Source organism: Mustela lutreola, chromosome 2, assembly GCF_030435805.1.
Source record: "Mustela lutreola isolate mMusLut2 chromosome 2, mMusLut2.pri, whole genome shotgun sequence".
NCBI lineage: Eukaryota > Metazoa > Chordata > Mammalia > Carnivora > Mustelidae > Mustela > Mustela lutreola.
Window position 1 is genome coordinate 90,852,471 of NC_081291.1, and position 143,789 is coordinate 90,996,259.

The window sequence follows — 143,789 nt, forward strand, 5'->3', positions numbered from 1 at the left end:
CAGGAAGGGTTTCGTTTGAGAAGAAACTAACAATTAGTCAGGATACATACTTAGGACATTCATTAACATTAAGCAAACATGCCAGATACTCAATTCCCTAAAGCAGTTTTCCTCATAATCTTCCACTTCCAAACCCACCTTCGATGGTCTGAAGAAGCAAGGCTTCCAGGTATAGGAAGGTGAATGAAGACATTAAATATAAGAAATTTCCAAAGTAAAATTACTAGGAACTTGTTTAAATTTTAAGTTTATTGAGCATAAGATACAAAGGTTGCTATCAAATAAAGAGAGCTTACATTTTACACACAAAACGGCATTTTTATATGATTAAATTTAAGTCTATGTCTCCTTTTTCCCTAAAAGGAAAGAAACTCTTTATTGACCAAGATACATCATGAGATAATCAGTTATTAATAAAAGAAAATCAATAGAGTAAAAAATAATTTAATCAATGAAGTCTTTGTAAAAAATTTATCATCTGTCAGCTGGTTTCTTTCTTTTACACTCCATCTGGTCACTTAGTTCAGCCTTAAAAAAAAAAAAAAAGCGAAGCCGAGTAGGGGTAAATCCGTCGTGCCACAAATCCTGTCTCTGTTGCTGTCCTGAGGAGACTTCGCACCTTTCTCTTTTCTACCTTTGCCCGCTCCCTACCACCACTTCTCAAAGCAAATGTGTTCTGGGGGAACACGGCTGTTTTCCAGTTGCTTGGAGAAAAAGTCTGTCATTGGAGGTGGGCCACAAATATAGAACAAAGTCTCTTTCGAAACATGATCACTTATCTCCTTTTCCGTTATTCTTCCTTCTACCAGAAAAACAGAAAAACACCAAATAAGCCCAGCATGCCGGTACTGGAACAAGGAAGGACTAACCACAACTCAGCAGCGGGGTTTACTTCCAGTAACCCAAGTCCCAATAGTCCAGTGCAGACGCACTCACAAACCAGCACCTGATAGCAGCCCCGGGCGTCAGACCCAGGGACAGGGTGCACCTCCAGGTTCCCCAAGCGTACAGCGAGCCAAGCAGGGCGCTGACCACCATGCACTCTTCAGACAGGGCCAGTGAGCTTCCTGGTCTCTGGTAGAGATTCAGGACTGGGTTCAGCAAAGTAAATAAACTGTCCAAGCAAGGGGAAACCATGGCTAATTTAAATGACCATTAATGGCAATGGCATCAATTCAGTCAAGGCCGGAACATAAATTCTTTGTATGCATACTATAGCGATGACGCAAAGTTCCCTTTAAAACATGTGGAAAATAAATTTTTAACATGGGCAGTAAGAACCCTGTATATAGTAAGTAAATCCCACCAAATCTCTCCTTTTTCCATGATGAATCACCTCCCAGTTCCCCAGGTAGGGACATTCCCAGCCGGCAGCTCCCGACAGGAAAGCGTCTTCCCTCCACCAGCTGCCCGGGGCCACCACACAACTGTGTGGAGAGAGTCCAGATCCCTCTAAGGGACTCACCCGTGATGTATGGCTTGAGTTCTGCACTGATTTGTGTTGTCTGTTTTGTAACATGCAAACGGCACACAATCTTCTCAGGAAATTCATTTACTAAATCGAGGATATTTTTCTGGAATGTCAAATGTATCTGGTCACACTACAATTTTAAAAAATCAAAACAGATGTGCATAGCCACTGCCGCTGAACCTCGACTCCCATTCTGCACACGTCTGCCACTCTCTCCACTTAGAGAGGTATTGTTTGCAGCCTAGCGGGCCGGAGCCTTCTGAGTACAGAAGGCTATTTGGCTTTAATTGAAATCTGAATATGCTAACAAGCATATTACTAACTCTCCGGGAGTTTTTTCTTTTCCCTTTTCCTCAAGCATTGGCAATTAAGCAGCAGTTTCACTGACCACAGTTGTCTGTTAATGGTTTCTGTTCTTTTGTTCATCCCTGCAGCTGCAAAGCAATCCAGAGTGAAAGGCTTCTCCTGTCCCATGTACTTCCTTTCAACAGACAGAACCGACGGAGGTTTCATTCACCCGGTGGGGGCCAAACTTGGTGCCTCTCACCTCTACCTGTACCCGTGAGCCCCTCTGTAGGTCTCCTGACTCCGCAGCCGCTTGGGCTGTGGTGACCTTTCTGTCCATCTGCCCCCCGAGTCAGGCCCACCAAACCTGTCCTTATCCTGTCCTTTCACTGGAAGCCTCAACACTAGCTGTTTCGCTGTCCTGCCTAACAAGTGCTGCTTAACTCCCCACCTGAGCATGGTTAAGCCTTGCCATGCCTAATGTTGCAACGAACTCTTTTGGAGAAGACAGAAGTAATGGGAGGAAAGTTCCGTGGACGACTCACAGGCCGCCATGCGTTCGCTTAGGGCAGGCTAGGACACGTCTGCCTCTCCCTTACCTTAAACAGGAGCTCACTGGTGTTTTGGGCACTGTAGAAGAGCTTTATCGTCCCCATCTCATAGCCGCCTCCTTTGTCTGCCCATTCTCTATGCAGGTCGGCCGCGTGCCGCAGGATGGAGAGCAGAGGGTTAATTCCGACTCCCCCTGCAATCAACACGAGGTTTCTGGGGGCATCTGCAGGCTGTGGGTCAAAGAAGAACTCTCCGCCCACTCTCACGGCCACTTCCGAGTCAAGTGTACACTACGGCAGGAAGGAAAAGATCCATAAGTGCCTTGGGGCATAGGCCTTACACCTAATGCTCGTCTTTAAGAAAACGGACTACATCCGCCTCCTGCCTTTTTATCAGTGTGGAGCATGATTTTTACAGTCGCTCTCAGTTGTCGGGGGGGGGGGGGGGGGCTGTGACCTGGTTCCACTTGTCCATTTCGTAGGCTGTTCGCTCCTCTGCCTTTGTGATCCATACTGCACAGCCGTTCCAGAACTGAGAAGAGGGGACTCCCTTCAGTCATGCTGCCACTTGTTCACTTCTTAGGTGATGAACCGGGCTGTGAGAGAGACACTGGACCCAGGGGACAGCTCTTAAGCAGGAGTTTCCTGAGTGGCGCTCCTTTTCTGGTCACAGCCATGGAGTGGGGACAGGCAGGTGGGGCAGGTGTCATTACACTGCGGCTGCCCTGGGCTGGTCAGAGAAGACTCTGGGTCCCAGGGAAGCTCCCTCCGGGCCACCAGCAGGGCACAGCCAGAGCTGCTGCGCAGGCTTAAGGCTGGGACTGCAGTGCTGATTGGGATGGTTTGCTTCTCTCTGGAGCAGCAAGAATGGGCAGCTAAGGCTTCCCTCACCAGGCAGCAACTACCATACCTGCCCACCCTTGAGCGCACCTGTTGGGTGAGGTCACTTAGGAAATACCATCAGAGCTGAACACACCAGTTCTCCATGGGGGTGACAGCAGCCCTGGAAGGAGGGGTTTGGGAAATACATGGTGATACTCTTTTATTGTCAGAATGGTTTGGAAAACCTGACTGGCATTTAGAGGGTAGGACCAGAGATGTTAGATGTCTTGTGAAATCAGCAGTGCCCTGGAGCTGGCTCCCACTCAGCTGATGGTGAAATTCTGAAGGATTTCATGAACCGGTATTTTTTTTTTTTTAAAGATTTTTTTATTTGAGAGAGAGAGAGGCAGCACAAGCAGGGGTAGCAGCTGGCAGAGGGAGGTGGAGAAGCAGGCTCCCATATGAACAGGGAGCCTGATGCAGAGCTTGATCCCAGGACCCTGGGATCATGACCTGAGCTGAAGGCAGATGCTTCACTGACTGAGCCATCCAGGCGCCCAGTGCACCAGTTTCTACTAGTAGTTTGAGATCAGCCATTGAGGGAGTATCTGCAATACAGAGATCAGCAAATCCTGCAAATCACGACTTTTCATACTCAGCCAGTTTAGCGGCACATCCTTGTCGCCAATGCACAGGACTGCTCTGCAGAAACTGCTGAATGGCCCACGGGACATACATGGAGGTGAAAACTGGTTTGTAATGAACTGAGACTAGATCTTACTCATTTACAAAAAAACCAAAGCATTGTGTATGGATCTCGTGGAGTGTGAATTTTCCAGAATGTACCCATTGTGTAGACTATACTCTACTGAATCCAGAACATCACCAGTATGTTCGTCACTGTTCTGGCCAACCACATGCCAGCTGGAAACCTGCATGTGTGGTTGTTCGTCACCACACAACTGCCTGTCCCACACACACCTGCAGACAGGGCACTCACGACGCTGATTCTATGCCGAGGAAAAGCCATCTGACCACTTCATTCTCTCTTCTAGTTAAGATCTGCCCAACCACTGATCTAGTGAAATAACATGGTCTGTGACTAGGAATCCCTTCTTTTTATTTCTCCCTGGCATTATACCTAAGAAAATTATGCCACCAAAAAAAAAAAAAAAAAAAAAAAAAATCTTTCATGTGTTGATTACATTAACTTTGAATTTCATTTCAGGATAGTTCTAGAAAGAGGGCATTGGATCTGACAGGGCTGAGACCTCTAGTTTGGAGAAACTATACTGACATAGGAGTCAAAAGACTGAATTTTAATCACAGTCTATGAAATCCATCAAATTCCTTCATTTCTCTGAGCCTCTGCTGCCACATCTCTTAAATGGGTACCAATCCCTGTACTGCTCACCTAACAGGGCTGTGGTAGCTATCACGTGACACCGGGTGGGAAGGTACTCCCTGCTGGCATCGAGCTCTATTATAAGAGAGGGTTTTAGTCATTGAAGCTGCCAGTGAAGAAAAAGTGCTGGGGGTGCCTGGTCTCTTCTTCCCTGTCACTAAAAAACAATCTAGGACTAAAGAAATTTGTATGCAGAGCAAAGGTTTTGCTCCATTACATGTTCCTGATGTAAATCAACAAAATGAATTCCCTCCTAAGAAGCAATAAGTTGTAATGTGCTTTTTAAAGACCAAACCCTTAGCACTCACTCCTTGGCGCCCTGCATGGCAGGTAGGCAGTTAAGTACTTTTTGACGTGACTTTACTTTGGGGCTTTACAACTTAAAAGAAGAAGTCAAATCTCAAAGAAGAGTTAATCTCAGAGAAATAGAAGAAAAAATGAAAATTATTTTAATTCACAAAAGAGGTCCTTTCTGGTAGAAAACTATTAAAGGAAGGGAAATCCTTCCTCTGAGGGAAAAGAAAAACATCTAAACTTAATTTTAAATATGTGGGCCATTTTTAAATGAAGGAGGATAGGTGGGTTTTATTTTTGACAAAAGAAATGAGCAGCAAGGGAGCATTCTGTGATGAATAAGTACAATCTAGAAATTACTACACCAGCCACCAAAGTGCTTTAAAATGCCCCTTCTTTGCAAGTTTCAAAAACAGAAGCTATGGTATGAGAAGTTCTGCCTAATGACGCCAACAGATTGAATCTCTCTGTCCCCTCCCTCCCAGTCTCACTTGCCTGTGCACCTCTCTTTATCCCTAAGAATCGAAGAGTAAAAGAGACGAAGAAATGAGAGAGAAATCGTTTTCCCCAATGGTCATCTTTAGCAGGCTTAGTAATGACAACAAAGTCTTTAGGATACTGTTTTTGAAACCAGAATATTTTTAAAACCTGAAAGTTGGCCAAAAATTTTTTTTTAAATAATAAAAAAAAAAAAAATAGAAGAAAAGAAAATGGGCCTGTCATCTCCTTAGTGACAAAATAATCTTAAATAGTCTGTCTTCTCATTTGCTAGCATCTGGAAAGAATGAAAAGCCATCTTTGTCTTTTATTGATCAATAAAAGCTGCCAGAGTAGCACGAACACAATACCTCGAGTACCGTACACTGTAATACAGAAGTGAGCAAAAAGACATTACCTTCCATTATGCAGCCATGTTTCGGGTATAGATTTTCTACTTGTAAAATAAACAACTTTTCCACAGCAACTGGAGCTCAGCACACTACAGGCATCTAGAACCCTTTACCCTGCCAGGAGCCCGAGCCAAAGCAGATAAAATAAAGGAAGACATTTATGGCACTTTATCCCATGTCCCAACAGAGCAGCCTGTTGCTACCCAGACATTCACGTGCCTCCATTGTCCACTCTAATGGCTTAATAAGACAAATCCTCAGGAGGAAAACAGCCACCTGAGAATGGCTCCAAGAAAAATCTGACTTCATAAGGGCTGTTTGCAACTCCCACCAGGCAGAGTGGAGCAGGCACTACAATTAAAATGTGCATTCAAGCAATGCCACTTGGGAGATTTTTTTACAGCCTCCAAGAGTAAGTTCCTTCATTGAAATGCCAATGAGGCATGAAACCAAGCAGGGGGCTGTGGAGCAGCACCAGGTCAGGTCACATGGGAGGCAGATAACCAGAGGGAGCTCCATGGCCCTAGGAGCAGAGATGGCCAAGCTCACCGCAACCCTGGGCAAGGGACGCACGGAAATCTTGCCGGTCCCACCCACATGGCATTTTTTAGAGGCTCAGGATACAGCCTACAGACAGTAATGGGTGGAAATCCAAAAAGAATCTAAAAAGGAATGAGGCAGATGAGGACACATGGAAGGAATGACTCAGAAGGTCGGAGGGTAAAAATGTGACAGGATACACTTAGAATGGAAATGCTAAGGCAAGCAGCTGCCTTATTCTGAACAGATACAACTTGACATGTAAACCATAATTAGATTAGACATTTTTTGTGCCCCTATAGATTTAAAAACCTTTTATTTTATTTTTTTTTTAAATTATCTTGCAGTAAAACTTGCTTGGGGAAGCAGGGACGGAGTATAGTTCTGTGGATTTTAAGACACACATAGATATGCCTACCTCCCACCAAAACCAACATACAGAATAGTCTCATCACTCCCCAAACCTCCCTCTGCTTTCCCTCTATGCTCACACCTTTCCCTACTCCTAACCCCTGTTAACCACTCATTTGTTTTCCATCATTGTATTTCTGTCTTCCAGAGTGTGACAAAAATGGGATTATGGAGTATGTAACCTTTGAGACGGGCTTTTTTCCACTCAATATGTGGCCTCTGACACTCGCCCAAGTGCAGTGCATCAGTGGTTCATCCATTTTTACTGCTGAGTAACAACACATTGTATGAATGGATTACAACTTGTTTATCCGTTTACCTCTTGAGGAACATTTGGGATCTTTTCAGTTTTTGATAATTATGAATAGAACGACTGTAAATGTTCACACACAGGTTTTTATATGAATAGAGCTTTCAGTTTCTCCCGAATAAAGATCCAGGAGCAGTATTACTAGAACTTAATAATAAATGTACATTTAATTTCATACAAAACTACCAAAATGTTTTCCAGATTGGCAGCAGTATCTAGCATTCCTGCTAGCAATATAAGCTATATAACAGAGTTCCAGTCACTCCACATCCTTACAAGCACTTGATATTGTCAGGATTTTTAACTTTAGTCATTCTAATAGGTGTATAGTGATATCCCACTATATCCAGTTTTAAACTGCATTTCCCTAATGGTGGTCAACATCTTGCCATTGCCTACTAGCTGTCCTTATATCCTTTTTAGTGAAGTGTCTATTCAGTCTTTTGCCCATTTTTAAATTGTGCTTTTTTTCCATTCTGCTGACTTTTGAGAGTTCTTTATGTATTCTGGATATTACATATCCTTTGTTGGACATCTAATGTGCAAATAACTTTCTCCGAGTCTGCAGCTTGTTTCTTAACATTCTGTTAACAGTGACTTTTGTAGAAAAACGTTTTTAATTTTTATTAAGTCCTGTAAATCAATCTCCTCTTTTACAGATCTGGCTTTGGGTGTCATGTCCTAACACATCTGCCCTCAAGTTCAGAATATTTCCCATGTTTTCTTCAAAAATTGTTATAGTTTTGTGTCCTACTTAGATCTACAACCTATTTTGCATGAATTTTCAACATATAGTAGGACACTTAGGACAAAGTTGGTTTTTTTTTTGCATATGGATAAACAACTGTTCCAGCACGATCTATATGCTGAAAAGGCTATCCTTTTGGCACTGAATTTCTTCAGTGCTGTCATCAAAAATCAAATGACCATATGTGTGTTGGTCTACTTCTGACCTCATTATTCTGTTCCATCAATTTTATGTGTCCATCTCTTTACCAAGACCACACTATTTTGATTACTGTAGCTTTAATTTTAAATTTGAGCAATGTGATTCTTGCCACTTTATCCTTTTCCAAAACTGTTTTAGCTATTCTAGTCCTTTGCCCTTCCATATAAATTTTAAAATCAGTTTATCTATAGCTACACTCTCTGTCCTGGTACATTCCTTTCTGGCAAAGGAGGTAAGAAGATGGGCTGGGATGGGACGGAGGTTGTTGGTAACTACAGAAGGCACACTCTAGAAATAAAAGGAATGGTCGAAAACTAGGAAGACAACTGATTTGTGCTGAGCTCATTCCTTGTTATCAGAGTTTTCAGAGATAACGAACAGTCAGCTTATGTGGGATTGTGTCAGGTCCCATGGTGAAACATGAGTGATAAGCCACAAATGTGGATTTCCTGCCAGGATCCCATGTGAACAGCTCTCCACAGAGGTAAAAGCACCATGGATTTAGCCGCACTCAGCTGTGGGCACAAGTGGGATGTAATCAGAAACCACTACCTTTCCAAATGACAGAACAAAGTTCAATTCCTTTTACTTAAGATACTTAGGGGACAAAATAACCTGATTTATAGATTTACCATTTACAAGACATACAGACAGAGGGCCAATGTAAAGAAACTTAAAGTAAAATGTTTCAATAGAAAAGTAGTATTCAAATTCAGTATTCAACTGAACACTGGTAACCTGGAAGATATTTTAAGATCCCAAAGTATTTTTGCATCTTCCTTAAGGCATCAGAAAGTTTCTGCTTCTTTGACCATTATGGAGTCTGAGTTCTGGGTGTGGGGGAGCTCATTGTGAGCATGTACCCCTCCCACTCAAGCCTAGGTTTCTTAGGTGCATTAAGTGAGTTGAGCACAAACTTTGTGGGTAGGCAGAGATGCCCAGATCTCCAAGTTTAAACAAGTTTGCTCACCTGATTGTGAATCCAGAGAGCAGGAGGGTGGTTCGTATATTTCACTGCCAATTCTATCATTCTTTCTTCTTCTAGCAGTCTGGGGCTGGAGCATATTGAGAACCCACCAACCACTGAGACTCCTGGGATAAAGAAATCAACCCTATAAAGAAAGGCAAATAAAGTGAAAGTGGGCAACAAGATAACCAAAACTGACAAACTTTAAGCTAGTTAAGAGAAAAGATAAAATTAGTAAAATCAAGAGTAGAAGAGGGGACATCATCACCAACCTTACAAAAATAGAAAAGGTTATTACAGGAATTCCATGAACAACTATATGACAAAAATTTGGGTAACTTAGAGGAAATGGATACATTCCTAAAAAGACAGAAATTACCAAACTGGATTCAAGAAGACACAAAAAATCTAGACCCCTAACAAGTAAATTTAGTTAATTTCAAGACTTATAGAAAGAAAAGGATAGGCATCACTGGTGAATTCTACCAAACATTGAAGAATGCTAATCTTTTACAAACTCTTCTCAAAAAACCAGAAAAGAACATTTACCAACTCATTCTATAAGACAGTATTACCCCGCTACCAAAACCAGACAAAGATATAAGAAGAAAAGAAACTACAGTTCAATAACCCTTGTGAATATAATGCAACAATTCCAGGAATACTAGGTTGGTTTAACATCTGAAAATCAATCAGTGAAATACACCACTTAGTAGAATAATGGGCAAAACCTAGGTACCAACTCAATAGATGCAAAAAAAAAAAAAAAAAAAAAAGCATTTGACAATATTTAAGACCCTAACATATAAAAATACTCAAGAAACTATGAATAAGTAAAAACTTCCTTAATCTAATAAAGGACATCTATAATATATCCAACATTTAACGGAGAAAAGCTACAGGTTTCTCCCCTTAAGATAGAAACAAGACAAGGATGTCAGTGCCTACCACTTCTTTTTAACACTGTACTAGAGGTTCTAGCCAAGGCGATTAAGCAAGAAAATGAAATAAAAGGTACGAGATTAGAGAGGAAAAAATTGCAGATGACATGATGTTGTATACAGAAAATCCTCAGGAGGGCGCCTGGGTGGCTCAGTTGGTTAAGCAACTGCCTTTGGCTCAGGTAATGATCCTGGAGTCCAGGGATCGAGTCCCGCATCAGGCTCCCTGCTTGGCATGGACCCTGCTTCTCCCTCTGACCTCTTCCTTCTCATGTTCTGTCTCTCATTCTCTCTCTCTCAAATAAATAATACAATAAATAAATAAATAAAATCTTTAAAAAAATCCTCAGAAATCTATATCTACTATAAGGATATTAGAACTAACAGACAAGTTCAAATAGTGTTGCAAAATACACGAGTAATAAAAATCAATTGTATTTCTATACACTAGCAATTAACAATCTAAATATGAAATTAAGAAAAATAATTTTATTTACAATAGCATAAAAAAGAACAAGACAACTGGGAATAAATTTAACAAAGTAAATATATAAGACTTGCAAACTGAAAAATTACAAAACCTTATGGAGAAAAATCAAAGAAGATCCAAATAAATAAAACATCTAATGTTCATGGACTGAAAGAAAAATATTAAAATGGCAATACTCTCCAAACTGACCTACAAAGCCAATGCAATATCTATCAAAACTCTAGCTGGTTTCTTTGCAGAAAATGACAAGTTGATCATAAAATTAATATGGAAATTCAAGGAATCCAGAATTTAACTATAATCTTTTTAGATTTATATCTTGTCTTAAATGAGCAGGAAATAGAGGTGGCTGAGTGGCTCAGTCAATTAAGCACAGTACTACTAATGTCTACAACACAAACATCCAATCTAGATGTTTCTGTGTCACCAAAGAGCAAAAGTATCACTTATCCCCATTTTATTTTCATGTAAGCCAGGAGGCCTACATGAAAATCACACTGTGTTCTCTACTGATTTGATTTATGACCTTAAAAGATGTTCTCTTCTGATCTTTGTCCTTAAACATCTGGACATTCTCTGAGTCTTAAAAAACCAGTCTGGACTGCAAGTGCTACAGAAAAGGTCCCCAGCATACTTTTGTCTATAGTCACTTGATTCTTTTCCACCAATATTTTTATTTCCTTTTTTTTTTTTTAAAGATTTTATTTATTTATTGGACACAGAGAGAGCAAGCGAGCACAAGCAGGGGGAGCAGGAATGGGAGAAGCAGGCTCCTGGACCCTGGGATCATAACTTGAGCTGAAGGCAGGTGCTTAACTGACTGAGCCACTCAGCCACTTCTATTTCCTTTTCATTTCAGACAAGATATAAATCTAAAAAGACTATAGTTAATATTTATTAACACAGATGCTGTATGCTCTCCGAGAAGAAATATAATAGTATTTCCACAGCTTCCATGTTTAAAAAAAAATAAATTAATTGAGGAGCTACTCTTGCGGCTTCATCTCCTGAACTCTAGCGCCCTCTGCTGCTTGATGTTGATCAAGACCATTGTCTCAGGTGAGTGAAAGGGGATCCTTCTCTAGTAACTTTGGAAAGCAACCTTTAAAAAAAATAAAAGGACTCCTTCATTAAATGCTACAGAATTCAAATGACATAAAAACTTCACCTGATGGATTTAAGAAAATATGCATGATACATATTTAATGAAGCATCTGTGTAAGAAAAATTTTAAGTTTTAAGCACACACACACACGTACACTTAAAAATGCCCCTTGCAAGATCAACATTCTTGAAGCCGAGAGCTGAGGCACCTACTCCACTCTCAGGTGAGTATATGTTAGAAGAACTGGGAGGAAGAGTCTGTTTCTGTAGTGAAGCCGCATATCCATATCCAGCTGTGACCCCAGGCAGGCCCGTCCTGCCCACAGATGCTGCCCAGTGCCTGGCACACAGCAGACACAGAAGTCGTGGCTGAATGTCGATGCTTTACCATGAGATCCTAAAACTCTTTAGTCCTCAGTGTGAGGCTTGGAGGCCCTGCCTCATCACCTGGCCGCACACCACAGAGAGCTCCTGCTCATGATCTACAGGCACCGCTGTCAGTGCCAGAGGTAGAGAAGCCAGCATGTCTGGATTCCTGCCCTCAATAAACTCACCCTAACAGGAGGAAAACTAACAAATGTAATTACATGGGCTCTGACAAAAATCTGCTTGGAGGACAGAAAAAGCCCATCACTTAAGACCTGTCTGGAAGAACTGGTATTTAGTGTAGATTTCTTCGTAGCTCCTACATACGTGATTCTGATTTTATCAGGAAAATACTAATAAAACCACTATTTTATTTTTTAAACATCTGCTTGGAGGGGAGGAAAGCAGAGGAAGAAGCAGTCAATTCTAACAGGCGAGGAAGGATTAACAAAAACTTCAGAGGAGTCTTAAAAGACGTACAACACTCACCAGACAAGCATGGAGGAGGACCCAGTCTGAGCAAGGACACCAAGGACTGCGGCACTGTCTCTATACTGAGAGACCCGGGGCTCTCACACGTGAGAGGCAGGGCTGCCGAATGCGGCCATGTAAGTTAGATGCTGTCTACAATGCAGCGGCTGGGCTTGAGGGAAGGGGTAGAGTCCTTTTTCTCCAATCTTACTCCTCTCGTCTACTTCTTCTTGGAGTCCTTCTCTCAGTCACTTTCCAACATGAAAACTATGTTCTCTCATATTAAGTCAAAGACCTTGCTCTTTCCAAAAATGCTTTGGCCTTGCTTCCTTCCCCTCAGTGCCATGAAAGCCCAAGTGTGGAATGCGTACTGACTAAGCAGGAAGGGTGCCATCTTAGTGGAGATGCGCACTCATCCACTACTATCTGGCCTGCTGCTCTTCCAAACAGCAGGGGAACCGGCCAAGGAACTAAGAACTGGAATCTGTCCCCTGGGCCTCACCAGCACAGATGACTTAACTGACTGAGTGAAACACCAGCTATAACAAAAAGCAAAAGCAAACTAATGAAGTTAAACATTAGGCATTGTGTTAAACACCTGACATATCCCAAAACAAAGGAATATTACTATTCCCTCTTTAAAGACATGGAAACTGAACTCAGAGAAAGAAACTACCCACAACACAGAACTAGAAAAGCCAGCATGTGAGTCATGTGGTCTCCAGAGAACTAGGCATAAGACACTGTAGTAGAGACTCTCTCAGGGGATGGACCCCGCCCACAGCAGTGAGCTCCGCAAGGAACACTGAATCTGCCAACCTTAGGCACACAGACACTAAGTGAGTAGCTCCTACATTCGTGAGGACTGCTGGTGGCACTCTAGCCCCAAGAGAGAATCCCGATCTTTCTATTATTAGGAAGGAGAACTGATTAGGTCAAGAGTGGGACTCATGAAGGAGCTAAATGCTAGGCAGTGGATCTACTGGTGATAAAAACCTAAAAGTGGATTTAGTCCTGCTCCTAGGAGCAATGGTTTTGAGGGAGTACCCTCTTTCGACCTTTCTCTTTAGATTGGATTTGAGTTCTTGGAACTGGTTTCCCAGTATAGGAACTAGACCCCTCTGTATAGCACCGGAAGAGCCCCAGAGGCTGATGTCAGGTCTATACTGAAGGTGTCTACCTGGAACTCTGTGCCCAAAGTTCCAGAACATTCATTCACTTATTTAGAGGCCAGTCTAGAGCCTCCCCGTCAGTCTGGCAGGTGTCAGAGGCGGCCAGTGGTCAGGAATTCAGAGACGTGCAATCATGGCCCAATCTCTGACCCCGAAGATAAGCCTCAGAACAACCCTCTTACCCCTAGTAGCACTCCATTCCAATAATCCTAACTGTACCAGCTGCCTGGAAGCTACAGACATACTGTCTCTCTCTCCCTGACCCTTCCTTTCTTCCCCAGAATGCCACACGGAGCTTACTACCAAGCTGATGACCTCAGAGAGCACAGAGCGAAAGCCATCCCAGCAACAGCACCGAAGATGCAGACATCACCAACCCAAGCAAATGGCCATCCTGTAACCAAGCAGTCAAATATCCGAAGGAACTTAGAATCCCCAGAGCCACACATTAAGTCAGTGGTAAGGGAGCAATCTTTTAAAAGGGGACATTCAGATGCCAGGAATGAATACTGATGGACACCTGGCAGGGAAAGGTCGATTGGTACTTAATAGCCAGAGATGACCTTCAAGACATCTGCCCTCTGGAGCAGGGTTCGTCAGGCACATTCTAAAGCCTGTCCCAACATCAGTGAGATTACCAAATCCATTCATCGATATGGGATACAGAATACCAACCCTGAAAAATTTTACCTTGAAGATCACAAGGGAACCCTATTTGTTTCTGTATCACTAAAAATACCACTACATATTTTTCTGATCTGGTAACTGCAGTTCGCAAGAGCTAATACACTTGCAGGCACACCAAGGTAGCAGCATTATAAACCAGCACCCGGGCCTTCTCTAATCCAGAGTCTTGGTGCAATCCAGAGCCAAAGGCCCAGAGACAATGCTTCGCACGGGACCCAAACGCTTTCACAGAAGGCAAGTATGGAAAGACAGATCACTACAATTAAAGTTTCCACTTTTCAATGGAATAACTGCTTAACTATTTTTGAAGGGTAAAAATGTTGCCCGCCCCCCTAAAACAGCCCAAATGCATTTAATATGTATCACTGAACATGTGCAAAGATTGCAGTAAATTGCCTCACAAACGCAAATTAGTGCAATCAGCATCTTGTTTTCTAGTTCTAAATTCAAAGGCAAACTATTAACACAAGACTGCTCTCTCGCTATTATCACACATCCTCCTCCTAACAAAACCGCATTTCCAGATGGACTGCCAAAATTAGTCAAGTGACTCCTAAGAAACACTAACTACCAAGATTGACACGCCAGAAATTCACTTAGAAATGAATGCTTTATTTAAATAAAGGAAACATACACCCAAACACACCTTTCCTAAGGAAATACAAGCTGCTTTATTTACAACTCCACTTGAATTGCAACTCAGTGAGGCCACTCGCAGGAACAGTGGGACAGCTGGGCCTGTCAGTATTCTGACCAGTCCCAGACCACCCCATTCAGCAGGGAGTCAATCCGGGCAAAATCAGGAGCATGGTGCAGGTTGGGCCCGACTGGGGAATCCTGATAATAGATTCAGCAAAAAATTTATATGCAACTCAGACAAGTAAGGCAGGAATTCAGTCGACAGGGTGGTCAGCTCTGTGACCTAACTGGGCATTCTTCTTTCCAGACTGCTGTAATTACTCTCTATCTGATACAACAATTAATTTTTAAAAATGTATCCATCCCCAACAACAAATAATCAAGCAGATTAGATTATTCCAGTGCATTCTATCATAGCAACCATTTCTAAAGAGCATAATCATCAATTATCAGGTCCATGGCTCAGAACTAAGCTTTGTTTCAATCTACAAAACTGAAGGCAGCAATTTTCATCTATGACTGAGAAGGTCAAGGGCTCAAAACCAAGGTGAGCTCTGGGGCAAGGAAGGGAATCAGATTCTTCATGTGGAAAGAAGGCTCCTCCTGAATGGGGATGGTCTAGAATTCCTATTCCTCAGGAGAAACAGCTAGCCACAGTAGTCCTTTCCGGAAGAAAATATAAGCCCTTCTAGGGGCACCTGGGTGGCTCAGTTGGCTGGGCATCCAACTCTTGGTTTCGGCTCTGGTCATGATCTCAGGGTCATGGGATCAAGCCCCGCATCCAGATTCCACACTCACGACAGTCTACTTGAGATTCTCTTTCTCTCTCTTTCTCTCCAACCCTCTCTCCCTCTTCCTGCTCTCTTTCTCTAAATAAATAAATAAATAAGCCCTTGTCATTGACAGCACCTTCTTGAACACACAACACTACAGAAACAGAAAAGCCACTTACCACTGGCCAGCTTTAAAAGAAAAGTCTTTATCTGCAACAAGCAGGCGGAGCCTCTTCACAGATGGCGACTCATTCGCAGCCCCACACACCTTAGCAGCTGACACGACCTAGAGTCAAGAGATGATCTGTAGCTGAGGTTAGTGTGTCTACACACCAGGAACAAATAGTGGCTTTCTGGCAACTAAGGTTTGTTGAAATCTACAAAGACGTGATTTTTGAAAACTATAAAAAAAGGAAAAGCACACTTTGCTTTAAAATGCTGCCCACCACCTGGTGAACAAATTTAATTATTTTTGAGAGACTTGCTATCCTACTAATTGAATTTTATTCTGCAGATAAAATTCATCTCTTAAAGGGGCTGTTTAATAAGTGTTGGTTTGTTGAGCACCTAGTACGTCCCATGTACCGGGCTGGGTCATCTGGAAAGAGCCTGGGGGAACGGGAGCCCTGTGAACCACCTGCCTAGCGGGAGTATGTATGACATACATAAAGTGAAACCCACCGTAGTTTATGAGCTTGTGTGTGTTCTGAGCCTGTGAGAAGTCCAGGACTAGTAAATTTCAGAAATTACAAGCAAGCACTTTTTTTTAGCAATTTCAGTCTGTTGAATCTAATTATGGACAACAAATTGGGTTTGTACTCCCTATGTTTTCATTTTTTAAATTTTTTCTAAATCAGTGTTAATTATCTTTGACAAAATACAACCAGTGCACAACCTCTGAACTGTATCAAAACAGTCCTTCACTACACTATTAGAAGCACTATTCAAAACACTATTCTGGTTTCTAGAAAATCCTAAAGTGTGAGCTAGGCTCTCCTCAGTGTCATCCACACCTCAGCATCTCCCAAATTCAAAATGCCTCTACTTCCTCCTTCCTTTTTTGTTTCTTCTACCTTTGAGTTTTTCTTCCTCCTGAAATCTGGGGTATTTTCATGACAGGGGAGAAAAGATAATATGACTCTTTCCTTGACCTCTGACTGCCATTCAACTCCACTTCTGGAAGCAAACAAAAGCAGTAGCAGGTGACCAAAACACAGTGATTCTCCTCAGATGGTGTCAGCTTCACTGTTTCATCCAAGCGTTCCTTGGAAAGTTGTCAAGATCAAAGGACCTCACACCCTAAAGCTGGCTCCTTCTGTCCCTTTCTCTAACAGGCCTCGGTCGAATCCAACTACCAGTGGGAAACAACTTATAAAAACCCACTGCAAAGTTCTCCAGATGGTTGGTCTCCCTCATCAACTCAAAACATCTCTGGAAATGTCTTGCTCCCATAAAATCCCTTGCCTCTTTTCCTCTGGATTTTTGCCAGTCTTCCTTCTCCTCTTCCTGAGAGCAAGTGGGGTGTCCACACCGAGCTTCTTCCTGCACTTCTGGTCCTAGTCTTACCCTCCCTCTCCGAACCAGGGTTGCACCTACTCCCACCGGCCCCTTCCTTCAGGGTAATGACTCCTCCCCTTAGACCTCTTGTTTATCAGACACGGTACTTACTGCCATTTGCCTGCCCTAAACAGTTCAACGACAGAATAAAAAGCAGCAGCATAGTGTGGCTGGTGACAGCTCGGGCTCTGTCACCACACTGTCGCACACTGCCTGGTATGTAATCGTGCCCCCAGCACACACTTAGCAGCTGTGGGCCTCTGGGCACATTACCTAGTCCCCCCTCGGCTATAAATAAGATCAATACCTGTATCTCAGAGCTGCAGGGGGAAGTAAAGAAGTAATACGTGCAAACCACTTATAATGCTGCTGCTCATAGTAAGTACCCATTCAATGTTGGTTATAATGTATCTTAATACATTCATTATAATTAGCTTATTAGTGTTTATTATATTATATTATATTATATTATACATTACCCTATATTCATATATTGATATCTATACAAAACTACCCCAGGGTTGCCACGTAGGCCCTCATGCACTGAGTACTGCACACCCCCGGGGGCCTATTATCATGAACAACACTAAGCACCTATAAAGTAAAGTGGTCTTGTACCACATCCTAGCTATTTGCCAGAATAGACTTCAAAGCCATACTGTCTTTAAGCTATTTTAGAAATCTTGTCTTTAATCTCTGGCTCTACTGATACTTCCTCATTCAACAGTATCTTCTCCATCCATGACACTCTTGGTCAACACAGCTAACTGGGCTCCCACTCTACAGCAACAACTTCTAAAGTGCACGGACACCTGCCTGAACAACCAAATTCAAATGTCCAGGCTCCGTTCTGCCCCTCCCTGAGCTCTCTGCGCTCCATACTTTTGACTTCCATCCCTCCTGACACATTCTCCTTGCCTGGGAGAGCTGATACGGAACTCTCCAGGTCTCCTCCTGCCTCTCCCACCTGGTCCTCGGTCCTCGCACTTTCTCAATGGCCTCTCCCTCTAAACTGCCTCGCTCCTCCGCCCTCTCCCACCTCTAGGCCAGAGCTCTCAGGTATTCTCAAAGCTACTAACCCTCACCCCAACTCATCGTTACTTTTCTGGCAATCAGGCCCACATCTGTGCTCCCCTGTGAGTAACAGCCAATGACTGAGGAGCGTTTATCTCAGGTGTATTCTAGGTGCGGACTTAAGGGTCTCATGGACACCAAGTCGTTTAGTTCATAGGAATAATTAAATTGTATCCCAACGGATGCTGCTACCCTCCATTCTGAATGAGCAAGGTTTGGTAACTTGCTCAAGATCACTCAGGAATGGCTGAGTCAGGATTTGAACCTAGGTATGCTTGGCCCCTTATTCACGTGACAGTCCCATCCCAATGGCAAGCTCACTTATGTGTCCAACGAAATCCACCATATTCATCCCTTCCACAAACATTCCCTGAGCATGTGCTGCCTGGCACTGGAGACGCAGAGATAGGGTCCCACAGAATCAGCTGCTTCCCCTCACCAGGATTTCCATTCAGTTCTTATCCTGAACTCAAGAGTCAAATCCATTTTCAACTGGTACATGTATACACGTAAATACACACACACACACACACACACACACAGAATCCTTGACTCTCTTCCAAGCATCCTGTCCCTACCATGAACAAGTTCCACACATTCAGCTCCTGTCTTTTCCTCCCCATGCTCACCCACTGGCATCCTAAGCCAAGAATTTCTTCTCACTTGAACCGCTGCCTTAGCCTTACTGTCTCTCTCAAAGCAGCCAACAGCTAAATACTGCTAGTATTCTGACCTCACTGAGTGACCCTCTAGCTCAAAAACCTTCAGTGGCTAACACTCAACTGAAAAACAAAAAAACAAAAAACAACAACAACAAAAACGCTAAATGGCCTTTGTAGCTTGACCTCTCTTGTATCCCTAGGCTAGTGGTTTACCAGCCAAGCTGGAAAATCTGCTGTTCTCAAAGGCACCTGACATTTGCTGGCCTCCCAAAACCCCGCCTAGGTCATTTGGCACGCACCACACTCTCAGCCCTGTCCCTCAACCTCCTACTCCTCTGATCAAAGACTAACCCCTGCCTAACATTTTCCTGCTTCTCTCCATCCCCTCAATTCTACCAATAAAATGTTTCTATCTTCTTATCATACTTAGCACATCTTAGTGTAACCACCAATCCTCAAGAACGAGTCTCTTCCACCACACGAGACTACAAGCCTCCCAAGGTCAGGTACAGGGTTCAATCTGCGTCTGTATGAATTCCCCAGATCAAGCACAGGGCTCAACGCATGCTGAAGATTGAGTAAATACTTGCAGAATGAATGAAAACTCTAACTAAGAGTCACTTAAAGTTAGTTTCCTGAACAAAAATTTGACGTTCAGGAACCTTTTGTTGTTTAAAAAGAAAAGGAGGGATAGGGGTAACCACTACAGAAAATCTAGATTCATGCTTAACACTGGGAGAGAGGTAAGGGAAGGCGGAACTTCTTCAGTAGAACAGGAATCTTCCTCCGTCTGCCAGATACTATTTCAAATACCTTATTACAAAAACAAGTAATAAGATGCACCAGAGGACTCTCCATTATGTTATTGCTCTTATTTTTCTTAGATATACCAAAAAGAAGTTTATTGTATAAACATTCATTATTTTCTTTCAACATAATAATCTGTAAAAACATAGCCAAGAGCTAGATTATTTCATTTATAACATTTTAACTGGCATCTGTTGGATTCACTGATAAAACTAGACAACTTTAAGAACATCCTCAAGAGTCACCTGGGGGCAGGGAAACCAACATTAATAATTACTGAGGGGGAGCCAGGCAGGGGGACACAGAATTTCAGCTGGAAGGTCAGCATGCTTCAGTCAATGAAAATGAAATCAACAATCGCTTGCTAATGTTCAAATATAAAATTCAATGAAGAAAGGAAAGAAGTTACATTTTCTATTAAAAAGTCGTATTTTCACTTAGATAGCCTCTATGAACAAAAATGTTCCCAGACGTTTTATGCTTATTGCTATTAATACAAACGGTAATACACCTGTTGTGATCAGTCCTACTAACCTGGGCAAAACTGCTCTAACCGGTCACACAAAATATGTTGCATGACTCATTATTTTTTAACACATGCCTTCCTATTAATACTTTATTTTATTCAATTAATGCAAATCTACATACTACATAAAGAATTCTAATAATGTAGATTAAAAACATTAGAAACATCTTTTTGAAGGGGACATCTTTATTTTATTCTGGAGCTAGTTTCATATAATTAAGATCTGTAATCATGGCCCTTGTTATATGCCATTCTTTCTTTACTTTTACGAATAAGCAAAACATGATGGAGAGACTACATGTTTTACCATTTGTACTTGTTCTCATGCTTAACGGATCAAAAGATTTCACAACTGAAAACCTCAACTAGCCATGTCCTAAGTTGAAACACATGGCAGGAAATGAAGTTTTCCATAAAATAACATTTAGACTTTTCTACCGTTCAATAAAATAACAATAGGTTTGCCAACTTTTACTAGCACACATTTTTAATGGTTTGACGGAGTCAGCATCTAAAAGGAAATTCCATCATACTGATTTTAAAAACTGGTTTTATGTAGGGTACTTTGTTGTTACTGTTGCTGCAAAACTCTCTGTGCAGGAAATAGGTCTTTCTTTGGGAAACCTAGCTGGCTTCCTCTGTTCACTCCCATCCATTTGTTTTGCTGTTTAAAAATGTAGACAAAGCCAGGATTAGAGATAACCTTAAACAAAAATATCATTAGGACACAGAGAATTTCAGAGTCGAAGGAAATTTTAGTCATTCTCCAAAATAGTACATCATTTTACACATAGGGAGATCAAGGCCCAGAGATATTCTTTAAACTGTGGCAGAAAACCAATGCGATGAGTAGGAATCTGACTAAAAGAAACTGGTTTTACTGAAATGATTTACTGACAAGGGGAAAGATCTCAAATTCCTGCCAACTGGACACCTTTGTAAGTAGCTTGGTCTGTCCACACCTTGTCCTGGCATGACAAATGGAATCTCCTTGCTCCTACCAAAGGCTAACTTGTCCCCCTGGGCTGAGTTTCCTCTCTGCTTTCTCCAGCAGTACCCTCTCTCACACATCACTCCTCTTCTCCCCTCTCCACAAGACACAGAGTGTCGCAAGCACGCAATCTTCCACTCACCTAACGTCAGCCGCAAACATCTACGCACAACTTACCATGCAGCAGGCACTTTGTGTACTCATTCATGCATTCTTTGCAACAACTCTAGAAAACAGGCATTATTATTGTCATTCCCATTTTTTTAAAGATTTACTTATTTACTTTAGAGAGAAAGAGAGCACAAGCAGGAGGGGGCAGAGGGAGAAGGAGAGAGACAAATCTTAAGCAGATTCCACGTGGATATCGGTGCCCACTGCAGGGCTTGATCCCAGGACCCCAATATCATGATCTGAGCCAAAACCAAGAGCTGGAGGCTTAACCGACTGCGCCACCCAGGTGCCCCTCATTTTATATGTTTTATATTACAAAACGGAGGTCCCAAGGCTAATAAGTGTCAAAGAAAAGATTCGAATTCAGGAATCAGGCCACTGTGCTTTGCTGCTTCTAAAGACAAACAAAACAAAACAAGCCTCTCCCTTAATCCAGTTGTCTGGCCTTTTCTCTGCTCACATTCACTTACTAAAACATTTTCAAAAGGGCATATAGCCCTGGCTTCACTTCCTTCTCTCCCATTCTCTCTCCAACAAAGTCCATTTAGGCTTTCACTCTAGCAATGTACTAGCGGTCATTCTGGTCATCCATCTTCTATTTTGCTATATCCAATGATGCCTGTTCACGTCGAGTTCAACAGTTGGCCACTCCTCCCTTGAAACCCCTTTTCCTGGCTTCCCCAACACCCTGCTGATTTCCCTCCTTTTCTGCTGCACCTCCAAACGTTGACACATTCCAGGGCTGAGCTGCAGGTCCCTTCCCCTACTCTCTACAAGGCTAAAACCTTTTATTTCCAGTAGTGAACTTCAAAACTCATATATCCAACTGTTGATCTGAATTTCCATTTCAAATGACACATCCAACATAAAACTCTTTTATCTCCCCAAGCTTCTTCCTTTTTATTATTATGGGAAACAAACATATACAAAACCAATAGAAACAGTATAATGAATCTCCACCCAGATCCAACAGCTGAGAGAAGCTGATGAAACTTACGGCTAATCTTGTTTCATCTCTAACTCTACCCACATCCTACCCTCCCACCCTGGATTATTCCAAAATTGAGCACTTTGTTTCCCCTCATCCAACTTGTTCTTCTCCATATTAGCAAATATATGCATCATTATCTACTCAGATTATTCAAATCCCAAAGCTAGAAATCTCTTGTTTCTGCTCGTACTACATCCACTACAGCCCTTTCACTCCCAATCTGTGAATCCTATCAGTCCTTCCTCTGTCTTAGTTCCCCACCTCCACCCCTACAACCCCACTCGAAACCACGGTGACTTCTCCTGGGACTGTGTCCTTAGCCTAGTCCTCCTCCACACCTCTAGCTGGTGTCAAAGCCCATCAAAAGCTATGTTCTATCAAGCAAGAGGTGACCCACTGAAAATATAAATCATATGGCATTTCACGGCTTAAAACCTTTCTTCATTCCCCACAGAATCAAATTCCAACTCCTTATACAAGCCCATAATAGTTTATACAACCTGGGCACTGCCTAACTCTCATCCTACCACCTTCCTCTGAATATGCCAAGCTCATTCCTGCCACCAAGCTTTGGCTCTTGTCTGTTCCTCTGCCAGAAATGCTGTGCCCGTGGCTGGCTCTTTTCCTCTTGTCTTGGCTCTGGTGTTACACACCAATTTAGAATAGCACCCCTGCCACCAGCCAGTCCTGCCTCGCAGGACCCCACCTGTGCTACTGCCTTCAAGGATCGATGACCTCTGACACTCTCTGGCTGACCTGCCCTAGAATGAAGCTCCACATAGAGCAGCGGCTTTACCTGCTTCAGGAACTGCTGTAGCTGCTGCACCTGGAACAGGGCTGTGCACACAGCAGGTATTCAGAGCAGGACTGCCAGATCTCAAATAAAATCTATTTCATCAGATTAGATCCCCTCGGGGGGAAAATAGAAAAGAGCCTTGCTTTTCAAATGGCTTAATTTGTTGAGCTAAAGTGTCCGTGAAAAGCACTGACACTACACATTTTATTTACTTTTTATTTTTATTTATTCATTTGAGAGAGGGAGAGTGCAAGAGCACAAACAGGGATGAGGATCCGAGGGAGAAGCCGACTCCCTGCAGAACCAGGAGCTTGATGGAGGGCTCGGTCCCAGGACCCCGGGATCATTACCCGAGGGGAAGGCAGATGCTTAACCAACCAAGCCACCCAGGCACCCCTACACATTTTAGACAGTAATAAGTTCTGGGTACTGCTAGAAGTGGCAGTATAGGCAAGTCCTCATTTTTCACGCTCCCACCTGTGCAGAACCACACAGTATACTCGCACTGTCACCGCGTCCCTTGAGATGGAGGCCATTACCATTCCTACTACAAAGTCACTCATCCAAGGCAGTACAGGTGATCAGCCCCAGGAAGGTGGGGGGTGATTAACACTCATTTCTTCTACTCAGTGAACATGGAACGAGTGAACATGGAACATGGTCTCTGTGCCACCGGCACTGTGCTGGACCCTCTGGATCAACACTGGCATGCTGGGCCTTCCACCAAGAGGCCCCCCTCTCCGTTGGCTTCCACCCGGAGCATGGTAGGAGCCACAGGCTGGCTGCCAAGCCATCATACTACATGGCCCTGGGAGTCTCACCACAAGACAGGGCCCAGGCCCTCCGCAAGCCGCACAGCTACCTCTCAGAGATGGAGGCCTGAGCTTTCTCCCCACCATGCTCTGCTGTCGGAGCTGACAGCGTGCTAAGGCTAATGCTGTCTATGGCTCATCCTAGACTGGATAATCTCTCCAAGGCTATCTATCACACACTGATAAGCACAGCAAATTAGGCATCAACTGTTAGAAACATTCCAGATTAAGGAAGATACCTGCCCAGAGGCCCCCAAGTTGGAGAAGGCCATCCCAGCACACAATCTTCCCAGAATGTGTAGGTGATGACTGGCAGAGAATTTTAAGGGTTCAACTCAAAACACAGTCCAGATCTCCAGCTAAGCAGCTCACCCCACTCAAAACCAAGCCTCCACAAAACCACAGATCAAGCAGACTATTAGCACTTGACAGTCAGCACGGGCCCTATAGGATCCCCAGAGCTCTCTGCCCCAAGAGCCCAGCCATTTGACTTTATTAACTAACTACTGTGCCAGCCCCAACTCTCTCCTTTCTTACATCAACACTTAAGTCAAGTTTTGGTTTAGAACACAGATGAGGGTATGTGAAATTTATCTTCCACGGTGTTGCTCAATTAAACTTGGTCTAAATCAACTGTCACATTGTTCTGTTGTAGTAGAAAGAGAAACCAATTTGATATCAAAGATTTGAATTCAAGGGCTGAGGCCCCCACTTGCTAAACAAGTCCTTCAAATGTAAGCCACCATGTAATTTGCATCAAAAACAGGGCCCTTGAGAGAGTGAAATAGGATGGCAGGCTGGGCAAACCGGGAAGCAGAGTCATCCCACCTAAATCTCTGAAATCTTCACTTCCTCAGCTGTGAAATCGGGTGAGGACCCCTTCACCTCCCTTGCAGGGTGCCTGTGAGAATGAAGTAGGAACTTGTAACAATCCAGTGCTTTGTCAACAAAAAGGTAATGACACACAGAAGACTTTTGTGGATAAGGCTTATTAGGCTTCTAAAAGAAGCGAACTAGTACGACTGAAAAAGGATCAGAGGTTTCTCCGCAGTGAACCAGGTGCATAAAATCAGCCTCTTCTGATCAGACTCCCACTAGAACATGAGGTCAAGGACTTTATGTATCACACTCAGTGCTGCAACCCTAAAACCTAGCGTAGTGTCTGGCATATCTCCAAACAAAAGCATTCGAATTTGTCATTTTAAAAATGCTCTCCTTACCAAACTCTGCTGTCAAACTGAAGGACAGAGTCCGTCTTGCTCAGTGCGGGCCTTCTAGAGGCCAAGCATGGAGTGACCCCTCCAGTGAAATCTTTGTCTCACTTCAACAATCCTTACAGCATTACATAATCTTACTTTTATCTCCTTGACATTTCTAAGGTTACCCAGACTGCTTATTCTTTGAGCCTTAAGAAGAAAAACTGAACTTGAACACCAACAGTCAAATGTCATCCAATTCAGACCTCAGCTTCCTGCATCAGCATGACCTCAGGCTGGTTACATTTAGAGCCCCAGATAAGAAAAAAACATTAACATCATAATATGGTCATTCAATAAATTCTTCAGAGGGAACTCAAGCCCTAACAAGGAAAAAACCTTTCTGTGCGGGTGAGTGCTCTATTCTTTAGCCACTCCTGGAGGGGCAGCAGGGTCCTGAGTCCTAGGAGTCAGAAAGAGGGCTGGAGCTTCCCTCAGGGAGAACCACTAGCTTATCTCCTCAGCTCTGCTTCCTCTTTCATAAAATGCAGATGCCGTACTGTTCTGAGGCTACCTCACAGACTTGAACTCAAGAGCAAGTGACATGCCAGGAGTCATTTCTGTAAAGTGCACTTGCAATACAAGTTAAAGGCCAGAGTGGAATGAGTTGGTGATCTATCCAGTTCCATTAGGGCCCAAGCTTGAGATGCTGTTCATTTCGGCCAAGTCCAAGGTCAGGCTCCTGCTCTATGGCTAGGAGCCATCCTCTGGAGGAACTGGGACGAGACCCCACAGACCTTATATACCCACTGAAGCTGTAGCCCAGACACCATCTGGCTTTATCCACCTCCTCCCAGCTCCCATTCTGTTTGGAAGATGAGAAGAAATAAAAATGAAGAAAAAAAGAATTGCAAATGGAAAATTCTTCTGCCAAGGTCATACCATGGGTGCATTTTCTGACTTCTGGACATTACAATTCTTAACTTTGCAATCACACTATTAGAGCTTACATTAACATCCTGTGTAGTTTTCTTAAAACTTCACTCAGGGACCCCCAGGTGGCTCAGTTGGTAAAGCATAAGCCTTTTGGCTGAAGTCCTGATCCCAGGGTCCTGGCATCAGGCTCTCAGCTTGGGGAGGAGTCCACTTCTCTTTTTGCCCCTCCCTCTGCCTATACACACTCTCTCAAATAAATAAAATCTTTAAAACAAAAAACTCCTCTCAAAAAACACCCCGATAGTCTCAATACTTTTGTCCTATAAAATTCTGAAATACTACTCTAATTCAGGAATTGGCAAGCTAAGATCCACAGGCCAAATCTGGGTATTTTGATAAATAATGTTTTACTGGAACACAGTCGCTCAGATTTATTTATGTGTAATGTTTGACCACTTCACACTACAAAAGCAGAGTTTCGTAGTTATAACTAAGACAACATGGCCCATGAAGCCTAAAATACTTACTATCTGGCCCTTTATAAAAAGTATTCAAAACTCTGTATACCAAAGTATACCAAACAACAGAAAAGAATGTAGTTCAAGCTTGTCAAATAAACTGTTTTTTCTTCAAAACTGGCAAGATTTCATTTTTTTTAATTTAAAAAATTTTTTAATTTATTTGTCAGAGAGTAAGAGACAGCGAGAGAAAGAGAGAGAGAGAGAGAGTGCACAACCAGGGGTAGTGGCAGGCAGAGGGAGAAGCAGGATCCCAGCTGAGCAAGAAGCCCAATGCAGAGCTTGATCCCAGGACCCTGAGCCAAATGTAGATGCTTAACTCACTGAGCTATTCAGGTGTACCAAGATTTCACTTTTTAAAAAAAAAATCCTAACAAGTCACATATTTACAGAATGAGCATTTTTGTATGTTGAACAAACCAAAAAGAAAAAAAGAATTTTCAGATTTATCATCACTGGGGAAACTGTACTTTCCTCTACATCCATAAATGCATTATGCTGAACTAATCTCAAAAAAAAAAAATATTGGCCTAAAACTGAACCTACAAACACACTACCCCCGATCTCAAAGCAATTTTCTTTAGAATTAACTTGAAAAATAGGGCCTAAACAATAGTCTTTTACATTAAAGTGTTATCTTACTATTAATACTAAAAATCAAATTCCTACAACAATGCAATGTCTGACCATGTTTATAGAAGTGTTTAATAACTTTCTTACTGTTTGAATACACAACAACACTAAGCTAAATATATCTAAATATGTGAAGAATTACTCGAAAAGCAAAATCCAATATCCAATTTATGTTTGTAAAATAAAATGGGATTACTCACTGAGTTAAAGGGTGAGGATCCTTTATTTCCCAGCCCTCGACACCCCTTCAGGTGGTAGATTAGCTTTCTAGGGTCTGAATATGGTGGAAAAAAATCTGCACATGGGAAGGATAACAAGAACTCATCCACCTTCCTTTCTCAGATGTTAGTGCTTTCTCCTCTGATGAAATAAGAAGTTGTTCTAAAGTAGGGATAAGAACAAGGATTTTAAGACATGATGCCAAAAGAAGCAAACAAATAAACAAACAAAAAAAGGAAAAGGTAAGCTACTCATAAAATGTAGGCTGTCAAAGTTCTATCCTTACAATATAACCCTACACACTACACATGTCCTGAGCGTAGGTCCCTCAGTTGCTGTTATACTCCCTTCATCAAAAATTAATCCATTTATTCTCAGTTTTAAAGGAAAATGTGAGTATTTCGCTGCCAACTTTTCGAATCAGTTGTCATATGTCTTATCAGAAAAGTTCTGAACAAAAACATAACAAACTTTCCCAGACTGTCCTTCAAAGGGATGCAGCTCATCTATGGCCTCCTCCAAGAGCTGGTAATAACTGTGTGCACTGTCCAGCCTAGAAAAACTTGCCACATCCCAAAGATACAAACCTCCCGACGAACGACACTGGCAGTTCTCTCCAAGTGATCAGTTTTCCTTTTGGATTTCATTATGCTTTAATAGAAAGTAAAATTAGATTATTAAGTATTATCTTCATAAAAGTAATCAGTTGTCCCTGTAATATCATGATTATCCAAAATACACTAGAACATTACAGATCCTAGAAAGTGGTCAGTGAAAATTTGCACATCTAACTCAAGTTTAACAGTCTATGGGTGGCAAGCATTATTTAAGCAAGATGCTCTGCTATGCCTTCAGGAGTCTGATAAGCCTCCCATGACCACCAGCAGGTCAGGTCTTTGAATCACCTCAAATGAGCCAGAAACTCAAAGGGCCAGAAACCCACCTTGTCAGAGTAAGGTGGCGCAAAGCGGTGGATGTCAGTTTCAGTGAAGCAGCCGGACTGCAGATGGTTCCAGAAGAGCTTCGCAACAACCCAGGGACCAAGACAGCAGCACAGGCCATGACACCTCCTGGGCAAACATAAAACTGAAGTTATAATATTTTAAGAAAAGGTAGGGAAATACCAGACTATTTTAGGGGCCAGTGAAGAAGGTTTGGATTTTTGCTTGTAGTGTTATGAACTGATTTAACAAAACAAAGCAGTTAAAGGCCTAACTCCACTCTGACAAAATTTCTGCCACTATTTAGAGCTTATTCACCTGATCTCCACAGTACATATATATGTAATTAGTGGTACCATCAAATACTCATGCTATTAGTTTCCAAAATCACTAACCAAGCTCATGTGACTAATCTTGTGCTATGACAGAAGGAAGAGGAGAGTAGATTTTATAACTGCCCAATAATTGTACTCCACCCAAACAGCACCACATAAGTCTTTAATATTTCTTGCTAGACGAAGTGAATCTTCCGACGTTCAAGGCCATGAGGATAAACTAACTACATCGATATGCAGGCACACAGATGAGCATCAAATACCACTCCGAATGAAAAGAGTAAAAGCCGGACTCAAAAAAAGCATACCTTGCACGAGTCCAGTCATAAAAACCACAAAAACAGACTAAATTAATCTATCAAGTTCAAAATCAAGTTAGCATGTACCTTTGGGGAGGTAATAGGGGCAATGCTGTTTCTTAATCTGAATTCTGATGGTGTGGGTATTTTCATTTTGTAAAAATGCATCAAACCACATAAAATTTTTAGGGAATTAAAGATACTCTGTCCAGTACCATAGTGACAGCAATAATAAATGTCTTTATCCATTTGTCTAAATCCATGGAACACGCCACACTGAGAGTGAAGTGAACTACAGATTCCGGGTGATTACGATGTGTCAGGGCAGCTCAACAGCGGTCACGGATGGACCACTCTGGTGGGGGACGCTGACAATGGGGAAAGCTACCCAGGTGTGAAGGTAGGGAAAACACGGAAAATCTCTGTACTTAGCCCTCAGTTTTGCTGTAAACTTAGAAATGATTTTTTTAAAAAAATTAAGTCTTAAAAAAATTAATTTCAAGCTGTCCAAGGATTTATGTACTTCTGTTTCAATAAAATGTTAAAAAAAAAAACAACAAAAACAAAAAGATTACCCAACATTTAAATTGTAAAACATATAGGCTTATCAAAAAAAGAACTGATAGTGAATCGGATGATATTTTTGGTTCCTACCATTGTTGTCCTCTGCCAATTTTTGAGTATTTGTCTCAGATGGTCACATTTAACATATTATACTGCCATATATAGCTGTCCTTTCCTATATTAGAGAATAAATGAAAATGTATATACACAACTTTTTCTGAACTTTTTGAAAGATACTATATAAATTAATTGTAATAAATTTAATGTTAGAAAAATTCAAGCCAGTGTGCTTACGTTCCTACTCCATATTTGTTAAGTTAGTTCTTCATGGGAAAAGTATTTATTAAGAATCCATTATGTGGACTGTGGGGATACAGACATAAATGAAACAAAGACCTTCTGAGGGAGATTACGTTTTAGAACCAGAAAACAAATACAAGTAAATAATCAAGTGATATAGAAGTCAGTTATAACCAAGTCATATCAAAAAGCACTGCTTTCTGACTAAAAGTTCTATTTCCTGTCACAGTGTGTCACAGCATCATTGTGGGTAAACATGCTACTCACTTTTCTAAGAAATGAAAAAGCATGAGCCCTTTCACCTCATGTATGACTACTAAATATAGTTTCTCTCCTTTGAATGTACTAAACTAAAAATGGGACATTCATTGTTGAAAGAAGGCAGGCGAAACTTACTTTAGAAGTCCATAAGATTTTAGGAGTCATTAAGTATGTGGCTGGCTGACTGCCTGACATGCAACACTTTGGTCCTGGTACTATAGTGAGACCTTTGGATAGACAATAGTTGGGACTAGGGTGGTGTTTCCATATACTCAAATTCTCACAAAGTTCCTGCAATAGCAGAGATGACATGTAAGAACCATGTTCTGGGAAACCGTGAAGAGGCACTCTGGGCTGCAAAAGGCAGGCTCATTACAATCAGCCAGCGTCACCTCACAGCAAGCCTACTCTTCACTACCTCCTTCCCATCAATTCTTCCTCGTGTTTCCACTTGTCTCTTCTAATTGTTTCCTTTTAATGCTTCCCTTTGTCAGCTTCCTTGGCCTGTCTTTGACTCTTTCTCCTTATGATAACCTGCCCCACCCCACCCCATGAAAGCCCAGATCAGGGGCCCCTGGGTGGCTTAGTCAGTTAAGTGTCTGCCTTCTGCTCAGGTCATGATCCTGGGATTGAGCCCCATGTCAGGCTCCCTGCTCTCTCTTTCAAATAAATAGATAAAATCTTATTAAACAAATAAATAAAAAAGACCAGACCAATGGCTGGAATGATATAGTTACATGCCACTTAAGGCTAAGTTCCCTGATAAAATTGAACTGATACAGAGTTAACATTATAACACTGTTTTGCTCAGTGTTTTAGGAAACCATTGCTAAAAAAAATTGTATTCAAATAAGACACACTTTTTAGTGATTATGCTGTTTAAAGGGTCTACTGCTCAACTGAACTTGAAAATAAAGATGTCTTGGGGCAGGCATCTGGGTGGCTCAATTGGTTAAGCATCTGCCTTTGGCTCAGGTTATGATCCCAGGTTCCTGGGATAGAGCCCTATATTGGGCTCCCTGCTCAGCAGGAAGTCTGCTTCTCCCTCTCCCTCTGCTTCTCCCGCTGCTCATGCTCATGCTCTCCCTCTCTCAAATAAATAAACAAAATCTTAAAAATAAAAAGAAATGTTAATTTTTAAATTAACATATAATGTTTTATTTGTCCCAGGGCTACAGGTCTGTGAATCATCAAGATTACACATTTCACAGCATTCACCAAAGCACATACCCTTCCCAATGTCCGTCACCCAGCCACCCTGTCCCTCCCAACGACCCTCAGTTTGTTCAAGAGATTAAGAGTCTCTTATGGTTTGCCTCCCTCCAGATCCCATCTTGTTTTATTTTTTCCCTCCCTACCCCCACGACCTCTCACCCTGCCTCTCAAATTTTTCATATCAGCGACATCATAGGATAATTGTCTTTCTCTGATTTTCTTAATGAAATGTTAATTTTTAAAAGCTGTTCTCTTTAAAACTCTAAAATCTGGGTTTTTGAATGCCAGTAAGCATGACCAAGAGTGCCACCTACTGGTTAAAAAAAAAAAGGTATTTTTATCAAATTGTGTTCAGAGGGCCCTCCAAAGCATTAAGGTATTAAAAACAAAACAAAAGGCAAAAATCTACCCATTTTTGGAAATACATCCAATGGTTTCATATATTCAATATAAGTATTTGATTAGCTATAGAAAGTTAACATACATTAAGGATTTTCTAAAGTGATACAAGAATATTCCATCAATGTTTCTATCCTCACAGGCCTTACCTCAACCAAAAAATTCATACTTAACTCTATTACTGAAACAGGAAATTATCTTAGGATAAATAAATAAACAAACCGTATCCACTTAAGCCATAAAAAAAAATTACTGCAGGCAACAGACTCAGATTTAAAATGAACTATACTGGTTTCTGTTCAATAAGTACACTCATTTTATTTAAGAATTGCTGGGGTGCCAGGCACTATTTTGGGTGTGGAGACACACTAAAGAACCAGACACAAAGCCCTTGTCATCATGAAGCTTTAAGTACAGTGTGTCCAGCCAATGATGGTAAACAGATAATTAATGAGACAAATATAGATTACAATGAGCATGATAAAGGAAATGAGTGGAGGAATATCAGGAAAGCGCACTCTCAAGAGACATCTGAGCTGAGACCTGAAGGATGAGGAAAAGGCAACCATTCTGACAGTAAGGACAGAGCCAGCAGGCAAAGAGGCTCAATCACAGAAATAAGCCTACTATGTTAGAGGAATCACAGCCAGTATGACTGGCGAGCGGGGAGCTAGGTGACAGTGACAAGAGGTTAAGTCCAGAAGACAGACGTGCCAGATCACATCAGACCAGGGACAGAATATTTACTCTAAGGGCAAAGGGAAGCAACTGAAGGGTCCGAGTAAGCCTAGAAAGGTTTACATTAAAGGATCCAATTTACACTTGACAGAACAACCTAATTTACATTTACATCAAAAGAGCACTCAAGCTACTCTGTGAAGAATGGATCACAGAGGGAGAGAGTCTCCAGTTAGCAGGTTCCCGTCCAAAAGGAAAGCAAGATAAAGCTATGACATGGCAGAAGTAGATGAACAGGGAGCGTATTTTGGAATCAGAGCCCTGCACTTGGTAACAGATTGGGTAAGGTGTGAGAATAGTTAAAAAAAGAAAGGTAGATAGAGAGAAACCCAAGAACGCCTCATAGAGCATTTATACACTGAAATAAAGTAAATTCACAGAACTATCATGGCACCTGTTGATTTAGAACCCTAAGTGTCACTGAGGAAGCAAAGGGGCTCCCAGCATCTAGCTTTTGGTAAGGGAACCCTAGCAGTACCAAAGTTACGGAGTGCTTGACCTGAAATGGGTGAAACAAAGCTCAGATCTGATTCCTTCCTACTTTTTCATCTTGAGCGAGTCACCTCTTAAAATTTTTAAATTGGAATGCCAATACCACTTCACTGCATTGCTGAAAGGAACAAATGCCCTGGCAAGTGCCTGGCAAGCAAGAGTGTTACTAAGAATCAGGTCAATCCCATTAACCCCTGCCCTCCGCTCCCTGCCGAACTCCACCTAGAGACAGTGGGATACCACCAATAACAACTCCCCTCAGCCTGATACACAGCCGCATTCACAAAACACAGTTTCTATTCAGAATTATGAACTAGTTCTAAGTTCGATCACATGCTGAGAATTTTGGTCATTTTCCACAGCAGCAGTGTCAACGTTTTATGATTGAAAAAGAATTTTTTTTTCCTCATTAAGCTTTTAATGGGTCTCAAAATTCTGTGACAGATTTTTGGTTGTTTCCATTAAAAAGTACTGATTTTAAAAACTAGTAACTTAAAACTGCCACATGCACAAAAAAACACAAATGGTCTGCAAAACACTCTTCTTTCCTTCTGGAGATTTTAGGATGCATTGCTATAATTACCCATTTACTACTAAATGTAAATAGGCAATAGATACAAATAGTTCCGAGGCCATTCTTCCACCACTGAGTAAGACTGGGCTGGCAGGAATGGGGGATCATATTCATTTAGCCTTCTCAGCTTTCTGGGCAGACTTGGTGACCCTGTCAGTAGCAGCTATCTTCTTGTCCACTGCTTTGATGACACCCACAGCAACAGTCTGTCTCGTGTCATGAACAGCAGAACAGCCCAGAGGATGAGTCAGAGAAGCTTTCAACACACAAAGGCTTGCCAGGAACCATATCAACGACGGCAGCATCACCAGATTTCAAGAACTTGGGATCACCTTCCGGCTTTTCTCCGGAACGACAATCTATCTTCTCCTTCAGCTCAGCAAGCTTACAATCAATGTGAGCTATGTGACAATCTAGCACAGATTTGGTCTGAATAGTTCAGAATAATCACCTGAACCATGAAGCCAGCTGCTTCCATCGATGGGTCATTTTTGCTGTCACCAGCCCCACTGCCATGCCGAACATCTTTGACAGATATGTTCTTGACACAGAAGCCCATGCTGTCTCCAGGAAGAGCTACACTCAAAGCCTCATTGTACATTTCAACAGACTTGACTTCTTTGTGAATTATAAGTTTGTGATTGCAAATGATCCTATAGCAACTAGTAAATCTGCTTTGGTCCTACCCTCATGGTCCAAAAATGGCTCATCACAAAACATTTCCACTCCCTTCTAGGAATCAAAGTAGTTTAGTAGTCATTGTGATGTTTTATTTAAAATTTTAGGTGGAGTAAACAAACAAACAAACAAACAAAAAACTGCATTACATGTTTGGTTATAGGTTTTACTTTCTTCAGGACAACGTGAACTCAAACTGGGCAGCATCATACAGGGGATCCCCTCTGGCAGACAACGCCTATGGCCAAAAGACAGCAGGATGAAAGCAGTATGGAAAGCCAAGCAGACTCCCAAATCTAGGTTTTAAGGGCACCAGCACTGCTCTAGCCAGACAATCTCAGCAGTCTGCAGAGCTTCAGGGCTGGTATGTTTCATCTAGTTCTGCTTCAATGCCATCGTATCACAGATGACATCAAAGTAATTAAGAGCCTAAGTTCTAGCATCTGACAGATCTGAGTTCTCACCACAATTTACTGCCACTTACCAGCTTTGCTTCCTTACGTAAGTTCTTCAGCCCCTGGTTTCCCAACGTTGATGATGGGATTAATGATACCTACACCTCACTAGCTGTTTAATGACATCAAGCATACAAAACATTTGATGCAGTGCCTCACACATAGAGTCTGTTATTACTGAGAAGTGGTCCATTAGTTTTTCTTTTCCCATTTTAGGTAATACATACTCCAAAAAAGTTGGAAAGTTACAAGGAAATCATAAAAAAAATTTTACCCAACAATGCCTATAACTTCCAAGGCTATTAACCTCAAATTTTAAAATTTCCCAGCATATTGTTTATGCTAAGTCCAAACTGCTTTCAAAGAGGTCTATCAATTTACACTTCCAAGCACCAAATATTAATGCATTCATTTCTGTACATTTGAAAATGGCTCATCTTTAATTTGTATGTACTTATGCTGAGAGGCACTGAAGAACTAAAGATGATTCCCAACCTCAAAATGATCACTGGGACTACAGAACAGATCCTGGAAAACTCTCCCTTGTCCTCCTGACTCCAAGGGACTACGTGGGAAGTATCTGTGCCTATAGAGATACAGGGAGCAGTCACGGAGCTGGGTGGGCTTTGCTGGGATTTCTCTTCTGCCCAGTCACACCAGAATCACCCCAGTTAAGCCTCAACAAGTTTCACAAGTGTTTCCTAACTACCGGGTAGATCTTCAATTATCCAAAATGTGAGGCCTTTGAAATAACCTTCCACAAACTTCTTAAATGTAACTTCTTGATTTTCTCCCACAGACTCCTCTGCCTTCAGGTTTTCAAGCCTCAAACCAGGTGCAGCTTCAACTCAGTATGCACAAAACTGGTAGCTTCATGCAAACCTGAGTATGTGTACATAAATAAGAAGAGGAATGTGTATACATGTAGGTATTACATGAAACATACCATGTAAAGGAAACATGGTATATATAAATCAGTAAATCTCATAATTTCCATGCAAAAGTAGAATGTTAGATCTGTATGTGATCTTGCACATCATCTCTAATCCAAACCTTTTTTTAGTCAATAGACAAAATAAGGCCCAAAAGAATGTAAATATCTAGCTCCCAGAACCAGCTCCCAACAGTCAGAGTCTGATCCCAGACCTATGTCTCAAAGTATCTTTTTCACTGCACTGCATTCCTTCTCTACCGAAATTTGAATAACTGTGTGGTGGTGGAGCAATCTCCCCACGGAATGTGGTTGTATTAAAACAGGCACTACCATTGCTTTCAAGACAAACCACCTTTTATTTGCATTCCCGTTCAATGTATAGAGGCCTCATGGTAGTATCTGCTGGTGACATTCCTTTTACAAAGAAAAAACCGTGGTTCAAATAAACTAATTTGTCTCCAGGCTTCGGGGACAGACAGGACCTTCATTTCCTAAATGGGTGATTTTTCTCAAGATACCCAACTCTCTGTATCTCAGTTTGGAGGTTAATAATATGGAATAACATCTAAACTCCCGGGGTTGAAGTTAAGAACCGTACCCAGCGCAATAACCTGGTACACAGCAAACTCCCCATAATAAAAGGGAATGTTATTACTACTTTACAAATCACTGTCATAATCATGATATGCTTGGCAAACACAGGACTAGAACGCAATCTGCCTTCACTCTCTTGGTCCTCTCGACAACACAGGTTAGGGTATTTGAAGATAACCCGGGGTGAGGAAGAGCTGGGGGTGTACCTGAGTAGGCGAATGCAGCCACAAACTACAAGGAAGGCGTCGCCCTGAGCTCAAGGTCACTCGGTGAATCAAAAATCCCAAGAGAACTTTTCGTCCGTCACCGGGGACGCAGGAAGGGAGCCCGAGAGGGAGAGGTGCTCCGGCCGCCGCCTGAGACCCAGCAAGAGTGACTCCCCAAGGACGTCAAGGGCCAGGTCGATGCCACCGATTCCGCGGACCCAGCTTAAGGCCTCTCTAAGCTCCGCGGCCTTGAGGACCGCGGCCGCAAAAAGGGACCTCTGCACCGCTAGCGCGGCGGGAACCAAGCTAGCCGACCTGCCGAACTCTGCTACCCTCTTCGGGAACTTCCGGTGACGTGACGTCACAGCAGCGCGAGCTATCCTCACATTTTATTGGTCGGTAACGCCGACCGCCGCCGCGGAGCGCAGAGTACCACGCCGCGAGCCGCCACATCCAGTGTCTCCGCCTCCTAGCTCCGCCATCTCCATGGCGACCGCCACCCGGTCACCCATTTGGCCTCCGAGGCCGGAGTTACGTCATTGTCTATGCGCCGGAAGCGATCGCTCCTGAGTCGGCGCCGGCTGACAACACCCGGCTGTGGCCAACGCCGGCAAAGTTAGACCTTCCCTGGCCAGTGTGGGCTGGCGGGGGTTACGGACCTCTGCTGGCCCCTGGGACAATGTCCGTGTTTCACGACGAAGTAGAGATCGAGGACTTCCAATATGACGAAGACTCGGAGGCATATTTCTACCCCTGCCCGTGTGGGGATAACTTCTGCATTACCAAGGTAACTCCAGAGTCCCGCCCGGCGGTTCGTCCGAGCAGGCGCGTTTGCGCTTCCTCGTTCCTTCCGCCGTTCCGTCACCTTGCGGCTCACACGCCCTCTTTATCCTGTCTGAGTCCCCGTAAAGTTGATGCTTTGATCTGTCAATGGGCACATCGTCCTGGCCTTTAGTCTGGCCGAGGGGTGGAGAGTGGGGGTGGGAAAGGTTAGATGGCGGGAGCATGAGTCTTGCCCTCTTTCCCCATTTAGAGTCCCACTTGCTGGGATAGTTATTTGGAGGCAGGGTTACGTTGTTGTCATCTCAGGGGTTTGAGGCGACGAACCTTGGCTAACCTTCCTGGGTCAGGTCTGGTCTTTTTTTTGAGAGAGGGAGTAGAGGCGGGGTGGGGGTGGGGTTACGGCATAGGAGCAGAGGTAGGAGAGAGGGAATCTTAAGCGGGCTCCAGGCCCAGCACGGAGCTGGGGTGGGGCTCGACCTCAGGACCCTGAGATCGTGACCTGAGCTGAAATTAAAGAGTTGGTTGCTTAATCGACTGAGCCACCAAGGAGAACCTCTTCCTGGGTATTTTTAAATAGCGCTTGGCCAGAAGAATGGAGTTAGTATTTCTCTGGGCAGGTCTTTTTGTCCCTCACCGGCCTTTTAGGGAGGTGAGCCACAAAGGAGCTTGCCCCTAGGGCTGGAAGGAGTTTGGAAGGAGGAAATCACAAAGGGAAGACAATACCAAAAGGCTTTTTATTTTGTTATAGGAAGATTTGGAGAATGGGGAAGACGTGGCAACCTGTCCTAGCTGCTCTCTTATTGTAAAAGTGATTTATGACAAGGTAAGTAGTTGAATTTTAAAAGGTGTCAGGGAAGGTTGCGAGGCAAGGACCTAGAGCGATCTGTAAGTGCTGGAGAATATTTCTTGACAGTGTGTTAGGTAAATGTTATGTTTTTTTTAAAAAACAAATTTTATCCCCCCCCAAAAAAACCACAAAATTTTTAAACTATTACTAAACAGCTGTATTGTAAATCACAACTTGAAAAACTCAAATTAATTAACTCATTTTAGCTTTTGAGAAGGCAAAAAAACAAAACTGCACTGTAGTTAATGAAAATTGTTGATTACTCATTAAATAGAAAAATAATATTTAATTGGCAGTCTATTCCTCCTTTATTTAATAAGTAATTTAAATCGTCAAGCTCCTAGACTTATTTTGGAGGGAACAGTTGTATAGTATTTCTTACTTGGCTTCTACGTATAGAACTCCGCATTATCTTGTTTGAGGTATGTCATAGCTGCAATTTTACAATTTCATTTTGGCCTTTAATTTACTTAAATATCTTTTTCACTCAAAGATATTGACAGTAGAAAACAAATGTTCAATAAGAATAAGCCCATCCCTACCCCAGCTTTTGGCCAGTATTTTGAATGGAGTCTTAAGTAAGAAGCTTTAACAGGATTTTTTCATTTTTCCTTTTTTTTTTTTTTTTTTTTTAATATGATTGACATATAATGGAGGTTAACATTCTTAAGGCTGAACCCTAATCTGAGTATAGGGGATGTAGCACCAGGCACTTAGTCTCATGTGACAGACTATTCTTATATCAAAATGCGTTCTAGAACAAAAACAACGGGTAAGGGAGATTAGGAGTGCTGGTAGGAGAAGAAGTTGCAGTTTTAAATAGGGTGATCAGGGCAGGCCTTATTGAGAAAGGCCTTATCTAACGTAGATTGAAAGAGGTGATTGAAAAGTGAGCCCTGGGGGATAAAAAGCAGTCCAGCAAAGGGAACTTTGGACAGACCCTAAGGCAGGAACAAGTGTCTGATTTTATTGAGGAACATAAAGTGTGACCAGAGCAGAATAGATGAAGGTGAGAGAGTAGCCCAGGAGGAAAGTAGCAGAGTTGGGCGGATCACAAAGGTATTTGTGGGCCACTTTAAAGACTTTGACTTTTGCTGTGAATGACTTGGGGAACCATTGGAGGATTCTCAAGCAAGGGAGTGCTACAATCCAACTTAAGTTATAATAGAGTGACTTTGGCTGCTGTGTTCAGAGTAGACTATGTGGAAGCAAGGACAGGAGTTAGGATATAGCAAGGGTAACAGTTAGGAGGCCCTTAGATGAACCGGAGTTGGAGATGGATGGCTTGGACCAAGCTGTGGCACTGGAGGTGGTGAAAGGTGGTTGGATTCTGAATACACTTTAAAGGATAAGGATTATTTTTACTGATTGAATATAGGATATAAGAGGAATCAAAAATGATTTCAACATTTGTGGCCTTCATAACTGGAAGGATGCATTTACCATCAACTGACGGGGAGGTGTCTGTAGGCTCAGGGGCTAGGGTTAGACATACTAAGTTTAGGAGGTCTTTTTTTGATCCAGTTGGAGAGCAAGTGAGAAAGCAACTGGAAATGCAGGTCTGCTGTTCAGAGAGAGATCAGCTAGTGCTGTAAGTTTGGGAATTATCAGTATATAAATAGCATTTATAGCCATGAGATTGGAAGAAATCACCAGGGCTGTGAATATAGGTAGAGATGGACAAAAGAAAGGACTGAGCTCTGCCACTCCCAATATTTAAAGATCAGGGAGGAAAGTGGGGAATCAGCAAAGCTGGCCAAAAAAGGAGGAGGAGGAAACCAGCGGTACCATATCCTGGAAGCCAGATGAGAAAAGGTAGAGGAAGTGAACTACCTTATCAGATGCCACTGATAGACAACTGGAAATTAACCATTGACTTTAACGGCTTTAACCGAGAGGCCATTTGTATGGTGGTAAGAACAGTTTTGATGAAGTAATAGAGACGGAGCCTGATTGGTGGAAAACTTACTGGAGAGAAGAAGAGAAGAATTTGAAGTAGCAAGCATAGACGTTTTTTCCAAGGAGTTCGCTGCAAAGGGGAGTAGAGACATGGGGCCTGTTGATAGAGGATCAGGAGAGGGTTTAAGGTGGTAGATATTCAGCTGTGTCGGTCAATATAGACAGAGGAAGTTAGATGTAACTAGGGTGATGGTTTTGTCAAGTAGGTAGGAGGGAGTGACAGAAGGGGGATTGTGAGAATTCACCATGGACTTTAAACTAGGTCCAGAAAACATGAAGAGGAGCAGTGATAATATATGTCATGACATAAGAGTCAAAATTGGTGGGTTGTAGGGAAGGAAGGAGAACAGTGGCTGAAAGGAGCAACCAGGCCCTCCTCCTGTCTCTGTGGTACCAGCACTCTCAGAGAACTCCCACTGGGGAAATTATAGGGGAAGCAGTGTCTTTAGGGGATGGCCTGTTCTCAGACTCAGCGTTATGGTCATTTGGAGCAGAATAACTCTCTGCTGTACAGAGCTGTCCAGTGCATTGTAGGGTGTTTGGTAGCTTTCCTGGCCTCTACCATTAGATGCCAGTAGCAGTTCTCCAGATATTGCCACGTGTCCCCTGGAGACAATATCAGCATACTCCTCCCACTACCTCTTGAGAACCACTGTGTTAGAGCAAGAAGGTGTGGGAATGTTTTAAGGAAGAGGTTAAGAATACGAAGCAATGTGCTGATCGACAAATCATAAATTCCAAAGAGGAAGTTGGGGTGGGAGAGGAGCCCCCAGGTGCTGGGCAGGAGTGAAAACATGGACACAATGTGGACTGACCCTGCTGGGGATCAGCCTACATGAAATGAGGGGTAAACTGGAAAGCACAGGTGTCTTGTGGTAGTAGACAGAAGCAGGATACATAATCAGAGACTGAATTTCATTTACAACGTAGATGACCCTGCAGGTTATCTGGTCAGGAAACAAAGAGCTACCCCTTTTAGTTGGAAGAAGTGATTACCTTGAAGAGGATAGGTCTTCAAATAACTGAATAGTGAAGTGGAGAAGTTTTAGTGTAGTAATTAATACAGAAACTTAAGATGTGATATATCTTTACAAATAAGATAAGGTGTTTTAAGTGTGAATTCAGGGCTAAAAACTGAAAAGCACTTTTAAGATTATAATTCTGGTGCTGACGTGGATTCTTTGAATAAGGATGAAGTGGTGTAGCAGTGAAAAATGAACAGACCTGCCGGGCCCATGGCTGGCTCAGTTGGAAGAGCATGCAACTCTTGCTCTCGGGCTTGTGAGTTCTAGCCCTATATTAGTTGTAGAGATTAGCCCTATATTAGTTGTAGAGATGACTGAAAACTAAATAAACCTTGAAACAAAAAAAAATTTTTTTTAAACCTTAATAGCTAGATTGATTCTGCAACAGAACTAGTCAAATATTGATGCATTTGTGATTAATAGAATTTCTTACTCTGTCTTAGGATCAGTTTATGCGTGGAGAAACAGTGTCACCCCCTTCCACCCACAAAGAATTAGTTAAATGCTAAAGAGGACTTTAGAAATCTACATCCTGAACATTTGGGAATGAGCCAAGCTGGAAAAATCAAATGCAAAGTCACCGGCTTCCTTCACGGGAACAACCCTTCCATAGTTGGCTGTGCCATTAGCATGTGGCTCTTTACCATTGGCTGCTGAGTTCATCTCCAATTAAAGAAGCAAGTCCATGATGTGACATTCCTGGATTTTGTGCTTAGAACTTTGAATTGGAAATGTTCTCTATTTTCCATGTGAGTTTAAAGGAAGATCTTTTCAAATCAGTGCTTTCTTTCTCTCAGTATCATTTTTGTGTCTTACACCTGATTTCTTCCTTATCCGATAACAGCATCATCTACCTCAAAGTCATTAGGATTCCTTAATAAAAGGGGGGATTATATTTTTGGCTTAGCTATTAAGATTATTAGTATTAGAACTTTCTTTGAAATTGGACATTCTCTTTGCCATTCTAAACTTAAGCAAATTTGTTGCTTTGTCCAACTGTGCTTTCAGGTCCCACACCAAGCCAGTCTGCTCAGTCTTGCATTCGTAAGAACTCAGTTCTTGTTTTGCGTAGCAAACAATTTCCATTGTACTTCCTGCATTCAGTTCTGGTCAGTACCAAGCTCATAATTTTTCCAGAAGATAGAAAGTAAGGTCAAAAAGTGAAATGGTCAAGGAATTGGAAGTTTCCTTATCCTTATTCTACATGTGCCTTGAAAATTGGGACAAGATAAAAAGAAAAGCAGCCAAAGGAACTGAAGTTGGAAGCAGAACAAAAAGAAAAATTTGCCAACTTAGTAAATTGAATGCTTCAGTGGCTTTGCCAGATCTGAGCAGACCATATTTGTGTGATCTGGGTCTTGTCTGTCACACTGTGTTTAGCTAAGGCTAATAACATGGCGCGAGAGAGGGCCCCCTGTCAAGGTTTCGTGGCTGGCCACAGTGCTTTCAGCGTCACCTCGGCATCAGGTCACTAGCCCTGAAACGTAGAGCTGCTACAACAGCTCTTGCTGAGGATGAACCTGAATATGAGATGCCTGTTCTAAATAAATGTGTCCCTAGGGACACATCTAACCAGTGTTTATAGGCTGTAACTGAACCAGACATCCACGCTTACAGAGAAATGTTGCCCTGGAAAAAAACAAATTTATAAAGGTAGGCTATCAGTCCTCCTTTGCTGTGGATAATAGCAAGAAATTAGAATCACATGAAAATCCAAAGATGTCTTTCATATACACAACTTTGCAGTGTGTTTCTAAAATTTAAAAAAACAAAAAACAAACAAACAAAACAACCTCACTGATGCCTGGCAGGTTGTTTTGAGAACAGCTCATGCAATTAAAAAAAAAAAACAGCTTGCCAGAATGTGACCATTCTGACCGTTCTACTACTGGTTGATAAATGGGCTGCATTAGTCTAAGACCTAATAATTCACCAAAAATTGTATGTCAGCATGACGGGGTACATTATGTATTATTATATGACATTCTTCATGGCATGAGAAGTCTCATGGCTATTTGGGGACACTAATGTCCCAGAATCCACCCACGGATTAGAGCCAGTGGCAGCTCAGACGAAGAGAGCATGGTATATGTTACCTCGTGGGAATGAACTTCAAAGAGCAAAGATCTGTTCCATGCTCAGTTTTGTTGTTTTTATAGGTACTGGTAATACCAGCTCCTTTGGCTGATGATGAATTTAAAACAAACGGGCACCCTTGATGTGAATGTCGAAGGAATAAAAGTTGCCCCACTCCAAACATTCCAGTAGGAGTGAATTAAACTGCACTGGCAATCAGTGACCAGTGGTAATCCTGCAGTGATGGGAGTGAGTTCATTTCTAAAGCAACTGAGTTACTAAATTTGCTAACTACAAAAGAACTTTTCTGTTAAGCAGAAAGTAAAACCAAGGTCTTTCAGACACGACTAGAGTTCTATGTGATATTCTGTGCCTTGTGTACCTTACCAGACATTTCAGACCACCTCTGAGAACTGATCTGTAATCCATGCTCTGTCTCTTACTAGCTTTGTAGTCTTGCAAGGCCAGTGGATTCGTCATCTCTACAATTAGGAGACTAGGTCAGGTGATTTTTAAACTGTTGGTATTAAAACTTGCAGGAGCTGAAAGGTTAATTGAAACCTTTGTAGACTCAAAACTAAATCATGAACTACTAGAGAAAGACAGTGCTTCTTTATAACTTGATGTCACCACTCTTCTGAGTTTGAAAATAAAGTCAGCTATTTAAAGGATTTTGCATATATTTTAGTGTACACATTTGGAAGCAGTTTTCCTTGGAAGCACCCAACACTTTTGATTGCTGTACAAACTAATTTATTACCAGAATAAATTATTGACATATTCAATAAAGTCATAATTCAAATCAGTTTGTTTTCATGTGGTTTTCTTCCCCTAAATACCAACATCTTATATTAAAAAATTTTGGGGGCACCTGGGTGGCTCAGTGGGTTAAGCCTCTGCCTTTGGCTCAGGTCATGATCTTGGGGTCCTGGGATCTAGCCCTGCGTGGGCTCTCTGCTGGGTGGGGAGCCTGCTTCCTCCTCTCTCTCTGCCTGCCTGTCTGCCTACTTGTGATCTCTATCTGTCAAATAAATAAATAAATCTAAAAAAAAAAAAAAGTGCAAAAAATTTTGTTGTGATTTTGTATGAGGTAGAATTCTTTTTAACCTGTTTTGGAAAATTGTAAGGAAGTTTCTGGTATGAACAGGTGAGTTTTGAAATGGTAAAGAAATTGCCACTGATTCTACAGTTTGGCCACATGGGTTTTGATTCTGGATTTTTCCCCCCGTGTGAAAAATCTTTGAGTCAAGTGGTGAAAAGAGTTGGCGTTCTTAGATGAGGAATTCAGTTTTTGCTGGAAAAGAAGGCTGCTATTCTATTTAAGGCTGAGGATCCATTCTTGCAGCAGTTTGAGAGCCCAGCTACGGTCAGAACACAGTTTGAACCTCAGTTCCTCCACTATGATCTTGGACAAGTTACTGAATCTTTTTGTATCTCTGCTTTTATGTGAAATGCAGATCATTGTAATATCTCTCCTATGGTTGCTCTGGATTCATTCATTAAGGAAGTGCTTATGGAGTCCCCACCACATGCTGGGCACTGGGTAGGGTCTCTGCATGCAAGTGGAAGAGAGGAAGTAAGATTAACACGCTGCTGTTAGAGCCCAGAAGGAAACACACTAGGTAATGGGAGCCGTGGCAGGTACATTGATAAAGGGCAGGCAGAAGGTGTCTCAGGTCCCGTACTTTTTCCAAGATCTGAAGGGAAGAAGTCTTGTGACAGTAAGATTAAGTGAGCTAAAAAACTAAGACATTTAGCGCAATGACTGTCATATGCAAAATAAAGGTTAACTCTGCTAATCCAAAAGGAATTCAACATGGTTTTGAACATTGACAGCATTCTTAGACTGAATATGTGAAGTGCAAATTATTGGACACCCTTACTGAATCTGGGGTGGGTTTTAACAAGCGCTGCAAGTGATTGCAATGCAGCTAACATTTGAGAACCATTGGTCGAGGACTGATATTCAAACAGCACACTGGAATCATCAGAGGAACGTGAAAAGTGATGCCTTAGAGAAACAGACTTGACTGGTCTGGATGCAACTTTGGCACCAGGAGTTTTAGAGTCTCAGTGTTGATTCTAATATGCAGCCAAAGCTGAGAACCACTGGACTAGAAAAACAGAAAATTCATAATCACAAAGTATAGAAAATCCAATTTTTAAAAAATTGTCACACCTGCTTTGCCCGTTGGAAAGGACTGTGGGCTCGGTTGACCCCACACCTTGTAGTCAAGTGCGCAGTCAGCCTCAGCAAGTGACCCGAGAGTCCAGGCTGGGCCAATGAGCACAGTGGGAGAGTCCCACCCTGGGCAGTCCCTGGGCTGCACCCTGTTTAAGCAATCATGTGTTTCCCAGCACACACTCTGGCTGCTAATTATACACCTTCCAAAAGTGACAGCTTCTGCAGATGTAAGTAATTAGGATTACTCTAACTCCATTTGACGATGCCTGCCATTCCCTACTTCCTACAAAGCCAATTGCTCATGATTACATATTTGACTGGGGAAGCCATTTTACAAATGATTCCTCGTTAAGGGTTTAAAACAAAAGATATACTAATAAGAAATAGTTAAAAAAAATACTCTCACCCCGCCACCAGCTCACAAAATGCTTAAAATGTGGGAGGTGTATCTAAGGAAGTCACGTGAGGGACATTTGATGAGGGAAGGTGTTCGATTCAAAGTGGCTCCCAAATAGAGGTAAATGTCTAGTAAGGGATCAAGCATCCCATTAAGTGGCACAGGGTCACAGAAGCCACTTCTGTGGGTCAGCACTTGAACTGAGGCAAGTAGTTCCTATTTGAGACCTGATCATGGTAGCAGGGTTTAGTCACTAAGCAAAGATTTGGCGGCTGACTTCATTCTTAGAGGGGAACTGAGTTCTGGGATAGGGGCAAATGTGACCCTTTGGACAAAAATTGATGCCAAGATTGAGGGTGGAGAAGAGAGGGAAACAAACCCTTAACCCAAACCCACACCTATGTTCCAGGCTCTTTCTGTAGGAACAGCACTCGCCATCCAGGGTTACCCAGAGGGCACTGGGTCCCAGTCTGCAATCCCAAATGGAAGAACTTGGAATATTACTGTACTGGCAGGTATCTCCAAACTACCAAGTGGTGATAATGGCAAGAGTGAACCAGCCTGGACAAGGAATGTGGTCCACTTAACGAGGTGAAATGAAATAATACATTAGTTAGAGTGCACATAGTAAGGGCTCAAGAAATATTTACTCTCACATACTTCTTGCTCTGTTGGAAGTGACTCACAACTATGGGTCTGGGGAAGTTGCCTGAATTTACACCTTAAGAAACAGATTCAGCCATGATGTACAGGGGTCTGTCCAGAGACACCAAAGAACCATGAGTGATAGAGAATGAGGGATTTGTTAAAGGATTAGACTACCCAGTTGTGAGAACTGGAGGCATCCAAGCAGGGCTGTTACCTCAGGATTGAGCCTAAAGTAGCTATAGGTCAGCTAACCCAGTAGTTGGAAGAGAAAGCTTGATATGAACAAGAGAAAATGCAACCTGGAACCCACCTCTGTCTTTCACCACCTCCAACCTTGATGCTGTGGGTGACTTCAGGGGAAGCTGGTGTCCTTCCTGTGGAGTTGCATAGTTAGTCAGCCTAGAACAAGGCAAGCTAGTAGATCAACAACAATGTGTGTGAGCACCCACTGTTCCTGGTCCCCTGCTCCAAACTTTAGAGCATAAAAAGTATGTGTGCTGCTTTACAAGTCTTTTTCTTGTGGTCACTGCTAACTTAGGACCATACCAGAAAGGGAATTCTGGGAAGGCAGTCCTGTAGTCCCAGTTTAGCTAATTTGGCACCACATGCAATGTTGGGGAAGCCAAGGCAAGAGTGGGGGCACTTACTTTTTCTTAAGCAGGTAAAGTGATAACAGCAGGATGTCATTTAGATTACATTGTGATGTTGATATCATTATCCCTGTGTTAACGCAAACAGTCTCTATCAATGTGTCAATCAGGTATTGTATTTCAAAAACAGTAGTCTGATAATGTTTCTTATGTGTCTAGGGGTCCCCTGGGGTTGGTAGATCCTGGCTGGGTTGGTGGCTGTGAACAGCAGGCTGGGTCTGGATCTGGTCCCATGCCACTCTTCTTCCTCAGACCAGGAGACTAGCCAGGACAGAGGTGCAAGAGCCATGTCTGCCAGTTTACCGTTGGCTAAAACAAGTCACGTGGCTGAGCTCAATGTCAAGGAGACAGGGAAATACAATTCTCCTGGGAGGTGGTTGGAAGGGAAGGAGTGACTATTTTTAGAAAATAATCTAATCAACCACAGTCATTAAGTGTCAGGCTTGGCTTTTCAATCCAATACTTTTGACTCCAAATCGCATGTTCTTTCTTCCGTGGCAGGGTTGGAATAATTGAGAAACTTCCCAAGTGATAAAATGGAAGCGGGTTGAAACATTAAAGCAAGTCAGCCACTCTCATGTTGTTGGCCAGGCATCAGACAGCAAGCCCATGGGACTAGTTTTTGCTACATATGCGTTTTGAGATACGCAAGGCTTTGGCTGCCTTTTCCATATTCAAATTCAGAGCAATATAACTCTAGTCACAGCAGATTAATATTTCCAAAGTCTGCCATGCAATCCAGTTGAAGATATTTATTAGCTCTAATTATAGAGAGAAATGGGGCTTGGGCTCATATGATGTCATTAAAAATGAGATGTAATACCCACGGGAACCTACACTATCCACCTTCCTGATGTATGTGTTTCCTGGTTGCTGGAACTTCAGGAAGATCATTTTGAATGTTCCTATGGCAACTAATTCCCTGACGCATTCCAGCGGTGCCCAACAGTTTGCTATCCAGAATTTCTCAAATCAGGTGAGCCGTGCTCACTTCAAGTCTCAGATGACTTGTGTTGCCATGTCTGAAACCTTGAACTTTGGACATTGGACAAAGTCTGCAAGTTAGATCTTACATGTTTCTAGCCAAATGTGACCTATTCATGACTTGTCCATCTGGTATGGCTAAGCACTCACCACTCTATGCTGAGCTGGGAAAAAAAAAAATCAGTGAACTTAGACATGAAGCAGGACTTTCTGCTTATTAAAGTGTTAAGGTTGTTAGTAGTTACCCCCAAAATGGATAAGTAGTGTCATTCAATCAGTAAATATACTTGAAGCATTTTTTTGTTTATGAAAGTTGGGCCTAATCTGTACGGGGGCGGGGGGGATTTTAAAAATAGAATTATATTATGAAGAATCTTTAAGAACAGGATGGAAATGTTTTTCATCTGTAAGTGACCCAAATGCCTGTGTTGGTAGTTAAAGGATTGGAAACTTGGTGCTCTTTGCCAAACTTATGCCTTATGCATCATCACTATTTTTTTAAAGATTTTACTTATTTGAGAGAGAGAGAGAGGAAGGGAGCATGAGAGGGGGCGGTGCAGCAGAAGGAGAGAGAGAATCAGGCTGCCTGACCAGGGGCTCTATCTTAGGACCACAGGATCACAACCTGAGTCAAAGGTAGGTACTTAACTGACTGCAGGCACCCCCACCATCACTTTTAAGGGAATCACTGCATGGATATAACTAGGCAGAAAGAACGCTGGCCATGGCCAGATGGCTCCAGTTTTCTTGCTTGCTTCTGTACCATCTGTGAGCTCAGTGGGTCAGGGCCCTGGGCAAAGAGGCCAAGGACATTACTGGTCACCTGTCCAGGCTTTGGTCTCTCAACTGTAAAACCAGGGGGGTATGAAGAAATAATTCTGAAGGTCTTTCTCAGCTCCGTTCTGATGTGACTTTTGAGCAGGTGCACGATTATTTTTCTTGTTTGATGCAGTTGTCCTGATCTGCCTGCAGAAGGAACCCAGGGATGAGTGCTGTGTTCTGGGCTGGGGAGGGGGTGGAGGAAGAGAAGGAGTGGAGAGCTGACAGGGGCTAGGGCTGTGGAGGGAGCCAGAGTCACACCAGACAGGAGTGTTGACAGCCCAAGCCCTTGCCAGCAGCTGAAACCTCCTGGGCCCACATGCTCTCCTTCCCAAGAGGCAGCCTACTTAGGTAAGCGACATCTGTGGGAGCTTCACTCCAAGGTCTGAGGCAAACACAGCCACCTGTTATTGGCCTACCTGACATCTTGAGACCACCCACCTAGTATTCTGGCTTTTGCATTCTGGAACTGTCCTGTCCAACATGGTAGCCACTGGATACATGTGTTTTTGTTTTTTTCTTAATCTTCATTTCAATTCAGATGAAATAAAGTTAAGAAGTCAATTCTTAATTTTGAGTATGCGTGTACACATGAAGCTGTGGCTTACGGCTACCACATTGGACGATTCAAGTAAAGAACATTTCCATCCTGACAGAAAATTCTATTGAATGGCTCTGTTGTAGAATGCCATGCTGTGCTCAAACACTGAAGAAATATAAAATGCCTCTCCCAACTTCCTCTTCTTAGTTACCTTTCTTTCTTCGCTTGCATTAGAATGGCCTACTAATTCATTCTTAGAGACTGAAAAAGATGAGATGTTTGACATCAAAGACCTCGGTTCATGTCTCAACTTCCCCATAGCAAATTTACAAGAGTCACTTCCTCTGTTTCTTTGTCAGTAAAATGAGGGTAATGAATCACCTCCCCCAGGCTGTAAAGATCAGATGGGATAATAAACATGAAATTATTGGTAAGCCCTATGCACTGTACAAATTCTCATCAAGTAATGCACAAAGAGTAGAAAGAGAGGAGAGTGTCATTAGAGTTCTGTCCAAAAAGGGTTGGGTTCTGGAACAATATTGGTGGGCTTCTCAGAGGGGACTGTAAAGGTAAAATAAGTATGATTTCCTTGAGGAGGAAAGCATCTACCTCCCACTTCCCGATGCTTAGGGGGTTTTCGTGCAAACACAGTAGGCCTGAGAAGAGGCACGACCTTGTGATTTTATAATGCAAGGTCAAGGGCCTTCTGACCCCTGGAACTGTAAACACACACCGTGAACATGAACTCAGGAGTCTCTGGAGGTACTTGGAAGATCATCAGGAGGCCCACCATTTGTCTCAGGGAGAGGAAAGGCAAGAGAAGTTTTCCTTCTTCCTTCTTCCACATTACTGCCTAAATTCATGTGAAATTGTGTCCATGCTCTGGTCACTTTCAAGTCACCTCCCATGTGAGTCTGTTGGTTCTCACCTAACAATAAATTGTTAATAAATTAAATTTATTTAATTTATTATTTATTTATTAATAAATAAATAAATTGTCAATGCATTGTCTCTCTTCTATATAAGTGTGAAGGGATCTTTTTTGTTGGCAAGATTGCTTTCTTTGCCCAGTAGGACCAGAGGATACTTGGATTTCTGATGTGGAATGGAGGTACCAAAGGGAAAGCCCCCTTCTGGAGGAGATGAGCTTGGAGGAGGCAAGGGGTGGGTTTCTGGCTGATTTCATGCCTGGGATCCTGCAAATGAGACGTAGGCCAGAGGATAGCAGCAGCTCTGGTACCCTGAGGCGCAGCAATGACGCAGCTCAGGAAGGGAGAGGAGTACTACAAGCCAGTCCTCAAACTGCCTGGCTTTATGCTTCTAGGATGGCAGACTCATCGATGACTCTAAAAATGTTACCTCTGGAAAAGTCCTTGAAGTGAAATCTCTCTCTCTTTTTTAAAGATGTTATTTGTTTGTTTGTTTGTTTAGGGAGTGAGCAGAGGGAGAGGGAGAGAGAGAATTTTAAGTAGACACCACGCTGAGCACAAAGCCCCATGAGGGGCTCGACCTCATGACCCTGAGATCATAACTGAGCCAAAAGCAAGAGTCAGATGCATAACCTACTGAGCCACCCCGATGTCCCTGAAATTTCTGTTTTAAGTGCTACAAAGCTTTGGCTTACATGGGATTTCAAATCGCTGAGCTTTCAACAACAATGGAAATCCTCTCAGTTTCCTAGAAGCTGGGAAGGAGCCCGAGGTCATCCTATGAGTTAGCAGTGGAAGCAGGTGGCAGATTTGGGGAGCCCGTGTGCCCTTTGCAAAAGGGTGGTGGGTGATGACACACACCTAAGTACAGTGCGACGCAGGGGCAGAGTGCAGGGCGCAGGCGCAGGGTGAGGGGCACTCAATGGCTGTGAGAGCTAAGATGGCCAAGGGACAAATGAGGGAGGCAACCACTTCTTCTCACCAAATCTGGAGCTCACGCTTGGGTCCAAAAAGCAAGTCAGCTGGCAATTTCTAAGACGAATTTGGCCAAAACCAATATATACATATATTCCAGTCAATATTTTTTCCATTATTCCTAATTTTGTTACATCATGGCATATGATATTGGACAACTGCTTTGCACACGTGTACACTTTCAGGTCTCTTTTCCTTCACTCCATCTCCTCATATAGGCATTTCATCATGTCACATCATCACAAAAACAAGGATGAGGGCAGTACAGTAAGATATTTTGAGCGAGAGAGATCACAGTTACATAATTTTTTTTTTTACAATGTTGTTATAACTGCCCCATTTTTTAAATTAGCTGTTGTTAATCTCTTCCTGTGTGTAATTTACAAACAAGACTTGAGCATAGGTGGGCATGTATAGGGAAAAACAATATATGTAGGGTTCAGTCCTATGGGTGGATTCAGGAATCCAATGGGTTATTGGAACATATGCCCCAAGGGTACGGGTTGGAGACTACAGTAGTGAAAACAGTGAAGAGAGGCCTGCAACCGAGTGGGGAATGGAGCAGTGGGTGCGCAGAGGGAGAATGACTGGGATGGGGAGTTATAATCACCCAAATGTCCTGGCTGCCCACCGAGGAGCCGGAGGCCTCTTTGCTATGTGTCAAAGCCCTGTGGTTCCCAGGAGCATCATGTGCTGTGGGAGGTGTTGCCAAAAAGCTGGGCTTTGTGGGCACTAGGTAGATCTTCAGTATTCAAACAGGATGGAAGGCGGCAGACTGGGGTCAAGGAAAGCCTTGGAAATTTCGATGGGTCAGGGGAATGGTAAGGGGCTTCTATGACTCTCGTGTAGAAAAAACAAATTCGTATTTCAGTAGAAAACTCCGCTCCATCTAGAGGACACTCCTGCGGGTTTTCAGGATCCAGCTTCTCATTGTCTTTGAGCTATTTTGCAACTCCGGAGTTGTAGGCAACCCCAGCTTCACCACTAGACCATTCTGGCCTGCACGTTCTGTATTGTCCAATAAAGGTTCCATTGTCTGCCCTTCCACCACTAGAAAAGCCAGATTGTGCCTCCACTTGCATATTCATTTCAATATTCTTCATCCATGAATGTGTCTGTTCCTTGGATTCTCTCTTTTTTTTTTTTTTTTTTTTTAAGATTTTATTTATTTATTTGACAGAGAGAAATCACAAGTAGATGGAGAGACAGGCAGAGAGAGAGAGAGGGAAGCAGGCTCTCTGCCGAGCAGAGAGCCTGACGCGGGACCCGATCCCAGGACCCTGAGATCATGACCTGAGCCGAAGGCAGCGGCTTAAACCACTGAGCCACCCAGGCGCCCCCTTGGATTCTCTTTTGAACTGGTTATAACATCTCCTGGTCTCTCCTTAGTTAAATAAAATAGTTCCCCCATTAGTTAAATATAATCTTTAACATGTTCCCTTTCGTATCTGTATGAGGCTCATGGTTTTACCATTTCGTTGAGAATTATCTTTTAATGGTGTTCCCAGGATTGTGGAGAGGGCAGCTGGAAGTAGGTGAGGAGGAAGAGCCAGCTGGACACACCTGGGTGCATAGAGAAGTCGGTGATGGACACCGGGAATGTGTGGAGGGGCAGAGTGTGAGGGAGGGACAGAGCCCAGGCACGGGTGAGGAAAGGAGTTGGGGGTATTGTCCTGAGATTCTGCAAGGGCTGGATATCTGGGAGCTCCAGGGAACCCACAGTCCTAGGTGAGGGAGCTCTGTACTGGACTCCCCCTAGCACAGCACCAATTCTCTGGTAACGAATTTTCTTATCCTTGAATCCCTCGTCTACAAAACTGAAGGTCTTAGGTGCTTTCTGAGCATCCCCGCAGGATGAGGATTCCACGTTGTTTTAGAAACATCTAGAAACAATGGGACTAGTCCATCGGTTCTGCTAAGAAATCATCTAAAACCTATAAACAAGGCAAAATGATGGCTGTATGTCCTTCCAGTATCATAGCAGGATATTAGCCAACAGGACCTACCTAAGGATGATCTAAATCTCTTTAGACACGTGAATCTGGCTTACAATTTATTATTGACTAGGGCTGGACTCATGAGATTAGGTGTTAATTTAGATATTAATTTGTGGAAGAGTGGGCAGTTCTAAGTGACTTGATCCTGGTACAGAAGCAAATAATTTCTATCCACCAGAAAATATAACTCCCAAAGGTTTTCTTGACTTGTGAGACATTATCTAATTTCCATGTCTTACCTCAACATTCTTTCTTCCTCCACGTGATTATGCTAGTCTCTCCTATTCTTCTTTGAACAACTTTATCATTCTGTGGATTCCCTCATAAATGAGCTAAATAAACCTTTGGTACATGCTCACTATACTTTGAATGAGGGCGATATTTTTTTAACCTTTTGAAATTTATCATATTGACAATGCGGTTGGTAGCCAGGTTCTCTGTGGCCAGAGAAAACCTGTTTGTTTCTTAAATGGATAATTACAATGAAATGTGAGTCCCTTAATAGAGGGTTTCCAAGCTAAAGCTTAGATACTTACAACAACCCCCCCGCTGACGCCTGTGTTCATGTCATCTTTCGTATAATGGGCATTTTTTTAAAAAGATTTTATTTATTTATTTCACAGATAGAGATCACAAGTAGGCAGAGAGGCAGGCAGAGAGAGAGGAGGAAGCAGGCTCCCTGCTGAGCAGACAGCCCAATGTGGGGCTCGATCCCAGGACCTTGGGATCATGACCAGAGCCGAAAGCAAAGGCTTTAACCCACTGAGCCACCCAGGCACCCCTTGTATAATGGGCGTTTAAAATGGATGTTGAAGATGGTAGCTGGACTTCAAAAGGAACGAAATCTTAACATTTGCAGCTATGTGGATGGAACTACAGAACATTACTCTAAGTAAAATAAGTCAGTCAGAGAAGACAAATACCATATGATTTCACTCATATGTGGAATTTGAGAAACAAACGCACAAAGAAAAAAGAGACAACTCCCTAAACAGACTCTTGAACTATAGAGAACAAACTAATGGTTACCAGAGGGGAGGAGGGAATGGAAGGGTGGGTGCTACAGGTGATGGGGATTAAGAGTAACAGGAAGGAAGGGAGAGAGGGAGGGAGGGAGAAAATGAGCAAAGAAGGAAAGAAAGAAAAGAAAAGGAATGGAAGGAAGAAAGAAGAGAAAAGAAAAATGAACACATAAAATGGTAGCTGGAATCTTCAGCAGCTGAACTGGTTTTGAGCTACTCAAAAGTGTGGTGACGTTTGAAAGGAAATAGGAGTTTCCTCTCTGAAGCATTTCACCCCATCAAGGCATGCCCAGCCGCCCAGGGTTTCGAACTTTCCTGAAATCTCCTGGCACTATTTGTTCTTCTTTTGTATTATGGTGGCATTAGTTTTTGTTGACTTTTTAAATCACGGTGTTGGGGGGACGGTGGGACACCGGCCCGTTTGTTTTTCCAAGTTTCAGGAAACTTTTCAGGGGCGTGTAGCCTGCGGTATTCATTGTCCGATGCGCGAGGACCTGGGGCCTATTCCAATTGTGCCACTAGATGGCGCACGTTCACCGATCTGGGCGGCCGCCCCTCCTCACGGAAGAACGCTGGGGCGCTGAGATCCGGGGCTTCGGGATTTGAATCCTTTGTTAGTTTTGTGACCTTGGACAAGCCCGTTTCTCCCTCTGTAAAACTGGGATGATGCTGGCTTAGGACAGCTCCGTCAGGACCGGGTTCGTGGGCCAGTGTGCCCTGAATGGAGAGTGTGTGAGAGGTGGTTAGGGCTGGGCTGTGGGTGAATTGCATGGAACTTAAATTAAGCGGGTGGGATCTTTGTCCTAAACAATGGAGAGCCGCAGCAGCCTTCTGAGCAGAGGAATAAGGGGACATTATCACCTGTCATGACCCCTGGAAAGAGCAGGGACTGCCCAAAGCTGGGGACTAGATAATTTCATCCTCATTTCCTCCCCAAACCTCCTTCCTTCACCTACCTCCTCTCTTTCTCGCCTTCTCCTTCTTCCTTCACTGATAGATTCCTCCATTCAATAAATATCTATTAACCATATCCCATACTGAAGATATGTTTTAAGTACTTGAATTAATCAGTGAACAGCAGTGACGAAGCTTCTTCCTGGAGCTTACAGAAATCCATTCACATTACTATATTTGTAGATTCATTTATCTTCTTTTTTTTTTTTTTTTTAAAGATTTTATTTATTTGATAGAGAGAAATCACAAGTAGACGGAGAGGCAGACAGAGAGAGAGAGGGGAAGCAGGCTCCCTGCTGAGCAGAGAGCCCGATGCGGGACTCGACCCCAGGACCCTGAGATCATTTTTTTTTTTTTTTCTTTTATTTTTTTTTTTATTTAGGACCCTGAGATCATGACCTGAGCCGAAGGCAGCGGCTTAACCCACTGAGCCACCCAGGTGCCCCTCATTTATCTTCTTTAATATGAGCCTCCTGAGCTGTCCTCTCTATGTAAAGAATCTGTGTCATGCTACTCTGGGTCGTCCAGCCCTTCCTTCAATTATAAGAGGTACTAAAGTAACCTAACTCTGTATCTCCCAGCCTCTGTAGGACTAAGCACACTTAAGTGCATGTCTGCCACATGCCGGCAAAAGGTGACTGTTAGAAAGGCTGACTCGTCAAAGGAAACTGAAAAGAACTTCTTGGTTATGTTAGGGTACAGGACTAGCCCTGAAGTGGGGCCTGGGGCCCCGTGGCAGGATTCTCAGGGGCCCTGGTCTAATTTTGCAGCCCTAAGTTGGTGAAGAATGTACTAGGAGAAGGAATGTGTTAGCCCGGAAAGCTAATGTAATAAAGGAAGACTGTGTTTATGTGTGGTTTCATTTAGATTCTTCTGAAAGCAGAGCCTGGGGCAAGGCTTTGGTACAAGTGGTTGACGTGGGAGATGAGCTTGCGAAGTAGGACTGTGGGAGTGAGGAAGTGAGATAGGAAAGAAGGAAAAGCCAATTTAAGGGCACATTCTCAAAGTTGTAGCCTGATTTTGCGATACCCTTCCAAGAAGTATACAGAATGCCTCCTAGAATTTTCCAGCTAAAAAAAAGGAGGCGGGAACTTCCTTGCACAGATTCCCATCCCCGCGGAGTGACTAAGAGTTGCTTTGGGATTGTTAACTTGCCCAGCAAGCCAAGATTCCTGATCCCCGGCTCTGTGAACACCTCTGTTTTCAGAGAAGACCCTTAGCATGGGGCTAAGGGAATCAGAGCCACACAGAGCTGTCCAGGAGCCGTGGCTGGAAGAAGTGGCCTGATGGCATGTGACGCAGGCACCGGAGATGTCTCAGCAATGCCTTACTGAACTTCGTAGTCATAATAAGTTTTATAACCCAGGCTGGGTGAGACGCTGCTGGCTAGATGAGGTCGTCTCTGGCTTATAGCCAGAATACTAGCCTCTGTGCATAATTCCAGTCTTAAACATGGTGAGAAAATGTTGAGCTTCCAGAAATTCTGATGAGATCCTTCTTTGATTTTGCAGTTTGAGTGGCAATGTGAGGCTGATTTGGGGATCAAGGCGTGTGAACCTTCTTTGGAACATATAATTTTCTCTACCACATACCCTGACTCTGCTGACTTTCTTAAACCTTTGATTTGTCCAATGGCATTAAAATGCCTGGCTGTCCTCTAGCATGGGCTACTGTACGCATTGGTCAGCATAGTAGCTCTGCACAAACCCTGCTTCAGAAACTGCTCTACATGCTCCAAGTCCTGTTTAAAGTACTTTTGTGATGGTTGCAGGCAGCGGCAGAGTCTACAACATGTGGCATGCCTGTTGCTTTCCTCCCTGACAGCCTGGCTCCGTTTAGCTGAAGTATTTTGGGGCTGGGAAGGTTATCTGAGCCATCACCATCATGCTTTGTCACCTGCAAACAGACGGCAGGAAATGAATTGGTGAGCCCTAACGGTTTCTGAGGTTGGGCAGTGAATATCATGGTTGTGAGTCACTGAGGAGAGAGAGGGAATCTTCTCCTGTGTCTCCAGTCACACTTAGAGTTTTTCGAGAAAAGGAAGAATGCTCCTGATCTGGGCCTACTCTTCTGCTCCTTGTGCTTCATGAGTTGATTTTGCTCAGAGCCAGGCAGCTGGGCTAATGAGGGAACCTGTCACTTGTGAGGGCACAGCTTGTATCATATGACAGCTGAGAAGAAAAAGACACCAGCCACCAAGTCTGGCACCCATACCTGGGCTGCAGATTTCCCTGCCTGCTTAACACACAACGTGATGAACATCAGCCTTGGACAAGGTCACTCTGTGTCCAGGATGGAATGAAACAGAGCAAGTCCACACTGTCAGCATGGGTGAGCAAAGACAAAAGCAAGAAATGAGCAAACTACAAGAATGGTCCAATAGCATTCTCTTGCTGGAAAACATGAATTGTTGTTGATCAATCATACTTTAGTCTCCCTCTGTTCCTTCCACTGCCTTCTATTAAAAAAATTACTAAGATGCCCAATCGTAAAATTACCCCATTTTCTGACAGCCTCCAGTCTAGAGTAAGACCATACTTCCTGGAACTCTTCCCAAGTCACCCAACCCAAGCTCTGATCTTATAAGCCTCCTTCAACAGCCTCCTACATGGTTCTTCATGGTGTGTGGTGTCCCTTGTTGCAACAAGTGCCAAAGAACCTGACTTGGATTGGCCACAGGTGGTGTTGGCTGGTGCCACCAACAGGCCCAAAGGGAAGATGGTCTGTGCTGATCTGCTGCACAGGAGGGGCATGGGATGCCTGCCACATCTACTGTAGAAACGCTTCCCAGAACCACTTGGCAAGGTGATTTGGGCTCTGACCCTGCGGGGGACATTGGTTTGTTGGCTCGTGCAGCAGGTGTTTTTGATACCTAGAATCACATCCCTGTCTTTTTTGGATTTCAGCATCAGCTCTGGGAACACATTTCCATACAGGCTAGACTCATCTTACGCCATATGAAGGTCAAGCCCATATCTTCCCACTTTTCTGCCTGGGGTCTTCTCTGAAGCCTTGGGAGCCTGCTTTGCTTCTGCAAGTACAGCCTGTAAGGTGTATTGGAGATGCCCCCAAGGGAAGCCTCCAAACTAAGGGAAGGGAACTGGTGGGAAAATGTCCCAGGGTAGAAGAATCAAGCGTCATTGCTCACAACATTCTTATATTGGCTCTTCCTCCCTCCTTGTCTCATTCCCACTACTCCCTCCCTCTTGCTCACTGAGGTTACCTCCCAAATAAAGCACCTGCTTACAAGACCTTGTACAGGTTAGCTCCCCAAGCTAACATCCCTTCCCAGGACCCATCCACCACCATTCCCTCCCTATAGGATTCCTTAGCCATAATATTGGCTGGGATTATATCCTCACCCAGCTCCAATCACATGACACCAACTGGAACCACATAAAGCAGAAGAACTGCCTAGTTGAGCCATTCCCAAACACCTAACCCACAAAATTGTGAGCTATAATAACAACAGTTGTTTTAAGCCATTAAGTTTAGGGATAATTTCTTACACAGCTATAGAGCACTAGAACAGTGTAGGGGTTGTGAAGAATATAAAGTTTAGTTTTGTTCTGGCGTCTGCAATTGTTGAAGGACAGTTACCTGATAAAGGTACATGTCAAGGACATCAGAAACCCCTGAACCTGGCTACATGTCAGAATTCATCTAGATAGAGATCACTGGGTCTGTAGCATTTACTGCCTCAGGGGAAAAACAATTCAAAGAAAAGGTTTGAGAGTGTGTGAAAGCCTGGGTTCTGAGGGAAAATGAGGGTATACCCCCATATCCTAAACTCTCCTGAGGAGCCAGAGAGAAACTTCCATACAAGCCCCCACCTTGTTGTCTGAGAGTTTGGACATGCCCGGAGGGAGCTCGGCAGACTTGGGAGAGCAGAAGGGTGGGGTAGAGGCCGGTATGTGCTTTGGAAAGGGTGCTGGGCCAGTGCCCACCCCCAACTCCAATCAGGGGGCTGTTGAGTGCAGGGTACATCTATGGCCTTTCAGGAGGACCCCCATTTCCCTGGTTTGCTCTGAAACCCACAGATTCCAGGTAGAATGCCACGCCTTCTGCGGGGGAGGCAGGTGTGTACTTCCCACCCCCCAGCACTGGTGTCTTTCCTGTCTACCACTTCCAGGCCCTTTGGAGCTTTTCTCCTTAGTCTCCTCCATTAGAAAAATGAGTTTTGCTCAATCCGTTTCTAGTCCGAGCACTCTTGGCTTTTCTGATTTGTGTCCCTGCGTGCACTATTTGGAAAAAAAATTTTTTTAAGACATTCTATTTTGCAAAAAGATTCCTTTTGATCTCAGTGAACTAGACGTGTGCACTCTTCAAAGAAAATCTTTTCTCCACTGATTTTCTTTGTCTCCTAGTCTATCAACGCTGGAAGACTGAAAATTGATCAGGACAAAATGCTCTGAACGTTGACCTCATGTAAGAGCTCTTGTGTGACTGCATTTAAGTTCTACAACTTTTCTTCTCTTGCTTTTACTCCACCTGACTCTGCATACACACACACACACACACACACACACACACACACACACACGCGACACCATGACCACTTCAGTTCAAATTCAGTAAACATGTGTTGTGTATATAACAGAAGTCAGAAAGTGTGCGAAGGACTCCAGGCAAAAAGATATGCAAAATGTAATGAGTCTAGTAGAGGAAATGTGTGCAGTTATTGTCATATGGAGTGGTCCATGTTTAGGCAAGAAGGTACACGTTAGGTCCAGAAGAGGTGCCCTTAGCCCAGCCTGGGAGTTCAGAGGGATGATGGATGAGCAAGTCTTGCACGATGAGCAAGATGGTGAAAGGAGAGAAGGGTGCTCTGGGCAGAGGGAACAGTGTGGCCAAAGTAGAGACAGTAAAGTGTTGTGTTTGAGGACTATGTGTTAAGAGATGGTCCAGTGAGTCCACAGGGTCAGGCCCAGGGTTAGAAAAGACCTCGTAGGCAGGTTGTGTTGGGAGGGCAAGGCATTGTTTTGAAGGCAATGGAAAGTCATGGAAGGATTTCCGGCAGGAGAGCACTTAGGCTACATTACTTGGGCTCTAGTGTCAATGGAAGGTGCCTGGATGAGCGGGTCTGAGGTTCCAGAGGAGTCCAGGCTGGAGAAATACGTGAAAATGATCTTAGCATAGCTGAATTATATTTTAAGGATCACTGACGGCTGGTCATGTCCTCATAGCAATTTTGGGAAAATAATTGTTATGTTATTTACAAATTTAGGTCTATTTTGTGCCCTACTTGGCAAATGTATCAAAAGGCACATTTGCTTCCTTTCCTGGAATTGTTTTTGAAATATCTCTGCCTTCCCAGAAACTGAAGAGTACATATCCAGCTCGGAGACTGAGCTGACACAACATGCAGTGAAGATGATATTTTGCAATTTTTCTGATTCATGGGTGATTCATCAAGATCATCAGAGCTAAAGTTCAGAATAAACAGGGGACAAGGACCTGGAAATGTTCTCAGCACATAGTAGATATTCAAGGAATATTTATAGTTTGTTTTTTTTTTTTTTGGAAAGTGACCCTAAGAGTCTAGAATTCACTCTGGAAAGAGCATTATAATCTGGATTTATAGGAGTAAACGTATCACTCAGACACTTTACTTTGTGCTTTGTAAACCTAAGCCAAGCCATTGAAATGTCTGGGATTTTCACTGCATTGCCTTGCTTTCAGAGCCCAGAAAGATTTTAGCTTTCCAACTTAACCCTCACAGGTATCAGCCAGATGCTCTTGCCTTCTGTGGTTACTGACTGGATTAAGAGGGAGAAGATTAGAACCAAAGAGCTGGGAGTTTTGTATTAAGCCCCCGCCTTATGGAAAAGCCTTGAGAAAATCCAGAGGCCCCTTGACATGATCGCATAATAGCTTTCCTGCTCATGGGAAACAGATGGGTTCACAGGCTGTAACTTGTTTTAAGCAAAATTCCCAAGCATCTTCCTCCCATGTTATATACATCACTCCCATGTTATATACAATAAAGGAAGAAAACCACAATACATCCCATGGGAAGATCACCCTCTCATATTTTTAAGCCATGCTTCCTTGTTTTCTATGTTTCTTTTAAAAAGCAAATAGAAATGTGCCTCTGGGAGACAGAAATAAAGGAAAAGGGCTTTTTTGGGGTGGTACTTTTGGGCCGTAGTGTTTTTCAAAGAGGTGTGTAATAAAAGAGATCAAAACACTTCTGCTTTGTAGGATGTCTGACCAGTTGGTGGTGGTGGAGGGTAATTTCCAGATGGCAGGCACCCTTATGCCTTCCTCATACCCCAGCATGAGTAAACTGAGCCAGGTCTGGGGCAATTGAAGAGTCTTACTTTGGGCAGGGGGTAGGAGTTGATCAGATGATACCATGGGGTTGGGCGCACAAAACTTTATAGGTCTTTGTCTCAGTGTCTTGCCATTTTTGTCTCATAATGATACACTTGATCTTAGCCAAAAGGCCAAGAAGTGATCATCATCTCATAATGATTAAAAAAAAAAAAAAAGTGAAAAAGAAAAGAAACAAAGCCCCCCCCCCCCCCTTGCTTGAGGGAGGAGTCATTCCCCAAATACAGACACTGTTACTGGCTAACCATCAAGCAACTTCCCATCTTCTTCACTTGCAGACCCCAGTTATGTTCTGGGTGGCACTGTGCCCGGCCTGTTCCCACTTTGCTGAGGTAGCTTCTTGGTCGTTTTCCCAGCTTCCCATGCTGCCAAAGGTGACCATGTGTCACAGTTCTGACCAATGAGACTGGAGGAGAAGTCCTCTGGGGAGCAAGGGGACCTCTGGGGAAGAATAGAAATAAAGACGTTGGGGAGGAGCTTCCTTCTGCTACCTCTCTTCCTTCCTATTTGGGATATGGGAGCAAGGATGTTTGGTGTTGTGGTGTTTGGTGTTGTGGTGGCCATCTTGTAATGACAAGGAGATAGATATCAGAATCAAAAGCCATGGGGGATGGTAAATGGAAGGTTAAGAAGAGCCTGGGTCCTAGATGATGTCTCTGAGCCATTGCACCAAATATGGAACTAGCTACCATTGCATTGGGCATGCGTGATGACTAAAGACCTTTATTTCTTCAGCCCCCGGGAGTTGGTTATTCGGTTACTGATGCCTGAACACATCCAGGCTAATACATCTAATTTTGTCAGGTCCCAGGTCACCTTGGCCCTGATTTTCACCTCTCTCCATTTGGAAGTTCACTGCTTTACTTCATTTTCTTTACTCACAAATACTGGGAAGCAGTAAAATGTGTAGGTCAAAAGCAAAGGCTTCTGGGCCCATTTATATCACTTTGTAGTTGTATGGCCTTGGGAAACTTATCTGTGTAAGCTTCACTTTTCTCAACTATAGAATGGGATAATGTAAAATAGAATAATAAAGGTACCTACTTCATTGGCTTATTTTGAATATAAGAAAAAATAATGCAAATAAAAGCTTAGTACAGGCTTAACACTTGTGGCTATTGCCATTATTTCTGATGATGGATACATATATTTGTTCACCGAGGTCTTCCTGGTTATTGCTCATTTGGTATCCAGAGTTTTTTAGACCTGATTTTTCTCCCATCTCTTGACATTTCATTCTTCTGTATCCCACCTCCCGGATTTTCCTTTTCCATAATATAATCCACATAGTAAAGAACCCAGCCCTGTGGTAATGGTAAGGGGAAAAACAAGGAAGTATGGATCATGGCTCTTTGCTTTAAAAAAATGCCTATTGCTTAGTCTGGAATATAATTCCACCATGAGCCATATTGAATAACAACATAATACAGGAGTCATGTTAAGGCAACCCGTATCATGTTTCCATAAGGATTCCATATGCAAGGGCAGGGCTAGCTGGGTAGGAAAGCTATGCAAGGAAGTGGTAGGTGGCTTGGAGAAAGGCTGGAGACCAACCTGACCATTTGGCCATTGCCCAAACAAACATGTGAAGGGATGTCATTGCTGGGCACAGAGCTGGAACCTTAGGGAGTCAGTGGGGGCTCTACCACCACGCAAACCAACCCACCTCCTAGGGCTATGTGTGAAGACTTCCCCTGGAGAGTGGTCAAGGATATTTGCAAAGAGTTGACTGAAGAAGAAAATGATGTTCCCAATGAATAGTAAGAACAGGACTTCTCATTCTTCCATTACTTTAAGCATCTGATGAACACGGGGGAGAAAACAGGATCTCCCCAAAAAAGAAGTCAATAGCCTTCAACTGTGGCTTCCATCTGGGCAACCTGAGCTATGGAGTCATCTGTCCCTTGTGCATGGTGAAGGCTCACGGGGCAATGACAGGTGGCATCAGCAGGGGGGAGAGTAGATATCTCTCTACAGGTTGCAAGGTTGAGATGGGCTCGGACAGCTTGGGCCCTGTCTGTGACACTGGGGAGGGGAAAGCATCCTGGGCTTTTAAAAAATAATCTGGAGCCAGTCTTGGATGTGCCAACATTGACACTTGAAGGGGCATGATGGACCAGCAGCCCCAAACATAGATTATAAGGGTCAGAAGGCGCCCCTGCGTCTGGCCTCTAAGCATGTGTTACAGGCCTATGCTGGCTTAGGAGCACAAGGAGTGAGACTTGTTGGCCTGGTACACCCTTGGCCTCAAGCCAAGCTTTTGGAAATCCCTTGGCTCCACTTGACTTTCACTGTTTGTGTTTTGAAGCCTGGTGAACTTGGATGTCAGGGATGAGAGTTTTTAGAAATACAGAGAGGTCATCACTTTTGCCACACGAAAACTAGTGCCTGACTGTCTTCAAATCCCAATTGCAGGGGCACCTGGGTGGCTCAGTGGGTTGAGCCTCTACCTTTGGCTCAGGTCATGATTCCAGGGTCCTGGGATCAAGCCCAGCATTGGGCTCTCTGCTCAGCAGGGAGCCTGCTTCCCGCTCTCCCTCTGCCTGCCTCTCTGCCCATTTCTGATCTCTGTCTGTCGAATAAATAAATAAAATCTTAAAAAAAAAAAAATCCCAATTGCAAGAGAGAACTGTGGCAGGAAAGGGAGGGAGGGTGAGTGTTTCCCTCTGTGAGCAGCTTCACCACAGTAAGGAAAACTACGGTGACAAATTTTATCTGTTAGCACAGTGTCATCCCCCGGCTTGGCTGAAAGGCTTCTTAGCAGCACTCCCTCCCACGTTGCTGGTCTCACTGCAGCCTGCGGACTCACTAAGAAGGCTTGGTCCGCCCAACTGCCGATAACAACAAAGGCCTCTGGAGTCCGTATGTCCCCAAAGGAAAGAGGACTATGGGCTGAGTGTCAATGTTTTATATTTTGATGAAGAAAAAGAGATTTATTTGTTTATTCCTATTTCTTTCTAAAAAGGACCGAAGTCTGCTTACACTGGCAATGTGCTATACTGGTCTGTTTTTCTTTGCTTTTTTGTTATTTATAGTACAGAAATACTTTGTTTTTATATTTTTCAGGGATACTTACAATTTCTTTGGTACTATTTTTCTGTTTTTTAAAATCTGTGATTTATCTCCTTCTGCAGCTGGGTCAAAAACTCTACTCCCCGGGGAGGGGTGGGGTGGCAAACTAGGGTTGTGGGCTAACTCTGTTTTCAAAAATGAAGTTTGATTGGAACACAGCCATACTCTTTTGTTTACTATTGTCCATGGCTGCTTCTGTGTTACAGTGGCAGATGTGAGTAGTTGTGACAGAGACCAAAGAGCCCGCAAAGCTAAAAATATGTATTGTCTTGCCCGGTATAGAAAAAGTTTGCTGATCCCTGCTCTGGTCCATAACCTAATATAATTTTAACATACGACCTTGCTTCAGTGAATTCATCCTTATTGACATGATGTGGCAGCAAGAACTTGTGTCAGTTTGTCTATACACCAATGTTACCCTGCTCCCACTGAATGCCTAGTCTCACTGGTATCGATCTATCCAACCCGCACAGGCTCTCTCTTCCTTCTCTGTCCTGGACAGGGAGCTCAGCCCTGTTCCTTGATTTATACCCTCCAACACAGCACACAAGTCAGTACATAAGTCACGGCCATAAGTGTCTGTGAATATAAGGAAACACCTTTGTAGTGTGAACTAGTCACCTAACTCTGAAAAATCCCTCTGGCAACCCCTTCTGCCCCCACTGGAAAGATCTCCACATCACCTTGCTCTTCAGGACTTTACCATATTGTCTGGCCCACCTCTTCCTCAATACCCACCTTATATCGGAGTCCCCACACTTGGTTGTGGAGAACAACCATGCTCTCTGCTCCTAACTTACATGGTATACCTACCTGTACATCCTCTTACACTGATATGTACAAGTTATTGGACAATAACTATATATGAAAGGGAAAAGTGTGTGTGTGTGTGTGTGTGTGAGAGAGAGAGAGAGAGAGAGAGAGATATTCAGGGGGAACCTAGGCTCCCTCAGGCTTCGGGTTTCTACAAGGAAGGATATCAATTAGGAGAATACTTGTGGCCTCTCTCTACCCCCTCACTCATTCTTCCCCAGGGAGGAAGGATGTCTAATATTATTGAATATTTGGGATAAAGTCTGTGCATATTGCTCCCTCAGTCTCTCCCTTCCTGAGACACAGCTGCCTAGAGATCCATTCTCTGGTCTTACATTTCAGTGGAATAAGTTCAGCTCAGGGGAGTGGGGCATCTGATGGGGTGGGACAACTGATCAAGACTGCCATTTAATGAGCAGAATAACTCCCTCAGCTGGAGGATTTTTGAGGGCCAGGCCATGTATGTGAAGGCAGGTTTGCCATTAAGAGACACTGATTTGAGTGTAAGTGGTTTACCTGGAAGGTGAGATTGGGAAGCACCAGTGAAGGATGGGATAGGAAAGGAATGTAGCCAATTGAAGATGTATTATCAAGCCAGCCAGAGCTGTGGATGATTGGAGTGTAATCCCACAGCAGGCTCTGGGAAATAGTGTGGAATTTGCACCTCAGCCTGAACCTACTGGAGCGGTGAGGGAACTGAGGTATCTATACTCTCGGCAATCATTGATTGAGGGCTGCTTCTTGGGGGTGACTTTCTGCTCTGCCCCACATCATAAAGCGGACTTCTTCAGCTTTAGGAAAAACCCTTAAGCAAAGAAATGCAGATACTGCTGGCTGGAAGTTCTTCAGGAGCTCCCTGAAGCTGTAAGACAGGAAGGAGGTGGGTCGGGCCAGAATACTCTGTGTAAACACCAGAGACTCCAATGTCAAAGGGTGAATTTGGCATCTCCATCTTGGTTAGTTGTGCTTTACCTTTATTGTGTGACTTAAGGATTGAGAGAATCAAATTTTGGGCTTTGGCAGGATTTGCTTTCTGGTCATCTAATCTTATGTCTGGCTATTAGATGTGGCTGTATTCAGAGGTCACAGGTCCTGGACCATCTCCCAAGGGTCCCCTACATCTTCCTCTCTGTGGGTCCTCTATATAGGGCTACCTGCCTGCCAGACCCCAGCCGCCTCCTCAAGACAAGGGCTGTATTTCCATGACCAGCAGTAGGTCCTTTAGTAGCCCAGTCATCTCATGTCCATGTGAAATGATATGTCTACTCCTCCATACTCTGGATTCTTCTTGGAGAGAAGCTAGGGCTGAGAAGAACTAAAAAATCCAACAATTAATTGGTATGCTCAGTGCTCCAAAAATCCTTTGGAGAAACTGATGGTGTTCACTCCATCAAGATTGGTCAGTTGGACTTGGTGATGGAAGGGCATAGAAGGCCTGAGAGAGGAAAGGGAGAGTGAGAGAAAAGCTGTCACAAGACCATGGATGCTGGAAAAGCAGCCTTGATCAGAGATTTAAAAAAAAGAGGGAAGCTGAGGAGAAGATAAGAAAAGTGAGGAGATCATAACATGACCACAGGCCAAGCAGCAAAAATAACAAGAAAGGAAAAGAACTCTCCTCGCTGAAAGAATAGAACTAGTAGACAGAATAAGAAAAGAGGAAAAGTGTTGATGGAGAGAGAAAAAGGAATTATACTGAGCAAGATGTGTTGTCTTATATCATACAGGAGCAAATCATCCTGCCATGTGGATTCAAACAGAGCTTGATGAGAAGCAAAGAATAAGTAGTCCAAGAACTGGTCTGGTGGCCACTCTCTTAGTTCCAAGTAGCAACAGACTGCTGTTCACTGCTCAGAAAGTGGCCTACAGACCAGCATCAGCATCCCCTGGGAGCTCATTAGGAAGGCAGAATCTCAGGTCCCACCCCAGACCTACCAAATTAGAATCTGAGTCTTAATATAATCCCCACGTGATCTGTGAATACAGTGAAATTTGAGGAGCACTGGATTGAGCCAAAATATTATGGCCTGTCTCATGGACTCTGAGGACAGGGATCTACAAGACCTCAAGAACAAAACAGAACCATCAACCTGAATACAGTCAGGATGTTCCATCGATCTCTTACTCCTTACTCATGAACAATAAAGTCCAATCATAAAAGTGAAGATCAAATTCTTGAGAATCAAATCTTTCAACTGCCAGGTTTCTCTACTTTTAAAATGATTGTTGTGGATAAAATCAAAGCAGAGTCCACAGAAAACAGAATTTGAACACTTGGTTACACTATGAGGAGAAGGTTGAATGTCTTTTTGAACTAAATGGAGACATCTGTTTTGTTTAAATTAAGGATTTGTAAGTACCAGCTAGGGACTGAGTTGACAGCTATTTCTATAATAAAGTAATAAATCACGGGGATGGTTAAGGAAGCAAGGAACCCCACATTCTTGCTTTATTCAACCAATTAAGCAATAAGCCATCTGGGTCCTTTTGATAATTACTGTCAAACACAACTCAGACAATTGAATTCAGCCTTTTATTTAATTATATTAATTTATTCCAGCAACTTCAAATACTCACAATGCCAATAATTAAGTTCATTTAAAAAAATAGAGGTCTTGTTTAATTTTTAGTTTGCAATTATTAATACCATTTACAAGGTTGCTGTCTGAGAATTTTTAGCTCCATCTCAGCCTCAGGATGTTAGAGGAATTTGTTTTAAATATAGACATGTCTGAAGGAAGAAGACAGTGGCTAAAATCTCTTCTCTCAACGGGATGATCAGTCTATCCAGATCAGCACTATCCAATAGAACTATCTGCCATGATAGAATGTTCTGTGTCTGTGTTCTCCAGTACAGTAGCCACTAGGCATGGGCAGCTATTAAGCCCTAGACATGTGACCAGTACAACTGAAGAACTGAGTCTAATTTTTTTTTTTTATTTTTAATGAATTTACATTTAAATAGCCACATGCGGCTAATGGTTACTGTGGACAGCACAAATCTGGAGTGCATTCTGAGGAAGGAGAAATGCAGTGGGCCATTGACTTAAGCTGATGGATAAAGAATACATAATTATAATAGGCATTGTTTAGAAACCCTCACGTCCTACCTAGTTTTTCTTATTTGAAACACACTGACTTCTGAGATAGCCCAGAGGAGATCAAGATCTTTGAAGGGAGGTTTCTAAGCTGAGCCTAGGGAGAGGGAACTCTCCTCAGAAGAGAAATAGGCATAAATGGTGTCTTCCTAACAGCAGAACTAAGCCCACTCAACAGCTCCTTATGGCCGAACTAGGTAGGCCAGGTCACAGCAAGGAGAGCCATTCAGGTCTTGCTAGCACTGGATCTGCTCTACTGGAGGCATGTTCCTCGCCCAGCTGTGAACATTCATCCTGCAGGCATATAAGGGGGTCCCAGGCTAGGAAATGGCCACGTCAGTCCTAATAGACATTAATACCCAACTCTGGTTCCTTTCATATGAATTTTGGCTCAAATGCAGGCATTTCCCTTCTAGCAGGCTTGCCTTTTTGTGGAGGTTGCTATTTCTGATCCAATCCATGCAAACCCTATAACCGGGCATCAGGAGAGTTTCTCAACTTCGTTATTGGGAACGCTCAGTCTGAGCTGACCCTTCCAATACCAGCGACTAAAGAGAAATACATTGCATAAGATTCTGGTTGGGGTTAACCAAGGTAAAGAAGGGATAGGGCAGGGTGAATGGAGGTAGAAAGTATGGAGGAAATTCTCATTTACATGAAAACATCCTATTCCAGGTCTGCTGGCTCTTTCCAGCTGCCAGGCTGAGCTGGAAAATTAAGTCAAAGCTCTCCCATCTCTCTTCAACCCAATTCTTTGCTCAGTGGCTTCTCTTCCTTCTTCTATGGCTTAGCCAGTGAACATGGAATTTGTCCTAATGAGCTTAATCCAAAGTTCTGGAAACTTCAGGCCTTTACAACCTCATCACACTTTTTCATTGTTGGCTACACAGATGATCCAAAGTAAGGCTATTTGCAAAACATTTATCGATTGGATTTATGTATCCTTGGGGGTGTTGCCTGAGACTGTTCATGCCTCTTTCCTTTATGAGAGATAAAAGCAATTATCAAGTGCTCAATAGAAAAAAAAAATCTTATGTACTATGTAATGACCATCTACCAGTGATGAAGACAATGAGACAATGAATCCTCTGTTTTCTTTTTCTAAAACAGCCAGAAGTCAATGCAATAAGGTGCAAGAAGGAAAAACTTTCTATATTCATTCACAGAGCTTTCTTCTCTACTATCACCAGGAGTACAAACACAAAAGGATCTGCTTCATGAAATATACATGCTCTTGTAGCTCTCTTGGGGCCGAATTGTGATGACTAAACTTCTCTATTCCCTCTGACACTGGCATTCATCATTTATCCACACTGCTGATGTTGTCAAATCGCCACAGCTGGCTGGCTTTTCCATCACACTGGCGCAGGTACAAATCTTTACTGTTTTCCTGCACCACAGCTTCCATGCATTTCCCAGAAAGAATGTGGACAATCATTCCATTCTGAAAAGGGGGAGGGGAAGGAAAAAAAAAAGAAAAGAAAGAAGAAGAAGAAGAAGAAGACAATGTCAGTTCCCAGCAATCAGTCAGCAAAAGATATTCCTAAGCTTTGTGCTAATCATTATGAGACTCATAGAGGTGGTGCGAACTGGTCTGGTAAGGAACTGCAGTATGTTGGTTAATATAAAATATAATTTAGGTAGCCCTAAATAAAAATATCATTTGGAAGCTTGAGATCATTAATTAAATTGTCTTTATTGAGATTATATAATTGTACTATTTTGGAGAGTTCTGGTTGGTAGCATGCCAGTATGTAGAGCATGTTTAGTCTTTATACCTTACTGGTGACATTCACTGTTATCACTGTACTTGTACATTTTTGTTTTCAAAAACATTTAGTTTGGGGGTGCCTGGGTGGCTCAGTAGGTTAAGCCTCTGCCTTCAGCTCAGGTCATGATCTCAGGGTCTTGGGACTGAACTCTGCATCGGGCTCTCTGCTCAGCAGAGAGCCTCCCTCTGCCTACCTCTCTGCCTACTTGTGGTCTCTTTCTCTGTCAAATAAATAAATAAAATCTTTTTTTTTTTTTTTTTTTTTTTATTTTTTATTTTTTATAAACATATATTTTTTATATACATATATTTTTATCCCCAGGTCTGTGAATCACCAGGTTTACACACTTCACAGCACTCACCAAATCACATACCCTCCCCAATGTCCATAATCCCACCCCCTTCTCCCCAACCCCCTCCCCCCGGCAACCCTCAGTTTGTTTTGTGAGATTAAGAGTCACTTATGGTTTGTCTCCCTCCCAATCCCATCTTGTTTCATTTATTCTTCTACCCACTTAAGCCTCCATGTTGCATCACCACTTCCTCATATCAGGGAGATCATATGATAGTTGTCTTTCTCTGCTTGACTTATTTCGCTAAGCATGATACGCTCTAGTTCCATCCATGTTGTTGCAAATGGCAAGATTTCATTTCTTTTGATGGCTGCATAGTATTCCATTGTGTATATATACCACATCTTCTTGATCCATTCATCTGTTGATGGACATCTAGGTTCTTTCCATAGTTTGGCTATTGTGGACATTGCTGCTATAAACATTCGGGTGCATGTGTCCCTTTGGATCACTACATTTGTATCTTTAGGGTAAATACCCAATAGTGCAATTGCTGGGTCATAGGGCAGTTCTATTTTCAACATTTTGAGGAACCTCCATGCTGTTTTCCAGAGTGGTTGCACCAGCTTGCATTCCCACCAACAGTGTAGGAGGGTTCCCCTTTCTCCGCATCCTCGCCAGCATCTGTCATTTCCTGACTTGTTGATTTTAGCCATTCTGACTGGTGTGAGGTGATATCTCATTGTGGTTTTGATTTGTATTTCCCTGATGCCAAGTGATATGGAGCACTTTTTCATGTGTCTGTTGGCCATCTGGATGTCTTCTTTGCAGAAATGTCTGTTCATGTCTTCTGCCCATTTCTTGATTGGATTATTTGTTCTTTGGGTGTTGAGTTTGCTAAGTTCTTTATAGATTCTGGACACTAGTCCTTTATCTGATATGTCGTTTGCAAATATCTTCTCCCATTCTGTCAGTTGTCTTTTGATTTTGTTAACTGTTTCCTTTGCTGTGCAAAAGCTTTTGATCTTGATGAAATCCCAGTAGTTCATTTTTTCCCTTGCTTCCCTTGCCTTTTGCGTTGTTCCTAGGAAGATGTTGCTGCGGCAGAGGTCGAAGAGGTTGCTGCCCGTGTTCTCCTCAAGGATTTTGATGGATTCCTTTCGTACATTGAGGTCCTTCATCCATTTTGAGTCTATTTTTGTGTGTGGTGTAAGGAAATGGTCCAATTTCATTTTTCTGCATGTGGCTGTCCAATTTTCCCAGCACCATTTATTGAAAAGGCTGTCTTTTTTCCATTGGACATTCTTTCCTGCTTTGTCGAAGATTAGTTGACCATAGAGTTGAGGGTCTATTTCTGGGCTCTCTATTCTGTTCCATTGATCTATGTGTCTGTTTTTGTGCCAGTACCATGCTGTCTTGATGATGACAGCTTTGTAATAGAGCTTGAAGTCCGGAATTGTGATGCCACCAACGTTGGCTTTCTTTTTCAATATCCCTTTGGCTATTCGAGGTCTTTTCTGGTTCCATATAAATTTTAGAATTATTTGTTCCATTTCTTTGAAAAAGATGGATGGTACTTTGATAGGAATTGCATTAAATGTGTAGATTGCTTTAGGTAGCATAGACATTTTCACAATATTTATTCTTCCAATCCAGGAGCATGGAACATTTTTCCATTTCTTTGTGTCTTCCTCAATTTCTTTCATGAGTACTTTATAGTTTTCTGAGTATAGATTCTGTGTCTCTTTGGTTAGGTTTATTCCTAGGTATCTTATGGTTTTGGATGCAATTGTAAATGGGATTGACTCCTTAATATCTCTTTCTTCTGTCTTGCTGTTGGTGTAGAGAAATGCAACTGATTTCTGTGCATTGATTTTATATCCTGACACTTTACTGAATTCCTGTATAAGTTCTAGCAGTTTTGGAGTGGAGTCTTTTGGGTTTTCCACATATAGTATCATATCATCTGCGAAGAGTGATAATTTGACTTCTTCTTTGCCGATTTGGATGCCTTTAATTTCCTTTTGTTGTCTGATTGCTGAGGCTAGGACCTCTAGTACGATGTTGAATAGCAGTGGTGATAATGGACATCCCTGCCGTGTTCCTGACCTTAGCGGAAAAGCTTTCAGTTTTTCTCCATTGAGAATGATATTTGCGGTGGGTTTTTCATAGATGGCTTTGATGATATTGAGGTATGTGCCCTCTATCCCTACACTTTGAAGAGTTTTGATCAGGAAGGGATGTTGTACTTTGTCAAATGCTTTTTCAGCATCTATTGAGAGTATCATATGGTTCTTGTTCTTACTTTTATTGATGTGTTGTATCACATTGACTGATTTGCGGATGTTGAACCAACCTTGCAGCCCTGGAATAAATCCCACTTGGTCGTGGTGAATAATCTTTTTAATGTACTGTTGAATCCGATTGGCTAGTATTTTGTTGAGTATTTTCGCATCTGTGTTCATCAAGGATATCGGTCTATAGCTCTCTTTTTTGGTGGGATCCTTGTCTGGTTTTGGGATCAAGGTGATGCTGGCCTCATAAAATGAGTTTGGAAGTTTTCCTTCCATTTCTATTTTTTGGAACAGTTTCAGGAGAATAGGAATTAGTTCTTCTTTAAATGTTTGGTAGAATTCCCCCGGGAAGCCGTCTGGCCCTGGGCTTTTGTTTGTTTGGAGATTTTTAATGACTGTTTCAATCTCCTTACTGGTTATGGGTCTGTTCAGGCTTTCTATTTCTTCATGGTTCAGTTGTGGTAGTTTATATGTTTCTAGGAATGCATCCATTTCTTCCAGATTGTCAAATTTATTGCCGTAGAGTTGCTCAAAGAGGACCCAAATAAATAAAATCATGAATGAAAGAGGAGAGATCACAACTAACACCAAGGAAATACAAACTATTATAAGAATAAAATCTTTTTAAAAAGTTTTTTTGGTTTGATCTCTGCCCCTTGTGAATCCTGCAATTTAGCACTTCTGCCACCAGGTTACAGTAGAGAGTAAAGCTCAAGGATACACAGAGGGCCAGTCAGTCAGGTTTGGAGGCTGATGGCTGCTTCCTGCTCAAAATCCACCAGATTTGATATTGAATCCAGCCATCCCTTTTTCAACAACAACAAAAAAATATTTCTTGTTGAAAAGTTGTTGGTGGGAATGCAAGCTGGTGCAGCCACTCTGGAAAACAGCATGGAGGTTCCTCAAAATGTTGAAAATAGAACTGCCCTATGACCCAGCAATTGCACTATTGGGTATTTACCCTAAAGATACAAATGTAGTGATCCAAAGGGACACATGCACCCGAATGTTTATAGCAGCAATGTCCACAATAGCCAAACTATGGAAAGAACCTAGATGTCCATCAACAGATGAATGGATCAAGAAGATGTGGTATATATACACAATGGAATACTATGCAGCCATCAAAAGAAATGAAATCTTGCCATTTGCAACAACATGGATGGAACTAGAGCGTATCATGCTTAGCGAAATAAGTCAAGCAGAGAAAGACAACTATCATATGATCTCCCTGATATGAGGAAGTGGTGATGCAACATGGAGGCTTAAGTGGGTAGAAGAAGAATAAATGAAACAAGATGGGATTGGGAGGGAGACAAACCATAAGTGACTCTTAATCTCACAAAACAAACTGAGGGTTGCCGGGGGGAGGGGGTTTGGGAGAAGGGGGAGGGATTATGGACATTGGGGAGGGTATGTGATTTGGTGAGTGCTGTGAAGTGTGTAAACCTGGTGATTCACAGACCTGTACCCCTGGGGATAAAAATATATGTTTATAAAAAATAAAAAATTAAAAAAAAAAAAAAAAGAAAAGAAAAGTTAAACATTTAACCAACAAGGCTGCCGTTTGTGTTTTTTTTTTTTTTTTATAAAATTCACAAATCACAATATTCCCTCTTTTCAAGTATACAACTTGATGGCTTTTAGTATATGCACAGTGTATGCAATCCTCAGTGTAAAAAGAAACCCACTATCCATTAACAATAACTTCCTGCCCCTCCCTCCTCTTAGCTCCTGGAAATCACTAATTTGCCTTCTGTATTAATGGATTTGTCTATTCCAGACATATCCTATAAATGAAGTCATAGAATACATGGCCTTTTGTGATTGGCTTCTTTCACTGCATGATATCTTCAAGGGTCATCCATGTTGTAGCATAAATACATCTAATTTCTTTTTTTTCTTTTCATTGTGGTAAAAACAGATAATATAAAAGTTATCATCTTAACCATTTTTAAGGGTAAAGTTTAGTAGTGTTAAGTATATTCACATTGTTGTGAAACAGATATTCAGAACTTTTTCATCTTTCAAGACTGAAACTCTGTACCTATTAAACAACTCTCCCCTCCCCCTGCCAGCCCCTGGTAACCACTATTTTACTTTCTGTTTTTATGAATTTGACTACTTTTGATACCTTGTGTGGGTGGAATTGTACTGCATTTGTTCTTTGTGACACATTTATTTTTCTTAGAGTGATGTCCTCCAGGTTCATCCATGCTGTGGCATGTGACAGAATTTCCTTTCCTTTTAAGGTTGAATAGTATTTTATTATATGTCTACCACATTTTGTTTATCCATTCATCCATCACTGAACGCTTGGGTTGCTTCTACCTCTTGGCTACTATAAATAGTGCTACTATGAACAGTACTTCATTCCTTTCTATGGCTGAATGACAATACTTTAAATTTTAAAGTCTTAGTTTTTAATGTCTGAATTATACTGGATGAATCTTACTCGCTAATCTTTTCCTTATTATTTTAAAATGCACTTTTAAAAACATATCTTATCCACAGGACTTGGTTAGAATGATCCTTTATGATCATTCATAATGGACCTTAACTTGGTTTCTAAGATGTCTTTGAGCATGTGTGAGTCCCGAGTTTTAGGTTCACTTGTCACCAAAAGAGAAAGAAGGGCCATTCTATTGTTCCTAAACCACATCATTGAGGTAGCTGACTGCTTCTGTAACACGCTCCATGGTCTTAACTGGTGACCTGAACTAAGAAACTTCAAAAAGGGACTATCTCCTCTGTCTGCCATGGTCACAGTCAGAGCTTTACAGAGATGTGCCAAATCAGTACACTTCAAGGTACTGGTGATCCAACTTTGCTGCAAGATTGGCTTTACTTCCCCCTGAGGACTTAATGCTAAGTCACTAAGTTCAACAGCAGGGGCACTGGCTGGTTGGTAGTATTTGACCTCTTGGAAGACCCTGGGACACCGTCCCAGCTGGAGACACTGCTGCACGCTTCCTGAACAGATTACATACCTCTTGGAAGTCCCAGTACTGTTGATGGATATCAGGGCCTTCCTCCGTGCAGTTCTGAAGAATCACCTGCTCTTGCCTGACAGCAAAACACAGATGCTGTGGGCTGCCAAAGTGGATCCCCTTCCTGCTGGTGTGCTTGAGGTGCTGGGACAGGGGAATGGTCATTAGCATAGCTAGAATGAGATCTTCTCCAAAGCTGGAGATGCAGGAAGAAGAGCTCACCATAGGGCTGAGGTCCAGGGGTAATCTTTAGATTCTACGAGGGTCAGCAATACCATATCTCATAGTCGAATCTAAACATACAATGCTAGACTACACTTGGCCTCTGAAATCTCCACATGCCACCTGCTGTTGCATTCATATTTTTATGTTTTGGCATGTGTTCCCATTATTCTATTTCCTGCATCACGGATGATGCCATAAAGAATTCTGTGTGTTGTGGGAGTGCTCTGGGAGAGGAGCAGATGAGGAACACTCTTGGGGCCCAAGGGGATCTCTTTCTGGAGAGATCTGACCTGGCCTGTAACTAATTCTCCTGCTGTCTGTTGCATCTGCCGACTCTTGCTCATGGTCATTTTGTCCTCCCATTTTTTTTTTTTTTAAGATATTATGTATTTGACAGAAATCACAAGTAGGCAGAGAGGCAGGCGGTGGGCCGAGGTTGAGCGGGGGAGCAGGCTCCCTGCCAAGCAGAGACCTTATGCGGGCCTTGATCCCAGGACCCTGAAACCATGACCTGAGCGAAGGCAGTGGCTTAACCCACTGAGCCACCCAGGCGGCCCATCTTCCCATGTTTCATAGTATTGGATGTGCCTGTCTTTGCAGAGGGGCTTTAACTGCAGGAAGCCTGTGTGGCCCAGCTGGAGTGCACTTTCCTAACAAAACCATTTTCTGTTCTGGCCAGGTGCAGCCTGAATGATTTTTTATATTAATTTTGTGGCTGGGAGACAAAGCGATCTGTGCATTCATGTGGGGCCTCATGCCTAGAAGAGTTCAATGTTTTGGGTTTAATATACTTGGTTTACTGTTCTGTTGTTACTATCTTGAAATTCTTAATAATTGTTGAATGAAGGACCCCACATTTTCATTTTGCACTGGGACCCACGAATTAGGTAGCCAGTCCTGCTTAAAGATCCCCGTACCACACATAAATTTGAACCCTAAACCCAAATTAGATGCAGATTTGTGGTTAAAAGAAGTTTTTTTAAAAATTCCTTTTCTTATACAAATTCCTTTTTCTTATACAAATTTGTCTTATACAGACAAATTTCCTTGTCATCTTCCTGGGGCAATGGGTGGATTTTTCTAGTCAAACTTTTGGCAGATAGGTTACTCTTCGAAGGTCAAAGTTGGCTTTATGTGATGTTTCATTAACTTCTCTTCTGTCACAGCCTGTAGGTAGGCTCTCATTAACTACTCTTACATGTAACTAATGACTTTGGATTCCCCAGTTTCCCTCACCTCAGGCAGGGAGCTTGGCCAATGCCATACGGCTCCATTTTCAGTTGCCTTCTGATTTTTGGCCCCTTTGTTACAAATTCAGTTAGGTATGTATTTCTTCTTAATTTTTATATGGCATATCTAAGTGTTGTGAGGAGAAGGGCTCTCAGCTTATCTAGCTCATGACTTTGCTACATGTCAAGTCTTTGTTAGTCCCCTCTTCCCCACCAAGAATCAGAACCCTCACAAAAGTGAACATTCTGGTGGCACACGGGAGACTGCATGATTCCCAACTGCAGAAGAGGAAACCAAGACTCGGAGGTGTTAAGAAGGCCTCTGATGTCATGCAGCTAGAAAGTGGTGAGCTGTTTCTACCACATCACATGGCTCCCTCACTTAGCTTTATATCTATGTCCTCCTCCCCTGTGCCAGGGGTGAATGCATGTTGGCATGTTCTGGAACACTGGTAAAGGGCAAAACTGAAAGAGCCCACGTGGATCCTGAGCACCTGGTTCCACACGTGCCCTCCTGGTGCAGGCCTTCCTCTGGGATCCTAGGGCCTACACTGCCAAGCCTGGCTTCATGGGTCCTCCCTGCAGGGCTGGACTCCAGACCCTCCAAGACATGTTCTGGAGTTTGCTCCCAGGCTCTTGGGGCCTTACTTGACTCATTTGATCAATAATCAACTTGCACTTTGTTGTTTATTTTTAACAGAGGCCTTAAAGCAAAGGTCCCTGTCACAGGCTGAAAGAGATTTGGGGGAAATCTAGGCTTTCTAGGTTCATCCAAGTTGTGAAATGAGTGGCCCCACCAACCCTCAGCTAGCATCACTGAGGTTTCCCAACACCTTGGGAAGTTATTCTGTGATAGAAATTTGAGAAGCATCTATACCATAAGATACAAAGAGACCTTTCCAATAACCAAGAGGCCTACATGGGTGCTGGAATGACCCTGCAGCATCTAGAGGCTTTCCCTGACTTAGTTACCTTCTTCTCTCTTCAGGCAATAGCGGGCATGAAGTTTATCAGCCTCTGGGGTGCCGCAAGAGGAGACATGGTTCTTCACTTTGACTCCTTCCTTTAGCTTCTGGAGGTTACGAACCAGGGGTTTTAGAGCCCATGGACCATAGGGGCTTCAAGAGATCCATGAACCCTGATAATTTTTAAAAATTTTGTCCAGATGTGCTTATATGTGTTTTTTTTCTGGAAAATTGTCCTTAGAATTCATCACCTTCTTACAGGAACCATGTGACTTATAATAAAGATTCTGACTCCATGTGTGATGTCTGACCTCTGAGATTTCAAGGTCCACCCCCTTCGCCTTATCCCCTTCTTGCACTTCAGGGCAAGCTCATAAGAAATCCCAGTCCTGGGGCACCTGGGTGGCTCAGTGGGTTAAAGCCTCTGCCTTCAGCTCAGGTCATGATCCCAGGGTCCTAGGCTGGAGCCCCACATCAGGCTCTCTGCTCAGCGGGGAGCCTGCTCCCCTCCCCCACTCCCACCTGCCTCTCTGCCTAATTGTGATCTCTGTCTGTCAAATAAATAAAATCTTTAAAAAAAAAAAAAAGAAAAGAAATTCCAGTCCTTTCTTCTTTGGTGCTGGCAGGAAGTTCAAACCAGGTCAGCCCCGCTGGACCTGGGAACACTCACCTGGCCCATCCCCCGACCACATAAGCGCCAAAGCCAGTTGCCACCTGCCTGGGAGCCTGCCCTGCTCTCCCTGAGATGGTTCATGATGCTTTCCATTCTCTCCTGTTGCATGTGTGCAGTCACCAGTCTCCAGATCTGAACCAGATTTGGAGTCAAGGGTTGATCTGCCCCCATGGGGCAACTGCCATATATGACCTAAAAAGGTTAAGAACCACAGGTGGGGAATGGACAAGCCACTGGACTGACCCACCCTTACTAGGCCTAGATTTTAACCAGGCACCACCTGGATTTCTCAGTGTTGATTTCAGACAGTCTGCCCTGTGGTGAGCCATCTCTATCCAAGAGCAGGAGCTCTGGCTCCGGGAGGGGCCTCTCCCTGTGGCAGGGTGCCTTTTGGACATGATCAGCCTTCCTCTTCAGCTGCCCTTTGGGCCATAAGCTTCAGCTGTTGCCAATTCAGCCCCATCTTTGTCAGGTCCTGCCAGGGCCAGCTGTGTTGCAGAGTGGGGCCTCGGGGGAAAGCCATGCATTTTTTCTGTCTTCACTGAAGCCTCTTGTCCCCTCCCCAAACAAGGTATCAGAGCACTGCATTGGAGAGGGGCCCTACCAACCTGGGCATCCCCGAAGAGCTCCTGTGTTATACCCCTCTGCTCCTGAGGGACATTTGTATCCTCTGCTTTCCTTCTGAGCATGCAGGAAAAGGCTTCCTCCCTGTGGGAGGCATTTCACAGACTAAATTGCTCTGTGCTTGGGAAATGTCCTGAATGAGGCCAGTGCTGAACCCAGGAGCCAATGGCTCCATCTGTGTGTAAGCCTTCCTCTGGCAAGTGGAGCAGATGGTCACCTGAGGCCATGAGGCCTGTCTGCCCCCAAATCAGCCCTCCTTCTCCGCTTCACACAGACACACAGACACATGCGTATGCACACACACGTGTGCAGAGACACCCACACAGAAAGACAGACACATACACACACCGTGCTCCTGTGGTGCCCTAAAAATCCCTCCTTTGTGCACTCTGGCTCCCACAGAGCCACATTACATTCCCAAAGCCACAGCACACCTGCGTGGGAGGCCTCAGAATCAGGGGACTGAGAAAAGCCTGTAACCTTGAGTCATGGCTTTGAGGCACCACTGCAAATGGAGAACACTTTCTGGGCTCCCCTCGCCTCCTCAGTGCTTCTGTGTCTGCACAGCCCACTTGGGTGACCTCCTTTCCCCGTCTCTGGTCCTAGTTGGCTGAAGATCTCTGGCTGGTCCACATGTTTCTGCCCATGTCCCGGCGGAAATGTATGTGCACGTGGTGGTTTTCTTTGACCTCTGATTATAGATGTTTAATTTAAATGAGGAGATTTTCCATAAACCCTGGGTTTCAAATGTCTTTTAAATTTTGGGGGTGGAGGGCACCTGGGTGGCTCAGTGGGTTAAGCCTCTGCCTTCCGCTCGGGTCATGATCTCAGGATCTTGGGATAGAGTCCCGCATCGGGCTCCCTGCTCAGCAGGGAGCCTGCTTCCCCCTCTCTTTCTGCTGCTCCCCTCACTTGTGCTCTCTCTCCTTTTCTCACTCTCTGTCAAATAAATAAATTCTTAAAAAAAAAAAAAATGAGGGAGTGGGACACCTGGGTGGCTCAGTTGGTTAAGCATCTGCCTTTGGCTCAGGTCATGATCCCAGGGTCCTAGGATCAAGTCCCACAACAGGCTCCCTGCGAGGGGGGAAGCCTGCTTCTCCTTCCGCCTCTGCCTGCTGCTCCCCAAGCCTGTACTTGCTCTCTCTCTCTCTCTCTGATAAATAAATAAATAAATAAATAAATCTTTAAAAAAATGGATGTGATCTCATATGTTGAGCCCACTTTCATACTGAAGAGAAGACATCTGTTGAGTCTGGGGGGCGGGTACCACGTGCTTTCAAATGGGCATGAGCTCCTCAGGCCCAGCAGCCTCCACTCAGCTCACTGTGCTCACCCCCTTTCCCTGCGTGACCCTGGGCATATCTGAGTTTGTAACCCCAGGCTGGTCACTCCCTGAGCCTCAGTTTCCTCATCTGCTTGATAAAAACATCGACCAGATAGTCTCTGTTTCCCCCAAGCCCAGATACGTGTCTTCTCTGATGATGGCCCGTGTTTGTGCTTGTGCCTGGGGGCAGAGTGGGCAGAGTCAGACAAGTCAGAGGAGCAGGAGACAAGGGACCACTGAAAGGAGGTGCCCCAAAGGGAAGCAAGGAGCATCCCAGGAAGACCATTCTCAGGTCAGCCCTTGCTGTGACACTGAGAATTCTGATTACCCACCTGCTGCTGCCGGCTGTCACTGCAAGGAGCTAGCCTCATGGCGCAGCCCAGGATGTCCCCTTCCGCCTGGCAGTCTACACAGAAGCCAAGTCCAGTGTTGTGGAGCTGAAAGTGGACACCCATACAGAAGTGAACCCCGACGTCCACTGTAAAGATACCCTCTGTCAGGCGCCATTCCTCTCCTCTCTCTCCCCAGTGTAGCTCATGGGGTCAGGTTCAGACCCGAAATGAGCAACGTCAAGCTGAAGCCTCTAATCCCAAGCGACAGAAGGCAGGCCACACCTGTCACAAAGAAGGACCCTGGGACAGGTTTCATGGCAACCTGTCACCTCCCTCAGGGCAGGCACGAAAGCCTCTGGGGCCCCATGGACTTTGGGACTGTGTGGCCAGGGTTCAGTTTCTGTCTTGGGAGGCTGCCCACCCCCTCTCCTTCCTGTTCATCTTCCCCAGGTCATGCCTTGCCTTTCCAGAGAACCTGGGCCTGCACTCCGATGGGTACAGCTCAGGGTAGATGTTGGCCAGAAACCAGTGGAACATTCGACAGCCCAGCCTCCTTTGCAGCTGCAGGCGTTCTGTGCAGTCTGGCTTCTCGGTCTGAGAAAGACACGGGCAGTGAGACGGGGAAGAAGCCTGCTGTCCGCCACCATTCATGCATGGGGGAAAGGACAGAGGTGACTGAGGAAGTGGGACAGAGAGAGGGAACCAAGGCCATGGATCCCCAGGGCTGCAGACAAGGGGGAAGCTCATGTGTTGGAAGAGGAGGTTTAAAAGGGACAGAATAGGATGGATGCTCCCTAAAGAGAGTTGTGGAACCAGCAATGTGGGTGTGAGGTCACTCCCTCCCCATAATCCCTCAAATTTTCGGTCAACAGAGACCATTATGCCGGAGCTCTAAGGACTTTTCGGTGGAAGCTGGCAAAATGGTGGGGCTTTGCTGGTGTGGTGCAGCACTAGAATGAGCCTTATGGAGGCAGGAAATGGCCCAAAGGCCACTCAGATGAAATAAGCTGGGAAATTGTGGGGTGCGGTGGAGACAAGGCAAGTTTACTTTTCTTCCCCTCTAAGTGCCCAATCTCTTCCATTAATGAATCATTCCTTTGGGTGATGCTATCTGCTTTCCTTGAGATTTTCCTTTATAATATAATTGTCCTGGGATGGTTATCGGGTAAGTCCTTAACACTTTAGTATAAATTTACCTATTTGGCTATATTGATAAGATCTGAGAAAACCTGCCCATACATTTGGTACTAAGTCCTGGTTTAGGGAAGACAGGGGTGCTAAAGAGTGGTTAGAAAGATCAAAAACCAAAGTGGGGGGGCACCCAGGTGGCTCAGTTGGTTAAGCATCCAACTCTTGATCTCGGCTCAGGTCTTAATCTCAGGGTCTCATGCCCCACTTTGGGCTCCATGCAGGGCATGGAGCCTACGTAATAAAAGAGAGAGAGAGAGAGAGAGAATATTTCCTGGGGTGAGGAGGAGAAAGGAGAGAGGCCTGGAATAAGAAGTCCATTTCAGAGTTCCAGCTTGATGGTCTCTAGGCTGCCAACTAGACACTAGGCTAACAGACTGTATGACGTGAGTTTGGTTTGATTCAGCTTCCTCCTTCTTTTACTCCTCAGATGGAAATGTTGGAAGGAGTAAGGCCTGAATCCTCCATGCTGAAATGATCTCGATATGCTCCTCAAATTGCGATCCCAAGCACCTGGCTCAGAAATGCCCAAGGAGATTGTTAAAAATGCAGATTCCTTGGCCCTACGCCCAACATTATGATTCAGTAGGTAGGGGCAGCACTCCAGGAATCTGCATTTTAATCATCTCTCCTGGTGAGTTTCAGCCACAGGAAGTCTGAGAACAACTTCTCTGAGGCAGGAATGTCTTGCTCATTCAGCATTTGTACCTACCATTAACCAAAGAGATCTATTACTCTTTCCTCTAGGAAATTAGTATAAGTTTTTTATCATTTCTTGGCATTCTGAGTGTTTGCTTAAGACCCCGCCAGCCACGCCTTAGGGCTGGATTTTGCTCCCAGAGCAGGAACATTCCTTCATGCGCATCCCATTCCCTTCACCTTTCCTGGTAATGAAACAAACTGGCAAATCTACCCTGTCCTTGTCTGACCTCCAGTGAGGAGGCATCTGACAATGAACTTGTCCTTCTGTACAACCTTGCCTGAGAGGAAAAAACAAGACAATATTAACTCTTCCAACAGTGAAACCCTGGCCTTGTGTTTTGGGTGCCCAGAATTTCTGCATCTCAAAATCCACATGAGGGTTTTGCAGGTGGAGTGGCAGAGGGGAAGGAAGGATAGAAATTGTAGAGCGAAATTAATTTTTAATTATTTAAATTTAAAGTAAATGCCTCTGCCTTAAGGGAGGCAGTGATATTCTTAACATCTCGACACTGACGTCAGCAACAGGACATTTCCAAAACAGGAATTAATAGGAATGCTCAACAGGGGAGAAGAACAAAAAAGTTCTTCTCATTTACCAGTAGGAGGTGGCATTGTCCTTGTGAAAGTCATCAGATGAACAGATGGGGAGATCTGTGGCTCAGAGAATAGAGAACACCCAACAGTGTAGGCTGGCAAGAAGCTTGTGGGAATTATCCCAAGACCTTTGTGGGTCCAAGACGTTTGTGGGTCCAAATCTTACCTTTGGAGCCCCTACTCCCAGCATAGCAAACATCAGTGGGAACGCGCATCTCATGTCGAATAGTATGTATGTGTCAGCCACAAGAATCGAGCTGAATGGCAGTTGAAAAAGCACTACTTACGGACATTTAATTAAATGTTTAAATTTTAATTTTTCTGTGACTTGTTTTAGATCTTTTCTGTTTATTTTTATACTTTGTTTCTTGCCTTGGATAATTTCATAGCCTTGAGCACTTTGTCCAGGATGAAAGGGCCCTCTGAGACCTGTTACTGCTTCTTTCCTGCCCAATCTGTCCTCTGCTCCCATATGTCCTATGCCACTTCCCATAGATGTCATCCCACTGACATCTCTCCTGGTGGGCTCCAGGCCAAGACCAGCTGGGAGACTCTGATGCCTGGAAGAGATGCTTGGGAGAGATGGACAGCCCTGCCTGGTTGAAGAGCCCCTTAAGAGGGGCAAATTAAGGGAAGCACAGGCCAAAAGCTTTTATTTTCCCCTCCAGCCTAGAGGGAGAGGGCCAGAAGCCCCTGCCAAGATCTCTCCTTACCTTGCTCAAGGAGAGGGCCTCTGGGCTGTGCCTGTAGAAGGTCTCTTTGAAAGAGCCCAGCCAAGTCTCAGCAATGCGAACCTTGTTCCGCAGAGTGGCCTCCTGATCAATGGGGGAGTGGGTTTCCCGATTCCGATAGATGTGTCCCACCCTAGAGCAGGGGAGGATTTCAACGGAGCCACCACAGAGCCAGACCTGCCAGAAAAGGAGAAAAATAAACATCTGAACACTATTCCACGTTCAGGGGAAGTGAAGGATCCAGGGGCTGGCAAAATGCACAAGTAATCAGGAGTACGAAACGGGAAAGAGAATTCTAGTCCTTGGGGTGCCACAGAGTTTCTGGGTCTGGGAGTTCTGGGCTGGGGAGAGAAAGGGTGGGAAGAATGGGTCCAGCTGTCCTGGGACAGAGTCAGTGGAGTAAGGGCACCACATCCACACAGCAACCTGAACATGTCCTTCCCCTAAAGCACACCCACACATTTAGAGCTGCTAGACATGTGGCTTAGTGTCTCTGTTCCCCAAAGCTCCTTCCTCAGGGAATAAGGAGTCCTTAGTGATCAGAGAATTTCTCAAAGCTTGTGATGTCTTCTGTTGCAAAGGCACCAGAGCCATTTATGTGGAGATCAAAGCAAGCTTTCCTTAAACATAATCAGTCTCCCCTTTTTCAAGAAGGTTCTCACTATTCTCCACTAACCTTCCTGCCTATTTCCACAGGCCTGGAATTCATTTGACAGGAAGCTTTTCATGTCATTCTTAGGGATAAAGAGGAAAAACAAAAACTTTCCTAGCATAGGCAGCATATGAACTGGAACAAAGATGGGGTTCCCAAACTGTATGCCAAGGTACCCCAAGGGTGCCCCAGCAACTTCAAAGGGCCTCAAGGGGGTATTTTAAATATTTGAGAGAAATGGCGTGACATCTGTCAGATGTTCTGCAAACGACAAGCTTGAGGTAATTCATGGTTTCAACATTAGATGGCTGCACTTTGTATAATAAACATCTCTACTAGATTTGGCTTTCAGTGGTTGCTGTGATGAAAAAGCCAGTATTGTGTTAAAATCGACATGGAGCGGGAAATGAGGGTGGTCGGGTCTGATCTGATTCTGAGGTTTGAGGAGCTGTGTGGTGCCCAATGGGTGCTGAATTTTTAGGACAAATACTTATTTTTTGGAGCTACAGTAGTTTCCTCTTATCCATGTGAGATATGTTTAAGACCCGTTGTAGATGCCTGAAATCACTGATAGTTCTGGACTCTCTGTATACTATGTCTTTTCTTAGACATACATACATACATACCCGTGATAAAGCTTCATTTATAAATTAGGCACAGAAGGAGATTAACAATTACTAATAAAATAGAACAATATAGTGACATACTGTAATAAAAGTTACATGAATGTTGTGTCTTTCTCTCAAAATATCTTCCTCTTTTTTCTTTTTAAAGATTTTATTTGATATTTATTTGACAGAGAGTGAAGTTGAGAGAGAGAGTTTAGAGAAAGCACAAGCACAAGCAGGGGCAGCAGGAGAAGGAGATATAGGTTCTCCTCTGAGCAGGGAGCCTGATGTGCGACTTGATCCCAGGACCCTGTAATCATGACCTGAGCCGAAGGCAGATGCTCAACCAACTGAGCCACTCAGGTGCCCCTTTCAAAATATCTTCTTATAGGGTACCTGCCCTTCTTGTGATGCCGCAAGATGATAAAATTGTCCCTGTGATGAGAGGGAATGAGAGAAATGTAGCAGACACTGTGACCTGGTGTTCGGCTACCACCAACCTCACGATACCTCAGGAAGACGTCTGCTTCTGATCATGGCTGACCACAGGCAAATGAAACCACGGATAAGGGACCACTGTACTTAGGGCACAGAACTTTCTGGTGTGGTTTGGGCCTATGGGTGCTGCGAATAATGATGGGGCCGTGCAAAGAGAATGTATGGGAATCCCTGCATGACAGTATTCTTGGCTGATACCGTGCCCTTTCCTACAGGCAGGTTTCCTAGCTGGCTTCATGAGAGAAGCTGGGGGCACAGTCTAGGTAGGGCATGAGACAGATGGGAAGGGGAGATTTGACATACCCCATTTCATGATTTTACACTTTGCCTGCAGCCTTTGACCTGACCAGGAGCATTTTCCAATGGCTGCCCCCAACGTGGGGCCTTACCCACTACTCAATAGAAGCCTCTGGCTCCTCCCTTGGTCCAGGACATACCTTGAGAGAAAGCTCGAGGTTTTCGCCACCCTGCAGAGACATGAGAGGGTCATATGCTCCAGTGTTTTGGAAGTAATGTCTGTCGATGGCCACAACCCCACTGGGCACCACGGGGCTCCTGGGCAGAGAGAAAATGGAACAGACGGCAGTTCAGAACCCCGAGCGTATCAGGAAGGTTTACCCTGCGGGAGCTCTAGTGGCCAAGAGAGTGGGCTACGGGCCCAGATAGACCTCGATGCTTTTAACTGCAAGACCAGAGCCAAGCAACCACGTCAAAAATCCCAGCATTTTATGAGGAGGGAGCTACAGTTGCCTGGGCCCTTTATACCTCCTAAAGGGAGGGCCATGGGGCTGTACCCAAAGGTTCCCCTGACCTCTGGCTTGAGTGCCTCTAGAGAGACCTTTGGGAAGAAGGTCTTGGTTTGCATAATATATGCTAAGACAGGTAGCACTAGGCCTGCACAAAGGGAAGCAGTCAGGATTTTTCTTCCCACGTCCCAAAGTGGGACTTGGGCAGATACTGAGAGGAGGGCGCAGGCCGCTGGGGGCCGGGTGTGCCAACCTCTGGCCAGAGGCCATGACCAGTGAAAGTGCATTGTGGTGAAAACTGATGCTGGATAGCTTGAGCCCAAGGTGGGACACTCCCTCCCCACACCGATACTGTACCCCCCGTAGAAGTCTGGAGCTCAAAATCAACTTCAGGGAGACAGGGAGAGGGGACAAGCCTAGATGAGAGATTTGAATATGAGGTCACTAAGCTGTCATGGAATTTGACTAACTTGCATAGAAGTTTTCTGCTGTTAGGTGCAAAGGGGGTTAAGATAGACATGACCTAAGTCCAGTTATTAGAAAATAAAGACCTTTTTTTTTTTTTTTTTTTGCACTTCTAAGCTTGTGGCTTATCAAACTTCTGTTAGAGTCATACTCCCTTTGGCAGACCCTTGGTAAGGCCTATTTGGGCCTAATGCCTTCATTCTGTGTCCCTGTACTAGGCATTCAGAAGCCAGCTGGATAACTGATAGGCATTGGGCCGTGTATGATGGAGATGGACCATGGCTATAGAGGTCAACTGCCTGAGGTGAACACCACAGGATTCCTTGTCCCACAGGTTCTTCTTACAATGTGACATTGACGTGAGGGGTAGGGTCTATGTCTCCTTCCCTTGAACCTAGGTGGGCCTGTAATTTTTCTGGAAGTGACCCTGGGTGACTTCTGAGGCTTGGTGAGAGAAGGGGATACATCCTCTAAAACATTATACTGAGCGAAAGAAGACAGGAAAGGTCACACATCATATGATTCCATTTATATGCCGTATCCAGAATAGATCTATACATAGAGACAGACAGTGGTTGCCAGGCACTGAGGGGAGGAGGGGGCGGAGAAAACCACTTAATAGGTACGGGAATCTACTTTACAGTGATGGAAATGTTTTCGGCACTAGAATGAGGTGGTGGTTCAAAACTTGGGCTACTTGCTGCAGGATTGTTCATATTTAAATGGCTCATTTGTGGTATGTGAAAGTCACCTCAACAAATTGTTTTTTTAAAGGGAGAGGGGGATACAGCTTGTTTCACTTGGCCATCTTGGAATACTTTGTCGCAGAACCCAGTGTCATAATCCAGCAAGCCCCAGGTGCAGTGGCCTGCTGGGGGGATTGGGTAAGTTCCCGTGGGGGTCCCAGCTGATGGCCAGTATCATTGGCATCCCACCCCCACTGCCATCTTGAGCCATTTCCTGCGGTCTTGGATACCATGCAGCAGAGACCACCAAACCTAGTGCTCTCTTTCATAATTCCTGACCCCCAGAATCTGTGAGCTTAATAAAACTGCTGTTGTTCTACAGCACCAAGTTTGGGTGGTTTGTTATGCAAAGGAAGATACCTAGAACATCTTAAATAGAATCCTTGTCCAAAACCCAAACATGCCCCAACACACAAAGCAAACAACACATAAAATTTGATATATTTTGAGAGTTAGGGTGTCTTAGCATTCACCTGATTGAATCTTTCTTTAGCAAGAAAGCACCTGAGATTAGGGAAATCCAGTGTTACCTGGGGAGGAAAAGTTAGGTCAGGATTCCAGCTCGGGTTCTCTCACTGCCCCAAATGGAGACATCCACTAAAGAAACCACCTGAAAGAGCTTAAGCTGGACCCCATTCCCATAAGAATATACTAATAGTAACACCAAGGGTTGAGCACCCAGTACTCTCTCCATGCTTTTTGCACAGTGACTCTTTCAATCTTCACAACAACCCTGTTATCCCCAATTCACTGATGAGGAAACTGAGGCACAGATTGAGTAACTTGCTGGGAAACTTGTGGGGCCAGAATTTGATCCCAAGCAGTTTGGCTGCCGAGTCCTTCCTGAGGAAGCAAAGGAGAAACAGGTTGTGAAGAGCCTCACCTGATGGGGCTGATGGGGGACTGGAGGGCCTTCCTGTCTCGCTCCGGCAGAGGCTCCCAGTGGAAATCCAGCTTCCAGTCCAACACCCCACGCTGCAGGTCCTTGGAGGGGTAATACTGGAAAGTCTTCTGGTCAATTACATCTATGACAGGAGAAACCACTCGGCTCCTGGAAAGAATCGTGGAATCAAATAAGGGATACAAACCGTTCACTTGCGGGGGGATAGACGTGTAATCTACACCCATGCTGCGTAACATGGCAGTCAGGAGCCCCATGGGGCTGGCGGGCACCTAAAACATGGCCCGTCTGAATTGAGATGTGGTGTAAGTACAAAAAACACCCTGGGTTTAGAAGACTTAGTATGAAAAAAAGATGTAGAAATCTCAGTAATTTTGACATTGATTACATGTTGAAATGATAACATTTTGGATATAGTGGGCTTACTAAAATATATTACTAACATTAATTGCATCTGTTTCTTTTTGTTTGGTAATATGACTATTAGAAACATTTAAATTATGTACATGGCTTATCATATTTCCATTAGACAGCACTGTTCTATGTATGTTCTAAGTATGTTTTTCCATAAGGAATCAGGAAACCATTTAAGTAAAGAGCATGCCTGCCTCTTTCTTTTTTGAAAAACCTCTGTTGACAGCAGCAAAGGACAAGAGAGTGGGATTCTAGGCTCAGCTCTGCTGCATGTGTCTGGGCCTCAGTGTCTTAAGTTGTAGAATGGGAATTTGAACCACTTCCCATAGACGCCTTTCTCAGCTGTAACGTTCTGAGACTACGGCTTTTGATTTCTTTGGGGGTCTTTGATCCCTTTGAGAATCAGGGGAAAACTATGGACTCCTCTTCAGAAAAATAATCACATGCACATATCCAAAATATGATGCACAATTTCGGAAGGTTCATGGGTCCCTGCTCTAGGATCCAGTTCCTGTTCCTCCCTGTATCAGACAACTTGATGGGCATGAGGAATGAGGACCGCCAAGCTCCAGCAGTGTCCCTGGTGTAAAGGCACCTGTATGAGCATGCAGCGTCTACCGGCCAACCGACCGCAGTCCCAAGTCAAGGCTTGCCTGCTTACCCACTTACTGATGCTGTTGGTGACTGGATTTTACCCCTTTTGTGCTGTTTTCGTTGCTTGTTTTGCTTTGCTTGCACGGCCTGGGGTATGACTTCAGAAAGGGTGATGGGGGAAATGATACAGGTCAGAAACCTCACATTTTAACCAAACAGGTCATTCATTAGGTATACCAGGAGCTGATCTCCTCCTAGCCAATATCTGAGTCACATTTTTTTCTGGCCTCTCATGACTCTTACTTCTAAAATCTATGCCATGGTGTGTCCGAGTGGCTCCATCAGTTAAGCCTCCAACTCTTGATTTTGGCTTGGGTCATGATCTCAGGGTTGGTCCTGAGATCAAGCCCCGCATTGGGCTCTGCACTGATCCAGGAGCCTGCTTAAAATTCTCTTTCTCTCCCTTTCCCTGTGCCCCTCCGCTTCCCCCCTGTTCGTTCTCTCTCTCTCTCAAATAAAATAAGTTAAACTTTATGCCATAAAGTGGATCAGGCCTGAACTCGGGGGGTGCTGGAAGTTCTCATTTGAAGAGAAGAGAGATTCCTGGCAGAGAGATGCCCGCCACACTGTTAATACTTCTATCGATTTCCATCTCTATTCCTTCCATCTCACAGATGGCCAGGCTGGAGTGGCCCAGGCTACATGGAGAGGGCCAGGCTGGTCCTAGGTCTCAATTATCTGTCCTTAAGTGGCTGACAGTGACAGAAGAGTCATGGGGTTTATATTTAGAACAAAGATCCCAATATGATTTTCCTGCCCTTTTCACACTCTTCCCTCTGGAAGGTAAAGGAAACTTAATCCGTCTGGGTCCCCTCTACTTCTGGCATCCTGAATTGATCTGAGAAAACGGAGAAGCAAGATCAAAGGAAAAAGGAGGACACCCAGCCCCCCTCCCAAGTTCCCACTTACTGGGGAGTGAACTGAGCAGATGGGATGGATTTGGCTACTGGCAAAGCGTTTTGTGGAATTTCAGAGTCAAGAGCCAGGGAAGCCATGTGACTGAATCCTGAAGATTCAGGATTCTTCGTGCCATCTTAGTAATCACAGCGGGATAGGAAAGGACATTGCATCCAAGCAACCAAACAACTAGCTGGTCTTAGATCTTTGAGTTGTGTCCTTCCTGACAAAGCTGTACATTACTTTTGACCAGAAAATGGGAACTCTAGAATATTGTCAGGTTTCTCTATTTGCTCTGTCTTGCTGGAAGCTCAGAGTCCTATGCAAAAATCATGGTTGATAACCGTATCACCCCAAATATCCAATGCTATCTTTTTCTGTCTGAGATCTCCCTTTCCTTCTGTTTCAACGAGACACCTAAGTGAAGAATCAGGAGATACTCTGAGTGCCTTTTGGATAGAGACAAAGAGAATAGCAGCTGCTTAGCCACGGCTGAATTAGGGAGTAACTGCAGTCTCGTGACTCAAAAATAGTGATTTAAAAAACCCAAACAGTCTTATATTTAGTTTCGGGTTCCATACCTACAGATGTGTCTGGTGTCCTTGGAATACATTTAAAGCAAAATAGCAATGCTGCCCTGTTTGACTTGGAAGGAGGTAGAAGTGTCTGCTTACACCTTCATTCTGTCTTGCAAATTGATTTTTAACTCTCAAGCAAGTACAAGGTTGATTCTCTCTTAAGCTTTTCTAAGCTCCAGGGAGTCAGGCAGCTGGGTTTCCAAAGACAAACAGGGGTTGTAGAGCTGTCTGCAAAGACTGGCTGACTGCAGAACATGAGCTCAGCTAATAGACCACTGGCCAAGTGTTCAAAAGGTAGCTGTGGCTTCAACCTTACCAACCGGACCTAGGCTACTCATCGGCCCTAACTTACCTCATCCCTCTTTCTTACTCCTGCAGCTCCCTGTTCCTCCTGCTCTGTGATATCTAAAGTCGTTTTGGAAGTTCACACAAATTCTTGGTCTTGCGGAAAGTATCTTATATCAAGATGCAAAAGTCTCTGAATGCTCTAATCCTAGAGCTCTTGCTTCCCAAGCGTGCCCTCAAGACTCGAGAGTCAGCCGTTTCCGGACTCTGTCATGTTGAAGGGAGTGCGGAGGATAAGGCTGGAGAGTTTCCCTGGGGCAGGAGACCAAAAGAAGGCTGCTCCCTTTGTGGGCTGGAGGTAGCTTGGTCCCCCTGTTGCTCCTCGCCACCCCCCCCCCCACACCGGCACACGCGTGCATGCACGCATACACATTCACATGGGATTCCTCAGACTGCTTTCTATCATTTAACCTCTTGCAGGGCGGGTGTCGGAAGGTGGTCTGTTCCCTGTCCTACCTTGCTTCTCCCCATTGAGCAACCTCAGCCTTAGCTGAACACTATGTGACCTCATGAACTAGATGTCTCTAAGATACAGGACCAGATCAAATTCAAGGGGAAAACAGCTTGGACAGCCTGTGGAGCCGGTATCGCCCCTCAGGGGGTGTTGTCTTTCAGCACTTCACAAAGGACTGCCCCTTTCCCACTGGAAACCTTCATTTTTCTAGCACCATGACTCTCACTCCATGGCTTGGCTATTAGAGCTGACAGTTAGCAGAAGGCAGTTGACAGCTGGCAGCTGGAATAACAGCTACCCCTGATCTTCATCTTTGTTACTTTACCCGGAAACCAACTACCAATCAGCACCTCCAACACTGCTCTAAAAAATGCTCTTTGAGCAACTCTGTCTGCTGCTATGTACAGTTATGTGGGTTGTGCACTGCCCAAACTTAGAGAATGCTTCAAATATCATAGACACTGTAATTTGCATACTTAATTCTAAAATTTCTGGCAGTTATCATTTGAGTAACTTGTTCTAAAAAAAAATGAATGTATTATGACACATGTTCTGAGAAATGAGAGTAAAGGGTAATGAGGAAGGGAATCCTCTTACCAGTTCACACAAAGTTGCCATATGGCTCTCTATAGACCTGTTCTGTGGGCAGGGGTAGGGAACCAGAGCTAGGAACCAGGACTTGAACCCTCTGGTCAGGATGCTGAGGAAGTTATGACTCTTTGAAATAGCTGATTTATGGCTTACTACACTGTTACTCATCATCTCACTTTACCTTTTAAATGAAAGGTCTTAAAGACCATTTCTTGCCTTCTGCACAATGGGTCATCACCTGGGGACAGAATGTTTCTTGCCATGAGCCTCAGAGCCAGTTGGGGCCCCTTTCCTCTCTTCAAGAGCAGCAGCTGTTTGAAGTGTGCCCAATGGCTTCTATAACTTTGCTCCCCATGAGGTGAGCTACCATGGGAAGGCAGAGGAAACACTTGAGCAAAAGTGCTATAGAAGCAAAGAAGACCTTGAAAGGGTCACTCTCCCAGGCCATGGATTTCAGAGCTTCACTGGGTGTAGAGAGAGATGAGAACCCATGAGAGCTAGCTTTTCTTTCAGACCCTCACCTATGAAGGCCTGCAAGTCGAACACTAGGTCCCAAAGAGAACAGGCTACACAGGAAGTTGTGAAAGAGATGTGGGATGACAAAAAGATGGCTGAACTATAGAAGAGAGGGGACGTGAAAAGGAAGCCAAGCCAAAATGGGGTCTAAGACCAGAGGCCATGTGTGCGTGCATGCATGTTGGGGGGCAGAGAGGCAGGGAGAGAGGGAAGGAGAATAAGAGGGAAGGAGATGGGGAGGGGAGAAGTTGGATAAAGAGGGGAAGGAAAGAGCCCAGGAAATGAAAATTTCATGGACCCACCTCTTAACTGTGGAAGGTTTCTCAGGGAGCCCCATTTTATTTATAGCTGAGGACACTGAGGGATTGCCAAGTCTTCCTCTCTCAGCCTAGAGTGAGAAATCTCCAGATCTGTGAAAATGGCACCAATGTGAGAAGCAGACATGAGGGGCTCATTCTAATCAATGTTTTAACACATGTCTCACAACGAGGGTGGAGGGAGGGAATGAGTAAATGTCACTCCCTGATCAACTTCTCCAATTCTGAAAATAACTCAGATAACAAAAAGAGCAATAGACTCAGAGTTAGAACACCTGACTCAGTGGCAAAGTCTCCGCATGCCCTCGCAGATCACTTCACCCCCTGAAACCCCACTATCCCTCTCTGTGAAACAGAAACAGAAGTACCTGCCTCAGGCATCTCATGGGGGCATCAGTAAAGAATTGTATGAAAAAGGTCTATTCGGGTTATACATACATAAGGCTATATATTAAGTCTTGGATTCCTAAATGTCTGCATAAAAGAAGCATAGCCAACAGCCTAGCTCTTGAGTGACTGTGTGACCCTGAGGGGTCTCCTTTACCGTAACTCCCTGGTACTCAGTTCTTTTCAGCAGTGAAATCGTGAGATAGGTCTAGATGACCTTACAGGTCCCTCTGAAAGCCATCTTTCAGTACCACGGGGATGAGAATTAGATGGGGAATTGGCTGGACCAACTTCAGTTCCTATAGCAATGATACACGGTTATTGTGATTTTGAGGGCAGAATCCAAGATGGCAGCGTTTGTCCGGTTTGTGTGTTTGCTTGTCCTCGTCCTGGTGCTGGATTTATGTACGTCTCCTTTTCTTCTGAGCTAAGAGACAGGAGTGGGTGATAATGTGTATCACAATGCTGGTCAAAACTAATCCTTCCTGATTTCACTTAAACTGTGATTGTTCTTTATTAAAAAGGAATTGTTGGACTATTAGCAATTGACATCATATTGTTTGAAACCTCCCTCATCAAGAGGAGTATGCTAATTCCTCTACCTCCTCATCCAGAAAGGGCTTTTCTCTGATGTTGTCAACCCCAACTTCAAAGGAGAGAGTGAATCTTTACCATGGGGAGGAGTGCAAGAATAGAAGTCATAAGGCTTGGTTCTGGCATCAGCCCTATCTGGCTGGCCATCATCAGAAACAATCGTTTGTTGAACTCCCACTGTGTGATAGGCCTCTGCAAACCCCCAGGGGTATGCCTGGATGGGGGAGCCCAAGGTGGGCTAGCCACCAGGTTTTGCTTTCCTGAGATATTCAGATTGAGGAAAATGGTTGATAGGACACATTTAGGAATTGTATGAGGAGAACAGGGAAGTGGGGAGTGAATGACAGCATGATGGGGGAAGAACAGAGAAATGGTCAAAGAAAACTTTTTAAATGTGGGGCTAAGGGGTGTGTAATGACTTCACATTCCTGAGGCCTTGGTTAGAACTTTGGAGACCCCTTATCCCAAAAACCAACGGTGGTTTTTGATGGAAGTTTAGCAATCACAGAATCTAACACATTCTGTTTAGGGGTAAGTACCTATGAGCAAAATAGAAAGATTTTCCCCAGTTTATCTGATAATCTTGATTAAAATTCCTCGCTTTTCAACGAAGGGAGTGATCACCATGGTAAGATGTTACCCTATTCAGGAGTGTTTGCCACTTAAGAGAAGTTGCTTCTCCAGGCCCGTTTTGGTCTTTAGAAAACAAGACAGATGGGCTGGAGGACATCTAACTTCCAATATACCTCCTATGCTTTCAAAAAGGTTCGACTTCAAACATCTGAAAAAAAACAACAACAAAGAAACATATTGCTTTGGCATGGGGGAGCCTTGGGGACTTGTTCAATGGTGGCTAGGTGTTCTGTGAGTGGCGGAGACCATAGACTATTTCTCCCAGACCCACCTCCACCCTCCAGAACCTGGGGGCAAAGTTACCTGTCACCAGCTATTCTGCTGAGAAGGGGCTCCAGCCAGCCCGGGTGGCACTCACAGTGGGAATCCATGAAGACCAGCACATCCCCGGTGGCCCTGGTGGCCCCCAGCATCCGGGCCCCAATGGCCCCCAGCCTCCTGTTGCTTCTGAGCAACTTCACCCCCTCCAGCCTGGCCACATACTCGCTGAGAGAAGACTTGAGTTGTCCTGGAATCAACAGAGTTGTGGTCAGTGGGGTCACAGATGCCGCAGATCATGATGACTTGTCTCTAGGATCATTGTCAGCCAGTCTCTCTCTCTCAGGAGCTGTAGTGAGTACCAGGGTCTCAAGACTCAGATACATGACACTGTGGTTGTTGCTAAGATATAAGTTGTTTTGTTAGTTTGCGGTGGATCAGTACTCTCTCCAGTAAAAGCCAGGAGAGACGGTGTCATAAAACCAGGAGAAGGGAGAAATGGCTAACCTTCTCTAAATGCATGCAACAGGGAGGTTATGTAGATACTGTTGGTGCCTGACTCAGATGGCCTGGGGTCCCTTTTTAGGTTTGGTTTGCACATAGTCAGCAACTATAGGTCTGCTGCTAACTAGTCTGTACCCTTCTCTGGAGACACGCCTTTGGGTATCAAACTGCCTCTCCAGCGAGTGCCAGTGAGTCCTGCAGAATGCCACCCCTGGTCCCAGAAGCCAAGGGTCAATGACCAACCAGTGCAGGGCTACCAAAGCCCACTCCCTTGCCTTGAGGTAAGACAGACTCTGAGATGCAGGTGGCACTGCAGAGCTCTCCACGGGTTCAGGCTATGGCTGGACTTCATCTGAAACCTCATCTTGGCTCAGCTCCTTCCTCTGCGTCTCCTGCTTCCCCTACCCTCCTACAGGCTTCCCCTGAGATTACATCCCCTAAAATTCACAAACCCATGAATCCCATCTCAGGCTCCACTTCTAAGAAATCTGACCTAAGACAGTGGTTAAGGAGGTCAAAGACAGAGGCCCATTAAATACGGCCACCAGTAGATCATCAGGGGTGCTGGCCAAAGTGGCTTCATTATAGTGGTAGGGGTGGATGGACAATGCAGTGGGTTGACGAGGAAGTGGGACATGAGAAACCAAGACCAAGAGTCTAGACATTCTTTTAGGAACCATGATTCTGGAGGAGATAAAGGAAGAAAGAGGCTTATTAGGTTTTGTGTTTAAGATAAGAAAAAAACTGTGTGTGTGCACCCACATACATGCATACATACATCAAGATGAGAAAGCCAGTGGAGAAAGTAGAAATAATGCATTCATGGAGAAGTAGTGTCCTTCATGAAGTCTTGGAAATGGGGCACCCCTAGTCCACTGAACTAAGATCTCAAGGGCAAGGATTATACCTTCTGCATTTCCAGGGTTCTGATCCCTAGCTTAGAGCTGGCCCATGGTAAGCATTCAGTATATGTGTGTTGAACAGAACTGTACCAACCAGCAAGAGTTTCTCTGGTTCTCCAGCCCAGAGGCAGTCTTGAAGGGAATGCACACAGACTTGCTACTTTGTTAGCTGTGTCTCCAGGGAGCTGGGGAAAGCTCAGGCAGCCTTTCCTGAAGACACCACCAGACTCCCTGGAGAGTTGTCTTCTGAGTAGCATACAGCTAGCTCCTCAGGGAGACTTTTCTATAAAGGAAACTGGCCTGAGCAGTGGACATAAGGATTCCCAGTCAATGGTTGTTGGCTTTTTGGTGGCAAAATATTATGCCAATTTATTACTTTATAATTATTTTTCTGGTAAGTTTGTTAGTCCCAAGTCCATTCCCTAGAGAAGGAGCTCTGTTAGCAAAACTATTAAAATTTCTGAACTTGACTATATTAGAGCCACCCCTTGGTGACCCCAGTGTACTGAGAACTGCTAGTTGTCTTGTCCAACATTCATTCTCCCCTTCTACCGTACTAGCAGAAACTTGATTTTGTTCAGAGCAGCTAAAAGCACTAACCTACCAAGACTCTCTTGCTGTTGCTAATAGCCTTATACTCTAACTCTGGTGGAAATACATACACTAGGTGAGAAGATTCTGGAAAAACTATTGTTTTCCTGATTTTTTTCTAAAGGACAAACTTGCTTGACCTCTGTCTATCTACATTTCTTCCTTTCCTGTTTGGAATGTGATGAGATACTGAGAAGTAGAGCAACCTCATTGGATTATGAGACCAAAAGCCACCCTCCCAAGTAGGGCTTACTGGAAGGAAGAAGATGCAGAGGGTGGGGTGCCTGGGTGGCTCAGTCAGTTAAGCCTCTGCTTGGGTCGTGATCTCAGGGTCCTGGGGTTGAACCCCGTTTCAGGATCCCTATTCAGTAGGGAGTCTGCTTCTTCCTCTCCCTCTACCCCTCCTCCCTGCTCTTGTTTTCATTGTCTGTCTCACTCAAATAAATAAATGAAATCTTTTTTTTTTTTTAAGGTGAGATGATTTAAAATAATTAAATTAAAATAAAATAATAAAAATAAAAAATAAAATAAAACAAGAAGAAGATGCCAAGGACATTGGAGGACCCAACTGCCCTGGGGCCCAGCTCCTCTGCTTCTACGCACACAAGGAGAAGGGAAGCTACCAAAGGACACTGACATAACACAGTTCATCAGCTGATGGGGGAGGAAGCACAGATGTGCTCTTGGGAGGACTCTGGCACAGCCAAGAGTTCAGACACTATGGGTACTTCCACCAGCCAGCTGAGCCGAGCCCAGGAATCGCTCAGTGGTCCTGCCTAATATGCAGCCGAATGTACCCTAGTAACCTCTTCCAGAACCTCTGGCTCGTCCAATTCACTGCCATGCCTGAGCTGGGAAAATTCCCCACATGAGGACCTACAGAAGACCTAACAGAGGCCTGTGGCTACTCAAGCTTGTCTTTTATCATTCCCCTCAGAAAGGTGTTTTTTGGACCTCAGCAAGTGTTCATTTTACCTGGGAGCAGTCTTTTCTCCCCACAGAGCCAAGGGGGACCTCCACAGGAAATTTGGTTGAGCCAGAAACAAAGCCTGAGAAGAGCAGTAGTTCTCAAAGTGTCATTTACAGACTGGCATCATGCATGTCACCAGAGACCTTGTTAGAAATGCAAATTCGGGGACACCTGGGTGGCTCAGTGGGTTAAGCCTTTGCCTTGGGCTCAGGTCATGATTTCAGGGTTCTGGGATCGAGCCCTGCATCGGGCTCTCTGCTCGACAGGGAGTCTGCTTCCCCCTCTCTCTCTGCCTGCTTCTCTGACTACTTATGATCTCTCCCTCTCTGTCAAATAAATAAAATCTTAAAAAAGAAAAAGAAATGCAAATTGGCGCGTCCAGTACCAGATCCAGAAACTCTGGGGAGATCCTAGCAATCAGTGTTTTAACAAGCCTGCCAGGTGATTCTGAGGTACATTCAAGCTTGAGAAGCACTGACCTAGAACCTTCTTCTGGCTCCATCTTCTCTGAGTGATTCAGCCATTCAATGGACTGGTCCCTAGGAGTGAGTTTCCCATCGGTGGAAACATTTGAGCAGATTCTATAAGTCTGGGCTCTGGGCCTGACTCTGCTGCCCTTGGCATGACTCAGTCCTGGTCAATTCTCTTCTCCAGGCCTCAGTTTCCTTGGCTGGAAAATGAATGGATCGGGCTAAACGAGAATGATTTGGGGACTCATACATGTCAAGTGCTTCACCCAGTGTCTAGGAGGCAGTGAGACCTTAGGAATGGCCACCCGGCTGTGATTCCTGAGTGTCTGGGCAAGAAGCATATTGGACTGTGGGGAGACTGGGACTGGGAGGGATCCCGCTGGAATCAGGCTGGAGTGCCCCTCCTGAGATCCTCGCCGGAATCTCCTTGTCTTGCTTGTCCACTTTGTCTTCTCTGTCTTCTCCCCACAACTGCCTTACTGGGTGCCCCAGGGGCTTTTCCTAATGAGTTACCTGCACCTGATCATCACCTGGAGACACGCTACTGGGAACCTTGACTCTACAGGCTCTAAACCCTAATCTTTGCGTGGAATTCCCTCCCGCCCCTCCCAAGGTCTCAGCCCACCCAAGGAGCCAGGAGGAGCCAATAGCCACCTTGCTGACTGAGGTCGTCCACCAAGATGATCTCCTTCAGAAAGGCCCTGGGCACTGTGTCAAGGATGCTCTGCACGGTCCTCAGGAGGGTGGACCAGGCCTCGTCGTGGAAACAGAGGATGACGCTGGCAGTGGGCAGGCTGTCTCCGTAGTGCTGCTGCAGACACCTGTGGGGAAGAGGAGCAGGGAGCCATGAGAAGAGAAGACCAAAAAGAGCACTGGACCTCCTCTAACACATTCCCTCGGCCCTGGCTGGGGCTGCTTTAATCAGATAGCTCCCCTGCCCCCAAACTCAGTAGCTCTCTTGCTTGAAATTTCCATGGAAAGAGAACCCATCACGCCCTCACAGTAACGCTGTCTGCTGTCCCCAATCCTCAAATCCCAGGAGCAATGTTTAATCCACGCCTTCTCATAGCAGTTGAGAGGTACTGGCACTCTTCCCTGCAAACGACTGTTCTAACCTATAAAATGGGAATGAATGACATCACCAACCTCATAGAGCCTAAAGAGGATGAGGTACATAGTGAGTGTCCTGTGAGCACGCCTTGTCCTTTGTTTAAGGGCAGAAACACAGTTTTCTTTATTTTTGTATCTGTATAATCTAGCACAGCACCTGCACATCATAAATGTTAAGCATTATTAGTTTTCTTGAAGAAGGGCAAGGAGGGAACATTTGTGAGTGCCAACGATATGCCAGATACTGTGCTAGGTCCTCTACACATATTACTGCTTGTTTACACTGAAATAAGTCTTTGGTTTGGGTCTTACCTTCATTTTGTGGATAAGGAAACAGGGTCAGAAAGTGGTCAAGACTTATCAAAACTCCCAGTACTGGTAAGTAGCAGAGTTTTGAGCTCCTGGGCCCTTTCCCCTCTGGGGGTTTGCAGCTGGAGAGGTAGGAGTGGGAGGTACCGCCTTTGCAAGGAGCCTGCCCTGTTCCCTCTTTCCTTTGCAGATGAGTAAGAAACTCTGTATTTGCATTGCATCTGGGGAGAGTTCTGAGTGAGACCACAGTGGAAGGCTTTATAATAACAACGGGATGCTGGGAGCAGTGTGCGGCTCACAATTGTTCACAAAAGGCACTATTTTTTTTCTAGGTAGCTTCTGAATGTCCCTCCTGATTTGCATTTGAGGAGGGGTTGGCTCAAGGATCTCAAACTCCAATACCTAAAGGCAATTGTGATGGTAGAACTGTCTGCAGACAGACCGCCAGACTAAGGCTGGCCCAGCTGGAGGGAAAGGCACTGTCCATACAATCCTAACCAAGGCTGAGCCTCTCAATGTGCAGGACACCTGTGTGACTCCAGGTAAAAATCCTACATCAGGGGGTAGAAGGGGAATACAAGGTAAGTGCTTTAAGGTAACAGTAAAATAGAAATCCTAGATTAAAAAAAAAAAAACATATGAACATCTCACAAATCAGCTGTCAATTATTTTATCAGTTAATATATTAATGCACTATTTCTTTCCATAAAGGATTTGAAGTCATTTCCAACACTATGCACGATAAAATAATGGTAATATAAAAGTTAAGATGGGGGCACAGAGTGGCTCAGTTAGTTAAGCCTCTGCCTTCTGCTCAGGTCATGATCCCAAGCTCTGGGATCCAGTCCCACATGGGGCTCCTTGCTCAGCAGAGAGCCTTCCTCTCCCTTCTGTCTGCCTGCCTACCGTTTCCCCTGCTTGTGCTCTCTCTCTCACTATCTCTCTGTCTGTGTCAAATAAATAAAATCTTAAAAAAAAAAAAGTAAGGATGAAAAGTCAGGAGGATGGGAATATAAGTAAGAATAGAAAGTCAAGAGGTACCTGGGTGGCTCAGTCAATTAAGCGGCTGACTCTTGATTTCGGCTTAGGTCATGATCTCAGGGTGGTGAGTTCGAGCCCTGCATGTGGCTCTGAGCTCAATGAGGAGTCTGCTTGAGATTCTCTCCCTCTCCCACTGCCCCTCCCCATGCCAATGCCCTCTCTCTCTCTCAAATGAATAAATAAATCTTGAAAAAGAAAGAACAGAAATTCAACATCTAGAGAAAGAGCATAAACATATAGACCATAAGGGCATTGGAGTTTCCAGAATGAATTTTAAGTTTGAGCTTCCCAGTAGCCAAAGGAAAATGGGAAGTTTGTTCTGCATGAGAATTGTCACCATCAGAGAAACTATATCCTAGAATCTTTAGGGAAAGTGACGCTCTTTCTAGGATTTTTTTTTTTTTTTTTTTTTTTTTTTTTACAATTTAGAACTTTTATTTTGAAATAGTTTAAGACTTGCAAGAAGTTGTGAAAATAGTCCAGAGAGTTCCTGTGTTATCTTCAGGCAGCTTTGCCCAGGGATGATAGATTGCATAACCATCCCCCATGAGCAGAATCGGGACTCTAACTCAGTTCAAGTACTATCAGCTCAAGTACAGGCTTTATTCGAACTTTGCCAATTTTCACATCTCACACTAGTTTTTAAGAGAAATTCCTACAGACTTCAGAAGAAGTCCCTAAATGGATGACTGTCCTTAGAAGAGTCCCTAAGACGAATGAAATCATGAATTTTATGTGCACTTTTCCAGGCTGCTTTCAGGGCTGCTCACATAACATGTCCAAAGTGGAACCCCAACCCACCCTGCAAGGTTTGGGGGAGATAACAGAGGTCCCAGGGCTCTGAAGCTCTGCGGAGGGATTCCACCCCTAGTGCCCCTCTCCGCTCTCACCCTCCTCCCTCCTCAAGCCCTGGTGGCACTTTGCTCCCCAACCTCACCCCACTTCGAGAATTTCCACTCTGCACTCAGGATTGCGCTAGACCTGCTCACAAACAGGTTCAAAATTTCCTTTGTGTCCTAATTCCTTTGAGGTTGGGAGAGTAGGAAAATTCAAGTGTCTAGGATTGGGGCCTCCAGTGGCTGTGAGAAGAAATCATGCCTCAGCATATTCAATGGGTACAAATGAAACCAAAAACATTACTAGGGCAGTGGCTCGGGGGCTGTCTGTTTTCCAACTCAGGAGAGATGCATGGGGACCGGGAGGCCTGCATATGGCATTCTCGTGGCTGCAGTTTTATAAGGACTGAAGTCTGTCACCTGAGGGCAGAACACAGCCATGCCTTGCGAAAGGACAGGTCTTTTCTCACTCCGAGTCCATAGAATTCGAGCACAGAAAAAGCACAAGAGTTTGTGTGTGTGTGTGTGTGTGTGTGTGTGTGTACGCGCGGGCGCACTTGTATGTGCTTGCGATCATGCATGTGTGTCCTTAAGAAAAGGTTAAAGAGCTTAGACTTCAGAATCAAACTGAGATTTCAATCTTCACCCTGTTTCCTAACTCTTTGGGTAATATACTCAATATTTACAAGCCTTAGTTTCGTCATCTGAAGACTGAATAATATTTACCCCTGGGACTGTTGTGAGAATGGAAGAGACAGTGGCCCTTTTATAGCTATATTTGAAAAAATGTACTTTACATGTGTACTGTATTTATGCTTATCTTTGTAAAATATAACAATCTCTAAACAACCACTCTACAGGATAGTGTGAAGGGCTGCCTGAACTCCTTTCCGAAGTTGTCTCCTCATGAGCAATAAGCATCATGATATCTATGGTGTTTCCTTTTTCAGTCTGGCCGCCAGGAAGCTCACAGTAAGGTCATTGAGAGGGTTCTATGGATTGCCTACCTTCGTCCTAATTTTCTCTTTGATCCTGACATTCCCTCTTTCCATCCAGTCATTTAACAGATATTTCCTGACAACCTGAAGTCTGTGAGGGCTGAAAGATGAATTAAACAGTTAAGATCCTTAAAGCAGAATCTGTGGTGCCCTACCTATAGCCCCTTCAGCTATATCCTTAAAGTACACCACACCGTGCTTTCCAACTGCCTGAGGGCTTTCTCTGCCTGCTAGAGATGCTCTCCCCATGCTGATCTGAAGAGCTGCCCTCCCCTGAGAGCTGCCCTCAGCCTGTGACTAAAAGGAGCTGACGTATTAGTTCCCTGACCCTAAGGAGGTCAAACATGGATAGACTGTTCCATAGCCCCTCCCAAATTCCCCAGCAGGCTGAGCCCCAGTTGCCCACTGAGGCACACACTTGAGAACACACCTTTCATCGGTCTATTTTCTGCTCCACATTCCCAGTCCCTTACCAGGGCTCCCTGGCATCGAGCGCAAAATGAATCCTTGTCTCAGGCTCTGCTTTGGAGGAACCCAAACTAAGACAGTCTCTGAGGTCATGGAGTTTATATCCTGTGAAGCTGATAACCAAATAATTACTTAACAGCCACACCAAGTCCTCCAAGGAGACCCTCAGGGAGCCAGCAAGCTGGGCAGTGGTATGGAAGCCAGGACCAGAATGGTGGCCAGGATACCATTGAAGGAAGGGGTCTGGGTAGGGAACAGGGTTCCTGGCAGATGTCACACCCTCTCCTAAGGCCTGCGGGTGAAAAGGAGCTTGGGCATACCAAGAGCTGAAGGGGAGGTATTCCAAATTGATTTCCCCTTATCTTGATTAACATTATATTAATAGCAACTTTCTATTTTATGATGTATTTTTAAATTGTCTGAGGGAATAAAGTAGGTAGGTAAGAAAACAAGTAAGCAAAAGGGCCCCAGGCAAGTCACTCCCCCTCTGCATGTTTCTGATTTTTTCTGTCAAATGGGGGTGCACGTTCTTCCTGCTGTACCCCTGCCATGGCTTCGTGGGGTTGGGGGATCGGTGAGGTGGTGTCTGGAAACTGGTTTTGAGCATTGCAAAGTGGTCCCCAAATGGGACAGGTGGCTGCGAAGAGGGTCCCTGAAGAAATGCTTGTTCTCCTTCTTTCCTAATGCAGTTACTTTCCTTGTCCTTCAACCACAGAGCTGGTGGATATTTTGCTCTCTCAGTGAGTACACGTCCACAGCCTCACCCTGCTCTCGTTTGTCCATCTTTCTGAGCGGCAGCAGCGGGGAAGGAAAGACCCAGGGCTTCGGCATCAGATCAACTTGGCTTTGACTCCTGGCTCTATTTACATCCCCTAATTAGCCAACAGAGGGAGGCTGAAGCGTTCCTATAGCCCAAGGGTGCGGCTGGGATCAGAGGACTCCTCCAGGCCCAAGAGGGTTGCTAAATAAATGTTAACTTCATATCTTCACTCTCTGAGATCAGAGGAGCCCAAGGTCTGTGTTTACACACAGATGCACGCCCTCGCCGCGTGCAGCTCCAGGATCCCCTGTGACCTCAGAAAATGCATTTGGACGATGATTCTGAGAAGGATGAGTCACAGCTTTGCGCCAGATGGCCTGGCTAGGCCACCAACACCACCCCCACCCTTAATGTGCCTGGCCAGCGTAGAAAGGATTCTGCTGGGTTTTTTGTTTGGGGGTTACTGACCTCCAGCTTCCACCAAATCGGCAGAGGTCCCCCACTCAGATGAGTTTCCATCTCACTGCCTGGAGCCCACCGATGCAACAATCTGGGGCCTTATCTGCATTCCTCAGGGCTCCCCACGCCCCTTGGGTTTAAGGCTGGCTCTTGCTCACCTTCTCACCTTTCATAGTCGCTGAATAAATATTTGCTCAGCAAATGAAGGTGTGGGCACTGCTCTTGCTTGCAAGGAGTATGTAGACTGGTGATCTATAGAAACAGGCGGGTAAGGCCACTGAGTCAGTGTCCCACGTTCTGCGAAAATCCCAGTGCTCAGTCCGTTTTGTCTGTAATTGGGGAGGTTTATCTTGGGAATACCAATTTCCAGGCCAGGCCTGGAGACAGAAGGGCTGGGACACAGCCTGGAAGTGATCCTTTGAGGGATGGATGATTTCCTACAAATGAGAGAGGTATATGGGACAGACTGGACCCTAGAGCTGAGCCTGAGGCCGCATACCCATCATTACCCAGAGTTGGAGAGAAGTCACACAAGAAGCACATAGTTCCCTTCTCTTCATGCGGCCCGCAGAAGCCTCACAGCCTCCTCCTGAGGGGCTCCAGGCATCCTTGACACTACTCTGATTCTGCTCCCTAAACCTGGACTAAAGATGGGCACTGACACTGACCAGGGCCCATAAGGCATCCTGGAGCAATTGTCCCCCCTAATAGGCATAGCCTTCCCCAAGTCATGGCCAAGAGAACTTTCCAGGCCCTCTATCTCAAGGAGTTTGATATCCAGACATACAAAGAGGGTCAGCAGTTGGTAGCAGGCCATAGAACAGGCAGTAAGCCAAAGACAGGCAGCAGAAGCCGAGAGGTTGCTCAGAGCCTCTCAGATGTCAACGCCCCCTGTTGTCCCCTTCCCTGTCCCCATCTTCATCCCTAAATGCAGATTTGGATTCCCCAAGTCTGCCCTTCAGGTGGTTCTGATGTTGCTGGCCTCTGGACCGGAGCCTGAGCACAGGACAGTGGTTGTTAGCAGTGAGACATTAGAAGGCGAGTAGCCAGGAAGACAACCAGCACACTCTGGGGACACCAGCTGCTGGAGGACATCAGGAAGGCCCAGCTCCGGAGGGGCTCTGGCTTGTGAGCCTCTTGCCTGTCCTCCTCCTGCACACCCGGCCCTCCTCCCTGGGCAGTCCCAGCTCCTCACGCCCTGTGCAGACTGCTGTGAGCCCACCACCAGCACCAACACCAGGGTCTCTGCTCCCGCGCACCCCAAAGGGCAGTTGCACACTAGTATCAGTTAGGAGAGTCCCAGCAAGTGGTATTTCACTGGCTGGTCTGGGGTGGGGCCTGGGCGCGATGAGCTGTGAAACTCTCCTGTTGATTCTAATGCACCGGCAAGGCTGTGAACCACTGGCCTCATCAGAGTTTCTGAAATTCTGACATGAATATCATCCGCTTAGGGATCTCGTTAACAATAGAGATTTTCATCTGGTAGGAGTGGGGCCTGAAATTCTGCATTTTCAATGCTGCAGGCCTGAGGACCACACTTGCTGGGGAAATAGCAGTTTTTCTAAGCATTAAAAAAGGCAAGAGAGGAGTTAACTACCTCTGATCTAATCCCCCAGCCTAACCCAAAGCACAAAGCTAGACTTGGCTGCATGGACTCCCGTGAACACATTTGATCTCAGAAAGTTATCTTCAGCCTGTCTATAGGATAAGCCCACTAAAGGGTGACAGATCCAGAATGGAAGTTGAGGGGCAGAGTGGGGAGGCACTGCTCCTAACCGTGGCTGCCCTGGGCTTGAGGGCAGAAAGCTTGGTACATGTGTATGCCCTCTGGACTCCACTGGCCAGGGCCCAGAACCAGCATTCCTACTGTCCACACTGGGTTGTCTTCCCTCCCTTCCAGGTTGGGGTGGCAGGTAAGCTGAGCTCCAGCCCAAGGTGACTGCCCCAGCCTGCTCCTTCTGCTCTCGCCTCGCAGCCCCCACCCTGGGGTCGTGCCCACCCCACTCACTCAGACGTACTGATGCCTGCCAACTGTCTTCTCTCTCTTCGGCCATCTGGGCATCAGAGCCAAGATCCTGAGGTGGCTCTCCCTGCCTGCCAGGAATGGTTGACAGGAAGGTAGACTGCAACACTACCTTCTTCTCGACAACAAAGCTGCTGCCAAAGCAGCCTCTGGGCAGGAGGGAAGGAACAAAGGACAGGATACCCCTGCCAGGATCTCCCCACTGGCTGTGGACCTGGGGCCTCGGCCCTGGTTGTGCATCAGAGTCACCTGGGAAGGACCAGGCCTCTCTCCAGACCAACTAATTCAGAATTCCTGAGAGCAGGACCCAGGATGAGTAGTTTTTAACACTTACCAGGTAATTCCACTATGCCACCACGTCGGTGAAGAATTAGTAGCCCATGGGGTAGAAAATAACTCTTTGGTCAGAGCTAGGACAGTGACATGCTGTCCACAGCTGCCTGCTCTTAGTCTTCTCCATCTCTCAATTCATTCCCAGGCCCCACACTCAACAATAGGATAAGGAGGGCGCCTGGGTGGCTCAGTTGTTGGGCGTCTGCCTTTGCCTCAGGTCGTTATCTCAGGGTCCTGGAATTGAGGCCCGTATGGGGCTCCCTGTTCAGTGGGGAGCCTGCTTCTCCCTCTCCCACTCCCCCTGCTTGTGTTCCCTCTCTCGCTGTCTCTCTCTCTGTCAAATAAATAAATAAAATCTTTAAAAAAATATATGATAAGGACACCTTTTGTTTGGACTTGAATACCAAGGGGGGAATCAACACACATTTTATCTCATTTAACCCATAGCCCACAGGACGGTGTTATTTTAGCTCCATTTTAGAGGAAACTGCGGCAAGGAGAAGTTGGGTGACCACACAGGTCCCACAGGAAGAGCTGGCGCCGGAATTCAGCCCCAGGTCTGCTGTTCTTTGGGCATATGTGTTAGTCACTGTTGTGGGGATAAAAACCAGGGAGACATGGGCCAAAATAGGAATGCAAGTTCCAAATTTATGCAAGTAGTTAGCGTACAGCAAGGTAGGGCTGAGCTGATATTTATATTTAAGTATAGAACTCTGGGTCATGAAAGGGACTATGTTCTCTGCCTCTCCTTTCTATTTTCCAATCCCAGTACCACCTCCTCCATGGAAGCTTCCAGAACTCTACTCCCTCTCCATTCACTGTCCAAATCAGTGGTTCCCTGAACGAACATCAGCTTTTAAAAATTCAGATCACTGCACTCCAACTCAGAACTGTGGAGAGTCTCCAGCAAGGGGTCTACATTTTTAACAAGCCATATGGGGAATCTGATAAGTACATACTTTGGTGACCCAACAGCCTCTTGCTGCTCAAACATGTGGTCTGTGGACCAGCAGCCCCAATCCCAGCTAGGAGCTTGATGGAAGTGTCGCATCTGGGGCCGAGCCCCTGGCCTACTATGCTAGACTGTGCATTTTAACCAGAGTCCTGGGGGGTGAGGTTACATACACTTTAAAGTTTGAGAAGCGCGGCTCTGTCTAACCTGTTGGGTATAGAGTGTCCGCAGATCAGCAGCTTGAGCATCACGCAGGAAACGTGTAGAAACCAAATGCTTGGGCCCCACCCTTGACCTACTGAGTCGGGCGCTGCAGGAGTGGGGGCCAGGAATCTGCACTTCAGCAAGACCTCCAGGTGATCCCAAGTGACTCAGCTTTGAGGGCCACTGCCTCGGTCAGGAGATCCCAAAGCACGTTCTCAGTCGGGAGCCTCTTTGATCCTGGCCATCAGTTGCCCTACACCAGATGCCAGGATGATCAAAGGAGAGCTGGGCCTGGCGGAGCCTTGAGAGCTGTCCTGCCACACAGACTGAATGGGCAAGACCTCTTCCAACCCCCTCTTTGATAGCAGCTTTGAAGGACTGAGTCTGCTCTGGTCTTCGGTCTGGGCCTCTTCACTTCATCCATGTATTCATTCACTTCTAGTCCCCCCACTGCCCCCAAACCCCTGCCCTCCCCAGAGCACGGCCAGTCCCTGGAGCTTCATCTGTTCTTATAAAGAACACACTGGTCAGTGTGCCCAGAGCTCACATTCCCTCAGTGATGTCACGCTACGGATCTCTTTTCTGCGTCTCATTTGCTTCGTTCCGCGTGATGTTTGAAGCGCTCCCCCATCAGTATTGTGCACCGAGTCTCTGCCTTCTCTCTCCCCCGGAGTGCCTCTGGGATGCACCCAGCTCCCCCAGCACCCTCTGATCATGTGCTCAAGTGGCTTCCCAGTCCTCAATGCCACCAACGACGCTGTGACAGACACCCCCCTTCCTGCCGCCCTGTGGACCCGTGTGAGTTCTCCCTCATTCACAGGTGGAGAAACTGGAAATGCTTCCAGCCCAAGTGACTTGCTCAGAGGGTACAACGTGGTGGTTAAGAACATAGCTTCGGTGCCAGACACACCAGCTCAGATAACCTGGCCTCAGTCCCTTCGTTTTCTGTGCCTCAGTTTTCATATCCTTAAAATGGAAATGATAAAGTATCTAGCTTAGGTTCTTTATGAAGATTAAATGAATGAAAACCACTTAGCAGCACGCCCAGCAATAGGAAGTGTGTTCACAGATAAATGTTCACTGTAATTTGGCCTTTCTTTCCAGAGCCTGCCTTTTGACCTTTTATACTGACTTTTCCCCCCTGTTTTGTTCTTGTGTTATTATTGACTTCCTTGCATACTGCTTTTCAAAGTGAGCTTCAGCAGTGACCCTAGAGGTCCTCAGATAAAGCCTGTGGCTTTGAGGGGGAATGAGCAAAGGCCAGGACTGGTTTCGAGATTTTGGTGCATGAATGGAGGCCAGCAGGACAGGCTTGCAGGAAGCCCTGGGACGGGTGGTGCTTGGTACACTACAGCCGAAGGTAGAGGCACGGGATCTCCAGAGTTCTCCTTGGTGGAAAAGCAGTGTAGGACTCACACGGGGTAGGACCTTCATCCACGGCTGTTTTTTTATGAGCTGGATTTGGGCCTGGTTTTGTAGTGGGGAGAGGCGGAGGGTCCCGTCCCCCTGGTTGCCTCACTTTGCAGAGAATCCCTTGTGGGTCCTGAGAGAGGCAGGAGGGGGAGACAGCAGCACCTGAGGGGCAGAGGGGAGAGGAGAGAGAGGCTGGGGGCCAAGGCCCTGGCCACACAGGCTGCATGGGGAAGCTGAGCCAGTAGAGGGCGCCACATACCTCCACACGGAGCTGATGGCGGGCCTGGGAGAACCAAGGCAAGCTGGGCGAGGGGGTTTGCCTTGGACTGCGGGGTTTTTCAGTCTGGAAAGTCCCAGACAAACTGAGACCAGTGGGTTACGCTGGCTTGAAGAGGCGCCCGCTGAAGAGGCTCCCACACACACGCGTCAGTGAACATTGCACACGTGACACAAACCGTACCCGCACTCATACCACACACGCAAACAACACGCACATGCTCTTCACATCCCAAGCATAGCACACGCAACACACTTGCACACACATGTATACCTCGCCTGTCACACTTACAACATGTATGCAACACATTCAGTGCACATGTGTACCTGCAAACTTGCAAAATAAGCAGTACCTCATAACAGACACGTGTACACCCCACACCCACATACACGCCACCTACAGGTGCACAACACACACTCTGCAAAATTCACCCAGACTTGCATCACACACACACACACACACACACACTCAATACTCATGCACTTCACACCACATGACTAATACATAACGCACATACACATGTACAGGTTGATCCCACACGTGTGCAACACATGCAACCCACATAAGCACATCTGCACACGTAACGCAGTCACCACACAGTGTCTATTCACGCGTGTGCTACAAACACACACACAAAACAAAACCCCAATCACAACACATACCTGCATAATGCATGTCACACTATGTGCAAAACACACATAATCACAAATGTACCATATATACCCCCTCATATATCAACATGCACACACATAAGAACACGGACACGTGCATGTGTGACTCCACACTGCACAACTCACACCTGTGCACAGCACAACACAACACATGCAGGATATGTATGTATGTCCAACACAACAGACATGCAATGTACTTACTACACAAAACACACATATGCACAAACACACATATACAAGGCACCTACAGCTATGCATATGCACAGCGCATTTCCATAAAGTCCACACACACACACACACACACCTGTGGGTAGCCAGCGACCCTCTTGTTTTAGGCAATGTTTCTTATTGGCAAGATGAAGACACTCCTTGCATTACGCCAAAGCAAAAACGTATGCCAAGAATTTGAAAACTATATATTCATTCATTCAGCCCTCATTTCTTTCTGTCCACAAGGCAGGGACCCGAGCATTGAGCAAACGTCAGGGACCACTTAGCTTTGGTTGTAGTGAGTGTGATGAATTCAAACTTCTGAGAGCACAAAATCGCACCGGGGTGGGCCTGGCTGGGTCTGGAAGTTTCCTGAAAAGAGCTTTTTAAGTGAAGACCTGAAGCTGGAACAGCAGGGTTGGGACGGGTAAAATGAGTGAGGCAGGTACACGCGCAAAGTAAGGAGCCACTGTCTCATGCGTGGACCTGTATTTGCATGCCTCGAGGGTGATGCTGGCCAGTCAGGCTACCAGGAAGTCACCGCCCCCCTGCCGCCGCCCACCCCTGGGCTCAGAGGAGCACATCGCCTCGCTCTTGACTGCAACTCTACGTGGACCTGCCCACCCAGCGAGGGTCAGAACTTGTATTTGCTTGGTGGGAAACTCGCTGGGCTCTAGAAGTGCAGTGGCTTCTAGGCAAGGAACTTCCCAGAGCTAACCAGCCACCTTGTCCCTGGCTGCTGGACCAGAGCCCTCCCCTGCAACCTGCCATGGTGATGGTGGGGGAGGACAGGGGATGCACAAGGCAAGCTCAGCATCTCCCTGGGTCCAGCCTGCATGTTGTCACACTTCCCAGCTTGCCTCCAAGGGTGCAGCCAGGCTCTGCTGCCGCAGCACAGCATTCTAGCCCCTGAGGACTGGGACCGTGACCCGAGTCTAGTAAACAAAGGAGGGTCGCATGAGGTGGCAGTCCAGGGAGACTGGAGCTTCTTGGATTCCAGTCTCTGCTTTGGTAACTGCTGGCTGTGTGACTGTGGGCGAGTTATTTGACTTCTCTGTGGCTTGTTTTCATATCTATAAAATCAGCCTGAAGGTAATCCTCTCACACATCTGACAGAGTTGTAAGGACTAATATATGAACAGCTCTTAGATTAAAATCAGGCACCTGGCAGGAGTCACAGAAATGTTAGTTTCAATTGTTATTTTGACCCAAAAGGAAAGCAAACAATAGCAACAACCATAATATCTAAATGCGTAGAGGCAGAGTGTTAGAGGTGGAAAGTGGGCTGGAGAACATATGCCCCACGCTCACTCTGTGTTGAATGGATAAAGCTGTTTGACCTGATCATCCCGAGACAGAAGGACTAGCACTGGAGTGGGGAAGAGCAGTAAGAGCTCCTCCTTTTCACACCTGGAGGGCTGGTTAAATCACCGGACCTATCCAGAGTTTCTCACTCCCTGCATCTGGGATGTGGTCTGAGACCACCCATTACTAACAAGTCCCCAGGTGATGCTTCTGCCACCCAGTCCAGGGACCACATCTTGGGAATTACTGCCCTAAGGACAGTGGAGGCAGAATGGAGAACATTGGTGTCTCTGAGTCTGCAGATAAGGCCTCGGGAGCTTGGGGAAGGGAAAGCCAGGGCCTTACTTACAGTGGATGCCGTACCTCAGGCAGTGCCCTCTGCAGGGGGATGCGGGCACTGAACGCTTCCTCCAGGCTGCGTGGGGTCAGCTCATCTTCAGATGCTGCCCCATCTTCCTCCTCTGCGGCCCAGTCCCTCTCTGGAGCCTCTTCATCCTGCCTTCTGCTTGGCTGTTTGATGAGCCGGTAGCTGCCACCTCTCCTGCTCTGGGTCTTGTTCCTTCTGGCCCTGGGTGAGGCCACGGCCACCAGGAGCTGATCCTCTCGCAGAGAGATAAAGGGGGGCACGCCCTCCAGGGGGCTGTACTCTTGGCCCTCATCTTCGGCCTCCAGCACCCATTCCTGGGATTCCCCGAAGTCCAGGCGATACCCAGCATCTGGGCTGCGCTGGGTGGCCTGGGCTGTGATGGCAGGGTGTGGGGCATGTGGGGGAGGGAGCAGCATGGCCACCATCAGCAGCACGCACCCCAGCATCAGCAAGAGCAGCAGGAATGGCAGTCTGCACGGTCCATGCCGGCATCGCTTCCTTAGGAGCATGTTGCTGGAACTTGCCAAGTGCAACAGGTCATATTCAAGTTCGCATCCTCCTCCAGCTCCAGGTTCCTTCAGGCTTGCAGGAGAACCTGGCCTCCTAGTTCCACCTGGAAGTTTCTTGTTGGTCACTTAACCTGCTCCTTTTTTTCCATCTGGCATTTGCCAACAGCACGTGCAGGACTGACTTGTACTCACAACCAGGAGGCCACGGGACCCAGGTCCCACGCTGGTTCCTTCCTCTCTGAGTGGAGTTCTGAAATTGCCTTCTGAAAGCCCATTCACGGGGTCTTCAAATGGAATAGTTTTGCCCCCTTTACCCTCTTTATCTCCTTGGGGGAAAAAAATTATTCCATTCTGCTCAGGTGTTTGGTCTCACGTGTTTCTTCCCCACCCCCCCCCCGCCCCCACCCCCTGCGCTCGCATGAATGGTCAGGTTGCTATGCGATGTCTTGAGGGGAGCTGGTGAGTCCTCAGTCCAGCAGAGCTGACAGTCGTCCTCCTTTGGACACTTCAAGTCAGGTCAGATCAACAGATGTGAAGCCGCAGGCAGCGCCTGATTTCCTTTCACACATAGCTCGGAGCTCAGCTGAGAGCCCTCTGCCAGACACATCGGGAGCCAAGCGTGCGCCTCGCTCCTGGTCCTAATGCCCTCACTGTTCCCAGACTTTGCACAATCCCACAGAACACAACTCTGGGGCAAAATAAACACTGTCACCGCCAGGACCAAACCCAAACAGGAATGTGCCAGGAGTTGCAATTTGAATCTCGCAGATAGGAAAACTTCTTTCCCCACCCACAAGGGCAGTCAAGAGAGTTCCCTCCTGATTTCAGGAAGGCTGTAACCTGGGGCATAAATGCAAACGGCTAGCTGTCTGTTTGCACCCTCAGCCTCCCACAAGTGGTCTGGGAAGTTAGGCTGGACTCTCCCTCCTTCTGAGAATGAGGGAAGCTGGGGGGAGATGCTCTTACACTTAAGCCCCTCCTGCCCACAAGAGCATCCGAAGGCCTCTTATACACAGTCACTAAGGGGGGAAATCAGGGAAGGAGTGGTGTATTCTTCAGTTATAAAACCTTCATCCAACCAACCGATTTTAATGAGCACCTACTATGTGCCAAAACTATTCTGGGACTGGGAGTGCAGCAGTGAATAAAACACCAAAATTGGTCTTTCGGACTGGAGTTTACATTCTAGCAGGACAGACAGATAATTAATTGAAAAATGCAGTGGGCCAGGTGCTGGTAAGGGCTCAGGAGAAAAAACAGGGCAAGGGGCTGGGGAGCATGCACTGGGGGTTGACAACAGACACTGAGCGGTGAGAGAAGATTTCACAGAGGAGTTCGCTTCCGCGGAAGGAGGGGCCAGGCAGCAATGTGGGGGCGAGCATTGGGTCAGGGGCTAGCAAAGGCAAAGATCCCATAGAGAGCATGTGCTGAGCCTTTCCAGGAGCAGCAGAGAACCTGTGTGGCAGGAACGGAGTGAGGAGGGAGGAGGGCAGAGTGTGGTGGAAAACAGGATGAGAATGGTAACAGGGTTGAGGTGAGGGGGGTCATGGAGGGCCTCGGAGGGTATTGTAGGGATTTGGGCTTGTCCTCTTTCCTCTGCGTGAGATGGGAGCTCTTGGAGTGTTGTGAGTGGAGGACAGACACAACTGACTTAGATTTGAACGAGATCACTCTGGCTGCCGTGTCGGGATCACACTGGGGGGGGGGGGACAGAAGGGAGGAGCAGGGAGACCAACTCAGGTGCTGTTGCAGCGAGAAATAATGAAGGCATGGACCCAAGTGGAGGTGCGGAGGAGCAGTCAGCTTCTGGACGTATGCTATCCAGTGGAAAGAGAAAGAAGAGTCCAGGGTGATTTCAAGTTTTGGGTCTGGTTGGAAGAACAAAGTTGCCCTTACCCAAGAAGGGGAAGGGCAGGAGTTGGTAGAGGGAGATGTAGGACAGCGGCTGTTTGGGCCATGTGAAGCTCAATATGTCGTGTAGGTAGTTAAGGGGAGGTGACGGGTGGGCAGCGGGATACGCAACAGCTGGGGGCCGGGGGAGAGGTCTGGCCTGCTGATGGTAAAGCTGCACGGGGACGGTGTCTGAGGCCATGAGATTCGAGGGGGTGATGTAGATGGGAGAGAGGAGGGAATCCAGCATGCTCAGAGTTCTTAGGCTTCTGGCTGGCATAGCCAATTAAGGGTGACCAACCATCACAGCGAGGCCAATTTCTTCTCCTCACTGCAGAACTGCTAGGCTGCCTGGTAACCAGGAGTGGGGTGTGGGGTGGGGTGGAGGGACTGCCATTGGGGAATTCCTGAGATGAATTACTCATTGTTTCTACTTTGATTTTGATCTTAGAATGTGAACTTAAACATCTCATGGGAAAAAAATGTTTTTCCTTTTGATTCAGTTGCTTCTTCCAGAGATAGAGCTCAGTGTGTGTGTGAGCGTGTGTGTGTGTGAGCGTGTGTGTGTGTGTGTGTGTGAGAGAGAGAGAGAGAGAGAGAGCATTTTTTCTGAAGACATTCAGAGTCATAGGCGACATAGTGAGTTATACGTGACTGTTCTTCACAGCCCAACGTAGTGTCCCGATGGACAGCAGTTAGGATTGCTGGATTGGACCGTATCTTCCCAATCCCACATCGGGGTGGAGTGGGGTGGGAGTTCTATGACTTTCCGTTTCAAGAGGCAGGCACTCTGGGAGATGTCATTTGGAATTTCTGGGACATTTTGAGGTTAACCAGGATGATTCCAGAAGACTTCCAGAGAACAAGCAATGCTTGGTCTCCAGCCTCAGGGCATAACACCCTCCCTGACCCTCTCCAGAAACACTGGTTTCAAACTCATCAGCCAACCCTCCCCGACCCCTGCCCAGGGCCTTTACCTGACTGATCATTTGCTTGACCTTTCCTTCCCCAGAAAGCCACCCAGAAGGCTCACTTACTTGCTTTTATGTTTCTTCCGATATTGCCTCCTCAAGTGAAGCGTCCCCTGACCCACCTTTCCACACCAGAAGTCCCTCCATCTACGCATGGTGTTCTGTCCTCTTGCCTCGCTTTCTCTGAGGTTCTGTAGATTTGCCCAACACTTGATAAGTAAGATAACTTGGTTCTTCATTATCTATATCCCCATCCCACCCTCATAAAAGGTAAGCCCTACAAGGAGAGCTGTTCCACTTGTTTATTCACTGATGTTTCCCCGGAGAACTGTGTGTCTGAGTGGGCACTCAGTAAATATTTCTCGAATGAACGTAGAGACAACAATATAGCTATTCTGATTCAAGTCAAGTGAGGTCAGCATGTCCTCTGAGATGCCGGGATTTGGATAGGCCCTAAAAGAATCCCACACAGCCCATAATCATGGGATGATACTTGATGATACTTGAAGTCTGCTAAGAATGAAGTAAAATTCCCACATACTTCCCCCATGGACAGAGTCACTCTGAGCTGACGGAGTGGCAGGACTTTCTGGCCCCAGGCCACTGGGACCATCTACACATGCCCTCTGCCCCATCCCAGCTCCTGGCTCATGGGAGCGAGCTACTTATACACCTCCCAGCTAGAGCCTCCCTTCAGCACCCAGATGTCAGCAAGTCCTCCTCAGTCTACAACCCTGGTTCTTAGCTTCTGTCTTCGTGCAACTGGAATTTTTTTCTGGTCACTGAATTGTTGAAAATGCCAACCATATTCTAAAACTATGGTCGACCAGTTCTTGCTAATGCTGGGTAAGTGTTAGGGGATGATTTGAGTTTTGTTGATCCTTACACTGAATTTTCACTGCTACAGTTGAGAATCACAGGCTCTAAGTGAGCTTCTCTAAATGAATTTTTTTTTCATAGTTTTGTAACGATACGTATATGTACCAAGAAAGCTATAACTTAGGGTTCGGTTGTGGGTTTTTTTAAAAAAAAATTTTTTTATTTTTTCATGATGATTTGTTGATTTTTCTAACCTTCCCGAAATTTGAGCTTATACCTCAATAGAACAAGGATATTTTATGTCAACAACTGCAGACAAAGAGGAGTAACCCTGGGAGTGGGGACAATGGACACTCCAGTTAGACATCGGGATGTCTGCATCTTACTTCCTTTAGCCTTTTTTCTGCCTGTTCTAAGGCCACAGCCCCTTTAGTGTAGAAAAGTCTGCTATTTGCCTAGAAAAAAAATTAAGTGTTCAATGCAGTGTGGCAGCAGGTCAAAGTGCCTGAACAAGCCAGAGACTGAGGCTTTCACTGAAGGAACAGCGGACATCAGCTAGTAAATAAACTCCCTGTCACGTGACAAGACACCGGGCTCAGGCCATTCATGATGTCATTAACAGGTGAATGTCTGGTCACTATTCGGTTCCTGTATGAACTTGAGGTAGAAAAGAAGAGCCAGAAAAGAGGAGAAGAGAAAACAGTTCCCCCAAGTGCTTGACCACAGACAGGTGGTCTGTGTGATTTTGTTATGTTAAATGGTGATGGCTGTTCACTTTTTGGCCTCCCCTAGTAATGGTCTCTCCATCTTTGTCTCTCACACACACAGCACGATGCCTGGCCTTGCAACACGTGTCACAGAGATGGGATTAGTACACTAGACATTGTGCACTGACTGAATCATTGACAGTAAGGTAACAGCCTGGGGTGGGTACCAATGTTCGGCCTTAGAAAGGGGAGAAGGGAATGAGAGGCCATGTCAGCGCCCCCTCCTCCCTTCCCTCAGACCGCCTGACAGGAACAGGCCTGAGGTGGACAACCTCACTCCAGCTTCTCTGACAGAACCCTTTCGGCTCGGCTTTCCTTGTGCGGGGACCGTACTGGGAAAGAACATGATCACTGATCAGAGTGTAACCGTGTGTGTAAATACCACAGCGATAAGCAATGATGGAGAAGAGTTTTTACACAGAGCTGCCTTAAGGGAGGAGCAACATCTATGATGCTTCTAGTGTCATCTTCAGATGTAAGAGTGGCCAAGAACAGAGACCCTTCTTAGGCCCTTCTCAGACTTCCTGAGCTAGAGTTGATGGAGGGTGTGTTTTAACGAGCATCTGTGTTTTAACGAGCCCTCCAGATCCTTCTAATGTCTGCCAGGGAAGGAGGGCTCCCTTGTAAGGAAAATTGCCAAATCACTATGCTGTACACCTAAAACTAATATAATATCTGATGTCAGCCCTATTTCAATTCAAATAAAAAATTTGAAAAATATATAAAGAATACCTCTCCCCTAATATGACAAAGAAGAAAACCAAGCTCAATTTGCTTCTTTCTGTCTCAAGGCCGGGACCTCATCTTCCTGGGCATGAAAGGGCAGCAGGGGAGCTCAGTTCTGTGTGTATAAACCCCAGATGTGCGAGGCCACATTCTCCTTGGTGTGGGTTTATGAGCTCATTTGCCCCCAAAATAAAAACACTCATCTGGGTTCACACATAAGCTAGTCTTGGGCCCTCACCTGTCCTCTTCCTTGTTATTTACCCATGCCAGGGTCCCCTGAAAGGGCTCTGGTCCCATCTGGCCCCCAAATGCAAGGGTTCCTGGGGCCACACTCCTTTCGGCCCAGCCATGACACTCTTCTGGGTGGGGGGAGCTCAGGGAGCTCTGTGAGACCACCTCACACTCATCAGCCTAAACCCATGCAAGACTTTTCTCCTGCTTGCACAGCATGCTGGTTGTAGAGGACTCTGGGGGCTTGTCACTGCCCCGGACCGTACCTGAGCATGGGGATTCTGATCCTCTCTCTCTCTGGGGCTTCGGTGGTTCACTTCCACATACGCTTTCTGCCTTGGGGATTGGCTTGGAGGAGGGACATAGGGCAACTTTCCAGGGATTCACTGGGATCCAAGGTCTCTTTGCTCTCCCTTCAACTTTTCTTCTCCTGGACTACTGCATTTAAAAATAGGTACATTTAATATATATGTTTATAAAAAGGGACTGTAGCAGCCACTCTACTAGGTCCCTCAGCCTCGCTCTGAGTTCACCTGCAGCTACAGACAGACGTTGGCTGTGCCCACAGACAGGGCACCACGGTGCCCGCGTCTCCGCCACCAGGGGAACTTGCTTCCCCTTTGAGCAGAGCAAGGCAGGAGTGCTAGGGACTTAACTACAGAAGCAACACTAGTCATAAAGGAAAGGAGATCGGTGGATAAATGTCTCAGTGAAAAATACCAGATAAGCTCAGTGCAACTATTCTGAGATGTGGTTTACATAATTCATTAGAGAATTCCTAGCGGTACTGAGGTCCCAGCTGTCCACAGTGGCAGTCCGTCATCAATCTACCCTTTATCCACATTCTCCCTTCTTCGTCTCGTTCTCACCACCCCCTCGCTTGTACTTCTTGGTTCTCTTCCCAAGTAAACTCCTCATACCTAATTTCTTACCCCAGAGTTTGCTGTCAGGGGAATCCAAAGTAAGACAGGGATGCCACCAGCATAAATACTTGATCCATCCCTTTTGTTTTCTGGTTGCGGAGGACAGTAATCACTGAAAGAGGTACCGTCCTCTAGTATTCTGCAAGGTTATTTCTGTTCTTTTTGTGTAAGTGGGACTGTGACATGTTTGCTGATCTATGCTCTGTGCAAAATATGTGATCAGTACTCTTTTAGATCTAAAGTCCTCAAAAGAGTGAAACATTCTTTAGCATATTCTGTATGATGCCTAGAATAATATGTTGCAGGGTAAAGGCCATGCCCGACATTGTAAATACAGCCTGTCTTAAAAAAACACAGTTAATCCCAACAATCCTAACAGTATTTTGGAATTCATTCTAACCACCCAATTCCACTAAAAAAAATTTTTTTTTAAATCTCCTGTTATTTTGTTTTCAAGTCACAGTTATGTTTTTTTTTTTAATTTTATTTATTTATTTGAGAGAGACAGAGAGCACAAGTGGGGAGAGGGGCAGAGGGAGAGGGAGCAGGGAGTCTGAGGCAGGGCTCCGTCTCAGGACCCCAGGACCCTGAGACCATGACCTGAGCTGAAAGCAGATGCTTAATTGACTGAATCATCCAGGCGCCCCATGATTATGTATTTTTTAAGGGCAACAGCTTTTCACCTAAAAATGACTTTTGTTCCTAAAAACAAGTACTCAGAAAATTACCTCTGTTGCTCAGTAAGAGCAGGTGGGGGTCATATTGGGAGGAAGATCATGGACACTAAGCTTATTCCCCATGGATCCATCCAGATAGGGTGGTGGGGAGGCAGCTCTCCTGATTCTGGCTGCCTGGGGAGGCCTAGGCTCAGGCAATGGCCATGACCCAAATCAGCATCTTGCTGAGCCCAGAAACAAAACTTGAGGCAGCTCCTGCCAGCTCCCAGCAACAGATGTACCAGAAAAATAACTCCATACAAATGCAGGCGGTGTGCGTGTCAGCTTCATGCTGTGGAACGCTCCAGGAGAGTCTCCACTTAGTTCTTCCATCTCTTCAGCTACCACTGACTCTGAAGGACTCTACCACTGATAAGAGGTACTCTTGTCCCTCTGAAGGAGGGACCGGGCCTGGGTCTGAGATTCTCGGACCACCTTCAGACTAACCTCATGAGCCCCTTCTGGGTGGCATCAGTCACTGTCAACACCACAATCTACTCTCAACAGACTGCTCAGGGGACATTTGGCTCTTGTACAGAACAGGGAGGCTCTGCTACCAGTCTTCAGGTGTTCTTTGTTGATTGATTGATTGATCCCTCGTTTGCTTGAGGTCCTTTTTAGTCTATTGAACCTGGAAAACCAAGCATCTGACTTCTTTGTAAGCAGCACTCTTCAGTGTCCCCTTTTCCCCAAGGCAATGAGAATGGGCACCAGTTGTCAGAATGGGGAAGGGCTAGGCCACCGAGGAGATTAAGGACAGCAAACTTCTCAGGCATCCTGCTCACCCCCCACTTCCCCTCCCCCCTCCCCTGAGTTCCAGGGTTCTTTGAAGGTTGAATCCGGTCTGGGAGAACTACACGCCTCTGTCCTTCATTGTTCCTCTAATTCTGAGAACAAAGGTCTACTTTCTGTCCTAGTGCAAAAAGTAGGGTGAGCTCAGGGCTCTCTGTACTTGAAAACTTGTAGCTTGTGGGTGCGTGTGCCCACGCGGGCATGCGTATGTGTTTATATCTATACATTTGAAATAGACTTTGTGGATAATTACACTGACTTGAGCTGAGGTTGCAGGGATTAAAGATGCTGCCAAACTTTTGAGAGGACCTGCAAGACTAATTGTACAGGGCGTGTGTGGGTTTTGGAGATAGAGATGAGTTCTGTGACTGACAGATGAGGTTTGGAGTATCTGTAATGATTCTTTTGAAAAAGCACTGTGAAGCCCTACTCGGTGTATTTACAATTGCGTTGTCTCCATTCATTCTAAAGACATTACCGAACATCCACCAGGTGCCAGGCAAGGTGCTCTGCATGTTGAATAAAAAGATGAACCAAGGGTGCCTGGGTGGCTCAGTGGGTTAAGCCTCTGCCTTTGGCTCAGGTCATGGTCTCAGGGTCCTGGGATCAAGCCCCAAATCAGGCTCTCTGCTCAGCGGGGACCCTGCTTCCTCCTATCTTTCTGCCTGCCTCTCTGACTACTTGTAATCTCTGTCTATCAAATAAATAAATAAAATCTTTAAAAAAAGGGGGGGGATGAACAAGATGTGGCCAATAAGACAGGTCCACAAGGTGTGATAACCACATACTGTGCTGGGAGTACTCCTGGAGATGTGTACTAACTAATATTTGGGTACGCGTGACAACAAAATAAAATGTACAGGCCTGACGTTTCTGCAAGCCTGTTGATGAACACCAAAAGTGCAGTTACTTCTCCACCCACCCATAGGCTGTAAGATCTTAGAAAGCTCTTGGGATCTCGTGTGCTTGGCTCCTGCTGATGCTGTTACTTCAAAAGGGCTTTTTAATAGTGTGTTAATAATGAATTAAAGCCAGATTGATTCCAGCTTCAGGCCTGGCACTCTCAAAGCCTGGCTTTCCGTTCTGTGAGATAGACACAGAGCTAAGAAGGAGTTTATGGCAGATGACCTTGAGGGAGGAAGGTAATCCTGCCAAGGGTGATTAAAGTTTTATTTATACAATTTCCCATTGGGTCTTGATCCACAGAAGCTGGGTCTAGAGGGAACATTTTTGTCCCTCTAATATGGTTCATTTTAACTATATGGAGGATTCTGATCATATGGAGAGCTTTTTCCTTATCAACCCCATTCCTGGACTTTTTCTAAAACAGCTTTAGGAAAATGGATAGAGAGACACCAAACTAGAGAGGCCCTGGTAAAAGGAATGAATTCTTGTGTTGGTATGTTCTCAGGTTCTGTTTTGTTCTGGGAGAATCTAAACGATGGGCCAAGTGGAGAAGAAAGAGAAGAAAGAGGCAGAGACTGAGAGCCACAAGGAAAGAGGCAATATAATATAATATATATTATATATAATAAATACATATAATAAAAATGTAAGATAAGAGAAAGGAAAAAAATGAGGAAAGCCTGATGGATGAGGCATAGAGAGTGAGAGATGTCAAGTTGGAGGAAGAGATGCTCGGAACTAACCTCAGGGAAGAGAGGAAGAGAAGAGAGGAAAGGAATTTTAGGAGGTGTCTCTGTTCTTCACTTATCAATAGCAGAATACACATTCTTCTGAAGTGCATATGGAACATTCTCCATGATAGACCACATGTTAAACCTTAGAACAAGCCTCAATAAATTTAAGGATTGAAGTCATACAAAGTATGTTCTCCAACATACTTTTTGTTCTCTAAGAACAATCAATACCAGAAGGAAATTTGAGAAACTTACAAATATGTGGATATTGAACAATACATTCCTTAATAACCAATGGATCAAAGAAGAAATCATAGGGGAACTTGGAAAATACTTGGAAATAAATCAAAGTGGAGGTACAACATACCTAAACTCTTGGCATGTAGCTAAAGCAGATTTAGAGGGAAATTTACAGCCTATAAGGAAAGAGAAGATAAACTTCAAATCAAACCTATCCTATTACTTTAGGGTACTGCAAAATAAAGAGTGAGCTAAACCTAAAGCAAGCAGGAAGAGGAAAAAAAATTAAAAATCTTGGAGGATTTTCTCATGTAAGAATTTATAAAGCTGCTTCATTTTATTTAATGGCCATATAGTATTTCATTGACTGGATAAACTATTCAGCAGTTAATTTAACTAGTCTTGTACTGATATACATATCTATTATCAATTTTTTGCTCTTATGATAATCCTGCCTTAAATACCCTTAGACACACAAACTCTCATATGTATGTGCATATACTTGTAAATTCTTGGAAGGGAATTTCTGGGTCAAATAAAATATGCATTAAAAACTTCACAAGTTATGAATTTGTTACAATTTGTACTCCAAAGAGGCTGAATTAATTTATACTTATGATAAAATATAAAAATGCCCATATCTCCATAACATTACCAGTATAGAGTGTTATTAACCCTTTTAATCTTTGCCTACCTGAGAAGTGAAAAATGGTGTCTCAGCCACAAAAGCTTTAAGGTACCTAGTAATAAGTTTCACAAAATTTGTAGGACAAACTATAATCTTTACTGAAGGAATAAAAGTAAACCTGGAGAGAAATAACATGATCCTCGGTGAAAAGACTCAATATCATAAAGATGTGAATCTTCCTCAAATTCATCTATAAATTCACTCTCATTTCATTCGAAGTGCTAATTGAGCTCCATAGATCTTCACAAGCCATCCTACAATTCCTACAGAAGGGTAAAGAACCAAGAATGGATAATTTGAAGAAAAAGAAGGAGATCCCTTTCCCTGGATATGCAAATTTATAAAGTTATAATACTTAAAATAGTGTAGCATTGGAAAATGAATGAGAAAGAGATCAATGAACAGAATAGAAATTCCAGATAAAGACTGGTAAAATTTACAAGGCTGATGAAATCAATTCAGTCAGGGATGTGGGGAATGGGGACTGTTCACATCACCGGAGGCAATGTAAACTACCTTTGAGGAGCATTTTGCCGATATCCAGTAACATCGAGGATGCCCATATTAGACAGCCCACTGTTTGCACTTCTGGAAAAATCTTTTGTATATTTCTACAAAAAAAGATGTGCAGCAATATTCATTGAAACACGGTAATGGCAAAAAATAGGAAATAACCAAATGTCACATAATGAAGTGCACACAAACAAATCTCTAAAACACCACGTCAAGTGAGAAATTAAGTTATAACAGGACAACGTAATATCTACATGAAATTTTTTTTTATTTTTATTTTTTAAAGATTTTATTTATTTATTTGACAGACAGAGATCACAAGTAGGCAGAGAGAGAGAGAGAGAGAGAGAGAAGCAGGCTTCCTGCGGAGCAGAGAGCCCGATGCAGGGCTCGATCCCAGGACCCTGAGATCATGACCCGAGCCGAAGGCAGCAGCCCAAACCACTGAGCCACCCAGGTGCCCCTATCTACATGAAATTTTTAAAAAATCAAAATGATACTACACATTAAGCATATGTAGTAAACACAGAAACTATTAAAAAGTAAAACACTTTTAGGAGATGAACACTACTGGGAATGGAGAAAAAATAGAATAGAATAGGGGCAGCAGGGGTAGCTGTACCTGTAATTCCAAATACTAATTAAAACCAAAGTTCTGAGGCTAAGATGACCAAAAGTCAACTTTTTAAAGACTTAGAATGTAAATATGAGTCATTTACATTATTTTCAATGTGTTTGAGACATTTCATAATCAAAAGAAATTTAACAGGTATGTTACTGAGGTTTGAATAGCTATCTCTGCAGGGCCTCAGCAGTTATTTGTGGTTGATCCATATCATCTGAGAATGGGCTCAGAGATGTCCATTGAAAAAGGCAAATTCACAGCCATTTTTATGTTTTACCATCTCGTAGAAACAAGAGCTATGAGACCTTAGTGTGGTATTTAGGACATTTCTCTCATCTTCATTTTTTTGTTCTTGTCATTTAGCCTTTCACATTAATGAGTAGATGGTCTTAAGACAAAAAGTTCCTGTGTTTATAGGAGGCCAAAAATAAGGGAAGGAAATGGAGAGACAGAAGACTCCATAGACATTCTTTCCATTTCCTGGGAAGAACATCCCTTAAAAGTATAGCAGACAACTTCCCAGCAAATCTCTAAAGCCTGGAAGAAGAAAGCTGGGGCGTTTTGGAAGCCACCTTAAACTGAGCATGACAGGAGGTTTGTCCATCCCTTCTCTTTGACAGTGTATCTAGGAAACTTGGCCCCTAGTCCAGCTTCCCCATTGTGTCTCCTCCCAAGGATCACAAGAGCCCATATACCATAAGGTTCCAGGAACAGACCTAAATGACCTTCAATTAGAAGCCACACTCTAATAATGCCTCTGACTTCTCTTACTCTTTCCTTTTTGAATTTCATTTTCTATTTCTAGTTTCTATTGCTCTGTCTTCAAGTTAACTAATCTTTCCTTCTGTAGCATCTAGTTTGCTGTTAATCCCATCTAGTGTGTTGTTTCATTTTTCATCTTAGACATTCTGGTTTTATCACTAGCAGTTCTATTTGGATCTTTTTTTATATCTTCCATGTCTCTACTTAATATACTCCATCTGTCTTCTACTTTAAAACATATGAAATATAGTTACAATAATGGATTCAATGTTCCTGTCTACTAATACTACCATCTGTGTCATTTCTCAGTCTATTTTTATTAATATTTCTCCTTACTATACATCATATTTTACTGGTTCTCTGCATGCCAGGTAATTTTTTCTTTGATGTCATATGTTGTGAATCTTATCATGTTGGAAGTTGGATGGTTTTGTATTCCTGTAAGTATTATTGAACTTTGCTCTGGAAGGTAGTTGACTTAGTTGGAAACAGCTTAGTCTTCTCACCAGTGTTTAGCTGAGGGCCAGTTTTTCCCACACTATCAAGGCAAGACCCTTCGAGTACTCCACCTGATGCTCCAGGAGTAATAAGGTTTTCCACTCAGCTGGTGGGAACACTGTTCGCAACCCTGTGTAAGGTCTGAAGATTCTTCCCTCTGTTCCTTTAGGTGGCTTTGGTGTTTCCTCACACACATGCTCTGATCAGAGTTCATATGAGGGTTCACACATCCTTACAAACCTCTGGAGCACTCTCTGAGCACAGATCTCCACTCTCCAGTACTCTGCCTTGCCAACTCTAAACACTTCAACATTCTTGGTCTCCCAGCTCCATCTCTTCAACTCAAGGTGAACCCCAGGCTCCACCTGGGTTCCTCTTTCCTGCAGGAGAGCCTGGAAATGGTCTCTGGGTAATACTCTGGGGAGATCATAGGGCTTACCTCATCTGTCCCCCTCTCTTGGAGATCTTGTACTGATGGCCATTGCCTGAAAACCATCATTTTATATTTCTTCCCTGGGGTTTTTAGTTGTTCCTGAATTGAGGAAGAAAGCATTTCTATGGTGCTGTCTTTATTTGGGGTCCCCTGGAAGCAGACTCTGGGGTATAGTTGATATTTATTATTTATGGATTCTGTATTTGTGAATTTTCTTCCTTACTATAATATTTGTAACCTCAAAATCAATATCTGTGGCACTTTCACATTTATTTGTGGGCATGCACAGAGTGGCAAAGAGTTTGTTACCTCATGGGCCCATTCCCAGCTGAGGTCAAACAAGGTAATGCTCTGCCTTCTTATTTCAGTTCTTATGTTGTAGAAAAGTATCCTTTTTATATTCTATTTAGTGTTTCATTTTCCCCATTTTTGTTTTTTTCACTAGTGCCCCCAAGCCTAGTATTGAAGTGCTAGCTAGTGTTCCTAAGCCCAAGAAGGTTGTGATGTGGTCTATGAAAAAAGTATGTGTGTTTGATAAGCTCCATTCAGGCAAGAGTTAATGTGTTGTTACCTACGAGTTCAATGTTTATGAGTCAACAGTGTATATTGAATAACATATCTTTGAACATAAACACAAAAAACAAGGTTCGCTATTGATTGGTTGAGGAAAACATTGTGACCAGAAGACTAGGAACCCAACCCCAGAAGCAATGGTTTGTATTCACTAATTCTGCATTCACAACAACTGCATAAAACACAGCAACTACAAGTTCTTATTATTATGCAGTAAACTGTACACTGAATTTATTCAGGTGGCAGAAAAGAAAAGAAAAGAAAAGAAAAGAAAAACTGCTAGTGGAATAAGAAGAGAATGAAGAAGGTAAGGCAGCCTTTAAAGGGCACGTCATCTAGGCAGTTACCACAGTGGGTAAATAGAGCTTAATACCTTTGGGAGTTCTGGGAGCCAGGGTACAACCTGTGTGTCAGAGTGATCCCAAGTGGAGGGAGGAAGCCGGGGTATTTATCCACCAGCTCCAATCAGCTGGAGACTGCTGGGAATGAGCAATTGATGACCTCTGGGGAACAGACAGAGGAAAGAAAGTCCTCAGGCAAAGAGGTATGTTCACTGACAATTGAAGTCCAGCCTGGGTTTCTACTACAGTGGGAGAGGGGGATCTGCTACAGACAGGATGCCCAGGGCTGTAAACTTCAGTGGCTTTAGAAGCCAGGCAGGTAACAAAAGCAAGAGGAAAAAGCAAGGTGGGGTTGCAGGAGCTGGCAAGTTCTTATCCCTGCTGGACAAGAACAGCTGTCCCTTAGTATGGCCAATTTTTGCCATGCTGGGAAAATGCGACTATCCTTGCCAAATCTTCTGATTTTTCAAGAAAAGTGGGAGATTTATATTTTTAAAAATGTGAAATCCCCAATTTGCAAAAGTTGGCAATAGATTCAAAAATTTTAAAATATACCGTCAAGGCCAAAGAAAACACGCTGGCAGGCCAACTTCAGTCCACAGACTACCAGTTTGCAACCTCTATGGTGGAAGATGTATGAAACCCCACCTGTTGGGTACGAGCCCAGGAAAATGTTTCTTTATCTTCTGCACAATCTAAGCCATTCTAGGTGGGGCAAGAGATGCCGAGAAGTCTGCCCTGACACGTGTGTCACAAGTTACCTCCATGTCTGTCTAGTGATGTCATCTCTCTCTCCTGCCTGGAGGTTTATTCGATGTCCAAGGATTGCCTTTGTCATGGCTGCTGAAGCTCTCCATGATTTCTTGTCACTGTTCTGCCATTTTTCTTCTCGTGATTTTTTGACTCATAGTGACCCACAGGGCTTCTGTAGCCAATAAGGGCTTTTTTTTTTTTTTTTTTTTTTGGCTAAGTCCAAGAGGGCTTGGCTGTTCTGGCCTGTGACCTCATTGTTTATTATCATGTTTTAAAGCTTCTGCCTCCCTTTCGTAGGCCAGATCAAAGCTGGAGACAGCAGGGTCAATGTGTGAAATAAACTCCAGCCAGCGTTACTATAATCTCGAGCATCCAAACAATGGGTCACATGTCTACAGCTCGTGACTTCTCCGCAGCTAGGCTGACCCTGAGCTCTTCCACTCTTATCTGCCATTTGAGATGAGAAGTGTTGGAAACAGCTAATCTGTGAACATTTACAGTGTAAAATCCAAATGGATAGGGAAGAGATGAACTGATGAGCAGCCCAGCCTGAGCCCTCAGGGAAAGACTAGAAAATACATATAGTCAGACATGCAAAGATCTGTCATGATCCAGATGTTGTCAGTTTGGCGTCCAACCCTCCCTACACTGTACAGCACCTGGAAGGGGGAAGGCGGGGTGCCATAAGACATTCAGGTGTAGGAGGACAATGAGGAAAATAGTTCCCAAGATGGAGGACTGGGATTTACTCCCTGGATGTCCTTCCCACGGTGTCCCAACTTGCAAGAGTGGAGCTGTCTCTAAAGGAGACTCTTGAAAACCTTGTATGATCTCTTTATAAACATGAGATGATCCCTGAGAGAAAGAGGCTGGAGATGACTCTTGACAACAGTGGTTTGCTAAGAATCAAGACTGGGACAGGCAGAAATGTAGGCCTTCCTTGAATTTAGAGAGGAGGCAGGGCTGGGTTCCCAAACAGAGAATTCTCATGGCCTGCTGGAGCCTTCTAGTAGGCCTCATGTTCAGAAGGCTATGTATCCAGACAGTTTGGGGCATGGATCACCCCCACCCTCCAGGCACTTTTGCAATTCTTGAAAGAAGTACATTGTCATGAATGTACCTTGGATGTACTCAGTAAGTTGGAGGTAAGTCTGGAGGAACTTTCTGAGAGATTGTCTTAGAGGCTAGAATTGACGTTTACGCATCTGATTCTGGGTTGGTCACAGGTATGGTGGATATTGGATCCCAGTACAAATTCTGCAACTCATTCTATGTGTAATACTGGAAATGTTTCTATATATTCACAGAAGGAAAGGGCTGGATACAAGAGATTTTCACCAGAGTAAAAATTCCCCAGAGATTTTTCACCACTCATGTTCTATGATGGAAACTGGATGTGCATTATAAAATGGAGATTTTACTTGAGCCACTTATACTGAATAGTCATGCAGCTGAAGGAAAGTGAATAACTCTTAAACATTCCATGTAGCCTTCCTGCTTTCAGAACAAGCGTTCTTGAGATAACCAAATTCCTAGCATCTGCAAATATAACCCCATTTACAACCAAGTCATCAGCCACAAAGAACCACAACTTCAGACACAAGACTACCCTGCATTCCCATTAAAAATGCCCATGTTCTTGCCTCAAAATATTGATTTACGTTTTCAATTATATTTGCATATGGATTTCAAAAGACACCTCCACCCCACAGCTCTGTAAGTAAATCAAATAAATTAAATAGGAGAACTGATTGTGGTAGCACTCCAATCCAGCAGTGAAATCACTCACAAGTGCAGAACTAAGCTTATAAACCCATCAAGATGATTGTGTCCCTGATTGGGGAAGAAAAGTGTGCTGTTGAAGGTAATCATCTGCTCCTTGCTGGGACTCTGGGAGAGACCGAGAGACCGTGTCAGAGAAAGACCAAAGGCATTTCTTGGGTTGGGTATTCAGGCATTAGTACTTTTTCTGTATGAGTCATGGGTTGTGGGGGGTGGAGGGAGACTGAATCTTGCAAAGGTAGCTTTGGATTGAACATTGGAAGCCTTGCATCATGAGAATCAGCATGATCTGCTTTATAGAGTCTGTCCAACATTTTTTATGCTCTGTTTCTTCCTAAAAATAGCTATTACCATCTGCATTTTATTTATTTATATTTCAGGCCTTTCTTCTGAAAGGATTTGTGGCAGCTTGTGTGTACATTCAATTTAATAGGATGGAATAAATAGCTAAGGACTCTGGGTGGAAGGGAAAGTCAGCTTAGAGAGTATGATGGAACCAGAAGTAAAGTTAGCACATGAAGCCTAGACCACAAGTCTATGCAATTGCTAAAACTGAGCCACTCTGATCTTCCTAGCAGCCAGTGTAAAGAAGGAAATATGATTAGTCTTCAGATTCACAGTGTTCATAGATTAAGAACATCCTGACTGGACAATCAGTAGATTCTCCTGGTCATTGTCCATGAAACCTGGGGTCCAGGCTTTTAGTCTTTATTTTATTTTTTCAAAGTTTTAATCTTTAAACGGCAAGTACCTAGAGAGAAAATACCTATGTTGGTCAGTTAAAACCAATGCCAAATGCTTTGACAATCAAGAAGATGTAATATAAGCGTTGTATTCTTTTTGGTTTGAAAAAAAAAAAATTGTTCACACCAGGAATTATGCTTGTATGAAGATTCACTCTACACTTGTGGGGAGGTGGGCTGGAGGAGATTGTGAATAGATGCAAAATTTTCCTTAGAAAACTGTTTTTTGGACATAGGAGCATTTAAGTGCTCAGTGTTCTAGGTCCTAGAGCAGTGGATCTCAACCTTGGCACACATCAGAATGACTGAGAGCTTTGAACAACATTAAAACCCAGTCCCCCAGAGGATCCTCGTGTATAGCCAGAGATGAGGACTGTTGCCCAGGGCATGGATGGGGTTGTTTCAGGTGGGAAAAACCCAAAGTAGCTAATACCAATCACCAACCATACCCTTGCTATATCTGATTGTGAGTGGTGAAAGATCCTGGTGAACAATGAGGAAAAATGTACCTAGAGGGAGTAAGGGAGTTGACTTGTTGCATTAAATTGTTGGAACTTCGCCAGTTAGTCTTGGAGGATGCCTGCCCACAGAAGGGACTTAATTAAGCCTTTTCAGAATGGGGCCTCCTCCTGTGACTTTAGTTTGTAGCATGACCAACCATCTCAGTTCTCTCAGGCTAACCAGGCCATGGGGCTTTCGTTGCTCAAACTGGGATGAGTTGGTCATTCTGGTGGTTTGGCTTCTTCTCAAGATAGGATCAAAGAGTAGAAAGAGGTGACTTGGCCAATGAGGAAGAGACTGAGGCAGAGCAGAGCTGTGGTTCTCTGTGAATGTTTATCTGGTCAACTGTGGCCTCCTTTCTAGAGGGGCTTCCAATGGCAGGGTTCTTTGCCTTCACCTCTGTCCTTATCTCCCTGGGATTTCTCTGTGTCCCCTCCAGATTTCAGCAGTGTCCCAGGGCTCTGGAACCTTTGAGGTCTTGAGGAAGTGGAACTTCCCTAAACCTTGAGATCTGTTCTGTTGGACCCCGTAGAATCATGGCTCTCCTCCAAAGTCAGGGCACAGGCTTTCAAGACTCACTGCATTTTGCCTGGAAGCCTTGTCCTTGAAAATCAGGTGGGCAGCTCCTGGGTTACAAACACTCAGATAATGCAAGATCCCCACAAGCAAACGGTGACCTGTTACCAGGGTTGGTTTCATGGGTGTTCACAAAGGGCCTGTGATCAGAAGGGTCCATGTTTGGTCTAATAGTCTACTGTCACCATTTTGAAATCTTCAATAAATTTTGAGCAAAGTATCCCACAGTTTCATTTTATGCTGGGTCCTGAAAATTATGTAGCCCAAAGGTTTCCCCAGCCCAAAGGCTTCATTCCACCCCAACAAATGCCTTCTGCTGCCTTTGCCAGGGATGCCATCATGAAAAAAACTGAGAATAAAATGGAAAGACTTGATCTCAGGAACTCACAAGCCTAGCCAACACCCGAGACTGTTTTACGGCATGTCACTATAAAGTGCTTCCAGATACCATATATGTAAATAACCTCGGGTGCATATATAACAATAATAAAATGTAATAAAATAATTAGGAAGTGATAGATTTTGAGTATCCATTACCTTTTCTTTTAATATACCTCACTCAAGTATACATTTACATAATTTAATATTTAATAATGAGTATGTTCAAAACCAGCTAGTAAAATTCCTGAAATTTAACAACTGACTCTGTTTAGCTAGGACCTGTTGGCTGGAGCACATCACCCCTTCTAGAAACGGGCTCAGTGATGAACAGGGCTGTGATCAATTAACAGTGTCTCTTAAGGACACAGAAGGGAAGATAGGTGGCACACATTTTCTAAATGTCAGTGACTTTATGAAAGCAACTTTTGTTTTTTTAATTGCAAAGAACCTGGGAAGGAAATAGCACATTTCTCCCTGGGAAGGAACAAGTAGATCTTGCCCTGGTTTATAATGCTTCTTCAGTGCTATCTGACGGCCTCTCACTGGCATTGTCAAAGTTCTGGAGAGAAAGGAGAGGAAACAACCTGGGGGAAAAGTTCTCATTTTTGCCCCAAGTTTCTAACAACTCCATTAGCACTGTACACTCCAGGAAAAGTCAACTGCTCAAATGTGGGCGCAAATAGTTAGCAGATTCTTTTGTTGGAGTAGAGAGAGTGTTTAAGGTCTGAGTCTCACAGTTTAATATCTCCTCAAGACTTTCTGCACCACATTTCCCATTTCTCTTTTGTTTTTCCTCATGGTATTTGCCTGCAGATGAGCAGATCCGGGGTCTGCCCAGTTCTCAAAGGGCCCAGGCAACAGCCACCTCAGTAGAAGTATGGAGGAGTTAAGGTGAACTTTGGAGTGTCAGAAACTGTCTTAATGAGCTGTTAGCATTTGGTACAACTTGCCTCAGTGGCTGTAACTTGAGGACTTCCAGAGATTGCTTTTGGAACTAAAAAAGGTTCTCTGAGTTCTGGAGACCAGGCTTGTTTCCCCTCACCCTATCAATATATCTGTGGTTATTGCAAGAATCTGTCCATAGTGAGTGTTTGGTAAACCTTCATCCCAGGTTGTTCCGTTGGAGGGTGTTAGTTATAGTGAAGAGATAATCGTTCTTACCAATAGACATTTTTTTCATTTCTTTGTTGAGTTATAATTTACATATAATAAAATACACATATCTTAAGTGAACAGCTCTATATTTTTTGTATATACACTTGTAAATATCCATGTGACCACTACACCATCAAGAAGTAGAACATTTCCTTCATCCTAGAAAGTCTCCTCGCGTCCTTTTCCATTCAATGCCAACTTCCCCAGAGGCAACCATGATTTTCCTCTTGTCTTGGGGTTGCCATAATAAAATATCATAAGTTAGTGGCTTAGATAACAAAATTTATTTTCTCATGGTCTGGAGCCTAGAGGTCCAAGAATCAAGGTTCTGGCCAATTCAGTTCCTGTTAAGAGCCTTCTTCCTGGTTTGTGATGGCCATCTTCCCAGTGTGTCCTCACATGACCTCTTCTTTGTATGCATATGAGCCCTCTGGTCTCCCTTCTTAGGAAGACACAAATCTTATTGGATCAAGGCCTCTCCATTATGGCCTCTTCATACCTCGGTTTATTTCCTAGAGGCTCCATCTCCAAATAGAGTCACACTGGGAATTAAGGCCTCAACACAGGAATTCGGGAGGCACACAAATGTTCAGTCCATAATAGACCTTGATTGTTCTAGAGCTCCATATACATGGAATCATATGGTACACACTTTTGGGTGTGCTTTTGCTCAGTGTAAGGCTTTTGAGATTCATCCAGGTTGTAAGAATTTGCAATGTGTATTTGCATGTGTAAGGATTTGGAATGCTGAGAGGTAGTTTGTTGTACAAATAAGCCATAAATTATTTATCCATTCTCCTATTGATAAATATTTGAGTTGTTTCCAGTTTGCCAAGAGATGTATTTTTTTTTAAGATTTATTTACTTATTTTAGAGACACAGAGAGAGACAAAGAGAGAGAAAGTGGGAAGAGGGGCAGAAGGCGAGAATCCTCAAGCAGACTCTCCAGTGAGATTGAAGCCTGACATGGGGCTTAATCCCAGAACACTGAGATGGTGACCTGAACTGAAAGTAAGAGTTGGATGCTTCATTAACTGAGCCACCCAGGTGCCCTGAGATATTTATTCTTTGTAGGTCATTATGTTAGCTTCTGGGCTATAAAGAAATGCAAAATATGTTCCTGCCCATTAGAAGCTTACACTTGGGAGTCTGTGCTTGAAAAATAGCTAAGACTACACCAACATAGCAAACAAAATATGACTCTGACTCAATGAATAGAGACTGAGGCAAGGACTTAGGAGTGGGGAGCTTTGAAAGGAACGTCAGTAAAGTCTCTTTGTAAAAACATGCCCTTACAAGATGAGGCAGCTTAAAAACATCAGTGGCCAGAGAAGCTAAAGCAACAGCAGACGAGGTCAGAGCTGGCCCGTAGTTGGGCCTGTTGCATGGGTACCGCTGGGAGGCCTCACAAATGCCTCATGGCCTGTGTCCTGCGCCAAAGAGCTCAATGAAATGGGAGCAGGGTGAAAACATTCCCCTTGGAACATAGCTGGCTCCTGTTTTGTTTTTGTGGTTTTCTCCAAGAGGGCGGGAGGGAAAGGCCTGTCCTCAGAAGGATAGCGAGATGTCACATCCACGGTCAGCTAGGGCTCTCTGTGGCCAGGCATAGATGTTCCAAGTGGTGGGAAGGCAGGGTGGGCAAAGGGGATATTGGTCCTGGGTCCCAATTTGGAGTCTAAAGGGTGCATATTGAGCAGTTCCTCCCCAATGGTGGATATGGGAGAGTTGGGTAGAGTTCGGCTTTGCCTTTCTTTGCTCCAGTCACATAGCATGATTGAGTTGAAAGTGACCTTGGAGATCCTAAGCATTCAGAAGGAGTAAAGGAGTGATAGAATGGGCAAGTTTGGGGAGATTTCTGGAGAGTTATTCAGTGAAATCTCCAAATCATGGTTTCATGGCCATGTCAGTGGCAATGACATCAATAAGATCCCATAATGTTAGTGTTCTGCTTGCTTGGGTTTTAAATTTTCTCTTTTATTTTTTTTTTCATTGAAAGGACAAAAAAATCTTAAATAAAATTTGAAGAAAAAAAATCAGAAATCTTCTTAATAGCATTTCCTCACAGATAATTTCATGTTTGTCTTAACTTCCAGTTTATATTGTGTATACGGTCTTCTCACATGCTCACCTCTGCATTTTCCGTGTTGCTACAATAGTTTGACAATGATTATATGATTATAGCTGCATGGTATTTAATGTTGATGTACCATACTTTCTTATTTTCCATTGTCGGATACCGTAGAGTCCAGATTTTGTTATTATCTGTAACTCTGCAATTGAATAATTCCTTTAAAATTTTTTTTTACCCAGAAGTGCCACTTACCATAACCTCGAGGGAGGCCCATGGTGTCATGAGTGACTGAAGAACAGAAAGATGAAGAGGACCCGGACTTGAAAAACTGCATTGTTTTGGGTCCAAAGAGAACCAAAAATGGAGGTGCAATGGGGGGAACGACCCCAAGCATAATTTTTAAAATGCTAAAATACATAACTGTCATACAAATACTTATGAGTACATGCCGAAGTTTTATTTTAGTAAGAGAACCAACCACGTATACAAGATCTATAAGATGATGCATGTACGGTAGTAAAAGAAAAAATGTGGAAGTGTCGGGTGCCTGAGTGCCTCAGTCACTTGAGCATCTGTGGTTTTGGCTTGGGTTGTGATCCCAGGGTTCTGGGGTCAATCCCCCTGTCATGCTCTACACTCAGTGTGGAGTCTGCTTGAGACTCTTTCTCTCTCTCTCTCTCCCTCTGCCCCTCCCCCAATCTGGGTGCATGCACAAGCTCTCTCTCTTACTCTCTCAAGTAGATGAATGAATCTATTCACATAGGAAATTCACATTTTCTTTAAAAATGTGAAATAAGTTTACTAAATTAGATACAACACTAGTTCTTTTTCTTCAATGCTGCAAAACTCTAATATTTAGAGTTATAGTTTCCCTCAAACAAAGTCATTTTGATCTCTACAGGAAAATCCATTTGTACCACTATTGGATAAACACCATTTGTATCTTAATGATTTTCAACAAATTAATAGCTAATCTTAGAGAACTCTAGCATGTTGGAGCAAGAGTAAATAGTAAATCAAACAAAGTTACTAGAAAATCAAGTGACCCTGAAGCAGGTTTGACCATGCGGGTCATGCCTCTATTTGGCTTTATTTCTGACTTCGAGGGGTGCCTGGGTTGCTCAATGGGTTAAAGCCTCTGCCTTCGGCTCCGGTCATGGTCTTAGGGTCCTGGAATCGAACCCCGCATCAGGTTCTCTGCGCAGCAGGGAGCCTGCTTCCTCCTCTTTCTCTCCCTGACTCTCTGCCTACTTGTGATCTCTCTCTCTGTCAAATACATAAAGAAAATCTTTTTAAAAAATTTAAAAAAATATTTCTGACTTTGGGATATTGTTTTTCTTGAAGAGACAAGTGACCATAAAGGAGAGTCCAGGTGACTGGTGCTAGGAAGCACCCCTCTAGTTATTTTAGTGCAGAGATGTAAGAAGTCATGTGGGGTCCCCATGGCCCTTGAGCACAAGAAAGGGAACTTGGAATAACAAAAGCTCTGCCACTGGAGATGGACAGAAAGGGGAGGGCCCCGGCAGGTGAGAGGAGCAGGAGTGGAGCCCTGAGATCTGGCGAGAGGCCCAGACTGCCCCTAACTCCCGGGGATTCTTGGAAAGCTGTGTGGGAGGAACCTTAAAAGCTCAGGTGCAACCTGGGTTTTTGTGGTTGTTTAAGTTAGATTAAATTAGCCAAAATAGATGCATATGACATTTTGCAAAATGGAGTGATGCTTTCCTTACAGGGTGGCGTTCTGCTGTGGTGCTTTTGAGCCATTAAGAGTATCATTCCTTTAAAAGAAATAAAATTTTTCTGCTGATTAAGGAAAAAAAAAAAAGAGAGTGTTGTTCCCTTTACACCACTGCCACTGTCTTACCCCAAACATCCCTTAACACCCTGAGACCAGAAGCCTAAAAGCCTGGCTGTGCCTCTGGCTCTTTTCTTTCCCTTCCAGGCCCTGGCCCAGGGTCATCGTTTCCCCTTCCTGTGGTTCCAGAGCAGACCCTGCCCCCGGGCAGCAGAGCAGTGGGGGTAGCATCGGCTTAAGGAAGGGAAGTCCACTCCCCGCATTTCCAGGACTTTCTGGATTAGAATACAGAGAGTCTCACATCCTAGGACCCCCATCAGCCCAGGCAAACCAGGACAGATGGTCACCCTAACTCCAGGCCCACTTGCCATCCGAGCAGCTGTTGGATGCTGCCAATCCCACTCCTTGCGGTTCCTTTAACTCTTTCTTCTTTGGTTTCCTACACCTGATGCTCTCCTTGCAGCTATCTTAAATACCCTCTTAATTCCTGAAGCTCAGACCATAGGTCAGGACTCTTAACAGTTCCCTGTATATTTCAGTCTGGACCAGAATTGGATACCAATGTTGCATTTTTGTTTTCTAGCTCGGAGATATTGAACAGGATGGGGTGTTTGTTTTCCTGGATCAGAAAAGAATCCCATCGTTTTCTTTCAGTCATGGCACAAAAAGATAGTCACAAGAAGGAAAAACAGAAAAAAAAAAGTTTTCTGGTGGAGATTTGTGAATAAATGCTCCTGTGTGGAGACCTGGGATTTCAAGACAGAGAAGGACAGTGGTTGACTGTGGTTCAATCTCGAAGGATGCTTAACTTGCTATGCTTATTTACACCAGGAGGTTGTTTCCAAATGTTCTTTCTAGGTGTTTATTCTGCTCCAGGGTCTGCAAAAAAAACCACACGAGATTTATAATTGGCCAAGGGAACGGAGGAAAGGGGGACTTGTGTCAGTGTGGAATGGTCCATGGCGGAACTCCTCTCAGGGATGAAGGCAAAAACAGATCCCTGGATAAGGGGGCATCACGCACAGCTCTGAAAATAAAACGTTATTGGCTCAAGTCTGAAACTGTCAATTTCCACTGAGATGGAATATATTACTCAGAAAAGAGAAGCACCAAATATTATGCAGACTGCCTTTGGGGAAAGAAGAAAAAAAAACACCCACTTCTTACAAAAACACTTTTTTGGGATGAAGGATTTGATTTCAACTGATGAGTCATCACTGTTTTTTTTTTTACCACCTAGCCAAAAAATGAGGTTTTTAAAAAAGTATTTCTTGAAGCAAATTCTTCCATTGCTTGGGTTTCCCTCATCTGAGAGAAAAGGCATTCTAAGCACTTAGATCCACAGTGCCAGAAGCTGCCCCAATTAGTAGGAGAGAAGTAGCGGGACAAGATTTGTAACTATCAAGTTCCAGAGTCATCATGAACAAGCAGCCTCAAGGTAATAATGATGATTTAGAAGAAAGAAATAACCAAAAAATAAATTTTAAGGCATAAAATTCAATGAGTAAAGAGTATGCTTCAGTCTCATAAAATGACACAATGTATGTCATTGAGGCAACAGAATTTTTTTTTTTTTTTTAGATTTTATTTATTTATTTGACAGACAGAGATCACAAGTAGGCAGAGAGGCAGGCAGAGAGAGAGAGAGAGAGAGAAAGAGGGAAGCAGGCTTCCTGTGGAGCAGAGAGCCCGATGCGGGGCTCGATCCCAGGACCCTGAGATCATGACCTGAGCCGAAGGCAGCAGCCCAAACCACTGAGCACCCAGGCGCCCCGAGGAAACAGAATTTAAAAGAGCTCGGTGAGCATAGTAGGAGAGATGACCTGGCGTGGTTTACCAAGGCCAGTTTTATTCATACTTGAAAAGCACCCAGTTTTCCTCTCAAAATGTCTTGCTTTGGACAGTGAGTTATACGGTCACTCCAGGTGTAGTGGTTCTAAAACATGTCTGCAGACTCATTGACTCTCTCACCATCAAGAAGGAACATCTAGGGCGCCTGAGTGGCTCAGTCGGTTAAGTGCCTGCCTTCAGCTCAGGTCATGATCCCAGGGTCCTGGGACCAAGTCCCGCATCAGGCTCCTTGCTCAGTAGGAAGCCTGCTTCTCCCTCTGCCTACTTTTCCCCCTGCTTGTGTTTTCTCTCTCTGACAAACAAATAAATAAAATCTTTTTTAAAAAGTAACACTTATTTAAAAATAAATAAAGTTAATGTTCCCAATATTCACTAGATCCTCTCTGCTTAAGCCTACTTGAGACTGTCAGTTTAGAAATTCTTCATTGTGTCCTGTAATAAGGACTTTTTTTAGGACTCTTCCTAGATTATTTCCATGTGTATGTAAACATTATTTCCCTCATCTTAAAAATTCTTCTATTAAGGGGCACCTGAATGGCTCAGTCAGTTAAGTGTCTGCCGTTGGCTCAGATCATGATCCCAGGGTCCTGAGATCAAGTCCCGCATCAAGCTCCTTACTCAGCGGGGAGCCTGTTTTTCCCTCAGTCTGCTGCTCCCCATGCTGTGCGCTCTCGCTTGCTAGCTCTCTCTCTCTGACAATTAAATAAAATCTTTAAAAAAGAGAGAGAGAGTCTACATTCCCTCCCCTTGAAAATGGGTAAACTTTTGTAACTGCCTGGATAAGTAGGGTGTGATATGGTAGGACTTCTATCTTGCTATCTATCAGGACACACAGCCTAGAAACCCAGCCACCACCTTGCAGGAAAGCCCAGGCCACATGGAGAGGCCACATGTATGTGTCCCATCTGGTAGGTGCGGCTTAGGTCCCAGTAGGGGCGCACTCTCCCCTTTGAGTCCTCATCAATATGATGCAATCTATTGCCATTGTTTTAAGACTAGGCTTTGGGAGGTTTGTCATGCAGCAACAGGTAATCAGAACACTGCTATATTTTTATTTCTTAGAACTATCACAATTGTGATATATAAATATTTTTAAAATAATTTACTAAATGTCTGTTTTTCTTCCTAAATTGCAAACTACATGAGAGCCGGGATCCTGAGGGCCTTATCCATTTTGGTATTTCCAGCATGTGACTGTGGCTGCTCGTGCAACAGGTGACCTTACATCTGTTTATGGAACGAATCATGTATACAAAGTCCTGAAAAGTACATGGGAATGCCAACAAGATGGAAATGAAAAATCAGAACAGTTCCTGAGGATCTAAAAAAAATTATTTTGGTTATTAAAAAAGTGAGGAAGGATATATTGCTCATGCAAGACATCTGTGGAGCTGGCTGCCATTTTGTAGTTTTCCATTTATCAAGCATCCATCCACATTTGGGTGCACGTAACACGCTGTCTCAACAACCTTTTGTAATCTTTTGACACCTGAAGAGTTGGGTTCAGGGTAGATTCTCGGCTCCTGCAATTTCATTAATGTGTTTATACAAAATTTGGCTGTACCCACATACCAAAACAAGTATCCTCTCTCACGGGTGGAAAGGTGTGTGTCAGACTACACTCCACACCATAAAGTTTGTTTGAGGGTGGGTTTATTCAAACTGGCAAAGTAGGAGACCTAAGGAGTGAACAAGTGGAAGACCGAGATTTCAGAGGGGTAAAGTTACAACAGTGTCCATCTTTTCAAAAAGAAATAACTTCTCAAGAAAGGAGAGGGGCGCCTGGGTGGCTCAGTCCATTAAGCATCCACCTTTGGCTCAGGTCATGATCCCAGGGTCCTTGGATCGAGTCCCACCTTGGGCTCTCTGCTCAGCAGGGAGCCTGTTTCTCCCTCTGCCTGCTGCTACCCCGGCTTCTGCTCTCACTCTCTGAGAAATAAATAAGTAAAAAAATAAAAAGAAAGAAAGGAGAAAAACAGAACAAAACACCAATTTATGAATTTGTGTATGCCAGTCCTGAGCAACCAGCTTGGCTAGAAGAAGATGGATTCGGAGCCAGGACCAACTAGTTGCCTCAGATGAGAGTGACAGACTATGTAAACAATGGCAGAGTCTGAATGACTTGCATTTGGGCTTCTCCAGTGTTGACTGCAGGTGAACCAATCAAATGCCTCTTCAAAGAGGTGGGCCTGAGAAGAGTTGGGCGGAGAAAGAGACAGCCTTGTGAATTGGAGCCACTCAACATCATGTAACTTCCATGGGTCACCCTTCTGTGTATTACCTCTTCCATCCATCCTCTGGATCAGTTTCTCCAAGGACAGCATCTCTAGTCTCCTCTGGGATGGAAGAAGGGTAGACATCAAATACCAGAGATAGTGATGCCCCTCCTCTTTTGTTTTTATTATTTATTATTTTTTTAAGATTTTATTTATTTATTTGACAGACAGAGATCACAAGTAGGCAGAGAGACAGGCAGAGAGGCAGGCAGAGAGGCGGGCAGAGAGAGAGGGGAAAGCAGGCTCTCTGCTGAGCAGAGATCCTGATGCTGGGCTCGATCCCAGGACCCTGGGATCATGACCTGAGCTGAAGGCAGAGGCCTTAACCCACTGAGCCACCCAGGCGCCCCGCCCCTCCCCCTTTTAAACCCAGTGTTCTATCTGTCCGATTTAGAGTGCAATGGACTGAATGTTGGTGCCCGATTCCAATTCATATGTTAAAACCCTAACCCCCAGTGCAACCGTATTTGGAGGTGGGACCTTCGGATGTAATTAGAAGTAGTATGCTTATAAAAGGTACCCCAGATTGCTCTCTTGCCCTCTTTCCACAGCATGGGACTACCACAAGGAAACCATAGCCTACAACCCCAGAAGAGGGCTCTCACCAGGACCTGACCATACTGGTCTGATCTCTGACTTCTAGTCTCCAGAACTGTGAGAAATACATTTCTGTTGTTTGTAAGCCGCTCCGGTTACAGTTATTTTGTTATCGCAGCCTGAGCTAAGAAATCTACCAAACCTCTGTCCTTTCTGAACTCACTGTGTTCTCTCTGCCCTCTGTAAGTTTGCCCTGAAATGCCCGACCCTTCCCCCTCCTATATACTCCTGATAGCTAACCTTGACAGCTCTCCTCTCGAGGGTCAGCTCAGGCATTGGAGGAGAAACCTCACCCCACCGAGATCCCCGGTTGGTAGCAGGTCCACTCATTCCAGCTGCTCAAAGCTGCCTCCTTCTCCAGAGATTCACCCGCTGCCAGCAGGAGCTTCTCCCAGAATAACGCACACAGGCCCTTCCCCCCCCCTGGGGAGCCTCCTGTAGCCTGAAAAGGAGCACAGAAGTCTGACTTCTTTGACCCCATGAGGGGCAAACCTAGTGTGATTTACACTCCCTCCAGATACACCTTTGGAATCAGACTAAGGCTAAAGCCCGCGGCTGAATTCACATCTGTGCACACATCTATCAGACTTCCCTCATTTCTTCTGATCTCCTTCAATAAATCACTTGTCCAAGATTTCTCCTCACTATGGGATATTGGTTAGCACCGTTGAAAACGAAATGCAGTCTGGTAGGTGGGTCAGTGAATGATTATCAAGTCAGTTACGCACAAGGTACATTGGAAGGTTTTAGTTTTTTTGTTTTTTGTTTTTTTTTTAAATGTCATATGTGGGCCTGACTTCAAACAACTTAAAATCCAGTTTGGGAAAGACTGATTGCAAATATATGAAGGACCATTCCAGAGCATAACACAAACCGACTTCTAGCCCCAGTAAAGAACAGGAAGAAATGGGTTTAAATCACGGCGAGAAATACGGTGAAATCTCTGAATCCGCATTCTGATGGCAGGGTACTGGCAGTCTCGTCAGCACGGACAGCCTCCGTCTTGACCAAACTTGAGTCAGGCTCCTCCATGCCCTCTTCTTGAACAGGCCTCCCCCTCCCCTAGGAAAACCGCAGACTTCCAGAAAAAATTATTCTTCCACCCTTCACACTGAGAGACTTAAACAACACCCGCACAGCTTCGAGCAGCTCAGCTCAAGGGCGCATTCCTAGAATGATGGACCCAGTCTCTTCAAATTCCTGCTTTGAGAAAGTTCCATGCTGCCAGAAGAATTTACTGTTTGTTCTAAAACATGACTGTAGGCTCCTGACCTCCATTTTCTTAGAAGCATTAGTTTTTAAAACTTGCGATTGTAAATCTTTTCTCTGTCCTTTTGTGACGTACCTTCCACAGGCCAGGAATGTTTTTCTCAAGGACCTGGGAGCCATCGCTTTGAAATGCAATTATAAGAAAGGTAGAACCCTGTCACCTGGTTTCTGGGGAGCAGAGCAGGGAAGAGGCTGACTATAATAAGCAAGCACAGGTGGCCTATTCGCATCAGTCTTCCTGCCCTGACCCCAACTTTTCCCAGTACTTTTCCTTTAGCACACCCCAGCACCTGAAAACCTTCCTGCCTTTCATTTCAGTGAGGTCAGACTGAGGTCTCTCCCATGTGCAGTAGTGCTGGATGAAATCGTGCTGCCTTCACTAGTATTTGGCTGTTTGTCTTCGAAGGCACCCAAGGGGAGCTGTGACTTCAACATCAGTGGACAGCTCTGAAGAGAAGAGCGATGGGGTTCCACATCCGAGGTTTCATCCTGAGTGAAGTCGGA

At 44.5% G+C, this 143,789-nt stretch overlaps 3 protein-coding genes across 6 annotated transcripts; 1 reads left to right on the forward strand and 2 right to left on the reverse strand.

Moving 5' to 3' along the window:
- Positions 1-231: 231 nt before the first annotated feature.
- Positions 232-36,837, reverse strand: OXNAD1 (oxidoreductase NAD binding domain containing 1). Of its 3 annotated transcripts, XM_059162545.1 has the most exons (9): positions 28,371-28,427; positions 28,015-28,078; positions 27,409-27,589; positions 21,333-21,381; positions 15,718-15,824; positions 8,899-9,040; positions 2,356-2,598; positions 1,466-1,574; positions 232-802 (listed from the first exon to the last, which is right to left on the reverse strand). In XM_059162545.1, the coding sequence occupies exons 4-9, from the start codon at positions 21,357-21,359 to the stop codon at positions 648-650; spliced, it is 783 nt and encodes a 260-aa protein (XP_059018528.1). In that variant the 5' UTR covers positions 21,360-21,381; positions 27,409-27,589; positions 28,015-28,078; positions 28,371-28,427; the 3' UTR covers positions 232-647. The 3 variants fall into 3 exon arrangements, with proteins under 3 accessions (XP_059018528.1, XP_059018527.1, XP_059018529.1); XM_059162544.1 differs by lacking the exons at positions 21,333-21,381; positions 27,409-27,589 and adding an exon at positions 36,413-36,837 and having other exon boundaries at positions 28,371-28,497; XM_059162546.1 differs by lacking the exons at positions 15,718-15,824; positions 21,333-21,381; positions 27,409-27,589; positions 28,015-28,078 and adding an exon at positions 36,413-36,832 and having other exon boundaries at positions 28,371-28,497.
- Positions 36,838-36,950: 113 nt separating this feature from the next.
- DPH3 (diphthamide biosynthesis 3) lies at positions 36,951-43,907 on the forward strand. The gene is made up of 3 exons (XM_059162547.1): positions 36,951-37,199; positions 37,944-38,018; positions 41,470-43,907. Exons 1-3 carry the CDS (start codon positions 37,092-37,094, stop codon positions 41,533-41,535), a joined length of 249 nt encoding a protein of 82 aa, XP_059018530.1. The 5' UTR covers positions 36,951-37,091; the 3' UTR covers positions 41,536-43,907.
- A 24,028-nt stretch (positions 43,908-67,935) lies between these two features.
- Positions 67,936-114,071, reverse strand: GALNT15 (polypeptide N-acetylgalactosaminyltransferase 15). 2 transcript variants are annotated; one of them, XM_059162548.1, is made up of 10 exons: positions 112,864-114,062; positions 99,800-99,966; positions 95,754-95,958; positions 89,053-89,220; positions 86,650-86,767; positions 84,437-84,631; positions 81,702-81,833; positions 81,240-81,344; positions 75,868-76,011; positions 67,936-69,963 (listed from the first exon to the last, which is right to left on the reverse strand). In XM_059162548.1, the coding sequence occupies exons 1-10, from the start codon at positions 113,388-113,390 to the stop codon at positions 69,820-69,822; spliced, it is 1,905 nt and encodes a 634-aa protein (XP_059018531.1). In that variant the 5' UTR covers positions 113,391-114,062; the 3' UTR covers positions 67,936-69,819. The 2 variants fall into 2 exon arrangements, with proteins under 2 accessions (XP_059018531.1, XP_059018533.1); XM_059162550.1 differs by lacking the exon at positions 75,868-76,011 and having other exon boundaries at positions 112,864-114,071.
- Positions 114,072-143,789: the final 29,718 nt, after the last annotated feature.

Coding starts and splice junctions, on each gene's coding strand:
- DPH3 (XM_059162547.1), top strand. CDS start 37,092: ATGTCCGTGTTTCACGACGAAGTAGAGATCGAGGACTTCCAATATGAC. Junction 37,200..37,943: donor ATAACTTCTGCATTACCAAG/GTAACTCCAGAG, acceptor ATTTTGTTATAG/GAAGATTTGGAGAATGGGGA. Junction 38,019..41,469: donor TAAAAGTGATTTATGACAAG/GTAAGTAGTTGA, acceptor ACTCTGTCTTAG/GATCAGTTTATGCGTGGAGA.
- GALNT15 (XM_059162548.1), bottom strand. CDS start 113,390: ATGCTCCTAAGGAAGCGATGCCGGCATGGACCGTGCAGACTGCCATTC. Junction 99,967..112,863: donor CCTGAGGTACGGCATCCACT/GTAAGTAAGGCC, acceptor TCTTCCCCACAG/GTGTCTGCAGCAGCACTACG. Junction 81,834..84,436: donor AGGCCCTCTCCTTGAGCAAG/GTAAGGAGAGAT, acceptor TGTCTTTCTCAG/ACCGAGAAGCCAGACTGCAC.
- OXNAD1 (XM_059162544.1), bottom strand. CDS start 28,489: ATGGCCTGTGCTGCTGTCTTGGTCCCTGGGTTGTTGCGAAGCTCTTCT. Junction 15,825..28,014: donor CCAGTGTCGTTCGTCGGGAG/GTTTGTATCTTT, acceptor TCTTGACTCTAG/GTCGTGTCAGCTGCTAAGGT. Junction 1,575..2,355: donor CCAGTGAGCTCCTGTTTAAG/GTAAGGGAGAGG, acceptor TTGACATTCCAG/AAAAATATCCTCGATTTAGT.